The sequence below is a fragment of the Phoca vitulina genome, unplaced genomic scaffold (genome assembly GCF_004348235.1).
Source record: "Phoca vitulina isolate PV1807 unplaced genomic scaffold, GSC_HSeal_1.0 scaffold82, whole genome shotgun sequence".
Classification (NCBI taxonomy): Eukaryota; Metazoa; Chordata; class Mammalia; order Carnivora; family Phocidae; genus Phoca; species Phoca vitulina.
The window spans coordinates 3,814,690-3,955,033 of NW_022589785.1; the positions used below are offsets into that span (position 1 = coordinate 3,814,690).

Here is a 140,344-nt window from a genome sequence, read left to right on the forward strand (position 1 = left end):
CGCCACCAGCCAGTGAACATCTGGGGACACTGGGAGCTGGAAGAGGCAAAGAAGGAGCCCCCCCTCCAGGTTTCAGAGGGAGCTGGGCCCTGCTGACTTCTGGATCTTGGATTTCTAGCCTCCAGAGCTGTGAGACAATACGTTTCTGTTGTTCCAAGCCACCTGGTTTGTGTTATTTTGTTACAGCAGCTCTAGGAAGCTAATACATACTGTTAGCTTGAGATTCAAAAGTATCTACTGCAGTGAGGAACACAGAAACAGCATCAAAGGCCAGTTAAGCAAGATTATAAATTTTAGGCCAGAAAACAGTCATTTGTCAGTATCTGCTGTAGACAAAGGCATGTTTGCTACCAGCAGCATGCTATCATTGGAAGACTATGGGCATGTTTGCTACCAGCAGCATGCTATCATTGGAAGACTATGGGCCCAGAGCTAGAAACCTGGCTGGTCTCTCTGTTAGGCTGTGTGGCTTTGGCCAGTAAGTTAGCTTTGGGTACTTCAGTTGTCTTAACTGTCTCATGGGCATAATAACCTATTTAACCATGAGAACTCAATGAGAATGCATGGGTACAGAAATGATCACTCAGTAAAAGTGCAATAAATGTGTGCTTTGAGGTTTTGCTACTTGCAATCCCATTTTCTATTCTTCCATTTTAAGTGATGATAAAATGGAGGTCCAGAGATGATAAAAACCTTTTCAAGGCCACACAGCACCTTAGACATAAAGGGTGCTCAATAAATATCAATTCTTATTTTTAAAAGGGCTCTTAAACACATCAAAGCATTTATTATTAATGCCCATTTTTACAGATGAGGTAACTGAAGCTCAGAGAAGCTAAGTTGCCCAAGGTCACAGAAAAGTAGAAATTCCAACTCAGGTCTGCCTGCCTCTCTAACAGCACAAGGGACGTCCTGGGAAAATCCAAAGATCTTCAGTTCCAAGCCCAAAGAGAGCAGGATGAGTACTAGTGATTTCCTAAGCTGTTCTCTATTCCTTTCCTGCTGTTATTTCAGATAGGAGTTGTTCCCTGCAGGCTGCCTGCCTTCAGGTTCAGTGCCTCAGGATGGCACCTTGGAACACTGGTTCCTGGCCATGGCCTCAGAAGTCTTAGGTCCCAGATCACCTGGGCCAGGTGACCAAGACAGGCCAGAACCTCTTAGTTTGCTCAGTTTCTTTTTAAAAAAAATATTAAATTAAATTATTTATTTATTTATTTATTTTTAAAAATATTTTATTTAAATCTCCATTCTTCGTGTGTGTGTGTGTGTGTGTGTTTTAAGATTTTATTTATCCACTTGACAGAGAGAGACACAGTGAGAGAGGGAACACAGCAGGGGGAGGGGGAGAGGGAGAAGCAGGCTTCCCGCTGAGCAGGGAGCCCGATGTGGGGCTTGATCCCAGGAACCTGGGATCATGACCTGAGCCGAAGGCAGACACTTAATGACTGAGCCACCCCAGTGCCCCTATTTTTTTATTTTTATTTTTTTAAAGATTTTAATTTATTTAACAGAGATAGAGAGCACAAGTAGGCAGAGTAGCAGACAGAGGGAGAGGGAGAAGCAGGCTCTCCGCCGAGCAGGGAGCCCGATGTGGGGCTCGATCCCAGGACCCTGGGATCATGACCTGAGCCGAAGGTAGCCACTTAACCGACTGAGCCACCCAGGTGCCCCTATTTTTTTATTTTGAAATAAAACATTTCATTAAATTTTGTTTGTTTCTCTCTGCCCATATCGATTTCCTACTGCTGTTTTACAAATTACCACACATTTAGTGGTAATTACATTTTTTATCTGACGGTGTTCATGGGTCTGGAATCCAGGCATGGCTTAGCATGATCTTCTGTGCAGGGTTTCACAAGGCTGCAATCAAATTGTCAGCCATTCCATGGTTCTCCCCTGGAGCTCAGGATCCTTCTTCCTAGCTTACTCGGTTGTTGGCAGAACTAAGCTCCTTGTGGTTGTGGGACTGAAGTCCTTGTTTTCTTGCTAGCTGTCAGATAGGACCACTCTCCACTCCCTGAGGCCACCCAGAGTTTCTTGCTATGAGGTCCTATAAGCAGCTCACAGCATGGATGTTTGCTTTTTTCCAGGTCAAGAGGAACTCATGTCTCAGACTTCCTTTATCTTTGAACCCTAAATCTCCTTTTTTTTTTTTTTTAAAGATTTTATCCATTCATTTGACAGAGAGAGACACAGTGAGAGAGGGAACACAAGCAGGGGGAGTGGGAGAGGGAGAAGCAGGCTTCCCGCTGAGCAGGGAGCCCTATGTGGGGCTCAATCCCAGGACCCCGGGATCATGACCTGAGCCGAAGGCAGATTCCTAACGACTGAGCCACCCAGGCGCCCCCCTAAATCTCCTTTTAAGAGTCCACCTGAGGGGCACCTGAGTGGCTCAGTCAGTTAAGTGTCTGACTCTTGATTTAGGCTCAGGTCATAATCTCAGGGTCATGGAATTGAACTCCGCATCGAGACCCTCATCGGGCTCTGTGCTCAGTGCACAGTCTACTTGTCCCTCTCCGTCTGCCCACCCACCCTCCCCTCTCTGTTTTCTCTCTTTTGAATAAAAAAAAAAAGAGTTCACCTGGCACTATATTGTACACCTGAAACTAATATAACACTATATGTTAACTATACTGGAATTAAAAACAAAAAAAAAGAGTTCACCTGATTAGTTCAGTATCCTCCTGGGATAATCTCTGTTTTCATGAACACAACTGATTAAGGCGTTTCATCTGCAAAAATCCCCTTTGCCGTATAAAGCAACATAATCACAGGAATAATATCCCATCATATCCATTGGTCTTGCCCATGGCCAAGGGGGAGGATTGTACAAGTCTGTAGATCAATGGGGGACATTTTATTTTTTACTTTTTAAAAAAATTTTTAATTTTTTTAAAAGATTTTATTTATTTATTTGAGTGAGAGAGCTAGAGAGAGCATGAACAGGGGGAGGGGCAGAGGGAGAGGGAGAAGCAGACTGCCCACTGACCAGGGAGCCTGACTCCGGGCTCAGCCCCAGGGTCCCGAGATCATGACCTGAGCTGAAGGCAGACACTTAACGACTGAGCTACCCATGGGGGACATTTTAGAATTATGCCTACCACACTGCTTATCTGCACTTTCTATTTCTTTTTTGTAACGCATAGGATTACTTATGAGATAAGGAAAACACAATGAACGTTATTAAAAAAATAAAAAGCAAACCAGTCTCCCATGAGAAATATAAATGCTAGAGTTAAGAGATACTTCTCTTGTGAGTCTTCATAGAAAGGATGCTGTGTGTATCTCTGTCGGCTAAATCTCTACTAAAGACAGAGTTCCACAGGGCTTTTTCTTATAACACCCTTGTGCAGGACACTGGCTTCATGCCAAATACAGTAAAAGTAATTCCAGAAACAACAAAGTCCAATTTTTGGCAGACAGGTTATAATCTAGCATTCACATGCAGTATCTGGTATGAGTTGATTCAGTCTTGGTGATGAGCTGATTTAATCTGGGGCTTACCATATGCTTTGGAGGAGTCTTTTCATGAACCTTCTAAAATTTTGTGCATGTGTATGTGTGTGTGTATTCCTATGTGGAGAAAGTCCACTGGTTTCATCAGATTCTTGATAGAGTGTTTTTGACTTAAAAAAAAAATCCACAAAAGCAGTTAAAGAATCATTGCCCTAGGGGCACCTTGGTGGCATAGTCAGTTAAGCACCCACTCTTGGTTTCAGCTCAGGTTGTGATCTTAGGGTTAGCTGAGCATGGAATCTGCTTGAGATTCTCTCTCCCTCTTCCTCTACCCCGCCCGCTTGTACTCTCTCCCTCTCTTTCAAATAAATAAATAAATCCTTAAAAAAAAAAAGAATAATTGCTCTAAGAAGGATTTCTTTAGCTGGGCACTATTGATACTTTGGGCTGCATAATTCTTTGTTGTGGGAGGTTGTCTTGTGCATTGTGAGATGTTTAACAGCATCCTCAGCCTTTACCATGGAGTACAGGAACATCCCCTACTTGTGACAACCAAAAGAAATCTTTGGATATTGCCAAATGTCTCCTGGAGGGAATGGACCTCACTTTGAGAGCCACTGATCTTCAGGAAGAATGGAGGAACAAAAATGTAACTAAGGTGAAATCTAGATAAAAAACATGCTGGATGCAAATTTCATCTCTTCCGGTTATGATCTTGGGTAAATTACCTTCTTTCAGCCTTAGCCAGTTTCCTCATGTGTAAACTGGGGATATAGTACCTACCAAGTAGGGTTTTGATAAAGATCAAAAGAAATAAAGCATGCAAAGCCCTTTGCAGAGTACCTTATATGGTAAGCACATAATATATTGTAGCTATTCATACCGTTCCCATAGGTGAGACCATTCAGTATTTCCTCGTGTCCTTTATTTCTTCATTCAACAAGTATTTACTAACTGGTGTCTGTGTGTCCAGAACTTTCTTTTTTTTTTGATATTTTATTTTTTTATATAATTTCTAACCCCAACTTGGAGCTTGAACTCATGACCCCGAGATCAAAAGTCACATGCTCCACCCACTGAGCCATCCAGGGGCCCCTTAATTATTTAAAAAAAAATATATATATATTTTTAAGTACACTCTATCTCCCAATGTGGGGTTCAAACTCACAACCTCAAGATCAAGAGTTATATGCTCAGGGCGCCTGGGTGGCTTGGTTGGTTAAGCATCTGCCATCAGCTCAAGTCATGACCCTGGAGTCCCAGGATCTGCCTCGCATCAGGCTCCCTGCTCAGCGGGGAGTCTGCTTCTCCCTTTGCCCCTCACCTCACTTGTGCTCTCTCTCTCCTCTCTCAAATAAATAAATAAAATCTTAAAAAAAAAAAAAAAAGAGTTGCATGCTCTACTGACTGAGCCAGTCAGGAACCCCCAGATCTTTCTTAATGAGCTTTGCTTGAATTATTCCTTTTCAAGCCCTTATCTGGTAGGTACTATTATCATTTGTGTTTGTTTTTTGTGAATGGCGCTTTTAATGCCAGCATAATATTCCATTACATCTATTTTTAGTCCTTGTCCAGGCCTCCCTTCTGAGATCCAGACCCATATATCTACGTGTGTGTCTCCCCAAGAATGTTTAAATTTGGCATCTTTGGCCAATTAGCCCAGTGCCTAGCACCTAGTAAGCCTTCCATAAAAAGGAGCTATTACTGGCCATCAATGTCATTTTTACCCCTGCTGTCTGATCTACAGCCTTTTCTACTCCTCAGTAGGATCCCAGAATCACTTATTTTTTGTCAGCAGTCCTGGCCCTGGTTTAAAGCCCTGATTTGTTGTCCCTGTGGGGGGCCCTTAGGAGAATCCACCCTGATTCTCCCACCTACGGGGAAGAACTGAAGCAATTAAAATGAAGACATTCTCACTCCAAGCCCACACTACCCTGAACAATCATTTTGGTGGGGAGAATTTGCTAGCAGTCAGTAGACAGGATATAAAGTTCCCCCACAGCAGCTTTGCTGGGTGGGCCAGCATATGCTGGTGATTCATGGCACCACAGGGGCCTATGGAGATCTAGATTTATACTATGGTATAGTTACAGCAACAGTGTCTGCTGAGTGCTCCAGAATGACAGTTCGTGGTTTGGGAGGGCTACACAGGGAGCAACTTGGCAGCCACACTTAGGGAAGCAGGGCAGTGAAATGGTAATGCCAGCAAGCTCTGGGTGGGATAAATCTGGGTTTTGAGTCCCATCTTTGCTTCTCGCTATCTACATAATAGTAGGTGGCTCTCTCCTGCTGAGCTTCTCATTTTTCCCATCTGTAGGGGAGGTGATGCTAACGATGGTTAACATTTAAGGACTGCTTACTCTTCAGTCAAAACAGAGGAAATTGTCTCTACTCAACCATTAGAGTTATTTAAAAGTAGGATTTATTTTTTAAATACAGAAAGCTATGTACTCCCCCACCTCACAACACATCCACTACAGCTTGATGACACTTAAAAAATAAAGAAAAAACATATATGGTTTGAAAATGGAAGTCAGAGTACAAAATGAGAAAAGCTTTCATTTTTCGACCATTTTTTACCTACAAAAACAGCAATTTCATAGGATTCAATTTAGTATGTGCCAGCCACCGTTCTAAAGCTTTATATGTATTAACTTCCTTAAATTCCTCAACAACCCCACGAGGTAGGTACAATTATTATCCTTCCTTGGTAATAATACAATTTCTCCCCAAGAGAAGCAGAAGGATCTGGGGGAGAGCGCCGGCAACCTAAGCAGCCTCCACGTGATTTAAAAGTTTGAGAAACACAGAGGTCAGTATATGCAATTAAGTGTCAAGGAGGATTATCCGCCGGGTGTCCGAACACCTGGGGCGCCACACCTCGGCGCGTATTTGGCCCGAAGCTCAGTCCCCCACTGACCCACCCGCAACTGGGGACCAGCCTCTACGTGGTTCCCCGGAGAAGGAGCGCCGGGTTCCGATTCCTCAACCAGTCTTGCTAGAGTAGGCGTACTCCATGCGAACAAAAGCGTTCGGAGTGACTGCCGCTTTGGCCACTCAACGCCGAGCCCAGGCCCGCGCCTCCAATCACAGCGGAACTTCCAATTGGTGGGGTCTTTCTGAAGTAGGGCGGAGGGAGGGGGGAAAGTCCCGCCTCCCTAGGGGTTCTTAGCCAATGGCAGAGTCCGGGCGGCAGCCGCCGGTTCGGTTGCGCTGTGTGTGATGATCTGGGGGCCTGAGGGCGGGGCGGGGAGCAGGCCGGGGTCTGTGGGGAGGGGACGATTCCCGCGGGCGCGCGGAGAGAGGACGGTGACAGCCACGCGCGCACGTGCGCGCCTGGCCGCAGCGCGGCCCCGAGACCTCCATCGGCCGCTGAGAGGCGCGCGGGGGCTGGGCCGCTGCCGTCGAGGGGCCCCGTCCCGGGGCGTCCCCGGCGTCCCCAGCGTCCCCGGCCCGAGTCCGTGAGCACCGGGCCGAGCCCACCCCGTCGGTCTTGTCTAGTGTTTCGTCCCCGTGGCCGTAAGGGCCCGTCCCCCAACTCCCCTTTACGCTCCCGGGGCAGGGTCCTCACGGCCCATGCTGGCCGCTGGGGGCCTGCGCCGACCAGAGAGCTCCCAGGCCGGCCAGTTGGCTACCATGGTGGCCCTGAGGCCTGTGCGGCTCCTCCAGGGGGGCTAACAGGTCCAGAGCGCAGGCCTCGGGGCGCGAGGGTCCCGGGCCTGAGCCCCGCGCCATGGCCGGGGCCATCGCTTCCCGTATGAGCTTCAGCTCGCTCAAGAGGAAGCAGCCCAAGACGTTCACCGTGCGGATCGTCACCATGGACGCCGAGATGGAGTTCAACTGCGAGGTAACCGGCTGGCAGCCCCGACGGGCTGTGGCAAGGGGGAGCCGGGCGGAATCCGGCGGAATCCCCGCTCTCCGGGTCCTGCTGTGGGTCGGGCACCAACTGGGGCGCCCCTGCAGCGGTGACAGTCAAGGTGGAAGCTTGAGGGATTCAGCTTCTACCGTCCCTGAGTATAGACAGAGCCGACCAGAACCGGAAGGAGCCATCTAGGCCCAAATCCTCATGTTAAAGATAATTGCTGCCCTTTCTTCATAGGGCTTTTGGGTTTGGAAGCACTTCCTGAAGGTTTTCATTCATTGTTACTGCAAGAGGCTGGAAGCATCCGTGGTGGCGAATTCTGGTTTTCAGTGTCAGGCTCTATGGGCTTTTTTTTTTTTTTTTTTTTTACTTTATTAGATAGTATTATGTGCCCCAGGTATTAAAAGTTGCATCTTGTATATTGGAAAGGCTATACTTCCTTCCCTTTTCCAAAAGCTTTCGTTTTCTGGAAGAAAAGCCTTTAAAGAAAGAGTTGATGACTAACACTTACTTTTCATGCAGTTTACATCATGATGATAACAGTTATTATTTGTTGAATATATTCTAAGTGTCAGACGCTCATGCATTTAATTCTCACAACTACCCAATGAGGTAGGTACGCCAAACCATATATCTAGTAAGTGGCAAAGTGGGGTTTTAAGTCAAGCTTTTAGCCAAAATAGTACTGCCTCTCAAGTAATTTAAGTCCTTGCTAGTCCAAAGTGTGGTCTGTGAAACAGCAGCATTGGGAGCAGTGACCTAAGTCAGGGGTTGACAAACTTTTTCTGTAAAGGGTCACATAGTAAATATTTTCAGCTTTGCAGGCCATAGGATCTCTGTTACAACCACTTAGCTCTTCAGCTCAACTATTATAGCACAAAAGCAGCCTTAGGATTCACTGCCAGCATGACAGCGTGAGGAGTGTCATTGACTGTGCTCGCCTGTAAGGCTGGTGAAAATTACTTCAAAAAACTCTTAACTATTTAAACCCTCTGGAAATGGTCCCAAGGGCAAACATTCATCAAATGAATAAACATCCATTCAAGAAAATCTGTGAAAATTTGCTAAGAAAGGCAAGTCTATAGTATTTGAATTAAGGCTACTACCTCCCTCCCCACTTCCAACTCCCCAAGGTGGAGATTCCACTCAAGACTGCTGCAAGCCAGAACACAGGACTCCCTCTACCCCTAGCTCCCTGTCAGACTACTTTCTTCCCAGGAGGAGCAGGACGTCAGTGTTTCTTATCCTGTCTCAAGCCTACTTGTTGCTCAGACAGTCCCAGGTGTGTATAGTTGAAATACTGAGTCTTCCTTCTATCCAGCTCCTACTCACAGAATGGGAGCTGTGCCTTGGGTATGGCACACTGAGACTACTGGGGCCCCGGTTGCTCTCGTCCCAGACACAGCTTTGTGCAATGGTGGTTCCATGCCAGAGGAGGCAAACTGAGAAAATCCCAGGCTGGTGTCCCCTGCCCGCCCCCCCCTGCCCCCTCCTTCCACCAAGGACTCAGAGATTTTACCTGGAGGGAGAAGGCAGCTTTAAAACCTGTAGCTCCTGCTCTCTTCCCAAAGGCAGTTAATTCATTTGCAACAAAATGTGAAGTTTATGCCTAAGGGAACTTTTAAAAACTGGAGGATTTGGTGAAGGGCAATTGGGAGGAGATTATGAATTTAGTGAAGATACAGCCTAAATTGTAGGCCATCTAGTTGGCAGGAGAGAATCAAAGTAAAGACGGCTGGGAAGAGCCCTCATGGGATTGAATAAACTGTTCCCTCAAAAGAGCCACCTTTGATTGGATTATTTTGTAGAGCATGTTATGCCCCAGGGCATGGTTGAAAATAATAGAACAGTAAAACACAGTTAATGGAGTTTAACAGCTGGGTGTGATCAGGGGAAGAGAAAGAGCCCTCCTACTAAAACCACTGTCACTCCAGGATGACTGTGGCCATAACCAAATTTGTGCCTCTCTGAGGAACAACATCATAGGCCTTAACACTGTGTGAAAGAAAGAGATTTCGGGCGCCTGGGTGGCTCAGTTGGTTAAGCAACTGCCTTCGGCTCAGGTCATGGTCCTGGAGTCCCAGGATCGAGTCCCGCATCGGGCTCCCTGCTCGGCAGGGAGTCTGCTTCTCCCTCTGACCCTCCTCCCTCTCATGCTCTCTGTCTCTCATTCTCTCTCTCTCAAATAAATAAATAAAATCTTTAAAAAAAAAGAAAGAGATTTCGCTAAAACATTCCAGCCCATCACTAAATAAACAAGCAAATACCAATAACAAGCCCTGGGGCTGGGGTGGGGAGAACCAATCCGGTATCTATATTATTTAGATAATGTATTACCTAAAATGTCCAGTTTCCAGCAAAAAATTATGAGGCATGTGGGGCGCCTGGGTGGTTCAGTTGTTAAGCATCTGCCTTCGGCTCAGGTCATGATCCCAGGGTCCTGGGATCGAGCCCCACATCGGGCTCCCTGCTCAGCAGGAAGCCTGCTTCTCCCTCTCCCACTCCCCCTTCCTGTGTTCCCTCTCTCACTGTTTCTCTCTCTGTCAAATAAATAAATAAAATCTTAAAAAAAAAAAAAATTATGAGGCATGTAAAGAAACAGGGAAATGACCCATCCGATGGAAAAAAGGCTAGCAGTAGAAATTGCCTGTGAGAGCGAGCAGATGTCAGATTTAGCAGAAAAGGTTTCAAATAGCCATTACAAATACGCTCACAGAACTAAAGGAAAACATGATTAAAGAATGAAGGTATAATGACATTTTCACATCAAGTAGAGAAGATCAGTAAAGAGATAGGAATTATAGAAAAGAACAGAATGAAAATCCTGGAATTGGAAAGTACCATAACTGAAATAAATTCACTAGAGCGGCTCAGAGTAGATTCAAACCGGCAGAAGAAAGAATTAGCCTGCTTGAAGATAGAATAATAGAAATGATGCAAGCTGAAGAATAGAAAGAAAAAAACAATGAAGAAAAATGTACAGAGCCTCAGAAAAATGTGGGAAATCATTAAGTGTACAGGTGTAATGGGAATACCAGGAGAGGAGAGAGAAAAAATATTAAAAAAAAATAGTAGCTGAAACTTTCTGGATTTGTTGAAAAACAATAGCCTGGACATTCAGGAAGCTCAATAAACTTCAAGGAGGATAAATACAGAGATCCACAAATAGAAACAGTAAAGATGCTGAAAGTCGAAGACAAGGAGAAAATCTTGAAAGCTGCAAGAGAAAAAGGACTTATACAAGGAAACTCCAATAAGATTAACAGCTGTCTTCTCTGTAGAAACTGTGAAGGCCAGAGGCTGTGGGATAACATACTAAGTGCTCAAAGAAAAAACTTGTCAATTAAGAATCCTGTATCCAGCACAGCTGGGTATTTCAAAGTGGCTGTTTCAAATATGAAGGTGAAATAAAGACTTTCCCAGGTACATGCAAATTGGAGATGTTGTTCAAAGACCTGCCTTACAAGAAATACTAAAGAAAGTTCTTCAGGCCAAAAGCAAATGGCCTCAGACACTAATCAAATCTACATGAAAAAAAAAAAAGAGCACTGGGAAAGGTAATTATACAATTATAAAAGACAGAAATGAGTATTTTTCTCTTCTTATAACTGATTTAAAAAGCAATTGTATAAAATAACGTATATAATGTACTGTTGGGCCTATAACATACAAACGTAATCTATGTGTAGTATACTTGCCAATAACAGCACAAAGGAGGTGGATGGAAGCAAAGCTGTAATGGGCTGAGGAAATGACCACAGGTGGTAAAGTAATAACAACAATGTATTGTTGGGTTTGTAATTTTAATATATATATAATTTTGATATATATATATATATAAAATAGTCTACAAAAAAGGTGGAAAGGGAAAGGATATGTGGGTATATATAGATATAGGATCTATATATATATATATAGATATATAGGATGTATGTATCACTGGAATTAAGCTAGTGTAAATCTGAAGCTAATTCTGATACAATTATCTGGTAAACCCTAGAGCAACCACTAAAAAAATCCCCTAAAACACTTAAAAAATATGATGAAGAAATCATTAAATAAATGTAAATGCTTCATTAGAAAATATTCACCTAATGTAAAAACAAGTAGTAAAGGAGGAATGGAGAAACAAAAAAGACATGAAGCACATAGAAAAAAAGTAAAATGACAGTTGTACACCAAATAATTAGATAAATGAGATGGACAAATGCCTGGAAAGACGCCAACTACCAAAATTGACTCAAGAAGAAACAGACAATCTGAACAGACCTATAACCAGTAAAGAGATTAAATCAGTAATAAAAATACCCTCAAAGAAATGTCTAGGCTCTACATACCAGAGGCCCAAATGGCTTTACTACTGAATTCTACTAAACATTTCAAAAACAATTAATACTAATTCTTCACATAATCTTCCAAAAGAATAGAAGAGGAGGGAACACTTCCCAACTCATTTTATGAGGCTGGCATTACCCTGATACCACAACCAAACAAAACTATCACAAGAAAACTAGAGACTAAGATCTCTTATGAATGTGGAAGCAAAACAGGGTGCCTGGCTGGCTCAGTTGGTAGGTCATGTGACTCTTGATCTCAGAGTTGTGAGTTCCAGACCCACACTGGGTATAGAGATTACTTAAAAAAATATGGTAGCAAAAATACTTATTTTTTTAAATTTTATTTGAGAGAGAGCGAGAGAAAGAGCACGAGCTGGGCGGGAGGCATAGGGAGAAGCAGACTCCCTGCTGAGCAGGGAGCCCAACATGGGACTGTGGGACTCGATCCCAGGACCCTGGGATCTCGACCTGAGCCAAAGGCAGATGCTTAACCTACTGAGCCATCCAGGTGCCCCTATCTTGCCCCTTCTATTTAACAATGTGCTAGAAGTTCTAGCCAGGACAATTAGGCAAGAAAATGAAATAAAAGGTGTTCATATTGGAAAGGAAGAAATAAAAAGAAATATATCCTGTGTTTGCAACTTCAGTAAATTTAAAATTACTTCAAAATATAAAATCTTGAAAAAAATAAAGGAGGGGTGGCACCTGCTGGCTCAGTCAGTGGAGCATTTGACTCTTGATCTTGGGGTTGTGAGTTCAAGGTCCATGTTGGATATAGAGATTATCTAAAAATAAAATCTTTTTAAAAGATTTTATTTATTCATTTGAAACAGAGAGAGCATGAGCAGGGGGAGAGGCAGAGGGAGAGGGAGAAGCAGACTCCCCACTGAGCAGGGAGCCTGATGTGGGGCTCTATCCCAGGACCCTGGGATCATGACCTGAGCTGAAGGCAGACACCTAACTGACTGAGTGACCCAGGTGCCCCGAATTGTGCACTTTAAATAGGTGAATTTTAAAGTATGTGAATTATATCTCAGGCTATATTAAGGAAGATGCAGCCTTTGATGAAATGGGAACAAAAGACATGACTTTGTTCCAATAAAACTGTGAACATTGGAATTTGAATGTCATACAATTTTTAGAAGTGATGAAATGTTATTTAAAAATTGACATTTAAGGGGCGCCTGGATGGCTCAGTCGGTTAAGCATCTGCCTTTGGCCCAGATCATGATCCCAGGGTCCTGGGATCCAGCCCCAAGTTGGGCTCCCTGCTCAGCTGGGAGTCTGCTTCTCCCTCTCCCTCTGCCTGTTCCCCATGCTTGGGCTGTCTCTCTCTTTCTCTCTCTCTCTCGCTCTTTCTCAAATAAATAAAATCTTGAAAAAAAAAATTAAAAAATAAAAAACTTAAAATTTACATTTAAAAATGGAAAAATTACTCTCAGATCGCACAATAATAGGGGGTGAATTAGGTTTGTATTGTGGGCCGTAGTTTGCTGATCCCCTATCAAAGTTATTTATGTATGTATGTATGTATATGTATTTATTCTTAAGGTAATCTCTACACCCAATGTGGGGCTCGAACTCATAACCCTGAGATCAAGACTGCGCCAGCCCAGGTGCCCACCCTGATCTAAGTTTTTCTATTTGGTAAATGTTGTGAGAGATTATGAGAGATTGACTGGTACATAAAGGGATTTTGTATGAGATTTCTTCAGCCGTAATTCTACCATGAAAATCTCTTCTTTTTTCTTTAAACAGACCCCAGACCTAAAGAGGATGTACAATATAATCAGCTATAGCAGGGTTTCTCAACCTTGGCACTATTGACATTTTGGCTGGATAATTCTTTGTTAGGGTGGCGGCTGGCCGGCCTATTGTAGGATGTTTAGAGGCATCTCTGGACTCGGTATCCATTAGATGCCAGTAGCACCTCCCCACCTTCCCAGTTGAGACAACCAAAAATGTCTTTAGACGTTGTCAAGTGTCCCTGGGGGGGAGCACCCTTCCTTCTCCCCCTCTCCCTGCCACCGTATTGAGAACCTGATTTATAGAAGAAGATAAGAGTAGTGATATTCAGAGAGGCAGAATGGTATAGCATAGAGTCTGTCAAACTTAAATGTGTCGGTAAATGACCTAGGATCTTGATAAAATGAGAATTCTGCTTCTGGTCTTCTATGGTAGGACTGAGAATTCTGCATTTCTAACACATTCTCAAATCTCAAATGATGTCAGTGCTGCTGGTTCAGGGACCACACTTTGAGTAGCAAAACATTAGTAGAAAGTGCATAGGCTTTGAAATAAAATAGACCTGGGCTTGAATTCCAGCTAACTTACTTCTGGCTTGGATAAGATACCTAAGTTCTTCGGACCTCAGTTTCCACATCAGTAAAACGGAACTAATAATACCCTGCAAGGTTTTATTTATTTTTTTTATTTACTTATTTATTTGGCCCTGCAAGGTTTTATAAGGATTCATGGAATACATAGTGCCAGGCAGAAAGGAAGAACTAGAAGGAGCTATAGTTGGCCTAAAGTAGGAGGCTCAGGTCACCATGGTTACTGCCCTGTTGTGATTTGTCAAGTCGTTGCATTTCATTGACTTTTCAGTGTAAATACCTGTTTGTAAACGAGTATGTTCAAATAATCTGTTAAAAAAGTAATAGTAGTTTGATTTATGATGATAGAGCTCTGAGAAACTATCAGTTTTTCTTGCTATTTTTATGTTGTACATTAACTGAGAAAGGTGCTAATGCAAGGAGATGGTGATGCATTTTGAAAAAAAAAAAAGAGGAAGAAAAAAAGGAGAGTTGGTACTTGAGGAATTCTTGACTTTTTTGAGGTTAAAGGTAGGTGGACCAAGGGCTCAATTTCAGAATGAGTGGTAGTTAACATATGAATCATGTTACCTTATGCTAATAAGTTCAGGCCGTTTTGCTGCAGAGATGGGGAATAAATCTCTTTCTTGCACTACTTGCTGCATTGCACAATTGGCTTGCTGTTTCAGAGGATTTTTCCACTTGAAAGATTTGATATTTGTCATTTTGAGAAAGTGGGTGCTGAACGTAATTTGCCAGGAGGCTAAACGGTTATGTCATTTCTTATCTGGGCTGGAATTTTACTCTAATAATTCAATCTATCGGTGAGAAGAGCCAAATATGAAAAATTTCTCAAAATTGAGTTGTGAGAGATTCTAATACCATCTTATATTGGAAACAAAGCCTCCTTCTGTTGATTAATATCCCAAATGTTTTCACATGCCCAAGTGGGATTATGATTGGGTTAAACACCAATATTACAGATCATTCCAACATACAAGTGGACATAAAGTAGAACCTTTTGAAAGGGGAAAGCAGAAAGAACGACCCTGGTGTTTTCAGTAAGATCTTACAACCCAGACACCTCAAGATTTAGGCAAATGCCTCCCTTCTAGGATGCACAGTTCCAGAGGGCAGTGGTGGTCTTTTCATTGCTAGTTGTATATGGTAATGGGACTCTATATGAGGGCACTGAGAAACTTCTTTTCTTATTTCAGAAGAAAGATTGTTTCTGCCTTATCTTTGGGTTCTCCCATGGGGTTTAAGCAGTGCCCGTTGATGGCCTGGGTCTGCAGATCTAGGACGTGGGCAGTCCGGTGAATGCTGGATGCAGTTGTGCTGGTGAAGGGAGAAGGAAGCAGGGCATATACTGGCTTGTGCTGCCATCTGCTGGCCCCCATGTCTGCTCTTTTGTAGGAGGAAGGATTAGGGAGGAACAGTTACTGTGTGCCAGGTACCATGCTAAATTCTTTAAATGTACTATCTCATTCGGTACTTAACAGAGACTCATTCACTTATTCACTCAACAGGTATTTACTGAGTACCCACGTGGACCTAGAAGCGATCAAGACGTACTTAGGACGGAGGTCTTGTCATTGGCTTCATTTTCAGAGTGGGAATTGGAGGCTCCAGCAGGGTACATAGCCTGCTTAAAGTCCCAGCAGAGCCACTGTCTATTCTGAAAGAGAAAGAAGAGGACAGGGACTGTTAGACAGTGGGAGAATCTCAATAATGACCAATGAGGCTAGCAGTTGCTTATTTGAACCTCACAACGAGGCTTTCAAGTCAGTTGGAGAGGTCTTAGCTCAAGTTCCAGTTTACTGTCTGGGCTCTGAAGCAGCACAGCCTAGAGGTTATGAGCGTCTTGGGAGAGCTTGGTCTTGGGAGCTTGATCCCTGGCTCTGCCCTAACCAGCTCAGCGACCTTAGACAGGTTCCTTAATCCTCTTCAGGTGCCTGTTTTCTCATCTGTAAAATGGGGAGTGTAATAATTCTTCCTGCAAGGGGTTGTTACAGGGATTAAAACTGAGTCATTATTGGTAAAGTACTTAGACTAGCATCTGACACGGGTAAGTTCCAGGTATAGGTTGTTACATAAAAGGAAGTAAATCCAGGGCCTCTCATCATTTGGCTCCCTTTTCCAGGCTCTCCTGCACTTCCTCACTTTCCCTTTTTTCTCTGGGTCTGTTGTCCTGGTTGCTCTTCCTGGAAACTACCAAGTTCTTTTCATACTGTTGTGCCTTTGCATAGAATGCCTTTCTCACTTGTCTGTTGGCACAGATGTTCTCATTCTCTGTCTAGGCTCTGCTCAAGTGTTCCCCTCTCTTTGTGCCCAAGACTACCACATAGCTACCAAGTGATAGGGCTGAGATTCAAACCCAGGTCATCTGTCTTCCAGCCTGGCTCTCTTTCTGTTAAGCTATGCTACCCACTTGGGAAGCTCCAAGTAGAAAAAAGGAAAGAAACAGAAACCTGGAGAGAAATTTGGTACTTGGTAAACTACAAAAAGAAAGTAGAAATAAGAGATCTTACAAAGAACTTCCTAACTCAGCCATTTGTCTATGGCATTATTTTATTTATTGCATTTGGTGTAAGATACCATTTCAAAACCATTTTGTGAACTTGCTAGTGGGCTTAAATTTTGGCTGGTGGATGATGTGACTGATGACCTCTGATGCATTGCCTCGGTGTCTGGTTTGCCTTTGAATCAAATGGACATTTTCCGTAAGTGAATCCTTTTCACTTGCCATGATCCTACTTGGAATTCCTTGCCTTTGGCTTAAAATGAAGCTTATTTTGCAACGGTTAAGTATTTTCTAGTTGCATATTTAATAAGCTTTGTGTTCTGAATATTCTTCCCTATATTCAGCCTGATATTCTCTTAATATTTGGTGTGTCCACATAAATAGCAATTGATTAACCTCTCTATTCTGCGGCCTTTTCGTGTACTTTGAAAAGTTAGTGATCTAACTTCTTTGAAATCCACCTCCTTTTCCATCCCCCGTCCCCCCCTGCAGTTCAGGTTTGGAACAGCCAATATTTAAGGCATTAGAGCACACAGAAAGATGTTTAAGAGGGAAGGTCCCAGATTTCCAGGATGCTCATAATCTGGTTAGAGAAATAGGATATACATGAAAAGATAATGCAAAGGAGTCTGTCTATCTGTATCTATCTAGCAGTCTATCTATATCAAATGAGGGTGTGTTCCTGTTGAGAGAGAGAGAGAGGAAAAACCATGCAGTGGGGTGAATGGGGAACACCTGCCTCCAGGATTTAAAGGCAGGTTTGTGTCCACAGATGAAGGGGAAGAGTGTTCCTGTCAGTGGATCAATGGACGTGGCCTGAGCAAAGGCAGTGGATGGGAATCCTGTGGTTTGAGAAGGGAGAGAGAGATGTGTTTGAATTCATAGGTTCAGGACAGATACTGGAGGCCTTTGAAGGCCAGATTAAGGAGCTTGTATTCATCAAATGCAGTGGGGAGCTTTGAGGTTCATTATTAGGAGAGTGATTTAAAGTGGTCTCCATGCAGAATGATTTGAAATGTGTGGGAGTGGGGTTTGGAAGAGTTTGGAAACAAGGAGCCCGATTAGAAGACAACCACTCTCAGGGGCCTGGGTGGCTCAGTTGTTAAGCGTCTGCCTTCGGCTCAGGTCATGATCCCAGGGTCCTGGGGTTGAGCCCCACATCGGGCTCCCTGCTTGGTGGGAAGCTTGCTTCTCCCTCTCCCACTCCCCGTGTTCCCTCTCTCGCTGTGTCTCTCTTTGTCAAATAAATAAATAAAAAAAATCTTAACCACTCTCGGCCAGGTATCTTGCCGAAACTTGAATTAGCTGGGGCCTGGGACAAAACTAGACTGAATCCAAAGGCCTGGGCACTAGGAGGATGAGGCCAGGGATCAGGGTCTTCTGTGACAAAGAATGAGCAGGGAACTACTAGGCCTAAGATTCAGGAGGTACCAAGGTCTAGAGCCAGTCCTCAGGCCGCAAGGCCAGCCAAGCAGCAGTTTGGGTCAAGCCTGGCCAGCATTGGGCTCAGGAGGTCAGCGCACTTTCCTGTGTCTGGTCCAGGTGTATAGTCAGGGTGTTACTTGTATAAAACCATTGAGAGCCCTGAGCTGGTGTTTGAACAACCCCTGGCTTCTAGGCAGAGCTCCTCTGTGTGATCTTGGGCATGTCTCTTCTTTCCCCCACTCCAGGCCTCAGTTCTTAGTCTGAAAAATGAGAGGAAAGAACTTGATTTCAAAGGCCCTCTGCATTAACATCCTATTTTAGGTGATCTGGGCAGAAGCAGCTCATTGCACAACTCCCCCTTTCATATTTCCTTCTTAGGTAAGAAACCATCTCAGGATTTGAGCTTTTAGGTGTGAAAAAAATCTGCTCGAGGACAGGAAGGATATTGCTTAGGGAACAAGAGCTGGTACTCCAGTAGAAGGGGTAAGTTGGTGTGGGTGAAAGTCCTACCGCTGCCACCTGTGGCCTGAGTGATCTTGGACTTACTTCTCGAAGCCTCAGGTGCCACATCTATAAAATAAGGAGAATAATAGTATTTTTCATATAGAATTGTTTTAAGGTGTGAATGAAGTGGACCTTTAATGGGCATTTAGCCCAGGGCCTAACCCTAGTGAGCACTTGGTAAATACTATCTTCTCATGTTATCATGAGATGGGAGTATGGGAGTAAAGCAGAAGGGTCTCATGCTAGAAGGCACTATGAATTTTCTTCTTTAATCATCTTCATTTTCTTTGATTTCCCTTCAGTTTATCCATGCCTTTGCAATTGTAGGCTCTTGGACTCTCTAGTTAGTCTAAATATAATGAGCTGTATCTTACACCATATTTCTGTTTAAGGATCTTCTTTGTAATTGATGTCTGTTTAGCTTGATGTCCACTGTGACAGCAGGATTTTCTTCTGAGTTCTGCCATTTTCATTCCCTATTCTTTTGTCCCCAGTGTGTCATTTTTCTCTTTTCTTTGTTTTTGATGACTTCTCCAATTATTCATGCTAGTTTTGCATTCTTGTCCAAGAACATTTTTGGTGCTTGTTTATTTTTAATTTTAGAAGTTAAAGGCATTTGAGGTCTTAAAAACCCAGAATTGAGTTTTCTCAGAGCTGCTAATCTTTTTAGCCAGCTGGTGATGAGGCTTCTCTGGTTTGTTACAGGATGATGTGTTCCATCCTCCTGTCTGTGCTTTGTCTAATTTAGATTCTAAATCCACATGTTTTAGTACATTTTTAGCACGTAAAAATTTATTACCAAACTAGTGCTGACCTCAGGTGAAAAAAATCTCGAATGAAATCTTCAGTCACTAGTGCGGACTCAAGGTGTTTAGAAATCACTCCAGCCGCCACTAGGTGGGGTCAGAGCACATCATTTCTAAAGGCACTGGGTCCTTTTCCTCTTCCAGCCCTCACTACCGTTCGACTTTTTGCTTCTTTGCCAAATTTGGACTGAGCGTTGGAAAATTCACAAAAGTTCTCTTTTAGGGAGTTACGTTACTTATGGTTTCCCGGTCCACCTTGCCAGTTTTAATCTCCTGGTTTTAGTTGTTTTGATAATTTGACTTTCAGATAAAACTTAAAACTGAAGCCCAGAGTCATTACTAAACTTATCTGAACTGATCTGGAGTTTTAAATTCAGCAACAGTGTCTTTATCTAGTGTATTGACTGGAGATTGACTGGAGATTAAATCAGTCTCATAAATATGTTAAATCTACAACCCACAGTAGTTCTCATCCATCTGCAGACATGTTTACCAGCCCTGTTCACTCATACTTAATCCTTCCAGTGTTGTTAAACCAGTGTCATCATCACTGATGACTGTGAAACTGAATTAAAAGGTCAGGCTAGAAACAGAACCCTAATGTTTATTTCCTTCCAGGCTAGAGTTGGGTTCTTCATGAGCTGGTTTGCATGAATGGAGTAATGCTCTAGCTCTGTTTTGCTGGGAATTTTTTTGAAACAATGTGCTTTTAAATACAAACTGTAATTTTTGTGATGTCCAGGGCAGGAGGAGTTAATCAATTGGATAATACTTAGTCATGGGTTGTATTTCGGTCTGCTAGTTACCTCATAGTTAGACATTTAAAATTTAGCTCTCTGTCTACCTGCACTGATTTACAGTTGTTTCCTATTTGTAGCTCTCTGCAGAATTATTATTTCAACATTTGTGATTATTGTTATTTGCTGAATATCAACAGTGTGCTAGGTGCTAAAAAAGATTATTTCTCAGCAACATTACAATGACCACTTTTGTTACATTAGAGAGTTTATTATTAATACAGTCAGCTCCTGATTATTGGGAGTAAGGAACACAGTAGCAGTAGCAGGACCTGAGTAAGGAAGAAGCAGGTAGAAAGCACACATAAATTAGATGTTAAGTGTTATTTACATGCCTGAAAATGATTTTAAGATATAGAATGGAATGTTAAAGGATTAAAAGAAAATTATTGGGGCGCCTGGGTGGCTCAGTCGGTTAAGCGTCTGCCTTCGGCTCAGGTCATGTCCTGGGATCCAGCCCCACATCAGGCTCCCTGCTCAGCGGGGAATCTGCTTCTCCCTCTTCCCCTCCCCCTGCTTTTGCTTTCTCTCTCACTTGCTCTCTCTCTCTCAAATATATGAATAAAATCTTAAAAGAGAAAATTATTATAGCAGTAGAAAAAGTGCTACATGGCTTATACAAAACCATCTCAAGCTCATAGACTCAGAGGGTGTTAATCCTCAAAGACCACTTGATGATTGTGGAAGCTGAGACCCAGAGAGGTTAAGTGACTTTCCCAACACAGCAGGTTTGGGTGTTTTATAGCTATTTGACAAGGCTATGATTGCTCTCATGTTGTGAGCTAAATTCCAAAGACAGAGATTGTCTTCTTTGCTTTTGGGGGACTGTATTGCTTTTATAGCTCCGTAACTGTATGGTTTCTTTTTGCTCTGTCATCTGTCAGCTGACTTTGAAACGCCTCATCTTTTTTCATAGCATCATAAAATCGGGGCCTTGCACGGGGCATAAGAGATTGACAGAAGAAGAAACCGAGGCCCAGTGGAGTTGTGTGGCTCACTCAGGGTTATATATAGGCTTGTGTGTGCGGTAGAGGGAGGGAGTTTAGGATCCAGATCCCCTCTCTGGATTCACTGCTCTCTCCACTGTGGCAGAAAACATGCCAGAAGCTACAAAAATAAGGACTTCTTTTTTTCCCCCTAGAAAACTATCATTCATTTAGTTTTGAAAGACTGAGAGTTTAAAACCTCCATTTTGTGGCTTCCTGAGGTGTTGTGATTTGTTTCTTACTAGTTTCTTTTGTTCTGTGGAAGTTTTTCTTGGTTGGTTCCCTGAGATTTGGATTTCCTTGCCAAGGAATTTTTAGAGAGAAAAAATCAGTGTGTGTCACCAAAGGGGGAAAATACATACCTTAAGACCCAATTATGCAATTAGAATTTTAATACGGAGTGTCATATATTCTTCCTTCTTCATTGCAATCGTTACTTAGAAGACTAGAAGCTACTCAGAATCCTTATCTGGTCATCATCATCATCATCATCACCATCAACATCATCAGCCAACCAGAAGCACTTACAGAGTGGCCACAGGTTATGCAGCACCTGCTCGGATTCTGGGAGACTTAAAAGTGTGTGTGTCTGTGTGGTGTGTGCGTAGTAATCCTTGCCTTCAAGGAGTTTGTGATCTGCAAGATTGGAGGAAAGACAGGAATCTTGGGGAAAGACAAACACATTTCCTGTGTATGTAAAGTACCTATTGACTCACTTACCTGGATTTGGACGGGGGAAGGGGACAGTGGTGAGGTAAAGGAACGGACTTTAGAAGGATCTGGTTCTGGATAAATGGAAGCACGATGGTTTGCTGACTTGGGAGGGGACAGGCTGGGTTGTGACAAGCAGGGTAATTGGTTGGAGGGAGGAAGTAATTGGTGGAGGGCCTTGAAACCAGTAATTTAAATAGATTTGGCAAACAACAGATGATTGGAGGACTGGGAGAGGAAATTTACTGGCTGTGGTTGATTAAGGCAGAAACTGACAGGCAAGAGGTTGGAGGTGGGGTTTTTTGCAAAGAGAAGGTTTTTGCCCAGATTTAGATGAGGGATGTAGGGGTTGTGATTGGTAGAGTAGAAAAGTTAATCTCTTTTTTTGGAGGATCCCCTTTTCCCCTGTGTTGGGAAATAATGGCTGACTAGGCTTGGGGTGTCCTTTACCTGTGACAGGACACGGCTTGATAGTTTTGCAATTTTGGCTCATGAGACATAAGACCCCACTTCTGTGGTGTGGGGATACCACACCCTGAGTTGGGGCGTGTCGGTTTTACCCCTGCGTTACTATACTTTTTTATCCTCTTTGATTACCAGAATAGATTTTAATGGAGCTCATTATTCACTTACTGCACAGCAAAATCCTTTTTGTAACTTTTTCCATTGTGTTTATCTTGTAAATAGAAGTATTTGGCATCTAGGTTTTTTGTTTTTTGTTTTTTTCCCCAAAATGGTTAAATAAAAGTTGTATTTAGGTTAACATCTTAAATTTTCTAGACTTTTGTAAACCGGTTCTTATAGGCCAGCCATGACTGTAGAAGTCAGTCAGGGATAAATATTGAGAAGGGAAATCACAGTCATCCTTGGTTTTCCGTTTCTGACATAGTGGTAAACACGTGGCACATGTCCTGAGCCCAGAGAGACACTGTTCCTTCATTGCTGTATCTGTAAGGGGGCTAACCTCTTGACAATTTTTATGGCAAATGCTAGGGCAGCTTGTGAGCTAAATGCTAATAAGTGAATGCTGGGTTTGTCTGTTCTCTTTCATCTTCTGTGGAGTAGACAGCTAATCGAATAGCATTCCTTGTGTGGCTGAAAAATCTAGTCCCCCAGACCTCTATGAAATGGAATGTTGTTTCTCTAGTAGCTTTTTCCAGATTTGAGTCTCCTCTGTAAAGTCGAAGTTTCTCTGTGGTCTAATTCGTGGGCATTTCACATATGGTGGCCAAAGGTGATTCTCTTTTTTCAAGAACGTTGTCATTTAGTCTAGTTGTTCTAGCTATGGCCTTTTCCCGTCATGTGGCTGGCTGGTTTCCTACTGACCCTCCCTGGTTCTATCAGTAAGGGAGAGGGATTCGATTGTTGATGGCTGCATGGCCCAAGGAAAGCAGTGGGAGAACTGCAGTGTGAAGGCTCGGAAGTAAAAAAAAAAAAACAAATGGTAGTTTTAGGGCTGTGAGTCTAAACGTGGCCAACTGTAAGATGACTGTTGTGGATGTTATTCATAACGTTTCCCCGGTTAATAGACCCCAATCAGCGCTCTAGTTTATTGGTGCCAGTTGCTTCCTACAACAGAAAAGTGCTCTGTTCCTGCCGCGGACGGTGAGTGCTTAGTGCTATTTACTTAAAACATTCTAGGTTGATAAATTACAAGCACTTCACTTTGGGTAAAGCTCATAAATCCAGCCCCTACGAAAAATAACAAGCTGACAACACTTAGTCCTGTTTATAAAGTTCAGACGCATCTATCTTTGATAGAGGCTCGAGTATGTATCTATGAAATGGCACTGCAGCCTGTTAAAGTAAGAGCCACAAAGCGAGAAGCATTGTACTTCCAGGCTCCCCACCATTAGCCCCCTCCCGCTTGAAGGGCACCTCGAGGACGAGGCCTGCAGAGCAGGAGCTTACACACCGTGGAGTCCAGATTTGCGCCCCCTCCTGCTTTTCTTCTTCCCACAAATCACCTTTCTCACTCCCGGCACCTCTCTTTTCCTGTCTGCAAAATGATCATCTGCCTGTGAGCATCCCTCCTCTCCAGTAGGTTGAGATGAGGCGCGGAGCCGTGGTGGTGTGCACGGAGCAGTTTGAACACTCGGGCCAGGTGGAGAGACATGGGCCTCAGTGACACTTAAGCAGAACCAGGAGTGGTTCTATTTTTGGCAGTCTGTTCAGGAAAAATGACAAACCCTAACAAAAAGGCCTTTAAGTAGTTTAAGTGCCAAGCCCGAAAGGCTTACGTGCTAACAGGTATCAGAAAAGGAAATATTTTAATAAAAAAATAAACATGAGACTCATCCCCCTGGCCTGGCTCCTTGGAGATCTGGCAGGTGTTGTCAGGGGATGCATGACCGCTCGGAAGCTGGGACCGAGCGGCGTGGTTCCCCATCAACTTGTGGAGAGTCCGAAGCGTCACATGCATCGGGCTGAAGCTGCGTTTTCAGTACCGCATTGAACATTCAGTACTGCAGATAGGGTAATTATGCTGCTTGTCAGATACTAGAAAAGTGCAAAGAACATTCCTTCACTTTGCAACAGCTTGGACCCAAGCGGCAGACATGCTGTTCCCTCCGGCTGGCATGACCTCCCTTTCTTTAGCCCCTTCACCAGGGTACCAACTGCTGCCTGGCTCCCAAAACCCGGCTCAGACAGTGTCTCCTCTATGAAGCCCCTGACCCCACCCCCAGGCCTGAGCTGTGTTCCTGCAGCACTCTATTCTGTTAGCATTTACCAGGGTGCGTTTTCGTGATCCATTTACCTACCTGTCTTCCCTGTCAGACATGAATGGGGACAGTGTCTTGTCCTGAACTCATCATTTATCTCTTGTGCCGAGCACAATGACTAGGACGTAGTGGGTGCTCAATAAATGTTTGTCAAATGAGTGATAGCATGGTTAGCTCGATGAGAATTGATGGTGTCCTTTCTGATCTGTCATCCATCATCCATGGAGTGAAACAGGACCGGGAGGCTTTACACGGCACCACTTGAGAATGTAAGGAGAGGAGGAGGGGTTCGAATGAATAATAACCACCCTTTATTGAGTATTTACCGTGGGCTGGGCACTATATTTACTAAAGTATTTAGGATTTTATTTTATTTTATTTTTATTAAAGATTTTTATTTATTGAGAGAGAGAGAATGATAGAGAGCATGAGAGGGTCAGAGGGAGAAGCAGACGCCCTGCTGAGCAGGGAGCCCGACGTGGGACTTGATCCCGGGACTCCAGGATCATGACCTGAGCCGAAGGCAGTCGCCTAACCAACTGAGCCACCTAGGCGCCCTGTATTTAGGCTTTTAAAATATATTAATGCACTTAATCCTTAGATCAGTCTGCTAAGACAGGGTCTGTTTATCATCCCCTTTGCAAAGCACAAGGAAATTCAATAACTTGCCCAAGGTCACACAGTGACAGTGCTGAGATTCATACTGATGTTTAGGTAACTGTCACCTACCTATGCCTCTTAGACTGGTTCCTGGAAAGAATTAAACCCTAGTGTACAGAGGTAGCCACCTTAGGTAATTATTTAACTTCTCTCCCTTGTATCTAGAATAGATATGGTTATATTCCATCCTTGGGAAGAAAAAAGGAGAAAACAATCACCTGAATAACCTTTTGGTAGATAACTACTTTCTGTGGTTAAAATGAGAGAGGTGGAGTTTGTTGACAAAGAATTGGTTTTAGGTGGTAGTTTTGGTCCTTTTGGAAGCACGGCGATATTCACCAAACTGAACTATAAATGCTTTCATTTCCTACAAGGACCATCTAAGTTGTTTTTTTCCTTTATTTAAGTGATCTCTGCACCCAACGTGGGGCTCAAACTCACAACCCTGAGATCAAGAGTCGCATGCTCCACTGACTGAGCCAGCCAGGCACCCCCATCTGAGCTTTTTTGCCTCTAGACCTTTGCATACACTATTGCCTGTGCCTGGAACACACTACCCTGCTCGCTCCTTCCCCAAGCCTGGTCTTCACTTGGCTCCTCTTTCCCACCATAAGAGTAGATTTAGATACCATTTCCCACCCCTCCAGGATAGAGGGTCCCTTCTGAGGGGTCCCTACAGCCTCTGAGGGTCCCTGTGTGGCACTCACAAGTGTTGTAGCACTGGAACCACACCTGGAGTTGATTATTGTGTGTAGGGTGAGGGAGGTGATTATCTGTTCCTGATTGACTAATGCCCTAGTCCTGTTCTGTAAGAGCAGAAACCGTCTTCTTTCTCTCTTTATCTCCTGCACCTTGGGTGGTGCTTGGACACAATGTGTGTTCACCAAGTATTTGTTGAAGGATTTTTTTTAAAATCCTTTTTTTAAAAAAGATTTTATTTATTTATTTGACAGCACAAGCAGGGGGAAGGGCAGAGGGAGAGGGAGAGGCAGGCCCCCCACTGAGCAGGGAGCCTGATGTGGGGCTTGATCCTAGGACCCTGGGATCATGACCTGAGCCGAAGGCGACACTTAACCGACTGAGCCACCCAGGCGCCCCAGATTATTATTATTATTATTTTAAAGCTTTTATTTATTTATTTGATAGAGAGAGATAGGGAACACAAGCAGGGAGAGTGTGAGGGAGAAGCAGGCTTCACGCCGAGCTGGGAGCCCGATGCGGGGCTCGGTCCCAGGACCCTGGGATCATGACCTGAGCCGAAGGCAGATGGTTAACGGCTGAGCCACCCAGGCACCCTGTCCCGGATTATTTTTTTTGAGAGCAAGACCGTGTGCGAGCTGGGAAGGAGGGGAATGGGGGGGAGGGGCAAGGGGAGAGGGAGAGAGAGAATCCTAAGCAGGTCCACGCCCAGCATGGGGCCCGATATAGGGCTCAATCTCATGACCCTGAAATCAAGACCTGAGCCAAAATCAAGAGTTGGACACCTAACCGACTACATCACCCAGGCGCCCATAATGGGGGCTAATTTTGCTTAAAGTTTTTGAGACTTGGGTTTTTGAAGTAGGCAAGTCTTCTGTTAGACGGCCATTGTTTGCTGTGTCTTGTATGTACAAAGTCACCTGGGCACTGTGGGCAACAGAGATGACCGATATCGCTCTTGCTCTGCGGCGCCTACAATCTTGGGAGACATTCAGACGTTCAGGTCACGTCACAGCATCAGCACAATGCAGTGGGTCACTGATAAAACTGTAAAGATGGGCACGGTCACATTCTGGTGAGTCAGCTGGCACCAGAGAAGCCTCCCTTCACAGAGTGTCATGGGAACCACCTGGAGCAGCTGTGACCCGTGGTTCTTGTTTGTAAAGAAGTAGAGGCCCAAATTAGGAGGACTAAGCAAGCCTCATACACTTGGGGAAGGGCATGTTGAAAAATAGAACCTCATGTAGGTACACAACATGCTGGAGGTTAGATTTAACCCAAAAGAAAAACTTCTTAATTACTTAATGATAGAGCATCTTCTTTTATAAATAGAGCTAATAAGAGTTTAAATCAAATGTATTTAGAACATCTCTACTTGGTTTCCTCCAGCACTTTAACTTATCCTAACACTTAGTTGCTCATCTATTCCTCCTGTCTGCCATCTCTCCTCTAGTGGAACCACCTGGTGCTCAAGCCAGAAATGCAGGTGGCACTCTTCATTCTTGCTCCCTCAGTCCCTACCAGCACTCAGGAGTCAGCTCTGCGACTGCCTCTTTTCCAATTCTCAGGCTGTCTTCTCTCTCTCCCACTGCCTTCTTCAAGGCGGGAGTTGGCCTCCTTTCTGCTTTTCTTGATTCCAGGCTCCTTTTCTCCAACCCATTCTCTGCCCTGTTGATGGAAACATATTCCAGAATATTGATCTGATCCCATCACTCCTCTTCCCAAGAGTCTTCAAGGACTCCATGGCGAGCCCCCTGGCCCCCACATGGTGCCACATTCCCACCACACCCCATCTTGAGTTCAGGGTGTTTGTCTCAGCTCTACCAGATGACTTGCATTTCACTGTAGATATCATGATTTTTTTTTTTTTTTAAAGATTTTGTTTATTTATTTGACAGAGAGAGAGACAGTGAGAGCAGGAACACAAGCAGGGGGAGTGGGAGAGGGAGAAGCAGGCCTCCCGCCAAGCAGGGAGACCGATGCGGGACTCGATCCCAGGACCCTGGGATCATGACCTGAGCTGAAGGCAGACGCTCAACGACTGAGCCACCCAGGCGCCCATGATTTTCTTTTTTAGAATTCTTTCTTTCCCTCCTTCATCTAACTCTCACTTGTTCTCTAAAGCCTTTTCTTTTTTTTTTAAGATTTTATTTATTTATTTGACAGAGAGAGACACAGAGGGAACACAAGCAGGGGGGAGTGGGAGAGGGAGAAGCAGGCTCCCCACTGAGCAGGGAGCCCGATGCGGGGCTCGATCCCAGGACCCTGGGATCAAGACCTGAGCCGAAGGCAGACGCTTAACGACTGAGCCACCCAGGCGCCCCTAAAGCCTTTTCTGACTTAGGTCCTTGCTTGTGTCTCCCACAGGGACCACGAGTCCACCATTTTGCATTCTCCGTGTCTGACATTGGGCACATAGGATGTGCTCTGTAGTGCTTATTGAAAGAGAGGGAGCAGAGGCTTTAATTCACATTGAGCTGTAAAGGAGCAATATCTGGCTCTTCCAAGAATGGGTTTGGTTTCAGGGCAAGAGAAGTATTATGACATCAGTTTCTTACTGGAAAAGTTGGTTGGGGAGTGCTGGTATAGAGCAAGACAAATGGAAGACCTCAGAGCAGAAGAGGCCATTGAGGAACTGAAGGGGTTTCCTACCTTAGATCACCAGGAAAAAGGCCAGTGTCTGATTCAGAAAGCTGCCAAAGAATCTGTGACTCAGTTTCCTTATTTATACTTAAAGGGAAGGGTCTACAGTAGGTAGTTACTCTGGCTCACATCTGACTCTGACATTCTATGATCCTTACAGTCAAAGTTAAGAATCTTGAATAGGGCATTCTGAATTGGTGTGAGACTTCCCCCCCCCCCCTCACCTTATTGCAAGCTTCTTGGGAACAAAGACATTGTCTATTCCCATTTGGCAAGGATCGTTTTGCATTTTAAAAACAAAGAAGTAGAAAGGAATACAGGAAAACTGCATTAATATGATACTATGCTTGAGAATTTAAACTCCCCCAAAGTCAAGAAATTCGCTCATCATCCTCTTCGCAGCTTTGGTTCAGATGCACTGCACATCCAGCTTGTGGACGGCCCCTCCGTGGCCGGGCCCGGCCCCACTGTGGCCGGGAGTTATGGCAGCCTGGGAATCGATGCTGTGATCTTCCTGGCCCTTGGGTATTTCACTTCTCCAAGTTAATATCTGTTCTTTAGCGTTACATTATCTCGTAGAAAGGTAGTCATTTATAATTTATATACTGTGTACTGGCTTAAAATAGAGACAAGAGGATAATCAGCATCCCGAAGCTTCTAGTTTTCCAAAGTAATATTTCTTCAGTGAAGTCTGCCTGTAGGAATTAAAAACCTGCCTTGAATTAAAAAACCCTTTGTGGGGCGCCTGGGTGGCTCAGTTGTTAAGCGTCTGCCTTCGGCTCAGGTCATGATCCCAGGGTCCAGGGATCGAGCCCCGCATCGGGCTCCCTGCTCTGCGGGAGGCCTGCTTCTCCCTCTCCCACTCCCCCTGCTTGTGTTCCCTCTCTCACTGTGTCTCTCTCTCTCAAATAAATAAATAAAATCTTAAAAAAAAAAAAATAAAAAACCCTTTATGCTATTGTCAGACTGGAGAAATGCGTGTGCCGACAAACATTTAGTAAGCCTTACAGAAGGGGAAGATCATCATGTTTTTTTTTTTTTTTTTTTTTTAATAAAACTTGTCATTTAATTTTATTCTACTCAAAATCATTTCTGAAGACCTCAACCTTTGGAGTGTTCCAGGGGCCTCACTAAAGTCCCGGAGAGGTGATGGGGCAGAGCTGGAAGGGTAGACAGAAGAAATGGCCCCAGTAAAGGACAAAAGCCAATTCATATCTCAGCCACTTGTCTGCTGCAGTTTTGGTGCCCTTCCATCTAGCTTGCTACTTTGCTCTTTGACTGTAAACACAGAGAAGGGTTGGGCTTTCCTGTTGAGTACCTCGTAGAGAACACACTGTTCATTCATATATATTAAAAATAGAAGGCCTAGTTGAAAAATCCTCTGTACAATCAGGTTTTAGCAAAAGCCAATCAGTTATCAGAGGTCTAACTTATTTTTTCCTTCTTGCCTTTATAACATGTCTCTAAACCCTAAATTTTCTCCTTTTCCTTTTCATTATGCATCTTCCGTGTGCCAGGACATTGGGAGAAGATTTCTAATGAGGGCAGGAGAAGGACAGATGCTTCTGCAGTCGAGTGGTCTTGCCCTTCCTGTGTTTGGCGACTTTGCATTTGAATCCCCAAATTATTCTTACTTTGACCTCCATCTCTGGGATGTGTCTCATGTGCTCACAGCTGTACCCGGTGTATATCTGAATGTCCACCAGATTGGGGGGGGGTGATGAGGCTGGGGGGTGAGCCCAGCAAGGGGGCTAGTGTGGGACATCCTGGGTGATTTAACTTGGAAGCCACAAGGTGGCAACATTTACTAAGCGGCTGGGCATTTTCTTCTCTCATTAAGATGTTGAACTTGCTTTTCCATTTTCTCAGATTGAAAAGCTGAGAAAAGGGTTTAGCAGCCATTGCTTTAGGTCCTTTCAGAAAGTGAAACTGTAGGATAAATGTGCTGCAGTATATTGGTGTCTGTTCATCCCCTGGGTTTAGATACCAAGAGTTTGAAATTGCTCCGTGTGACTGTGGCTGAGTCACCTCTCCTTTGGCCTCAGTTACGCATCAGGATAGGAGAGATGTGTGGTTGGGCTGACTGGTAGCTAATGGTTCTTTTTGTGCGTGATTTATGACTTCAGTTACAAGTTACTCCCCTCTGTTGCTTTTTAAAAAAAACTTCCAGTAAAACTAGTCTTTAAAACAAAACAAAACAAAACAAAAACCCAGTAGCTTTTTATCAAAGGACAGTGTCATGATTAAAAAAAAAAAAAAAAATCAACGACAAAGTCTCAAAGAAATTAATGTCCTAGAAGCTAGCCATCTCCTTGGGTTAACTCAAGAGGCTAGACTCTCCTAAATGAGGATGCTTATTTACCAGCTTTCCTAAATTAGCAGCTTTGGGGATATTAAGATCTGTAAGGAACTGTCCAAGGGAGGTATTGTGTATGCTTTGCAGTGATTAAGCCATTAAGCTCTAATTGGTATTTTCCCACTCACGGTTTGTGTAGGAAGCTTTAAAATTATTTAGGAATTCTGTGCTCATCAGCCATCTTAGTGTCATCCCCACATTTTAGAACCCGAGAGCAGGAAGTGCAAAGAAAAGGTTTTTGTTCAAGCGGATTATGACTTTTGCTCACAATACCCTCCCTGTTGGTCTGTTATATTGCAGATGAAGTGGAAAGGGAAGGACCTGTTTGACTTGGTGTGCCGGACCCTGGGGCTTCGGGAAACTTGGTTCTTTGGACTGCAGTACACGATCAAGGATACCGTGGCCTGGCTCAAAATGGACAAGAAGGTTGGGCTGGAACTTGATGAGACCAGTGAGGCTGGTGTGTGCTCTGGTTTTTCCCTGAGCATGTGCCTAGCTACTTTGCTCATCATGGGGCACTAGGGACACCCAGTAGAGAAGGGGGCAAGTCCTGAAGTAAGTCGTGTAGAGAACAGGTCCCGGAGATGCCACAGGCTTTCTGCTCCTCCTAGGCCAGCAGAACCAACCAGGATGAAGCTGTTGCCCTCCCTGGCTTCTTTACTCATCGTCACCAGGCTGATTGCTTCTGGCTTTATGCTGTTCAATTTATTGAACCACTAGTCAGGCTTTATGAATAAAAATTACTATTACATTATTATCCTTTTTTTTTTTTTTTTAAATAGTTTATGTCTTTGAAAGATTTGCCTGGGACTCATGTTCTTTAGGGAATGTTTAAGTCTTTTTTGAGAAACACTGTGGCCCAATTCAATTTAGTCATTAACATGATCCAAGGAATAGAGAGTGCCCCACTTCCTTTGGTGAAGAAACAATGTCTGTTTTTTCTTTATGATTCTCTGGGCCTTCTGAGGTTTGGAAGACAAGTTGGGGCTCCCGGCAGTTCTAATGTGGCTTAGAAATGGATATTACCTAAGGAAACTGCTGTCTGCACGGATTTATGTGTGCACACACACGAAGGCACACTTACCTACTTACCTGCCTACCTAACCATGAAGACGTTTGGGAACAGGGCCATTTTTTTGTTGTTAGTAGCCCCTAAAAGACCCCTAGATCTCAAAGTAAGTCAATACCCTCTGCAATTGATTTTATCATCTGCTGCATGGCGTGATAGACAATGAACGCCTCCTGTTTTTTGTTTTTTTTTATAAGTTTGACTCTAAGCACAAGTGTTCAAATTGTGTTTCCATCTGTACACAGTAATCTGAATCTTCATGTTGGAATCTCCGCTGGTTATAAATTTCGTATGGTAATTCCCAATGGTCATGAGCATCAGAGTGCCACCATGTGCCGTTATCAGTGAGAGAGTCCTAGATCTGGTTTATTTTGGGTCTCCTGGACATTGCCACCTGGAATTTGGGCAGGAGCACGAAGAATTATCTGCCTAAGACAGCAAAACTTTCTGTATCTTTTTGTGATTCTCCGCAAAGTAAATTTTAAATCATACCTGAGTATTGGCCAAATGGATATTAGATTGGGGGCATCAGGAGCCATGGAACCTTGCTGCTCAAAGGAAATAAATTATGACACATGTTAATGGAGCCTTGTAGCCTGTCACATGGCATGTTTATGTCCTGAAATGAAATTCATTCTGGAGAGCAGATGGTTCAGGCTTTTCAGTGGGTGGATGAAATTGTTCGAAGATTAAAGACAGTGTGGTTTACGGACTGTGCTCAAGTATTTTGTAGGCATCTCTGGAGGTTCCTTGAAACAAAGGGTTGCCACCATGGACACATTTCACTTTTGTTGCTCAATTAATATTTAGAGGATTTCACAAAGATGAGGTTCATCATCTCTAAGCTCCCTCCCAATATGGACCTAAACGTTGGGGGTTGACAGGAAGAAAAAAGAATAAAGGAGGATTCCCACAAGTTCAGAAAATTAAAAAAACCTCAGCCTACTGTAAAGGATAGTGCCCAAGACCTTTGAGCTATAAATTTCTAGTTTTTAACTATCTCTGTGGCCTTGAGAACATCTGTGCCTTAATAATCTTAGCTCCACTCACCCCTTGAGGATATTGATTAATTTGGTTCAGAAACGCCATGTGAGGTGAACATTACCCCTTGTTATAGATGGCTTTGTGAATGCTTCAAACTGTAAGATCATAACCTTTGGGAAATGTGATGAATTTGGAGAGGGAAAAATATTTATATGTCCCTGAAAAAGGTTCTTTGATGGTGGCAGGGGAGGAACAGGTGCCAACATAGCTTGTTCTTTTGCTCTGTAATTGTGCAGGTGCTGGATCATGATGTTTCAAAGGAAGAGCCAGTCACCTTTCACTTCCTGGCCAAATTTTACCCTGAGAATGCCGAGGAGGAGCTGGTTCAGGAGATCACGCAACATTTATTCTTCTTGCAGGTACACCAGTCTGTGCTAGCCCTGCTTGTTCTGAGAGAACTCACCCAGGCCTGGTTGCCAAGGCAGCCTGGATGACCCCCTTGGAGTTGACCACAGATGCCTTTGCATTGTGAAAATGTTCTGCCTCTGGGAAGTCAGTCCCTTTGGTCCTGTAATGAAGGGGAAAAATCTTCAGAATAGAACTATACTTGAGAGATGTGAATTGGTGTCATATGAAATGGCAAAACTTTGGTAGTGTAAGAAGGGGTACCTGACTTGAAGCCTCTTTGAAGATGGATCCTGTTTTCTTGTCGCTGAGTGGAAAGTACCTAGTAGTTACAAAGGAAGTCCAAAGAGAGAGTCTTAGAAAGAGTACTTATTCCAAAAGTTTGAAACCTGCTGTCATTAAGACAGGACTTCAGAACTCCAGTGAGTTGGAGTTTAACTCCATGTGGCTAATCCTACACATGTGGAACTTCAAACATGGTGCTTCATGCTGCCTGTTGTCTATAAATGTCTTATTCATCTCCCGCTCCTTCATTAGAGTGTAAGCCCCTTACAGGCAAGGCTCACTGAGTGCCCAGTCGGCATTCCAAAAGTAACTGCTCAACCGAATTGAAGAAATGAGGAGCTCTGTAATTGTGGGTTCAAAGACCGCTAGTTGGCCGTCTGGGGGCACAGTGAGTCGGGGTCAATTTTGCTGGTGTTCTTATTGCTTGATCAGAGTTCTGCCCCAGTTTCGTGGGTAGTTGCAGTGACTGGCGCGGGAGCTGCTTGTGTGCCCAGTGGTGCTTACTGTCAGTAACAGAGAAGATTGCACAGGGGCATTAGTGACGTGATTTCCCGGAAGTAGATGTATGTATGTTGTCACATAGTCCTCGTCTAATTAGTTTGAGCTTCAGATTGGTATGTTCAGTAAATACTAAGTTAAATGTAGTAAAACCCCCAAATAATTTACTTTACAAAAAAGTGTATGTATATATTTACATATATATATATGTATACATCCCCATCCCTAACATTTTCCTTCAAAGGGAAACCCCCTCAGTTTTTCTGTAGTGTGGATTTTTTCCCCCTTTGAAAAGAAACCAAGGGATTAGAAAGTTGCGCTGCTTTGAATAAAACCGCATAATGATCTCCGAGGCCCCAGAATGTGCTAGCGTTATCGAGATGGCGCTTAGAAGCAGTGCCCATCCCTCATGTGACTTTGGCTTAATTTTCCCTCATACTGAAAAATTAGAGTGTTTCGTGGCTGAGCAAGGCAACGTTTACTACGTCTATGAATCTGGTCAGTGTTGACATCTGTGAAAAGAAAGTTGGCTTTCCTGTTCTGTTTATTTCAGTGTGCCCTGCTTGGTGAGGCCCTCTTGCCTCTGTGTCTGCAACATCACACGCTGCACCATTCTAAGAAGTTAAATGCAATGAGATATGTTAATTCGACATTATGGCTTAAGAATTATATTTCCTGGACCTCACATGTACTTAAAAGTTTAATCGATCAAACTTTATTGCTTCCTTTTCCCTTAGAGCAGGCATTTTGAATGTGATGGGTTTTTTTCCTGCAGTCATAACTCAGTGGCCTTGCTGACTTTTGTCTTGTGTAAAGACTTTAAAGTAGACTCCATTTCCTCTAGTGCTGTGTGTGCTCAGCAGGGGCTGAGGCCCCAATCACCAGCAGAGCTGCTCCTCACACTTCCGGAATTCACAGCTCCCCTCTGTCACAGTCCAGATAGCAGTCTCTGTTTTAACCACGAAAAGTGTTTTTCCCCTTCAGGAAAAGGATCGTGAACAGAACAGATAAGGGTTTTTTTTTAATGCGTAGTCATCTTACCAATAACTTCTCAGCCCCTGTACTCCCAACCTGTCTGCAACGATAAAAAAAATTGTACCCTTTGTCAAAAAATTATTAACAGGCTGGTTTGGCAGCCCTCATTAGAACACCCTGCAGCCATCTGCTGTGACCAGCATGCACAGCTCACTTCCGCGCACACAGTGTCATGTCTCCCTTGTTGCCCCTTTTAGGTAAAGAAGCAGATTTTAGATGAAAAGATCTACTGCCCTCCCGAGGCTTCTGTGCTCCTGGCTTCTTATGCCGTCCAGGCCAAGGTAAGCTCAAAGAAGGAGAGTGCCTTCCTCCTTGGCATTAATGTGTGTCACGGGAATCACTCCAGTCTTTGGTTTCTTTGGGTTTTCTAGGCTTCAGAGAGACTTTCCCCAGGAGGGAGATATTTAGGACTTGTGGGCTGGGGAAACCATAATCACTGTCCCAGATTCTGTATAATCTTGTGAGAATTATGGTGAATTGTCTGTCTTTGTAATCTCATTACACACATGTGGTTAATTACAGTCACTGGACTTTTTATTAACCCAGGAAAATGAACTTATGGTCTCCAGTTTGAGCCAGACTATAGCCTTTAGGTCAAAAAGGCCCCAAACTCATCTTCTGAGGACCAGCCACCCTGTGTGTGGGAACCACATTGCTACCTAGAGCATGCCTTCCTTCATCCACCCCTGATGGGCATGCTTGCTGTGCTCATGGCTGGGTACGGCAGGCCCTTTGGCACCCTGAGCCCAGTTGAGCTGCCGGTGAGTCATTCATAGAGAAGTCACTGCGGATTAGGAGTGGTGGTGAAGGAGACTACCGCTCTTGTGTTTTGTCCTCTCTGTTTTCGTAAGACCAACTAAAAAAAAAAAAGGAAATAAAACATAAAAAAAAAAAGACCAACTACAGGGTCAGTCAGGGGTGCTTCGTGTCCCTCAGATATCCCCCCTGTATTTGGTCCTGCTGCTTCCTACCTCCCACGGCAGCATAAGGAAAAGTCCCCAGAATTGGGTCACTTTCCTTACTTTTGTGATTTTGCATAATCTTTTCCATTTTTATTTTCCTTTTCGTTAGAGGTGTCCACAAAGCCATTTCCCTGTGGTGTTATAAAAATTAGTAAGATACTCTGAACTTCTTAGCCCACTTTTTTTGGGTAGCTTAATACAATTTCAGATCAAAGCCAGGAAATGACTGGCCTGTCACTTGGCGGGGGGGGGGGGGGGCGGAGAAAAAGTCTGTTCATGCTGGTTAGACTAACAGAAGCACCAGAATCAATTCTATCATTTGATGACTCATCTAATATTTGCTGAGTATCCATCAGGCCTGAGGAGGGATTGTTGACTCTGTCACAGATACAGACACAAAAGTGAGTATCTGCTCTTAGCAATTTGCCCAAGGTCATTTGGACAATCTTGGGTAAAGCTAAGGGCAGAATTCATGGCTTTGGGATTGTGTTTTGTGCCTCCCCTATTCCACTGCCCAGAAAAATGAGTAATTGAAAAAAACAGAAAATGGGCCTTGATTCAACTAAACATATGCTTCCTTTTATGCCTTGATTAAGAATATTAATAACAGGAAAAATGTGTCCTTTCAGTCAGTATTGCCCTGACAGTGATGAAGCGGTCATTGTCACTCTCATCAAATCCGAGCACTTCCTGGCCCAGAACCGAGTTCCTTTTTAGCAGGCTTTCTCCCCAGCTGAGAGGAGACCCAAGCTCTCAAGGACATTACCTCCCTTTGAAGGGCTTCAGTCTCAAAGGCTACATTTCCTTTGCATGGATTTTGGGCCACAAATTCAAAGGCCACCTGTGGAAAAAAAAACAACTTTTCAGGGAACCAGCAGATGTTTGCTTAAACAGATTTCACTGTAGGAAAGCCCTACTAATTTGGATCCTACAAATTTAGAGATGAAAGTGATTCACAGACAGCATATGTGGTTCATATGGAGGAGGATGTTCTAACTGTTTTTTCCGGTGTAAATTTTCAGAATCTTACAAATAAAGGTAATCTATGGCTTCAGGTCTGCATTGGAGAAACTAAGGATTATTATAACGTGCTTCCAGTTTCTAGGACTGTTGATTAATATTAAAAGGGTATCTCTGATTACGGTATTAATAAGATCTTACACACCGGTGATGTTTTACAGTTTCACAAAGTGTTACACATGAACATTTCGTGCGGTACTCAGTATAGTCTTTTCCATGAGCCACAGCTTGAGACTGTTATGCCCGTTTTGCAGATGAGGAATTTAAGGCTCAGAAAGGATTAGTAATTTGTCTAAAGTCGTAAATACTTTATGTTAATTCTTTTTTAATGGAATCTATAGCCCACTTCTTGATGGACAGGATTTGAGCAGAACGGAATGAGAGAGTAGAGCCAGGATGAGAACCCTAGGGTCTGGGTTGCCTAACTCAGAACTCTGCTCTTGCCCTCCCTGTGTAGCGTGTGAGGGAGGTCTCTGGGTAGCATGCACTGCCTTTCACCAAATTCCAGATTCATTTATAGGGTCACATAAGTCCAGACTTTTCAGCAAACCATACTGGTTTCCTTCCGTCATATTCAGTTTGTTTTCTTCCACAACCCTTCTGAAACAGAAAGGAACTTTAGAAGAGTGGTTATGGAAAGGGACTCAGGCTCATTAACACATGGAATGTAATTATGCACAAATGTATTCATTACAGTATTTCAGCTGTTCGAATGATACAGACACAGCTAATTCCAAAGCATAAAGAAACAATTACCCTCAAAGTATAAATACAAATATTAATCACATGGTTCAGTTAACAAGAACCATATTTCTTGGTTAGAGTTTGAGTTATGTTTGAATGTTTGAATCAAAAGTCTGAGCTGAGTTTGGTGGTTTTTTTTTTTTTTAGTCCAGTCACATGACATACCAAACCATCTTGCAATGTTTTAAACCACCTGTTGGATTTTGGTGTTTGAAATGTGTTCTTATTAAAAGTGACTTTGGGAGAGAATGCTATGTAATTTACCAGTCTTGCAGCACTGGCCTATAGACTCCTAGTTTTCAGAGAGAGAAACGAATGGTGGGAGAAGAGGCATAGTGTTTCTTGGTGCTCTTTGATGCAAGTTAGGGACAGAGTGCTAAAAAGCAATTAAGAAGTTGGGTATATGTAAAGTATAGGTGAAGAGTGGCAAGTGTTGAGGCTGGAGAGGTCTATAAGGGGCCAGATCATAAAGGGTCTTAACTTTATTGTGTGGGTGGTGCAGAGCCAGTGAAGGGTTTATATTTTAGACAGATCCTTTGGTGGCTGTGTGAAGGACAGATTGGAGTGAGGCAGGTTTGGAAGCAGGGAGACCTGTTGAGGGCTATGTGGTAGTCTTGGTGAGAGGCTCTGAGGGTTACACCTTGGGCATTGGTCATTTGGATGGGAGGAGACCAACTTGAAAATATCCAGGGGGTAAAAGTTGAATATAAATGGTGCTGTACTTTGCATACCCCCCCATTTTTGGCTTATACTTTTAGACATTGATATTTTTTCCCACTCAACATCGATTTTGAGATGTATCATGTTGTATGTGTAGATGTCGCTCATTGATCCTAATTGCTATGTGATGGCCATTGATGAGTAAACCTAATTTACTGATCCATCCCCCTTTTAAGGGAGAGGTAAGTTTAGTTTCTCCTTTTTCCTCCTATCAGAAACAGTGCTTTACCGAAAATCCTTTTATATGAGTCCTTGTGTACATGTGCAAAAGATTTTTCTACTTAAGGTGGATTTCTATGAGCAGCATTGCAGATATATCCCTGAATATAAAGATCTCTTGAGTATATGAGAAAAAGACAGTAAAAAAAAGTGGGTACAAAGGGCATGCATAACAGGCACTTTATAGAAGAGAACGTGAGAATGGTCAATAAATACAAAAAGATGTTCAATCTCACTGGTGCTCAAGAAAAAGAAAAATTAAAGCAACACCGACGTACCATTTCAAACCCATAAGGTTGACAAGGATTAGTAGTAAATAGGAGAGAAGCGTTGTTTGAGTTCATGTGCTGGTGGAAAAGGACTATGAACTGGCATGACCTTTGTAGAGCGATGGATGCGGTAAGAGCCCGTCAGGTGAGGGGACACCCCATCCCCGAGTCCCCGAAATTCCACTTCTAGGTGGTTACTCCAGAGGAACTCCCATACGGCGTGTCTGTTTTACTTAAAACTATCAGAACAGATCGTCCCACTTCATTTTTAAACTACCGAACCGTATTTCCTGAAAAGGAGGGACTGTGGATTATTTAAATGTCTCTTTATCGGTAGATATGTAGGTTTGTTTTTTTTTTTCTATTATTTAAACGAATGCAGTGCACATCTGAATATGCCTCTTTGGGCACATATGAACAGTCTTTCTGTTGTGATAAATACCAAGAAATGGCATAATTGGGCTGAAGGATAAGAACCTTTAAAATTTAAATAATGCCGAGTGAAAGAAGCCAGGCACAAAAGGCTGCCTATTGTGTGATTCCACTTACATGAAATGTCCAGAATAGGCAAATCCATAGAGACAGAAAGTAGATTTAGTGGTTGCTAGGGGCTGGAAGGAGGAGGAAATCAGGACTTAACTGTTAAGGGGTATGGGATTTCTTTTTGGGGTGATGGAAATATTCTGGAATTAGATAGTGTTGATGGTTGTACAACATTTTGAATATCCTAAAAACCATGGAATTGTATGCTTAAAACGGTGAATTTTTTAATTTATCGGAATAAAAAACATTATGTTTGGCCAAATTGTCCTCTGAAAGTTTTGTCCTAATTTAACAACATGTGAGAATACCTGTTTTACTATATCCTCATCAACAGTGGATGCTATCAGTCCTTCAAAATTTTTGCTAATCTGACAGAAAAAGAGGGTTTTTTTTGTTGTTTTTTTAAGTTTTCATTTCCTGATTACTGTGCCGGCTGAGAATCTTTTCACAGATTTACTGGTGATTTGTATTTCTTTCCTCTGTGGATCAAGTGTTTACAGCTTGCCCATTTTTCTACTGTATTGTTTATCTTTTTCTAATTGATTTATAGGAGCTCCATGTAGTATGGGTATTAACCTTTTATCTTTTGTTACACATACCAGACTTGTCAATCTTTTTATGTTTTGAGTGATTTTAGAATGGCTTCACCAACTGTTGTTATACACATGTCCTATATTTTGTTCTGGTATTTTTGTGGATTTTCATTTATAGGTTTGAATTTTTAATCCCACCTGGAATTTAGTGGACTGGTGTGTAAGTAGGAATCTATTTATTCTATGTATGTATTGATCAAATCTTTTAAGTTTTGAGAAATCCTGTTCAGAGCATTTGGTCTAATTTTCCTCGTAGTTGGCGGAGGATAGTATTTCATATCCAGAAAGAGCCTCTGTTTAACCTAAGAATTGACTTCAAGAATCCTTTAAATGGTGAACTCCCTTCTTGAATTTAAATTCAATTGGTTTATATCAGGGGTGGATCCAGGTTTTGTGGGACCTGAAGTTGATATAACTTAGGGGGCTTCTTTTCAATGCAAGAATACCAAATTGTGAATATAAAATTAGGGTCAAGCCCATGCAGGTGCAGAGACCTAAACCCGAACTTCGTTAGCTTCAAATTAAATTCAGTGCTGGTTATGTTATCAGACTGCATCTGTACATAGAGGATGAGGAACAGTCATCTCCATCTATGGAATGGTATGACTTTCTTTTATATTAACCAACTGCCACCCCTTAAGGATTTTCTCCTTCTTGGGGCACCTGGGTGGTTCAGCCGTTGGGCGTCTGCCTTCGGCTCAGGTCATGATCCCAGGGTCCTGGGATCGAGCCCCACGTCAGGCTCCCTGCTCTGCGGGAAGCCTGCTTCTCCCTCTCCCACTCCCCCTGCTTGTGTTCCCTCTCTCGCTGTGTCTCTCTCTGTCAAATAAATAAATAAAATCTTAAAAAAAAAAAAAGGATTTTCTCCTTCTTTTGTTTTTTAAAGAGACATTTGAGAGCAGACACACACAACAAGGTGGCTTTAAAGTTGTAAGTGGAGTTAGTCCAGTGGCAAAGTTCTTTAAGCAGGGTCTTTGCTGCCTCTGCATTGCTCAGATGTGTAACATTTGATCACTGAAGTAGCTGGGAGCTCAGTATGATAATGTGGGTCGTTAATCTCCTAAGCCTTTGAAACCTGAATTTACAACTTTAACTTTGCATATCTGCTTACTTCTGCATTTAGAGTTTGGTCAGCACCATTAAGAGGTTTGCAAATGCAACTAACAGGGCTTGCTTTAGCGTCCTACCCCTTCAGAAATCACAGATGCAAACAGTAACCAGTGTCATAAATAATGCAGAGGATAACACTAATACTGACATTTACAGTAAGCCAGGCAGTACGTAAAATGCTTCTCCAGATCATCTTCATCCTTGTCACCCCCTTACGAGGCAGGCACTTTTATGACCCTGGCTTTCCAGATGAGAAAGGTGAAGTTGAGAGAGAGGAATCCTTACTCAAGGCCTCAGAGGGATACCAGAGCAGGCCCCCCATTCAAAATCCTCTAAGACCAAAGTTCTCATGTGACAAATTAGGAAACAGACTCAGAGGTAATACAATCTGAGTTTTTGTCTTTTGGTATCAGGTTGTATTGAGTGCTATGTGTCAAGCATACTTTTACAGGTTTTATGGATATTTCATTTAATCCCCCAAAAGTCCTGTAAGACAAATGCTGTTATTATCCCCCATTTAACAGATGAGAAAACCGAGACACAAAAATTTCCAAGGTCACAGCTAATAAGTGGAAGAGCTGGGACTGAACCTTTAGCAGCCTGTTCCAGACTCAGGCTCCTACCTGTGTTCTGCAGCTACCTCCTGAGAGAGTGCCCATAAAACTCAGTCCAGGGGCACCTGGGTGGCTTAGATGGTTAAGCGTCTGCCTTGGGCTCAGGTCATGATCTCAGGGTCCTGGGATTGAACCCCACGTCGTAGGGCTCCCTGCTCAGCAGGGAGTCTGCTTCTCCCTCTCCTTTTGCCCCTCTCCCTGCTTGTGCTCTGTCTCTCAAGTAAATAAATAAAATCTTTAAAAAAACCCAAAAAACTCAGTCCAGTTACTGACTCTTCACATCCTCAGGCCTTTGGGAGATCAAGAGAGGCCAGGTTCCTTCAGATTTTTTTTTTTTTAAGAATTTATTTATTTATTTAATTGACAGGGAGAGAGAGAGAGAGAGACAGCGTGAGAGGGAACACAAGCAGGCAGAGTGGGAGAGGAAGAAGCAGGCTTCCGGCTGAGCAGAGAGCCCGATGCGGGGCTCGATCCCAGAACTCTGGGATCATGACCTGAGCTGAAGGCAGTCGCTTAACCAACTGAGCCACTCAGGCGCCCCTCCTTCAGACTTTTTTAAATGAAGACATGCCTAGACAGGGGTATAGAAACTGTGGCATATTTTAAATATTTAAATTTGGTGAATTAATTGCTTTAACACAAAAAATGATGTGGTACAGTTCCGCCATTTGAAAAATAATGATGAGATTTTTTTTTAAATATTATAAAGATTTTATTTATTTGTCAGAGAGAGACAGAGAGAGCAGGAGAGCACAAGCAGGGGGAGTGGCAGGCAGAGGGAGAAGCAGACTCCCTGCTGAGCAGGGAACCCCATACGGGGCTCCATCCCGGAACCCCGGGATCATGACCTGAGCCAAAGGCAGATGCTTAACCGACTGAGCCACCCAGGTGCCCCTAATGATGAGATTCTTAAAAAACATTAATTCATAGTGCTTTTTTAGTAGGGTGGTACGGAAATGAGGCACAGTTTAAAGTTGCTGATGAACATTGTTCAATCCCAAGAGACAGGCTTTGATTTTATATGTTTATAGTTTCTTCTAAAAAATGCCTTCATTTTTGGGGGTGCCTGGGAAGCTAAGTCGGTTAAGCATCTGACTCTGAATTTTGGCTCAGGTCATGGTCTCAGGGTCGTTAGATTGAGCCCCGTGTTGGGCTCAGTGCTGGGCGTGGAGCCTGCATAAGATTCCCTCCCTCTCCCTCTGCCCCTCCTCACCTCGCGCTCATGCACACATTCTCTCTCTGAGAAAAAAAAAAAAAGATATAAAAATGCCTTCATTTTTTATTATTTCCTGGTCAGACTTAAGTTTTCTCGGAAAGAAAGGGATATTTTTTTCTTAAATCAGAAAATGAATTTCCAAGTTACTATCCATGAACGGATACATTAAAATACAGGGCCCATTTCTGGCCCCACTAGTCACTTGCTCTGTAGCAAAAATCCGTTAACCTTTTACTCGTTTCTTTGTCTGTGCAATGGGAATGGCAACGTTGGCATCAGATTTCTCCAAAGTACTTTTCAGAGCCTGAATGAAAGGTATTAAAACTATTGCCTGCATTTTTCCCAGCTCCCAACCTAGCAATTGGCTCCAATTACCAGCCACTTAGAAGGATTTGTAGGTAAGACTCTTATCACACATTGCTAATTACAACTTTCACAGTTGTGTTTTGTTATTTCTTTTCAAAAGCTAATGTTTTGGTAGTGACTGCTTTCTTTGCGGGTTAGAAAACACAGCTACGTTTCCATACAAACGTCACATTCTTTTTTTTTTTTAAAGATTCTATCCATTTATTTGACCGAGAGAGACACAGCGAGAGAGGGAACACAGGCAGGGGGAGTGGAAGAGGGAGAAGCAGGCTTCCCGCTGAGCAGGGAGCCCGACGCGGGGCTCGATCCCAGGACCCCGGGACCGTGACCTGAGCCGAAGGCAGACGCCTAACGACTGAGCCACCTAGGTGCCCACAAACGTCACATTCTTATTAGCACATCACCCATCCATCCCTCACGGGATTATGCAGCTCTGTTCATAGATATAATCAGCTTTGTATTTTCATTCAAGGATAACAAACTAGCAAGGTTGAAATCTTGACTTGTCATCGGAACTGAATTGGAACTGAATTGCTCCCCAAGCTGGGAGGGGAGAAGACAGAGTCAAGCTCTGTTCAGAAATGGCAGTTGTCTCTAGAATCTCAATCGCTTGCCCTCCCTTTCTTCTCCTTCCAGTACGGTGACTACGACCCCTCTGTTCACAAGCGTGGATTTTTGGCCCAAGAGGAATTGCTTCCAAAAAGGGTAAGAAATCAATCCCCTGTTTGGGAAAACACAGCAGAGATGTGGTCTACGAAAAAGCTAACTGAGGGACTTGAAGGAATATTGGAAGTACACGGCGAAATCATTTAAATAAATATTTTGTAATCAATCTTGAGTAAAGAATGTAGAATCTCTGTTAAACATATTAGAAAGCAAAGGTACGTGGAGTTCGTTCGCGGTTGCCAGAGCTAGCATGGCCTTGAATGTTTGTTTCCTTCAAGGTGGGTGAGCGCCAGTGAGTCCCAGGAAAGTGTGGAGCAACATGTGTTCAGCCCGGGGAGCTGAGCTGTTTGCAGCGGGGCAGAGTGGATAGAGATGAATTGGGGTGGACATTGTAGTTTTTAATCCTTGGTGGTGTTCATCTTGTTCATTAGCCACAGAAGCAGGCCTTCCCTCCCTTTGGCTGCTCCCGATTTTATAGCTCCACTCATCTGTCATGTGTAATAAAGGCCTGCTTCTCACCTTTGCCTGACTTCCCCTGCTCCTTTGATGGCTTTTGTGCAGGAGGAAGCAGCAGCACACGCAGCTTGGCTGAGCTCCTCCCGCTGGGACATGCAGCCCAGGAAAGAGGGGCCGCAGCTGGGCGAGGGGTGCACCCTTCTAAGTTGTGACTCAAATGGAATGGTGCTTGTTTACACGCCAACCCCTGCAATGTGACTGGCTCTCCCTGTATGTGACTTTTTAAAAATAGCTTTGTTGTTTTAGTCTGATCTCGGAAGCTAAGGTTTGCTGTTTTGTAAAAATGAGGCGTAATTATAAAAATGGCAAACAATATCCAAACTTTCTTTGTGTGTGGGTTTTTTATTTTGCTCTATTTTTTGGTAGGTAATAAATCTGTATCAAATGACTCCAGAAATGTGGGAGGAGAGAATTACAGCCTGGTACGCAGAGCACCGGGGCCGAGCCAGGTGAGGCTGCTTTATTATCGGTTTACATTTCCGTATGGGCTTTTTTTTTTTTTTTTTTCCAAGAACTACAAATTAGGACATGCTTGTTGAACAAAAGGCAGTACTGAGGTAGATAGAAGGAAAAGGGAGAGCTGGGAGTAGCTGGTCTTCAGTTTTGCGTGTATCCTTCTTCCAGTGCATGCAGTATAAGGTAGGCAGGAGCCAGCCTGTCCGGATGTACAGCCCCACTGCATTCATTGGTAATTCAGTTTCATGTTAAGGATTAGAGTGTATGGATATCCCATAGCTTTTGTGTCCATTCCTCTACTGATGACATTTGGAGTAGCTATGGATTTTCGCTTCCTGCAGTATACAGTCTAATATCGTTATGTAATTACATGAGTAGTTCTGAGGATTCATTCTTTGCAAGAGTTGCTGAGTCAAAGGATGTGAGCATTTTGCGTTGACAGGTGCCACTAAAGCGCCCTCCATAAGGGTTGTACCTATCTACCTGCCTACCAGCAGTGTATGCACATGTCTTCCCCCCCATTTCTCTCCCCAACACTCATTTTTATCAGTCTGATTTTTGTAATCTAAAAGATGAAATATTGTGTCTTAAGTATTTGTTAGCATTTTCCTGATCACTGTAGGAATTAATCATCTTTTCGTTAGTCTTTAAAATATTGTCCTCTTCTTCACATCAACTTCCTATCATGTGCTTTTTAAAAATTTAAATAATATGTATACTGAAAAGTGGACAAGTCATAAACGTACCGCTCGATGAATTATCACAAAGTGAAAACACCGTGTAACACCAGGTGACAAGATAGCATGTGACTCCCGCCTGCCACAACTCCCCATCCTTCCTCCCCAAAGCTAACCACTCTTCTGATCCCCAATTCCATAGAGTAGTGGTGCCGGTTTTAAGCTTTACATAAATGCAGTGGGACAGTCTCTAGTTTTTGTGTCTCACTTCTTTTACTCAGCATCATATTGTGAGATTGGGGTTTGTGGTATGTAACAGCAGTGAAATTTTCATTTTCATTGCTGTGCAGAACTCCACTATATTAATAAAGCATGAATTATCCATTACACTGTTGATGGACATTGAGGGCATCGGGGTGTCTCTTGGTTTTTGCTATTACAAATAATGTCAATTTTTCAGAGTAATTGTACCAGTTTACATCAGCAGGGTGTGTGTTTTCTAGTTACTCCACATGCTTGCCAACACTGTGTGTTCTCTCAGGTTGAATTTTTTAAAATTCATTTGAGAGCATTTTGAGATTGGAGAGAGGGAAGAGGCAAGGTCATAGGGAGATCGAGTTAAAATATTTCAATAGTATATCTATTTGGGAGTTTTCTGCAAGTCATTGCTGCTTTAAGAGCTTACTTTAAATTTGACTCACAGCTTAGAAGTAGGTGACCTGGCTTGGGTTTTACAGCCCAGATAGCTCTTGGCCTAACCCCCGACAACACCCAAAGAAATAAAATCAGGAAGGTAGAGCTCTCAGGTAGCTTGCAGAGAGAATTGTTTCAATACCAAAACCTAGGTGAAGAAAGTTCACAATCAGATAAAGCAACAACTTAAATCTGCATATCCAAATCCATTTGAGGGGAGAAGATAACATATCACATCCTTTTCTTGAATTCCCTGAGCTGGGTGTCATTATTTACCAAGGGCAAAGCGTGAAATTGAAGCCAAGATACACTGTAATGAATCTATTCTCTGGCTTTTTGTGGGGATGGGAAATTCTGCTTGACCTCGGAGTGTTTCATAGACTCAAGGCTGGGAAGATCCGTGTTGGTATCTTGCCTGGCTGGTGACTTCCGGCGGGTTCGTACGTGCAGGTGGGTGTGCGCCCGCCCTCTGTTTTCTCACTTAGCTCTGGTGACAGTGTCTTTCATTCTCCTCACAGGGATGAAGCTGAAATGGAATATTTGAAGATAGCTCAGGACCTGGAGATGTACGGTGTGAACTACTTTGCAATCCGGGTGTGTTGAATCCTCTTTGAGTTCCCTGTGTATAAACAGAGACTGAATCAGAGGCAGACTGCTAAAATGGGTTACTTCCTTATTCCAGATTGGCAGTCTCTTTAATGGTTCAGTGGAGGAGAAGAGAAGAGGAAGGGGAGAGGGTCTTATAGCCTCATTTTCTATTTTTGGACTTCAATTAGATCCTTGGTAATGAAGTGTCAGTTGAGCCCCCAGGGGGACTTGGGCCTGGTTCTGTGCTCAGCAGAAATCTGTTCGAATACTCTGAGTGTAATGTTTGATTATTTCTGGCTCTATGAGATCTGGCCCACAGGGAGTGCATGTAAATACTCTTCCCCCAGGGCACAAGGAGAGTAAAGCTACTTTTATAGATTCCTGATTTGTTTGGTTGGGTCTCTTGTTCTCACTAGCAGGCTAATTGGTTTTCTATTCAGACCATTAATAGTCCCACTGTCCTCTGGGAACCCACTGCTTCTGCACCAGAGGCTTCTGTTTTCAGTCTTGGCTGGGTGGGCCTCTTGAGCATCTTTCTCCTGAGGTTCTGTGGCTAGATGCCGCACCTAGGAGCTCCATCCAAAGGAATTCATGCCATTCCACTGCTGGTTCCAAACTGCAGATAGGTAGATGTTAAACAATACCCACAGTGGCCCAACTTTTTTTTGGGGGGGGTGGGAGGGGGAGAGAGAATCTTAAGCAGACTCCACGCCCAGCGTAGAGACACAGGGGGGAGGGGGGAGCTTGATCCCAGGACCCTGAGATCATGACCTGAGCCAAAAACAAAAGTCAGACGCTTAACCAACTGAGCCACCCAGGTGCCTCAGTGGTCCACCTTTCACGGTTTGCTTTCCTTTTTTGGGTTCCTATAAATTTTGTATGAGGGGCACCTGGGTGGCTCAGTTGGTTAAGCATCTGCCTTCAGTCCAGGTCATGATCCCAGGGTCCTGGGATCAAGCCCTACATTGAGCTCCCTGCTCAGCTGGGAGCCTGCTTCTCCCTCTCCCTCTTCCTGTTGCTCCCCCTGCTTGTGCTATCTCTCTCTCTGACAAATAAATAAAATCTTTAAAAACAAAAAGATTTTCTATAATAATTCAAAAGGTTATTTTCTTAAGTTTTATTAATTTCTATTTGCTAATTGTCTGGTTTGTTTAAGGTCAGGCTAGTTTAACACATTTCTGTGGTTTTGGCAACATAACTCCTCTTGGCCCATATGCCCACCATCTAGATTCTAGAAAAGTAGTATTTTACAGTCCTTAAAAAACAGTTTCTTACTAGGAAATATTTCTGCAGCAGTCAGACTAAAATACACAATTGTGTGTGTGTTTTGTGTTACACAGTAGACACAGATAATGGATATTTTAGTGTCTTTTGTGTTCGAGTTCCATCAGCTAAGGAAATTATGTGCTTAAAACAATTTAAAAGAGACTGCTTGAGTCCCGCCGCTCTCTGTTTATTCTCTAGAAGTCATGATAGGAAGCAGAGGGTAGAATCCTTTCTTTTTTTTTTTTTAATTTAAACTAGTCACAAACATAATGAAATATCTCGTTTTCCAAAATGTACTGTAGCACTTAAAAGTACAAAGCCTCACTTATGTTAATGCAGTAATTTTAAGAGCTTTGCAGACAAACAGAGGAATCTCTCTCAGGGTTTGGTAATAGCGCCTGACTTGGGAAGTGTTCAAAGGACTAAAAAGATTTATCTTGGAGCACTCACTTGTCCACCTGACACCTGCTGTTAGATTGGTCCTTCTCATCACAGTCTGAGCACCGTCTCGGTTTGCAGACCTGTTTTGCTGCCCTTGAATCTGGTTCGATTTCCTAGTTGTCAGCAACGGGTCAGGTGCTTTAGGTCCTTGTGCAGGGAGTTTCCTTCCACCACTACACAAGCGCAGGTGCATGGGCCTCCAGCCTGAGGATGTAGCTCTAGGCCCTTAGCTGGGTCAGTGACCTGAGGGCCAAGGGCACTTTGCCCTCTGTCTACTCTGACTGCCAACCAACATATGTGCAATCAATTAAATTTTCAAACAGTTTTATTGAGGTATAATTAATTTTTTTAAAGATTATTTATTAGAGAGAGAGTGGGGGGTGGTGGGGAGGGCAGAGGGAGAGGGAGAGAATCTCAAGCAGCTCCCCACTGAGCACAGAGCCCGAACTGTGGCTTGATCCCAGGACCCTGAGATCATGACCTGAGCTGAAACCAAGAGTCGGATACTTAACTGACTGAGCCACCCAGGCACTCCTAGCTATAATTTATATACAATTCATTTTGGTATATTTTTTCCAACATCCTATTATAATAATTTCAAACATATAAGAAAGTTGAATTTCACAGTGAATATCCATATATACCCACTGTCTAAGTTCTATAATTAACATTTTACTATATTTGCTTGATCACACTGAGAATACATTTTAACATAAAATAAAACCATTTGATCGCAGCATTTGGAATTTTCTTTCTGGTGGGGTACCTGGTGGCTCAGTCGGTTAAGCATCTGACTCTTGATCTCAGCTCAGGTCTTGATTTCAGGGTTATGAGTTACAAGCCCCGTGTTGGGCTCCACTCTGGGCGTGGAGCCTACTTAAAAAAAAAAAAAAGAACTTTCTGGTAGTACAACTACATTTTCTTTTAATGTAAGAGATGTTTAATTCTACAGGTCTTTTTTCTTTCTTTTAAGATTTTTATTTATTTATTTGACAGAGACAGAGAGCGAGAGCAGGAACACAAGCAGTGGGAGTGGGAGAGGGAGAAGCAGGCTTCCCGCTGAGCAGGGAGTCTGATGTGGGACTCGATCCCAGGACCCTAGGATCATGACCTGAGCCGAAGGCAGACGCTTAATGACTGAGCCACTCAGGCGCCCTAATTCTACAGGTCTTTTTTCTACGTGTATGATAACTCTTATCTGCAGGGGTACCTTTCCAAGGCCCCCCATGGATGCCTGAAACCATGAATAGTACCAAACCCTATATATGCTATGTTTTTTTTCTTATATATGTGTACCTGTGATACGTTTAATTTATAAATTAGGCACACTGTAAGAGATTAACAATAACAATTAAAAAGAAGTTGTAACAGTATAAGAGTCATGTGAACATGTTCTTTCTCTCTCAAAACATCTTATTGTACTACTTACCCTTCTTAGAATGATGTGAGATGATAAAATGTCTATATGATGAGATGAAGTGAGGTGAATCACTTAGGTGTTGTGATGTAGGGTTGGGCTACACTAGGGACCTGACAGTAGTTCAGAAGGAGGATCGTCTGCTCCCAGACCTTGGTAACTGAAACCATAGAAAGCAAAACCACAGATAAGGGGGGCGGGGGACGACTACTGTATTTCATTGGAGGTAACAGTGCTTAGATTGCTGCTACTTTAGCCATCGAGCCAATAACAGAAAGCCCCAGTGATCCCTCTGGGACACGAGTCATGAGAATGGTATTTTGCCTCTGCCTGCTCCAATTCAGGAAGCTGGAGTCCCCCTGGGTTACATAGCCACTGTGACTTCTGTTGGGACCTACTGGAACTTGTCACATGTAATAGTGTGTGCCAGGTTCTTTGGGAAGTTGAATAAAATCTCAAACCTCCGCTGGAGCTGACGGTGGCTGATCTTTGTTGAATCTACAGAATAAAAAGGGCACAGAGTTGCTGCTTGGAGTGGATGCTCTGGGCCTTCACATCTATGACCCTGAGAACAGGCTGACCCCCAAGATCTCCTTCCCGTGGAATGAAATCCGAAACATCTCATACAGCGACAAGGAGGTAGGACGTGCTTCGCATGCAGACCCACCAGCAGCGCAGCTTATGGGCTTTCCCTGTCTCTCCTCCTTGCTGTAGTGGTCCCCAGCCAGACTGCTCCTTGTTACCAGTAAAATCCTTTAATCCCCAGGCTTTGGGTTTGGGGTTGTTGTTTTCTGTTTATAGAACAGTATTGGCAGCCTATTTTCAGATGGCATCGCTAAACCCCCCCCTGCTGACTAACAAGAGGCTGGGGAGCTCAGCTTGTCCAGACGAACCTCCAAAGAATAGTAAACAAACCAGAAAGTAACCTTTTCCTATTACTTGCCTTTCTATTTCTAGTGAGAAATTCTCTTTGTATTTTTTTTTTTAAAGATTTTATTTATTTGACAGAGAGAGCAAGACAGCGAGAGAGGGAACACAAGCAGGGGGAGTGGGAGAGGGAGAAGCAGGCTTCCCGCTGAGCAGGGAGCCCGATGTGGGGCTCGATCCCAGGACCCTGGGATCATGACCTGAGCCGAAGGCAGATGCCTAACGACTGAGCCACCCAGGCACCCCTCTCTTTGTATTTTTAAGTGTGGTGGACATTAAGCCCTCTCTCAGTATCCAGTGCTTGATACATGTGGTGGGGATATCTATCTATTTATCTCCCTGTGTGTGTGTGTGTGTGTGTGTGTGTGTGTGTGTGTGTGTCTCACAGTGATGATATAAATAAGGATATCAGAACTAACTACTTGGGAGAATTTGAGAATAACTAAGTTTGAATAACTTAGCTGAACACTCTAAGTTAGAAATCAGATATTTCTAGGGATGCCTGGGTGGCTCAGTCGGTTAAGCATCTGCCTTTGGCTCAGGTCATGATCCCAGGGTCCTGGGATCGAGTCCCGCGTCGGGCTCCTTGCTCCAGGGGGAGCCTGCTTCTCCCTCTGCCTGCCGCTCCCCCTGCTTGTGCTTGCTCTCTCTCTCTGACAAATAAATAAATAAAATCTTAAAAAAAAAAAGAAGTAGTCAGATATTTCTATACAGGATGGTGACCTTTCCCAAACACTAATCTTATGTTCATTCGTTCACTCGTTTGTTCTTTGTTAATTTTTTTTTTTTTAAAGATTTTATTTATTTGATAGAGACACAGTGAGAGAGGGAACACAAGCAGGGGGAGTGGGAGAGGGAGAAGCAGGCTTCCCGCCGAGCAGGGAGCCCGATGCGGGGCTTGATCCCAGGACCCTGGGACCACGACCTGAGCCGAAGGCAGACGCTTAACGACTGAGCCACCCAGGCACCCCTGTTCTTTATTAATTTTAAAGGCATTATCAAGCATCTGCTTTGTGTTAGGTTTCGTGGGGGAAACAAAGATGTAGAAAATCCAGTCTCACCCCTCCGGGAAGTTATAGTCAAGCAAGGCCCCGACTGCTGTAAGACAAGCCTACAGTGCAAGGGACTGATGATGCACGTGATGATGACCCATTGCATTTCCGCTTTTCCACTTACCGAGTGCTCTCACCCCAACTCTGATTCCCTCCTCCCAAGAACATGCAGCAAGAGTAGGGGCCACGTTTGGGGTATCTGTGCCACATCAGGAAGTGGAGATGCAGAGGAATCAGGTTAGCTGTGATCGGTGAGGGGAGCTCCATGTTCCCTGAAGTCATAGCTGGGGCGTGGGGGGGGGGGGGGCTTTTCGGGGAGCAGGGACACAGGGAGAGTCCTGAGAGCACAGGGCACCGGGCAGAGGGCAGAGGGCAGCGGGCCCAGACGGCGCTCAGTGACGTACTGGTGCCCGCAAAGTTGGGATGCTGAGTGTCGAGTAAGGAACAGTGACAGCTCATGTGGTTGCCTGCAGAGCCCCCACCTGGAGCAGATTTCCTGTTTTCCCTTCCCAAATAGCAGCTTGAGAAAGGGAACCCCAAGCTCCTGGTTTCCAATAACGTGGTTGAGATCTCCTTGGCTATGCTTGATGAGACAGATTGAGCTTCTTAATTCAAAACATTCTGGCTCTCAAAGTTTCTATAGCCCAGAAGAGGAGCACTTAGGTATTTCTTTTTTAAAGTACTTCAGTTGAAAGCTCCACATGACTTAAAGCAGTAGGTGTGCTGTGGCATGGTAGTTTGTCATCTCTAATTTCATAAAGTCTGTTTACTGCATATTCGCGTATTTTTGTGTGCTAAAGGCTCCCCAAACATTCATTTTTCACGGAACTCAAGGATTAAAGTCTCCCCTAGTATGGCCTGACACAATAAACTCTTAATATACCCTCTCCAGGGGCAGGGCACCATCATGTTCCATCATGTCAATAACTCATGCAGTAAGAGGACCTCAAGCTGACTTGACATAATAGGAAGTAGTCTTAGTAGTTATGCATGACAGCCAGAAATGTTGGTTTATTTTAAGTGATCCATTGATTCTTTGTGCGTGTCCCGGCACAGCACAGAGCCTATGGTTTCCCCACTACTTGTGGTTTCCCCACTACTTGTGGTTTCCCACTGACAGCTCCAGGGTTTGACTTAAGAGCCAAAAATAAGTTTATGAAATTCACAAATAGCAGCCTACACAAGAGCAATAGTGCTTCTTAGTTAGCTTGACCAAAAGCTAACCGAAGGATCATTTTCCTCATTGTGCTAACTCCTCCTCGGACAAGATAACATGCAAAAGAAATACCCAAGATTTTATCTTCCCAGATGTATTTATCTGCTTAGCATGTCTTTCTCGGGAATGGGTACCCCATTTTTTAAGTGCATCTTTGAAATGGAGGATCTGTCTGGTCTGATCAGGAATGGTTGAGAACAGCAGTTTCCATTTGCTCTTTATATGCTTCCCTGCCTAGCGGTCTGGCCCTGGGATCTCCTACTTCGCTACCACCCTGTCCTTATTCAGCTTTCTCTCCCCTTTGATTTCAGGAACTGTTTCCCTCTTCTACCACAGTCTGTTCTTCTTCACACTTTATTCCTTTTATTAACAGCTTTCAGCTGATAATCCCCATGTTCAGAACCCGGAGTGATGATCTATATGCTGCCACATCAAACCCCAGTCCCTCTGACTGTCCACCCCCAGCCCACCCCTGCCTTCCTCCCAGTCTGAGCCCATGATATCATCTTAGTCGTCAGAGGGTTAATAACGTCAAATACACACACACACACACACACACACACACACCCATTTCTGTTGCTTGCCCTGTCCTGAATCAGAGGGTTAATAACGTCACACACACACACACACACACACACACACACACACACACCCGCTCATTTCTGTTGCTTGCCCTCCGGAATGGCCCTCCGTCCAACCTTTTAGCTTCCCCGTCGTACTCTTTGTCTATGACCAGCTGAAGTTCCCCTCCTACTTACGGTAGATCGATGCTGAACCCTCATGACATTTGTGATTTGTTCCGCCCAGTGAGGCACTAATAGATGATGTAATTTCTCAAGTAACTGACTGTCATTAATCTAGTTCCGGCTAGTTGGTGAGCTTCCTGAAGGCAGAACTGGGCCTGCGTCTTTGCAGCGGGCTTCCCAGTGTTGGCCTCACTGTGGGGCCCATTGAAGGCTGGCATTTCAGGTTTCCAAGCCTAAGATGGTGCTGACAACACACCTTCCTGGATCCTGAACCTCCACAGCCCGAGACTTGGCGCTCTCAGCCACTTATAATTCACTGTGGTTTAGTGCCCGGGCACCAGGAAGCCAGGACAAGGCACAGCCTCGTGCTGGATCTTTGTCAGTGTGGTTGCTGCTTTTGTGGAATTTCCCAGCTGGTGCTCACACTCTAGGCTGTCAGACTGAAACTGTTTTCTGCTTCCTTCTTTCAGTTTACTATTAAACCATTGGATAAGAAAATCGACGTCTTCAAATTCAACTCCTCAAAGCTTCGTGTTAATAAGCTGGTAAGTTGAGATCCTGATTTTTGTAACTGATAACTGTAGTTTTCCTGAGAAATTGAGCGCCTTTTTTGAGAGAGTATCAGAGTAATTTCTTGTGAGGTGTAGAATGATAGCTCACCTGCTACACGCTTTGCCAATAGACCTTGAAAGACTCTTCCCTTTAGCTTAACCTAGCGAGTCAAACCTAAATTTTGTGATGTGGAATTAAAAAAAAATTATTTTTATGGAGGTACCTTATACATACAAAAGGATAAGGATAATGTGTATTAGATATAAAGAAGGGCAAAAATAAACATCTACGTACCCACTACCCAGCTTTAAGAAAGAGCACACTTCCAATACTATTAGAACCCCTCATGTTAGCATTCTGCTGGCTTCCCCCACCCGCCTCCCCAAAGGTGATCACCATTCTGAGCTGTGTGCCTATAATTCCTTTGCTTTTCCTCAGAACTTGACTTCATATATAGCAAAATGAATATACTATTAAGTTTTGTGAACTTTTGGAATTTACCAAGTGCTGTCAACTGTCTGTGTTCTTCTTTTTTTTTTAAGACATTATTTTCTTTTTCTTTCTTTTTTTTTTTTAAAGATTTTATTTATTTATTTGAGAGAGAGAATGAGATAGAGAGAGAGCATGAGAGGGGGGAGGGTCAGAGGGAGAAGCAGACTCCCCGCTGAGCAGGGAGCCCGATGCGGGACTCGATCCTGGGACTCTAGGATCATGACCTGAGCCGAAGGCAGTCGCTTAACCAACTGAGCCACCCAGGCGCCCTCTTTTTCTTTTTTTTTTTAAGATTTTATTTATTTATTTGACAGAGAGAGACACAGTGAGAGAGGGAACACAAGCAGGGGGAGTGGGAGAGGTAGAAGCAGGGTTCCCGCCGAGCAGGGAGCCCAACGAAAGCTCGATCCCAGGACCCTGGGATCATGACCTGAGCCGAAGGCAGACGCTTAACGACTGAGCCATCCAGGCGCCCCAGGACAACATTATTTTCTGAGATGTAGCTATGTTGATGCTTCAAGATATGATCCCTTTATTTTTATTGCTGTATAGTATTCCTTTTGTGGATATATATGTGTGTGTGTATATGTGTACTTGTCATTTTCCTATTAATGAATAATTAAGTGCTTTCTACTTCTCTGCCATTTTAACAAGGCTGTTGTGAACATTCTTGTACCTGCCTCCGGCTGCACACATGTAATAGGTTCTCTAGAGAGTATCTGCTTAGGAGTACAGGTGCAGGGCTGTAGTGTATGTCCAGATTCAAGATTACACCATGTTGTTTTCCAAAAAAAAGGTGAGTTAATTGACAGAGCCAACGCAGTGGGTGCAGCTTCCTTTTGTTTGATATCTTCCACGCTTTTATTATCAGCCTTTAAAATTTTTTGTCACTCTCGTGCATATGAAATGGTATGTCGGGGTGCCTGGGTGGCTCAGTCGTTAAGCATCTGCCTTCAGCTCAGGTCATGATCCCAGGGTCCTGGGATCGAGCCCTGCATCGGGCTCCCTGCTCCACAGGAAGCCTGCTTCTCCCTCTCCCTCTCTCCCTGCTGTGTTCCCTCTCTCGCTGTGTCTTTCTCTGTCAAATAAATAAATAAAATCTTTATTAAAAAAAAAAGAAATGGTATCTCAGTGTCATATTAATGTGCATCTTTATATTTACTAATGAAGTTGAACATCTTTTTGAATATTTTTGACCAAGCTTATTGTCTCTCTTTTTTTTTTAACTTAAATTCAATTAATTAACATAAAATGTATTATTTGTTTCAGGGGTACAGGTCTGTGATTCATCAGTCTTATATAATACCCAGTGCTCATTACAACACATACCCTCCCGAAACTTATTGTCTCTTTTGTCAAACACTTGTTTCATTTCCTTTGGTTAGTATTTTCTGGGTGGTTTGTATTCTTTATTGGTTATATCTTCTCCCAGCTTGTGGCTTATTTTTCCTCCCTTTTTAATGCCTTAACAAAGAATGTTTGATTTTAATATAGGCAAATATATACATCTTTTCCTTAATCATTTGTACGGTTTGTGTCTTGTTTGGCATTTTTTTTAATCCTATGATCATAAAGATATTCTTCTATATTCTCTTCTAAAAATTTCAAGGGTTGAATCTTCGCATTTAAATCTTTAATCCTTCTGATTTTTGTGTACGGTGTAAGGGAGGGATTCAGTTTCTTTTTTTCCATGTGAATAACCTGTCGTCCCAGCCTAACCTATTGAACGAGCTTTCCTAGCCTCTCTGATCTGCAGAGCCACATCTTAACTTAGGAGAATGAGATGCATCCAGAAGACATGCCGAAGTGTCATCTGTTTCTCTCCTCACGTGTAATTTTTGCCCCCCGGCACACTTGAGGCACCTCGTTTTGCCTGTCTCTGGGGGAGCACTGGAGGACGTTAGTAGGGAGGGCCTTGGTGTTTCACGCTGTGCTTTACTTCTCAGGTTTCCTGCTGCCCCCAAGAGCCCTGAGACCAAGATGCCGTAGTGCTGGTGAGCTGGTAGGCAGTGAAGTAAATTTGTGGGTTTAACATTTCCACTGCTTCCGACCACAGATTCTCCAGCTCTGTATCGGGAACCATGACCTTTTTATGAGGAGAAGGAAGGCTGATTCTTTGGAAGTTCAGCAGATGAAAGCCCAAGCCAGGGAGGAGAAGGCTAGAAAGCAGGTGAGCAAGACCATGTCAGAACCACCGTTGTCGCTGAGTCGTGGTCTTGGCCTTGGAGGTAAGCAGCGATCGTGGGCTGACAGGTGTCGTTTGGCTATGGATACACCTTCTCTTATTTTATCTCTGTTGGATCTTTACTGGCTGATGCCCAGCCGGTGGGGTGTCTGCTCTGGAAATGAGTAATAAACTCCAATAGCATATGTAAAAGAAACATCTCTAGTTATTTCCCCATCTAAGTAAGTGAAGTGTGATTAATGCAGGCTTGGGAAGAGATAGGCAAGCCTGTGTCCATCCATCTGTCCGTCCGTCTGTCCATCCATCCGTCCGTCTGTCTACCTAGCTAGCTCGCTTTCTTTTTGCCTGCCTGTCTCCTTTGCCTGGCCTTGTCCTTTTCCTAATTAGATGGTGATAGAATGCACGGCAGCGTCTCGTGCTTGCTGTGGGAATGCTAATTAGACTCTGGCCGCACTTCCCCGGCACAGGTCAGCCCAGGCGGCACAGTGCCTGCGGTGGGAGGTGCCGCGTGCGCTCATCAGCAGACTGGACAGTCCGCATCGTTGTTTTCTACTCATAAACCATGTCGACTCACCAAAACCCACACAACTAATCTGAGCCTCGCTGCTGAGACTATCCACTGTGGTTTTGGACCTACTCCTAGACGGAGTAGCAGCAGTTGCCCTCAGGACTTGCAGGCTCAGAGGTGTAATCATTAGTCTGTGTGCAGCTCTCTGATGTGGGGACTCCCTGAGATTTGGAATGAAATGCCGTTTGATCCAGCATGCTTTCAGCGTTCCGTCCCTTTGCTCTCTGAGACAGCAGACTCTTTGGGCTGCTTTGGGGGCCACGGTGATGGAATGGGTTTTCTTGGACAAAGAAATACTCCTGAGCCAGCACAAGTCTAAGTGGCAACTTCAAGAAGAGCCTTCTTTGACCTCTTTTCAGCCAAGCAAAACTTAGACGTGAGAGATCTGAAAACGGCAATGAGCGCGTCAGCCTCGGGGCTGTGGCAGAGAATGGCATGCGCGCACCCCAGACCTGCACTGCCCGTAGGACAGCGGAGACGTGTCCCTGGCATCTGGCAGGCCAGTGGCTTCATGGCCCAGTAGTACAGACACTGACCTCAGAGCCAGATGTGAAACTTAGTATGTGACATTAGTAAATGACTTACCTTCCAGACCTCAGTTTTCTCATCTGTCCAGTGGAGCTAATGGTATGTCTTCTCTGTCTCAGATCAAAGGACACATCGGCCCTGAAAGCCTTTGTGAACTGAAACCACCTTGCAAACAGGAGGCCCCTTATTTAGTGGGTGGAGGTCTCGGGGAAAGTGTAGTGCTGGGAACAGAAGGTGGTTGCCTGGGCTTTTTTCAAGTGGAGAATAATGGAGATACAGTAATCTTCTTAATGGAAATTGTAATGCAGTGGAAATTAGAGAACAAATTGGCCAAGCTTTTCACTGACCTGTAAGAGGAAAATTGGAGAAGAATTTACAGTATTTTATTGCTTGTCTTTGCATTATTCCTTCGAGGCCCAATGCCTTTTTTTTTTTTGGCTCAGTATTTAGAAAAGGCAGCAGTCTTAAAAATCTTGTGTTTGGGAGAATATTGAAGCAAGAAGTAATTAAATGTGCTCTATTTAAGGAAGAAAATAGTTCAGTGGTCACTTCTGGCTTCTGCTTTCTGAACTAAGTTAATACCTGAAGATCACAGAGAATAGCACTTGTCCTATGCTTGTTCCCCTTATTAAGCTCTGCATGTGGCCCAATTAATACAGTGATCCAGAAGGCACGGCAGGCGGCGGCGGCAGCTCTGTACTGGTGCCTTAAGGACGGGAGGAGGAGGGGGCTGCGTTCCCTGCTCAGCTCCCTCCTGTCACTGGCCTGGCCGGGAGTCGCCTCTGCATGAGGCTGGGTCCCCGTGCAGTGGTGCTGCAGCCCCCCTCCCCGTGATACACAATGTGTGAACTCCCGATGCCTCGCAGAGAGCCGTTCCATCTATCTCCGTGGGTCAGAGGCAGGAGCAATTGTGGAGGGAAGTAGAGATGTGGGAGGGGTCCGTGTGGATGAGAAATGGCAAGGTGGCTCGTCCAAGCAGAAGAGAGCTGTCTGTTTCTGGGGCTGCGTCTCAGGGAGAAGGAACCTGCATTGTGTGCGGTCAGCCGCAGGGCAGAGGCACGTGAGGTCTTGCAACGCAAAGGGTTATTGGCAGGGTGGCCATTTCAGCACACAGTGTATAAGAACGCCTCCTTCGATCCAGGTAGACTTGGCAGGGCTTGCTTTTTTGTTGTTTTGTTTGTTACCTCACCTCTAGATGTTTTTTCACGGGACACAGCTGGTTTCGAAGGGCAGAGGGAGGCGGGTGACAAGAATGACACTGGCAACCTAAAGTAAAGGGGAGAAAAGAGGGTCTCCTTGGGGGACTCAGGACACTGGGCGTTCTCGGGCTCCCGTGGCACTGTAGGTCGTGGGCCCCATGACTCAGTGGCCGCTGTTGTTGCCCCCAGATGGAGCGACAGCGCCTTGCTCGAGAGAAGCAGATGAGGGAGGAGGCAGAGCGCACGAGGGATGAGCTGGAGAGGAGGCTGCTGCAGATGAAAGAAGAAGCGACAATGGCCAATGAAGCTCTGGTGATTGCTGGGGGGGGGGGGTGCTGGACCCCTGGAGGCTACACGGGCACTCGCATGGGTTTCAGGACTTAGGCCTCCCGACAACCTCAGATTAGTAACATATGCTTTGACATTTCAGCTTAAAAAAAAAAAAAAATCAGTGCCTTTTCTTTCCACCTGTGTTGGTGGAGGCAGGCTGTGGTGGAGTTCATGTGCAGCCAAGCCCCACTTTCACGGGGGCTCGCCTTTAAAGCAGGACTTCTCAGCTGGCACTGGGGCCAGATCACCCTTTGTGGTGGGAGCCATGCTGTGCATCGGAGGATGTTTAGCAGTGTCCCTGACCCCTACCCTCTAGATGCCAGTAGCACCACCTCCCCCCCCATTTGTGACAATCAAAAATGTCTCCAGACATTGTTACCTGTCTCCCAGGGGGGCAAAGTCTCCGCTGGTTTAAACCACTGATTTAAAAGGAAAGAAGGTAAAGTTGGTTTTCTCCCTCATAAAGCATTCGCCTCAGCTCAAGTGGATAGTCAGAAAAGTGCTTTCTTCTTGCTTCCCCTGGGCAGAACCCAAAGGGCCTTTCTAAAAAGTTGAGGGTGTGGCTTGTCATCCCTTGCCCGAGTGTCATCTGACGGGACATTCAGGGCCCCAGGGAGTCCGAGATTCTGGTTCTCGCTGACCTGAGTGTCTGAGGCCAGATCTGGGTGGGAAGATGGGCATGTGATCCCCATCCCAGCTGACAGCGCTCTTCTGCAGATGCGGTCTGAGGAGACGGCTGACCTGTTGGCAGAAAAGGCCCAAATCACGGAGGAGGAGGCAAAACTCCTGGCACAGAAGGCCGCAGAGGCTGAACAGGAAATGCAGCGCATCAAGGCCACAGCCATTCGGACAGAGGAAGAGAAGCGCTTGATGGAGCAGAAGGTGCTGGAGGCCGAGGTGCTGGCGCTGAAGATGGCGGAGGAGTCAGAGAGGAGGTTAGAGGTGGGGAGTCCTGGGCACTGGGGCTCAGGCGAGGGGCCGTTCAGTCGTAACCTGGCTCCGAGGCAGAGCTTGACTGCATGTGTCCGCAAGCTTCTTCTCCATCTTCTGGGGCAGCGGGGAGGCTCTTCCTTTGACAGGTTGGTGGTGAGGACTGGTACTTAAGCCAGTGTGGGGTTTGGGGGCTGGAATTAGTGGAAAGGCTCAGGAACACAATTCTCTTGTTGAGTGGACCTCTGGTCATGCTTGTGCCTGTGATAAACCGCCGTCCCTCTGATAGCCGTGTTTGCAGGAAAGCCATCAAGCCCGGCCGCAGACTGCTCTTAGCTGAGGAGCTATAAGGAGACTCTTCTTACGTTTAAAAAATATGGTTCTTTTCCCTTTTCATTTAGGGGACATGTGGGGAGACAGCAGCTATTTACCTTTAACGAAGTAAGGAGGAACCGTTTCCCTGCAGCCCTTTTTGGCGCTAAGGCTCCTGAGGCAGATAGGAGGGGAGGGCCAGGATCCTCTTTGTGGCCAGCTCACGACCAGGTTGAAGGATGGAACTGTAGGCTATACTTTCGAAAGACTATTCTAGGCTTGGGATTGTTCTGGTCCTGCAGCCTTCAGATAAACACTGGCACATTCCCCACAGCATTTGGCTCTGTTGATTTAGAACACTTGAATTTGCTTTTTGCTACCAAGGTGCATTCACTATAGTTTCCTCTCCGCTTTTTGCATGTCATTCTGGAAATATGGTTCTTTGTTTCCTGCCCTGTCTCGGGCCCCTTTCTTTCTGTGTGCAGGTCACTTCCCCTGCTGACTGATGCATGTTGGGCCGGGCCCCCTGGGTCCTGTGTCTTGCAGGGTGAAGTGCGAGGCCCTCAGCGTTGGTGCTGGTCTTCTTGCCTGAGGTTGGCCCCAGGCCTGCAGTTGTTTTACTTGGGGGCTGTGAAGAATCAGTTCTCTCACATCCTGCCCTTCATGATCCAATATAAGACCTTTGATCCACCGTACTGTACCTCTGCCCAGCCCACTCTCACCCAGAAGTGAAGCAGAGGAAGCTGCCAGCCCCTCCCCCACTTCTCCTCCCCATCTACCAACTGCAAAGGTTTGAACTTGACTCCTGCCCATTGGCTTCCCTGCTCTTCCGGTTTAGATTTACCATTGCAATGAACAGCACTCAGGAATGTTGTCCTTGCTTTGGAAGTTCTGATTTTCACATAAATTCCTCCCCCAGCCACTGGCCTTGTTTGCCTGATCTGGTGCCATCCTCAGGGTTAACCCACGTCCCTCCTGTCTAGGGGGATAGTGGGGAAGAGGGCTGTCTTTCCTCCACCTGTCACCTTCGTGGAGCTAACTGGCTCCTCCTTTCCTTGCAGGGCCAAGGAGGCAGATCAGCTGAAGCAGGACCTGCAGGAAGCCCGTGAGGCAGAGCGAAGAGCCAAGCAAAAGCTCCTGGAAATCACCACCAAGCCCACATACCCGGTGAGCCTGGCTGGGGGCTGCTGGCCTGCAGCTGCTTCAGACCTCATAGCCTTCCCTTCCCTCCCAGCCCTTCCGTTCCCTTGGTGGTGCCACGGCAGAGTGAGTGCTGCTTAGGGCCTGCGGCTGGGGACTGGATAGAATGCTGGTCTGCCATTTGGCCTCGGACAAGTCACTTCTCCGGTTGCCTAGATAATAGACAGCAGGGCCTTTCCCAGCTCTGAAATGTTTTTCTTATTCTAAGTAATAATAGTCCCAAATTATCCTCAAGAGAGGATAGCCTCTTGATGCCAAGCTGAATGTAATCTTCAACTACCTGTGTATACCATATACCGTCATTATAGTTCTGGCAGGGGTACCCCGTGTCCCTTAGAGTGAACTGTTGCCACGGAAGAACCAGCTTCCACACTCAATTTTGGGACGAGGAGGCAGACTTCAATTACATAGGGTCACACAGTGAATAGAAAAGTCTCTTTCCTTCCCTTCCTCTGTGCATTCAGTTCAGCAAACCGTTCTGGTCCATGTAATACCAGGCAGATGCAGAGTCTGTATTCAGAGAGGGTGCACAGGGGCCTAGAGGAGAATGTAGCCCAGCCTGCAGGGGCAAGAGAGGCATAGGATGGCACCTGAGCTGGCTCTTAAAGGGTAAGTCGGAACTAGCTAGGTGGGAAAGAGACTGTGGGGTATTTTCAGCCAACCCACAGATGTGCGCCTGGTGCAAACACACGCAGCGCCCACTCGTACAGCAGAGGCAGCTAAGAGGTGCACGGGGCACAGAGACAGAAGCAGCCCAGGGTTTGAGGTGGAGGGAAATGTGAGCAGTTTGCTATCGTCATCTGTGCCGGTCCTCTGTGACTGTGTGACAGGCCACCCCAAGCCAGCCGTGTAGCTCAAAACAGCCATTCCTTCTCTCTCATGGCTCGGTGGGCTGAGTGGGCCGATGGTCCTGCCTCAGGATCTCTGCGGTGGTCGCAGAGCAGCCGGGACTGGAGTCGTCTGGGGGCTCATCTGGGTTGGGCACCGGAGATGTGTGTGGTTTTAAAACATACACTGGAGCGGGGTTCCTGGCTGGCTCAGTCGGTAGAGCATGCAACTCTTGATCTCGCGATTGCGGGTTCGAGTCACGTGTTGGGTGTAGCGATCACTCAAAAATAAAATCCTTAAAAATATAGAAATAAGTAAAATAGGGCGCCTGGGTGGCTCAGTTGGTTAAGCGACTGCCTTTGGCTCAGGTCATGATCCTGGAGTCCCGGGATCGAGTCCCGCATCGGGCTCCCTGCTTGGCAGGGAGTCTGCTTCTCCCTCTGACCCTCCCCCGTCTCATGCTCTCTGTCTCTCATTCTCTCTGTCTCTCAAATAAATAAATAAAATCTTAAAAAAAAAAAAGAAATAAGTAAAATAAAACATAACACTGGAGCAAACTTTATATGCTCTTCAAACAGTAAATAAATAAATTAAGTCCTGGAGGAGATCATCCGTATCAGCCTTTTAATCCTATTTCGTGGTATGGATGGATTGTAATTCATTTAAGCAGTCCCCTATGGATGGGTATTTAGTCTGCTTTCATCTGCAGTTGTGAACAAAACTGTGGAAAATATCCCTGAGCACAAATCTTCGCACATACGGTGAATATACTGGTAGAATAAATTCTCATAAATAGAGCCGTGGGGTCAGGTTTTCCATCGAGATGCTCTCCACAGAGGTCGTACCAGTATCTGTTCTCACCCACAGCACGGCACTCAGCGCCCATCTTTTCAGAAATTTTGATGAGGTATAACATACGTACAGAGAAGTGCCCAGATTATAACTGTACAGCTTGATGAATTCTCACAAACTCAACACACCCATGCACCCAGCACCCAAATCAGAAAACAGAACGTTCCAGTACCCCAGAAGCCCCCTCTCAGCGCCACCTTCTAACGCCCACGCAGACAGTCTGCCTCAGGCCTTGTCGTCATGTCAGATGAATGCTCTGGGCCTCTCCCCTTTCCCAGACACCGTCCCAGACTCAGCCAAGGATCCAAGGGTGAAAGAGAGGCAGATCCTGCCCTTAGGAAACTTGCCAATAGGAAAAGAAGACACAGCCAGAAAGGAGTTTTTACAGGGTGGAGTTAGGGAAGTGCCGTAACAGAACCAGAAACACCATGTTAATGCATAGCAAAGAAAAGAGTTGCCATCTGGCCGAGAGGGATCTAGAAAGGCTTTGGTGAGAAATCCTAGTATTTGAGAAGGGCCTTGAAAGAGAGATGGCCTATAGGGAGAGGAATGGCTGAAGCAAAGGAACAGGAATGGTACTGTTCACAATTTGTTAGGGCAAACGGTAGGAGAAGCTAGACTAGATTGGGACCATATTTTAGGTGACCCTTTGTTCTGGGATGAGAAAGTCCTCAAATCTAATCTCTTCATCTTCTGCTTCAAGCCCTGCTTTGGCTCCATCTTCTGAATCCAGACCCCTCAGCATGCAGGAGAGCTCTTTATGGTCTGGTCCCGGTCTCCCACCCCCCTCCCTCAGCTTTCTCGCTGAGCCTTCTCTGCCCTGCCCTGCCCAGTACCATGCCTCTTGCCTGGCAAGCCTTTTTCTCTGGCACATCCTCTGATGCCGGCAGAAGCAGCATCCCTTCTAGCATGCCTTTCCCAGCATCCTCGGCCACTGTTCACTCTCTGGCTACAGTGTCTACCTTACGTAGCCATGATGATCTGTGAGCACCTCTGTTTACTGAATAATACTTTCAGCTGTTCAGAGCTAGGGACTCTGCCTTGTTCTCTGCATCTCCAGCTCCTAGCCCAGAGCCGGAGGGCTTCCTCAACGAAGTGAGTGGGAGTCTGTGTTTAATTTGGCGAGCATGAAGAGTAAAGGTTTGAGGGGAGAGAAATGATTTACCTGGATTTGAGATCTTTGGGGTCGATCATCTGGCAGCAGCCAACGTAGGTAGATTGGAGGAGGAGAGAGAGGGCTGACAGCTGTGACGTGAGGCCATGGTGGTGCTGGGAGGGAGGCAGGGCCCGAGCTGTGCCTGTTGCCTCTATGGCTGCTGGAGGGTGGGTGGTTAACACAGCAGTGCCCCCGTTCTCACAGAACCTGGCCCCCCTAACTGGAGATTTCTCATTCATAGCCCATGAACCCAATTCCAGCACCGTTGCCTCCCGACATACCAAGCTTCAACCTCATTGGTGACAGCCTGTCTTTCGACTTCAAGGATACTGACATGAAGCGGCTTTCCATGGAGATAGAGAAAGAAAAGTACGTAGTCCCCCTGACCTTGTGCTCCCAGTCGGCGAGCTAGAGTGGGGCCATCTGGGCCTGGGGAAACTGGAGGGTCACCGCGGGAGCCTGTCACTAGCTCCTGCAGGGGTTGCTCTGTTCCCACCCTCCGGAGAAAGAATTTCCTCATCAGAAGTGAAGGACACGGGCAATCAGTCTTGCAGGATAACAATGATTCTTGATTGGTGACCTGGAGTTTACGGTGGCTCAAAACCTCATCTATAGTCTAGGACTGGTTGTCAGGGATCTCCAAATCAGTCAGACTGTGGTTCACATGGGGATAGAGCCTGTGATAATGTCCAAACACAGTAACAGAACAGGTTTCCTGGTTGTGTTCTCTGGCGGTTGAGACCCGCAGCACTTCCCATGTCTAGAGCAAGGGTAAAGGGAGAGACTCGGGCTCAAGGCCGTGGAAAGCAAATGTCTGGGTCAGGCTAGTCCTGCTGCATGGGGCAGCCCTGAGCTGAGCCCCGCATGCCCTGTTCATAGCAGCTTCTGCTGTGCGCTCCTCCTTCCTTTCATTGTTGGTGGAACCGAGGCGGCAGGGAGTCTCACTGCAGAAGAAATCTGACTGCAGTCCCCCCAGTTCCCAGCCGTAGGTAAATTGGCCACTTGTGCCACGGCTTGATGGAGAACCATATACTGAGTGCCTGGGTGGCAGGGCTTTCTAGCTTTGTCTCATTTCATTCCCACTAACTAACTAACATCAGGCTGACATCAGAGGTGGGTTTTAGTGTGCCATTTATAAATGAAATCTACAGCGTTTGATGGACTCACCCAGCATCACACGGCTGATGAGGAGCAGAATGAGGATTCGGCTCCAAGCCCATGTGAGGCCCTGTGCTCTCACCTTGTCCAATATCCTTGGGATAGCTCTCTTGGGACAGTGTCTCCTTGGGGTCCAGGGTGAGCAACCATGAGCCTCTTTATCTATGGTGTCTGCTGTCCGAGTTGCCCTTCCAGCCTTTCTCCATTGACCAGGCATGTGAGCATTTCATGGTTGTGACAGGGGTGAGGCTACATCCTGTTTCTGGGTCCTGCTTTTTTATGTTTGTGTTATGTGTGTATCTGGGTCCTGTTTTCTTAGTTTGTGTTTTCCTAGTACCCGTGCACGTGACAGACTCCACATACCAGCAGCCATGGGCATCACTACAGAATGTTCCTGGTGTTTGTGTTGCGTGGTTCGCCTGATGCCCTTAGAGGTGGACACTTTGAGGATGATTTCCAGATTTTCACTGTCATAGATACAGAGTATCTATTTGCAGGCAATGGTGGGGATCTTTTTCTTCCTGGTGTTGGCTGCGCGAACTTCCACCCTCTTTAGGAGATGACATCGCGTAGGGATGTGGCCAGGGCCTAGCAGAAGAGGTCACTTGAATAGAATCACTTATCCAAGAAGGGTTGAGACAAGGAGATTGTTTTGGATGCCAGGAGTCTTGATTCATATGTCATTACTTGTGCAGAACTAAAAGCTATCTGCGGTAATGGGTATTTGTAGAGCACTTTATGAGAGTTTACCGGGGGCCTTTCCTACGCTTTATTTTACTAAATTCTGACCATAGCTCTGTGAGCGTTATCCCGAGGAAACAGATTCAGACCTGTTAGGTGACAGACCCAGGCTCCCAGGCAGAGACGTGGACCCTAGGCTGCAGACCCTGGATCCCATGTCTCACTTTCGCCATAGCCGTGATGCACGATGTCCTCTTGCCGGCAGAGTGGAGTACATGGAGAAGAGCAAGCATTTGCAGGAGCAGCTCAATGAACTCAAGACTGAGATCGAGGCCCTGAAACTCAAAGAGAGGGAGACAGCCTTGGATATTCTGCACAACGAAAACTCCGACCGGGGTGGCACGAGCAGCAAGCACAATACCATCAAAAAGGTACCGAGTCTCCTGTCCTTCGCTGATCAGGACAGTCATTAATGAAATGTGAGGGTGGGATCTGGTTTCCTGAGTAGCCGAGTTGTTAGACTGTTAACATTTTTATGTGTACTCAGTTGAGGAAATGACTGTGAACCCACTGGCTTGATAGAAAGGGAGCCTGTGTTAAAAGCTCTGATGAAATGAATCACTGTTACAAGATGGGTTTTGATCCATCATTTAGCAGTAAAGCGATTCTGTCTTTTAAGCCAAGGGGAGTTCTGCCCAGGGAGCTGCCTTACTTCATGAGAAAGCAAAATGAAATGGAGGCTGTTGAGAATGGACTCTCCCTCTAGTCTTTTTGGGTTTTTAAGCGGCAAGGACTATAAAAAAAAATTCTGTTCTTGCTTTAAAGAAACCCAAATTCTGAATTTTTAACGTTTTTTCATACTTACATAGAAGTGTCTAGAAGAACCTTAATGTTTTAAAAAGTGAGATTTCATTTATGTTGCTAGCAGTTTCAGATCGTTCTCTGCTGATATTTTGAGCTTTCAGGATTTTAAAGAAGGTTATATCCCATATACGTGTCAGCCCAAGAGTGCGCTTCTCTCACGTCCGGCAAAGCAGAAATGGCCTGTCCCGCCAGTCATCTGCTCCTGACTGATAGCCCAGGGTCAGGCTCATACCTGTAAAAGAGGTGTCATTAAAATTAGACTGTTCATTGAGTTTTGATCATGATGGTTTAGATAGGTTTAATTTTTTATTCTTTACCTTAGTCTTTAAAGTGGTGTTCCAGGTTAAAGAGTATCTGTTTTTTTTTTTAAAAGATTTTATTAAAAAAAATTTTTATTTATTTATTAGAGAGAGAGTGAGAGAGAGCATGAGCAGGGGGTGGGAAGAGGGAGAAGCAGGATCCCCGCTGAGCAGGGATCCCGCCATGGGACTCAATCCCAGGACCCTGGGATCAAGACCTGAGCCGAAGGCAGACGCTTAACTGACTGAGCCACCCAGGCGCCTCGGGAGTATCTGTTTTCAGTAGTTGAGCTCTCCAAGGGCTCCGTAGCTCCTTGCCATTGTTGATGGGTACAGTCGGGAGCCCTAAACTCTCTCTCCATACTCCAGTTTAGTATTGGCAGCCGGTAGAGAATTCCTTTTACTAGCATAACCGAAGAGGAAAGGCCTTTCCCCATTCCACATTCTTCTTTCCTCTGGCTCCCGTCATTTACTGGGTTTCCCTTCCAAAATGAAATTACTAAACCGTTAGCAAAAGGGGAGGTAAAGTGAGGCCTCAGCCAGGAGCCAAGACGTAAAATGACAACTGGGCTAGTGAGCCAGTCAGCCCTTGAAGGAACTGCCTCAGGCCTCCTCCCACCAACCCCCCCGGCCCCCAGTTCCTCATCTGGGCACCCGAAGCAGTCTCATCTTTGCAGCTGCTGCGGTGAGCTGGGCCCTCAGCCACGGGAACCTGGAGTGCTGAGAGCCGGAGAGACCTGTTTCCAAGCCATAAAAACAAACAAATGAAGTCACTTGTCACAATTTCAGGCCTGTCTGAGCATTTTGCAAATGGCACATGTGGCATTGTTGATATCACAGGGTATGTTTTTGTTTTTCTTCATTTTATTTTGCTGGTTTAGCCTCAAGCCCAAGGCAGAAGACCTATCTGCATTTGAGCCCTGAAAGTAGGTTATTCCCAGGTACTCTGTCTGTGGTGATGGTACTACCCTCTGTGATACTAACCCATGCATGAGCTTGCCTGTCTCTGTCCCTGGGCCATGCTGAGCCCTCCCGAGGGCAGGTGGAGCCTGGGGACTGGCCGCAGCATGCTTTGAGTCTGAGAGCAGGCGTCCACCCTGTGGGGCCAGACCAGCCTCCAGGGGTCCAGAAGCCTGCCTCGTTCTGAAGAGCATGTCATGGGGCTGTAGGACCGGCTGTCCTTCACATCTTGTGTCATTGTTGGGCTGGGGATGGTCATGGCTTCTTGTCCAGTGAGGTCTGTCTAAAAGTCCTTTGTCTCAGTGGTGTAGTCCTTAGATAAATAGCCCTAGCATGGAAACGGGATAAATTTGGGTGTCCTTAACTCAAGATCAAGACCTTTCATGTGGTGACAGCCTCTGAAGACCCATGGTCATACCCAGCCACTTCTGCTGGTGGAATGAAGGGGCTGCCCGCACTCCCTTGTTTTCCTTTAGATCCTCCCCTTTCTGTACACATCCGTTTTCTTTCCAAGTAAAGCAAACCACTAGCACAGCGGTCTGATTTGTAGTCCGTCTAAGTGCACCGTCTGTCCGTTGGCGCTCTAAAGGCTGTCTATTGCTTAAGCTCTGTCACAGCCTGGGGCAGAGTTGTGGTCAGCGTGAACTCACATTGGGACAGTCGCCGGCACCCGGTAGATGAGCAGTCAGTGGTTGTTGAGTGAATTAATGGAATGATTGCTGCTTTCCTTCTGCAACAGTTCATCATCCTCCCAACATGCCTCGGCAGTGGGGAGAATTTATTATGCCCAGTAATAACAGCATCCTCCCTCTGCTCCTCAGCTGATCCCCAGTGGTACACAAGCCAGTGAGCCCACCGACACCTGACGGTCATGTGGGATGTGTCCTTTGGTGTCCTCAGCACAGTTTCTGCTATTAGAATAAAATAAGCTCATTGGAAGCCCTCTACCAAAAAGTGAGATCTGGCATAAGATAGATCTTATTTGCAGTTATTATCCAAGCAAGAGAGGTTAGCTATTAAAGTCCCAGATGGGTCTCATTACAAGATGGATTCTATCTGTCAGTGGTTCCAAGAACCCATAGCATGAACCCCGATTTGTGTGTTTGAGTTAGCAGGCTCCTATTTCTTCAGTTTTCATACCACACGTTGGCATCGAATGGCCCAACACCAAGCAGTGCACGTTCTGAGCAGGGCAGTATGACCAACCCCAGAATTGGGCAGGCCAGGTGGATCATCTGTTCAAGTAGTGACCCCAGGGTGCCCAGAAGACTGTGGGGTGGATCCATTGTGGGTTCCTGGACTTTGTGGCCAGCACAGGGTCCAGCAGAAAGTCCCTTTTTGTCTCAGCCTGCCCTCTCAGCTCTGCCTGCATATGACCATACCATTCCACCTCAAGAGGATTTCATCTTTCTTCTTTCTGTAATGATTCAGAATGTTTAGGTTCTTCGGGGGCCTGATTTTGACCGTCAGTTCTCACTGAGCTCTTATTATAGACAAATGAGGTTTGATTTGTAGTCAAATTTGTACTGCTCCTAGGACATTCACAGAAGCCTTTTTTTTTTTTTTTTAAGCATCTTGATGTGAACTTGTTCTCAAAGCAGGCTGCCATGTTCCAGTTAATCAAGAATTCTGATTACTGGAGGTTTAATAAAAGCATGGACTTGGCTTTTAATATAGCTGGACTCATCCCAGGATCACTAGATGAAATCATGGAGTTTTTGCTACACATGAAGTTTGATACCCTTTGCATTGTCTGGACTTTGTGTGGTCGCTGGGGCCAGTGACCACGCTTGCCAGGCAGCCACCTGCCTGTGTGGGGGTCGCTCTGGGGTTGTGCCTGCTCCTGTCTGGGCCAACGTCAGCCTAACTGAAGAGAAACACCACGGTGGGCTTTGCAAGTGTGGCCACCCAGAATGTGAAGGGCAGAGCTCCATCTACAAAGTCCCGGACAAGATATGGGAAGGCTGATGGTGAACTGGACAGTTTCACTCATTAGTCTTGGTTCAAACCAGCCTGCCCTGCTTTTTATTTTGTTTTTAATATTTTCTGATCATAGATTTCTTCAAGAAAAGAATGGGTCTACCTACCTACCATGACCCGGGCGTGTTCCTTCTCCTCCTCGCCTTTGGTACTCTTCTGCCTGACCGTGAGGCCTCTGCACCTGACACTGTCTACATAGTACCCTTGGAGGCTGAGGAGCACTTAAGCTAATTCCGGGGGTTTACCCTTCGGTTTAGGGGTTACCATATTCCCTTGGAAATGCCAAGAGGCTGTCTGGTCTGGTTAACTGAGTTTACCACTGCTCTGCCACTTACTTTCTCCATAATTCTTACTTTCTCTTAAAGCCCAGTGTCCTCACCTGTAAAAAGTGAATAAAACAGTCCTTAACCCCCAGGATTGTTATGAGGATTAAATGAGGTAATACACAGGAAATAGTTCACCGTAAGAGCTCAGCAATTAATTTCCATGTGTTTGGAGTTTAAAACTGAAAAAGCCAGAATTAACTTCCCTGGTTCTTTTACTATCTGATTTGAGTTTGCAAGGGTATATTTTGCTCCTGCTAATCTTAGGTCCCCACATTTTTCCCCCCAATTGATAATCAGTGCAACTGGATTGGCATTTGTACTGACTCAGAGTGGCACCTAGTGATCAAAAGCCGCCCCTAAGAACCTAGATTCATTTCATTCTCAGGGAGAGCGACAGTGACACATATTCCTGGCCTCTGAGTCTTTCAAGTGAGGGCGTGAGGTCCGACAGTGAGGCTGGGGTGTCCTGGGCTTCAGAGCCGTAGTGCTGATGAGGGGAGCAGTGGCCAGCTGTGCCGCACACTTGGGAGGTGAAAATCCAGTCTGGGAGCTTGCACATTTCAGGGTCTTGCTTTCATCCCCTCTCAAGGGACAGGTTTCACTCCCCGATTCTGAGCTGGTCTGAGTACCCCTGATCTCCAAGGAAGCACGGGATTTCAAAGGAAATCGACAGATGAGAAATCATGGGGGTCGTAGAGCTTAGAGAGCTTGTTTTATTAGTAAATGGTTTGAGCCATCAAGGTCCACCTGTGGTTTACGCTGGTGGAGGAATAGGAATGGAGTCTTGACAGTTCTCTGAAGCCGTAGCCGCCTCTTGGATCAGGAAGACATAAAAGTCCAATGTCATCTTCAATTTTGTGCAGACTCCCGTTGGAGATGCAGGGCTGGCGAAGTGAAGTAGAACACTTAAAACACCCGGGGGAGTGATAAATCACCAGGCGAGATTGAATATGCGTGAAAGGCGTCTCCCACAATTAAAACAAACGGCCAGAGCCTCCCTGGTGACCTCTGGTCCTCTGCCTCTGAACAATTTCTGTCGCTTGTGTGTGGTTCATGTGTTCAGCCTTTGGTGACCCCGGTTGCTCGATCCGAGTGGCTCCGTCTGCTTTGGAAACTGGGCGCTGCCTGGTGCAGCATCCTCTGGCTCCCTAGCTCCAGAACCTTTCTTTTGTTGTTGTTGAAAGGTGGCAGAGGCCGGAGGGGGGCCAGAGAAGAAAGGGGGATGGGCACAGGGTGGGAGCAAGGATTAGCAAGGAACGACAGCAAGGCAGGTGTGGCTAGAAAACACAGGGAAGAGAGAGAGGGCAGTGGCGAACTCTTCCCCGCTCTGTGGGAAGCCCAGGGAAGGCGTTGGGAGGCTGGTCTCAGGGAGCGTGGTCTTCCTGGACCTGACGCCTGGGCTCATCCCCAAAGGCCACTCCTACCTCCCATACGCCACGGGCCTCTCCACTGGGGAGGGCTTACTGTTCTCTTGCTTGTTTCTGGTAGCTCTCTAGGTAGGAGGTTCTGTCAGCCTCTTTTCCAAAAGACCACGACCTAGTTCCTCTTTTTGGTTGGGAGACTTTACCCAGTCAAGCAGTTGCCCTTTGGGGAGGCGTTGAGGAGCCTCCGAAAGCTGCTTTGCCCTCCTAGGATATTTTACAACCATTTGGAAGTGCCTGAGGACATTATCGGGCCTTATTTGGTGCAGTAAAACATCCCATTTGGTCCCTCAGCACTGAAGATGTGTTTCAGTGCAGCTTTCCTCCGGCACCTGATTTGTTACTGCAACAGTGGGAGGGAAGAGACGAGATGCAAACTCATTCTGCGGGCTGGAGGTTCTGTTCTCACGGTCCTTGCTGTGATTTCCCTTCTGATATTGGTAATTTGAAAATAACATCAGTATATCTGCACCTTTTTGCTGAGGTCCTCGGCGCTCAGAGCACGCCGTAGCTGTGAGTTAGCTTCTACCTGCCCAGTGGGGTGAATCAGGCTGATTAGTCCATTTTCCAGGCGGAGGAACGGGGTAGCAAAGGGCCCTTCCAGCATCACACGGGCACCTCAAGACACAGGCACACATCAGTTTCCAGGCATCTTCCTGCTTTAGGTCCCTGAAGGATTAATGTTACGAAAGAGACCCTCTGGGTTTTCCCTGGCCATTTTATTTCCAGAGCAGATAAAGAATGAATGTGTTAATTGGGATGGACTTGGCCTTTCATCCCACCTCTGCTTAGGGATAAGTGTGCGCACAGCTCTCTCCCCGCGTACATCACTAGATGGCATTTGGGTGCAAGCCGTCACTAGCAAGATGGCAGAAATGCTTAATCTGGCCACTTTACAGCAACTGTCCCCCTTCCCTGGCCCTGCCCCCTCGCCTCTAATTTGGAAGGGGGAATGTTGATTACACCCAAAACCAAAGATGATGTTGGAATTGCCGCTGCTGGATTTGGCTGTCACCTTTCTGCTCCAGAGTTGGCTTTCTCCTGGTAGATCCCAGCGCCAGAGAATCTGCATGTCCTTTTGAATCTGTGCCTTCCCCCACTCCTTCCTTTTCAATATGTAGTGGTGGAGAGGAAGTATAACATGATTTTAGGGCTTGCATTTCAATTCCACTGCATTTTTATGGGACAAGCAGAGTCTCTGAGCCTAGAGTTATTAGGTTAGTATCTAAAATGGGTTCATTTTAGTTTTATTGTCTTATTGTTTAAAATGAATTAGACGGTCCCCCTCCCACCTTCCTCTCTCCTCCCTGGGGATGAGTGGATCGAGGCAAGGCCTCCAGAGACTAGTTGGAGGAATCCTGGCGCTCTGATTAGTTTTGTTCTCCCAGCTTAATTGTAGAGCTTCCTTTCTCTCGTCACTGATAGCCGAAGTGGCTCTGTGTCCTGCCCACCCCCACGCCACCCCTTTTTGCTTTAGGAACAAGATTATCACAATGTGGCCTTGTGAATCAATTTTCTCCATGTGCTGATGAAAGTGTAATTCATTCTTAATCAAGCAGCCTTGCTGCTGCAGGCTCCGTGCCGGAATACATTTCGTTACCCTCCCATCACTTTGGGAAATGATTCCCCCAAAAGGACTTTTAGAGGAGAGCTGGAAGGAGAGTTGGCAGCCCGCCTCATGTTGTGTTTTTCCAGCAGGGGGCACTCTTGGGAATGATGCCAGAGGATCCTTTGTAGCAGGCCACCTTCCAGGGTGGGGGGGTGGGGGGGTGGGGCAGGCTGGGAAGGGTTGGTGAGCCTGGTGCTTGTCACAGGTGCCTTTCCAGGCTTGCTGTCCCCAGACCCCGGAGCCATTTCTCAGAAGTGGGCAAGTGCCAGATCACTGTATCTTGATGGGCTGCCTGAAATGCTTACCCAGTGAGCAGGAACCAGTTGAGTCTGCATCTGACGTGCATGCCTGGGTTAGGGAGAACCTGCTGGGCACCTGGTCCTGCTGAGGCTTGAGAGGAGCCAGCCTCCTCTGTCTTTTTCAGGAGACATATATGTCTCCCGAATCTGAAGTTGTTGAGATTAGATGGATGTGTCCATGTGGTGATACCACACACGGTTGTGATTGCTTGAAGAGGTGTAGCTCTCCAAGTGGCTCCTTCTCCTGCCCTTTCACAGCCTGGTGGCTGGCACAGACAACTGGCAGTTTGACGGACAAATGGGCAGGAGGAGAGGGGACTCTGCCAGGCTGTCGAGGCTGAGCAGGAAGAAGGGTCCAGGCCCAACAGGTGGATCAGAGCCCCTGTAAGATAAAAACCAAGCCGTATAGATCTGCAGCAGGGAAAGCAAAGGAACTTTGTCTCCTCAGAATGGAATTGGATTAGTGACAGACTTGAACAGCCGGTTCAGTCAAGAGAGAACTTAATTCCTCCTGTATTATTCACGCGGCTGATTTTAATCAGATGTGAAGAGACAGCTGGAAGAGAGAAGCGGGTCAGCCCAGTGCCTGGTGAGGAACCTTCATGTTCTTTTAGTCATCTTTAGGGAACTGGCAAGAGCACTGCGGGTTGGAGGCCTTGTGCAGGGCCTCTGTGGTTTACAGCTTCCCAAAGGAGCTGGGAATGACCTCTGGGAGCCCCAGGGCTGGCCCTTGTCTGGATTCAATGTGACTTTTGAACGGTGCGTGGCAGACACGGTCACTAGTTGTGTTCAGGCAGAGCTCTAGCCGCTTGTCCTCAGAAGGACTCTGAGAAGGCGGACCAGATTCAGCAGGTCCCAGAATGATGCAGCCGTTGGCCTTGAGGCATCCTGAGGCTTTTCTGCTTCACCACCTACTGAAGTTCGGAGGAGACCTCTTCCTGGTCAAGCGCGGAGATAAGCCATGGCAGTGTGGTCATTGAGCCCACACCCCGAGGAGTTGGGGAGTCCCCTTGCTCCTAGAGGCAGCGGCCCCCCTCCCCCAGCAGGTCAGGCTGGAGGGCGAGGAGGGGTATTGCTGGGCCGCAAAGAGAGTGCAGGGTGGCAGTGGGGGGCTCGCGAGACTGGCTTCAGTTCTCACAGTGTGACCCGCGAGAGGGAGGTGAGGGCCTTCTTCAGGCCATCTCCGTGGCACTGTGAGGAGAGAGCCGGGCCAGTCGCTGAGCGTGAAGGCCGACCGAATACGACATGGGCTCGGACACCTTAGGGCGTGGGCGGGTGGCGGGGAACCAGGACGCTTGGTAGCCAGTTCTCATGAGCACACAAAGATCCACAGAGGCAGTCTGTTTTCTGAAGGGCTTGCTTTGTGCCATGACCCTCTGAGCCCTCCCCTCCTCTCTTATGAATACCTCCTGCCTGTAGCCTAACAGTGAACGTGACAGGCAGTGAGCTTTCTAGAAACAGCAGGTGGTGACAGATCCCAGGTGAGAGGAACCAGGCCTGAGCGCAGCTGGGAGCTGCTGTTGGCGGTGCCCGGGAGGCCCTCCTGACCTCTGCCCCTGGGCGTCTGAGTCCCCGCCCAGAGGAAAGAAGCCCAAGGCTTCTCCTTGCAGACCCTCCTCTCATCACCTGCTTTCCTGCACGAGCACAGGGAGAGCTGCCTGGCTCCGGAGGAGGACATTCTGATGTCTAAGGTAAAGGCTGCTGCTGAAGGGGGAGCAGGCAGAGGCCGGGGTGGTGACTGGACGGGTTCCAGCAGCAGATAAGTGCGCTTGTGGAGGTAATTTCCTCAGACGGCGGGGTCCCTAATGGAATTAGGGCCGCCAGGAATCACACAACAGTCAGGTCTGCCTGTGGGCCGATGCTGGAGGCTCCCAGTGTCCTCAGTGGCAGCAGTCCTGTCAGCCGCCTCTGTCTGGCGGGTCCGCCTGTCCCTGTAGCAGCCTAGTGCCTTATGGGAGACTGTGGTGCACTCTCCTCTTGCCGGGGCCATGTGTCTACAGTGCTTTCCTACTTCTGTCTGGCCAGAGGATTGGACTCTGCTCCGAACCTTTCCTCAGGCGTGCAGTGTCGGGTGGGGATCCAGGGAAGCATCTTGCCCACCCGAAGAGGGCTTTGCATCCCAACAAACACATGCTTGAGTAACTGGAATCTGGCGCTGCCGGAGCTGCCAAACCTTCCTCTGGCACCTCGAGGGGACAGCCAGCACGCAACTCGGGTAGAGGATCCAGGAATTCTTGGAGCCAACATTGTACAAATGGGCGGAAGGCTCTCGGAGGCCCCCACAGCCTGGGCGTCCTGCCTGGGGAAGTGGCCAGGCCTCTCGGGGGCATCCTCTTGCCCTGCCTCGGAGGCCGTGAAGGCCAGCACGGCGCGTGACCCTGCCTTCTCCTGCACTGCCTCTAACCTGCATTCTGCCCACTCCCCCACTGGAAGGAGAGGAGCCAGAGCTGGGGCCAGGGGGGAGAACATGGTGCTGTGATTACTAATAACAGCTGTTGAGTTCTCCGCGCACATCACGCATGGTGCTGAGTGCCTCACAGTGCTTCCCAGTAACTCTGCGTGTCCCCCTGTGAGGAAGGGGTGCCACCACCCCCACTTCACGGTGGGCAGCTGGGGCCACAGCGAGTAAATGACCTGCCCAGGGCCACCCAGCCGGTCAGTGGCTTTGGATCAGGCAGCCTGGCTGTGCCTGTGTGTGACTCAGTGTGGGGAAGGGCTGTGGGCATCTCCCTGCCCCCCTGAGGAGCCCACCTAGGTCTTCCCTGGGAGCGTGGAGGAAACCTGAGTGAAGACCTTTCTAAAAAAAAAAAAGATTTATTTATTTATTTTAGAGAAATTATTTATTTGAGAGAGAGAGTGTGTGTTAGCGAACATGAGTGGGGGTGGGGGGGCAGAGGCAGAGGGAGAGAGAATCTCAAGCAGAGTCTAACACGGGGCTTGATCCCAGGACACAGATCATGACCCAGGCTGAAACCAAGTTGGACTCTTCACCAACTGTGCCATCCAGGTGCCCCTGGGTTTCACAGCTTTTGATTTAAATTCTCCCCCAAAAGGATTTTGTCCCAGTGATTCTCGGGTTCTCTTTCTTCTTTCCCGGTTACCATTGTGAGTCCCATTATCACAGAGCACATAACTCCTGGACGTTCTCCTCTGACTGCATTTAGGGAGAAACCCATCCAAACTTGGCTCCCTTCTAGAGGGAGTTCCATTTAAGCAAAGAAATGAAAGCTCTCTCCATTCCTATTAGAGCTGGGTCTTTCCAGAGGGCTTCTGAAATTGGTTCCACTGAAGAAGACAGCTCAGACGCCTCCCTACACTCAGCTTGTTAGTGAGGAACTTCAAGGCCACGAGACTTGGCAGGGTTTAAAGAGCCGGCTCTCAAGCTGTCTCATTTGAGCACACTGCCGCTGCTTGTGTTTGATGGAGAAGCGATGGGTTTCCAGCCTCCCTCCCCCACCCTTTAGGGAGCTGAGATAGTACCAAGGGCTTTTTACATTTAGAGACTGCCAGGGGGTCGAGGAAATGAGCTGGACCGTCCAGCCGGCTTCCGTGGTTTAACTCCAGAGGGAAGAGGCTCAGAGAGGTCAAGGGTGTCCACTGAAGCCACACAGCAAGCTGGTGAGAGCAGAATTAGTGCCTGGACCTTCTCAGCCCCATGTGGAGCTCTTGCCTTTTCCATGCATCCCACCATTTCTCTCTAGCCTACATCTGATTCACTCAACAAACATTGTCAGAGCTGCTACTAGGTATGAAGCAGTAAGCTAAGTGGGTTTGGGGGATATGAAGATGGACGGTATGTACCCTGTGTCCCCCTTCCCTGAAGACCCTCCTTTGCGAAGTCCAGGAGCTGGATTTAGAACACACAGTCTCCCCCAAGTGGGTGATGTCAGGAGGGGAGCCGGGAGCAGGGCACTGCAAGAGGCCCGAGCCGGATGCTTCTGTTGGGGGAGATCCTGGGAAGTGGCCTCCTGAGTCAGGGGATTGGGGCTCAGCAGTTCAGGGCGTCACAAATTCTAGTGCCTTTGCCACCACGCCAGGAGCTCAACCCCTGATCCTCTGCCCTCCCTTCTGCTGCTTCCCCGCCCTGTGCTTCTCAGGGGAGCAGCCTTCCTGGGAAGGCCTGGTTGTTTCCAGACAGAGCACTGCCCCGCCGGCACCATCCTCCTTGCCCGAGCCGGCCCCAACTAGAAAGCTCATTGCCTCCCAGCTTGTAGATGGAAACCCCCTCTGAGCTGCCAGGTCACCGGCAAGTCTGCTTTGGGGCCACCGGGAGAACCAGCAGTGGAAGGGACACACTCCTCCTCGTCCGACACAGGCCTGCCTTGCCTGGGGCTTGTACTACCAAGCTGGTCCTCTGAGCCCTGGAGAGGATGAGCATCCCAGGCTGACTCGACCACAGGCAGGGCCCTACAGAGGCACGTTAGAGACTCTTGTAGATGGGAACGTGAGACTCTATTACAGTGTCTGGGGATCTCCTGCCCTCTTCGAAAACATGACATTGATGACATTTTCCTGCTGACATGCTTCTGTCCACCAGCCATCCCTCCTGGCATATCCTCATTTGTCACTTCCTAATTTGAGTTCCTGGGCAAATCTGGAAACTTACTTAGGATTGGCCGCCAGCTTCTTCAGCATCTGTCTGAGCAGTCTTCCCTTCCACTCCAAACCAGCCCTGAGGTTAGTTCCCAAGGCAGGACGGCACCTGTCGCGAAAGCAGAAATCCAGCCCCCTTTTAACTTCTTCTCTGCTTCTTTGCAGCTCACCTTGCAGAGCGCCAAGTCCCGAGTGGCCTTCTTTGAAGAGCTCTAGCAGGTGCCCAGCCACCCCAGGATCTGTCACATCTGCTGCTTCCCGGCACCAGAGGGATGGGTCAGACACCGTGGGAGTCATCGTAGGTGGGCTGGCTGGGAGCTTCCGTGGGAGCTCTGGAACTTTCCCCAGCTGAGTGGAGAGCCCAACCCCCTTCATGTGCAATTGCCTTGAACTGTGACCTGCAGAGAGCTCTCTCGTGGGGTTCTAGTTCTTTTTAAAATTTTTAAAAGAAGTATTTGTCTTTCCTCATCTGACGTGGGGTTTCATACTTCCTTTGTCAAAGGCACCCCTGGGGTGTGTGTCTCACTGTCCAGTGCTGACCTTCCCAGCCCAGGGAAGTGGTTGTAGGGAGTGAAGTGCACAGGAGCCCTGGAGACAGGGAGGCTGGCGCCACTGCCCCCGCCCTACGCTGGGTCCCAGAACATTCATCTCCACTGGTGAGGAACTGGCATGCGAAGAAGTGTGGCCCACCCAAGCCCAGGCCTGGAGCGGCCTGCCTGCCGGCCTGCCTGCTGCACATCATTGCTGAGCTGGCCTGTGGCTCATGACAGGCCACGCGATGGGTCTTCAGCCCAGGCGCCCCCGAGGCCGCGCGCTGGCTGCCGGCTGGTGGGGAATGGGAAAGGCAGCTGTGAAGGGGGAAGACTCTAGGCAGAAGCTGTGATGACGGGCTGGCTGCCAGCAGAGGGGCAGGGAGGCCAGCAGAGCTGTGTAGGAATCTGCTCCACACAGAACGCTCACTCCCCTTCTTCTGCTGCCTCAGACCAGGGTCCAAGTGGCAGGCGGGAGCTGCGTCTTCCTCACCCCCTCAGCCTTAGTCTTTCCTGCCTGTGGCGGGCTGGGGAACTCCCCGGGCTCTTGTAGTCAGCACCTGAGCCCCGCCAGGCTCTGTTAGGGCTCTGAGGCCCCTCAGGTACTTCTTCTTGCTGAGGCTTCCGTCTGTGTGGCTGACCTGAATCCCCTCTCCCTCTGGCCACGTGCCAGCAAGCCCTTCCTAAGCCTTGATTGTATTGGGCCTCCTCCTGGTGTTGCCCTTGTACCCCAGCCGGCCCTTTATTTTATATGCCCCCTTGGGCCACGTGGGGTCCCTCGTGCCCCTCCCGGCACAAGCCAGGTGTCCCCTCCCTGTTGGTGCTCTGCCACTCGGGCAGCAGCAGGCCACAGAGCCACCCCCATGGCACCAGCCGCCTTAGTTTGGGCTACTTTGTTTGCTCTGTGGTTTGGTGGTGCTTCTGTGACCCACTGGCCATTCAGATCCTTCCAACGGGGCTGGTATACAGAGCAGGAGTTAAGTCTGAACCAGCGAAAAGAGGCTTACTAAGTGAAGACATGTGAAGGCCTGGAGATTTCCTGAGAGGGGGGGTGGCTCTGGCTGTCCTGTGTGGTTTTGAGAAACTCATAAAGATCCTGCCTTCTTTCCACACTCAGGCCGACCTGACAGTGTCCCAGGCTGGCCACCCTGCTATTTGGGGCCACCTTGCCCTGAGGAAGGCAGCCCTGTGGGTACCCAAGCCCCTTAGGGCCCCTTAGGGCATGCAGGGTGGGATGGCTGTGGCTGAAAGAGCTTCCTTGTGTCTCCCCGTCCCTCAAAAGCTTCTTTCCCCGAGATGTGGTCCCAGGGAGGCGTTTGTAATGTAGGGCCTGGCTCTTGTGCTGAGGCTCTGTCTCCCCAGGCTCACCAGCCACCCCTGAATTTCCATGGCGAGTTACTCTCCTGACCTGTAAATTGAATCTGTAACAGTGGCTGTGGGCACAGGAGCATGGTAGTGGTTTATATAAATGTTGTCGGGCTTTGTTGTTTTTATTATTTAACTGCTGTGTGTGTGTTCCAAGTCCGGGAACTGCCGAGCCATGTGGCCACAAGGGAGCCAGCTAGCATCTGAGCTGTGGCAGGAGCACCCTGGGGCCCGAGAGCAGACTCGGAGGGGGGCAGCAGAGCCTCGCTCACCCAGGAACACTTCAGCTCTCCTTGGAGGCTGGAGAGGGTGGTGGCCCTCAGAAAGGCCTTGAGCCACAGTGGAAGGAAAAGGAATGAAAGAGGAGCTCAGTTTTCAGGGACTCGTGCCTGTGGCTCAGGTGACCGTGCTCTTTTCAAGTGAACATTTTGGGGGCACGGGAGCTTATTAGGTAAGGAAGCCTCTGTGCCCCCCTGAGAGCAGGGCCCTAGCCACAGCGATTTCATTACGGGCACTTCTGAGGGTTCTCGGGCTGCCCAGCTGGTGACACCCCGTGCGGCCGCGCTGTTGGCCCTTCGCTGTGGCGCACAGACCACCTCGTTCATCCTGACTGGGGCCCTGCCTCAGCCCCAGCCACGCTCTGACCTGTGGCGTCTGCTCAGTTATCCATGTACCTGCCAGGCCACGCTAGACAACACCCCGTGGCATTACGTAACACTTCTTAAGTGACTATGTTTTGTAATCTTGGGGACAGGCTTCTCTCTCCCTCTGTTTTCTCTTACAAATCAAAACAGCAAATCCAGAGGCTGACAACCAGGATGGGGACGGAGTGCTGCTCGCTGACAGGGCTGGGGCCTTGCAGCCCCCGGAGGGGCCGCCTCAGTGGGGAGACAGCCCCTCCCGGCTGCCTGGGGGCCAGGCCGGCCCCTCGTGGGCTTCCAGGGAAGCTCCATCCCTTTCCAAGATGTCAAACCGCATTTGTTCCAAGGCTATTTTCTATTCCGGGGGATTGTTGTAATTTAAATGATTGTTTTAATAAAAATTCTAAGCCGTCAAGAGTATCTCGGGCTTCTTTGGTTTGCTTGCTGCCCCAGCCAGGGAGGCAGCAGGATGGGCTGGGTGGTAGGGCTCACTCTGCGGGCGCTGAGGAGACGGGGCCTCCGCCCTCCCTAACTGCCCCGGGACCTCAACTCCAGCCCCATGTCACCAGTAACAGAAGGATCACCTTTTCCAGGCCGATGACAGCACCCCTTACTACACTTTCCCCTGGGAACACCCTTCCTCCCCCCGCCCCCGGGGCACTTGGTGCGTTTCCTTTCCGTGCCCCTTGCCTGCCCTCAGTGCCAGACCTGAAAACTAGGGTGCCAGACTGGGCAAAGTGCTTCTGCTTCCAGGTGTCCCCATTCTGGGCTCTGGAGGAGGGGTTTGGGGTGGGGGCTTGCAGAGCCAGTAGGGTCCTGGGCACGGTCCACAGGACAGATGAGGCCTGCTGTTGTCACAGGCCACGTGGCATTCACACTTCAAGTTGGGAAGCATTGCTGCAGAGCTTACGGTTTTCTGTTTTCTTCAATCAATAAAAATCCTTTAAGACCGCAACTCCTATAGGACATCTCTGTCTCAAATCATGCAGCCTAAAATGAAAAATTCAGACGGCACAATGCGTTATCAGGACTTCTCGGGCCTGCCACATGTCAGAATACATTTCAGGTCTCCATTGTACGGGCCGATCACAAAAATAACCTATCAGAATACACACAAATTTCCAGGAGTTGGAGGTAAATATAAAGTTTTAAAATATATCTTGGAAAGATATGTTTGAAGTTATAGAATTAGGAAATCGCAAAATTTGTAGACAATATTTTGTTGGTTTTAAATTTATAAAACCGGTAGCTAATTAAACTTAGATAAACAATACGAAAGTGTTTCACTTTTTAAAAATGCAGATTGTTATTTTCAGTGATTGGAAATAGTTTGGTTTCCCCCGTAGTGTGACCCAGAAAAAGTACTTCATAAATACTGGCTATTTAAAGCTGCCCAGACAATATTTTTACCTGACCTTTTAAAGCCAACCCCCAACAGATAGTAATATGCCCGTACAGATCCTGAGAGCTCTGTTAAGTGGGATGAGAACTAATAATATTACCCGGTATTTTGGTACTGGGGAGACTGGTTGAGTTCTACTCCGCTTTTTTTTTTTTTTAAGTTTGTTTTGACGGTGCTATAAACCCAAAGCTGCTGGCCAGACCTCAGGACTTAATGGTAGGACTTAATGGGGGTCCCTCAGTGCCTCCTTCTGACCTCCCCACCAGCAGTTGGTCCTTTGCCCTTGGTCCTCGCCTGAGGACGGAGTGCCCGGTGGCTGCTCCCAGGGCTGCCCACCCCAGAAGCCTTGGCTTCGGAGGAATGGATAGGGAGCCACCCACGTACGATGGTGAATCCTGGCCGCAGGACTCTGGGAGGAAAGGTGTTGGTGCAACCACGTTGAATCCAATTTCTTGCACGTCTGGGGGAAGAGAAAGTCGAGCCATCCGCTTATCCTCTGTCTCCCTCTCACCCCAGGCTGCCGGGAGGCCAAGGGCCCGTCTCCCCTCTCGGCCGGCCGCCGCGACGGGGCTCCCTGGCAGCCTGTCATGACTGCATTATGGCAGGTTGCTGCCGGCTCTGGGGGGAGTCAGGAGCTCGCTTACAGGGAGGGGGCTCGGGCCGTTCATCAGCACCGCGAGCCCCTGAGCTGACTCAGAGCAGACCCCTCGCCGCGTCCTCTCCCGGTGCCCACTTGATGCCCGTCTCACTGGGGCGGCAGCCCCAGAATAGCACCTGGCATGTTGCCTCTGAGCCAGAGAAATCAAGACCCATGAGGACTGCTGCAGTCAGAGCGGGGGAGAGGCTCCCCCTTTCCTGCCGGGCCAGGAGCTTTGCTTCCCTAACCCCCGTTTCCCCCTCTGAAAAGAGGGTTGATAGGGCGCCTGGGTGGCTCAGTTGGTTAAGCAACTGCCTTCGGCTCAGGTCATGATCCTGGAGTCCCGGGATCGAGTCCCGCATCGGGCTCCCTGCTCGGCAGGGAGTCTGCTTCTCCCTCTGACCCTCCCCCCTCTCATGCTGTCTCTCATTCTCTCTCTCTCAAATAAATAAATAAAAATCTTAAAAAAAAAATAAAATAAAAAAAGAGGGTTGATAATGACCTCTCTGGGTACCTCTGGAATGTTGTCAGAATAACGTCAAGAGCAGACGCAAAAAGTACTCAGGTTTCTAAGAAAAAGGGTGCGGATGTGGGGCAGTGTCACCATTATTTACAAGTAATAGAAGCGGCGCTCATGAAGAAACACATTTTTTTCTTTACGCCCAGCTGGGGAGAGGGCTAAGGAGACCACAGAGCTGAAGGGCTCAGCCCTTTCTGACTTGGAACTCAGACCTGGGTTCCAATCCCCCCTCAGCGACTTGCCAGCCGTGTGACCCCGGGCAAGTTACAGGGTTTTGTGGGGATTAATAAGAGAGCTCCAAGCACGGTGCCACTTGGTGAGGGGTGGCTCTTTAGCTGGACACTTCTTTGTGGGGGTCAGGGTGGGCATTGCAGGAGGAAGCAGTGGTGACCCAGAGGAAGCCGTGACTCCAAAGGGTCAAGCCCACCAGCGGCCCCCACGGGGGGGCCCCATCCCTCCACCTGCAGCGGGAGCTTAATGAAGCTGCATCTGGCCTGTTTGTCCTCGCTGTGTTTGCCCAGTGCCAGTTGCAAAGGAGATGATAGATAACCCAGGCTGGGGCTGCATGGAAAGGATGTTCTGGTGTTGTCATATCAATACCCACTGCTCCGGTCAATAATTTACCGGAGGCTCAGGGTGACACAGGGGCTGGGTGGGCTGTGCCGGCTCTGCACCTGGTGCTCGTCCTGAGCCTGTGGGTGCCTGGGCTGTGAGAACCCAGCCCGCAGACACCAGGGAGGCATGGCAGTGACCTGATTTTCTCTTATCAGGCATAAGGAAGAAGTCCCCACGGAGTCTTGCCCATTTCCAATATAAATAATGTAATTCCCCCGCCTGCCTGCTAGGGGAGGAAGGGGCAGTCTTTGATCTGAAGGAATTAAGTCAGTAAACAAAAGGGAAGAGGCTGTGGAGGTGTCTCCTTAGGGCACCTGCTGTGCCATTTGCCCTGAGAGAGATGCAGACAAGGGAAATGGATCAGTGGGGGCAGCCGCGCTCCCGCCCTCTGTCCCCCTGGATCTCCCTGAAGTCGCCCTTTGTCCTCAGCTGAGCCCGGAGACACCTTCCCAGGGTCCCAGCTGCAGGCCAGCCCCTGCGTGGTGTCCCCCTCCCCCTCCTTGGACTGGCCCAGCGGGGACCGCGGGCAATTTTCAATGGAGGATAATTCTGGGGGAAATATGTGTGCCAAATCTGCTTGGTCTGGGATAAGCAGCTTAGCCCAGGGACCCCGGGGTTGGAGAAGGAAGCCCCCACCCTCCTGCCCTCTGTCATGGGATGAAGGGGCCTGTGGCTGGCAGAGCCACCCAGACTGTGTCCCACAGAGGGCCACTCAGGCTTCCAGGAGAGCAGGCCCTGGGGTATGGTCCTTCAGAAGCTCTCTGCTTGCAGCTCTGTGGCCTTGAGTAAGTCCCTCTACTCTCTGGGCTTCCAAGTCCTTGGCTATACAAGGTCAGGTTTGGGCCAGAGGAACTCTGAGGCCCTTTCTTGTTCCAATAGTCTTCAAATCTCATGTTTTAAAGGAATTCCTCAGGGGCGCCTGGGTGGCTCAGTTGGTTAAGCGACTGCCTTCGGCTCAGGTCATGATCCCAGGGTCCTGGGATTGAGCCCCTCATCTGGCTTCTTGCCTCTCCCTCTACCTGCTGCTCCACCTGCTTGTGCTCTCTCTCTGTCAAATAAATAAATAAAAATTCTTTAAAAAAATAAATAAAGGAATTCCTCAGGCCTGGCCTCCCCAGGCCCTGTCAAACCAGTTTCACCCTCCCAGGGAGCCCAATGGGAAGTAAGTGACCCACTCTCCCACAGAAGCACCCACGGCCGCGAGCTGGACTGGAACCGGGTGCCCCGGTCGTTCCCTTCTCCGAGCTCCACGCTCCTCTGGCACCAACGAGGGACTCGCAATTGTGGCCTCAGACCCCAAGTTAATGTGAAGGGCAGCGCGCACCGGGACAGGGGGCTGACATTGCCCCCCTGGGCTTTCCCACTGCCTCCTCCCGAGCAGCGCCCCAGCTCCTGGCAGCCTGGGGGGGGGAGGAGGCAGCTCAGTGGCAGCTGCCTTGTGCCCTGAAACCCGTGGGGACCTCCCTTCTCTGCCCACGCCTCCATCCCCCCCCCACCCCAAGCCTCCTGCTCCCAGCCCGAAGTTCCCAAAGCTGAATCTATTAAGTCCTTCATATTAGCCAGCAAAGGGGGAAACAACCCTCTTTCATCTTAACTGGAGTGAATTTGCATTAACACCTGGGGAGTTCTGTTTGCCTTGAGAAAGCACATTGCTATTCTGAGCTGCACACGCTGCGGAGTTAGTCGCAGTATCCTATTCTTTTATTAATACGGCTTTTCTCTCCTCCCTCCTCTTTCCCATGGAAGAGAGAGAGCGGCTGGGGATGCCAGGGCTCCCCGCCCCGCGTAGGAACGTCCAGGGAAGCTCTGGAAGGGGGCGCAGGGAGCAGCCTCCAGGTGGAGTGGGCACCGTGTCCCCACAGGGCAGGCCTGAGAGCTGCCCCCGCCCCATGCTCTGAGAGGCCACCCCGCTCCAGGGACAGCCCCCTCCCCAGGCCAGACCCAGGACCCCATCTGCCACTCTCTGCTGGGGCCAGTCCGTGCTGGGCATAGGGTGGAGAGGCCCGGTAAGGCAGTGGGTGTCCACACAAGGGGGGAGGGGGGCCAGGAGATGCAGAGAACTCGGGGTTGGCTCCCACCGGGCTGAAGGGCCCCAGCAGGGACGCTGTGGAAGTCACAGCATTACAGGCAAGCCTGACTCAGTGGCTGCCGTGTGTCTGCCCCAGGGGCACTGGCGTCAGCCGCCCTCACGGCCTGTCAGCCAGGAACTCGTCTGTGCAACTTAGGGTGGGTGCACCTAGGAAATGTTGGGTCCAGGTTGGGTGTGGGTTGGACAGATCTTGGTTTTCAAAGGAGGTTCTAGAAGGAGAGAAAGGGGACACGGTGGGAGGGCGGGGGCAGGCAGAGAACATTAAGTGGTGACACACCTGCCCTCGGCCCTTCTTGTTCTCTAGTCTTTCAGGAGGCCCAGCTCCTCCTCGGGTCCAGACCTGGAAGGCACTTGCGCCCGTCTCCCTCCGCACAGCACTCACTGGCCCGGATTCCAAGGCTGAGGGCTGCTGAGAGCCTAAGACCAGCAGTGGAACAGCCAGACACCAGCAGATGACCTCCCGTCCCACCTCCTGCTTCCTGGCAATCCCAGGAGACGGGGAAGGGGAAGACGATGCAGGGCAGACAGGTGGGCCAGGCCCCATCTCCTCTGGGGTGGAGGCTGAGCAGAGGGAGGGGCCCTTGAGGACTCTAGGTGGCATAGCCCATCTGGAGGGGCCGGCAGGATGGGGAGGGGTTTTGCTTCCAGCGCTGCTTGGAGGAGAGGGCTTGGCCTCTTGACCCTCACATTCCTCCCCTGCCCGATGGAATCAGTTCCCACTGACCACAGGGTCATCGTGGGGGATGAATGGGGTCACGGATACCAGGTTCTGAGCTAGTGCCTGCTGCAGCGAGAGTTCATTAAACAAGACCAGTCACTGTGTGGTTATAGCTATTTACTATTAGCTTGTTCTGGACTCAGTTATCAAAGGAGACAGCTTAGGGCAGCGGGGGCCGTCATGGGCCAGGAGGGGATCTCCCAGAGGTCAGCCTCCCACTTGTGTGGCCTGGGCAGCTGTGCCTCCCTCCAGACCTCCCTGAGCTTACCCCAATGAAGTGGCGGGGTGGGGATGTGGCCAATGGCGGGGGGCGGGGAGCCCTCCCAGTGCTGGGGCTCAGGCCCTTTGTGGACTGATGCAGGAGACGGGCTGGTGGTGGCAAAGGTCCCTGAGTGGGTGACAGCTGCAGCTGGTTGGCACAGCCCCTTGGAACCCAGAGGGGTGTCTGGAGGGCCTGGGAACCCTGAGCCAGCATCAGCGTTCCATGGGCATCCCTGGCCCCTCTGGCGGCCTGTCCGCCCCCACCCTCGAATGGGCCCATGCCAAGTGCCACGGCTGCTCTCTCCAGTGACATTTACCAGCTGGGAAGTGGCCACCGAGACGTGAAATCAGTGGCAGCCTGGGGCTAGCCCACTTCATTACAGCCAGCTCTGCTCCACTGGGTAGGTCAGCACAGGCCAAGCACGGCCCCCTCCCAGAGCCCCCCACCTCCTTCCGGCCGGCCCAGCACCAGGCCTGGCTCAGGAGAGCAGGCTCTAAAACCCCACCCCAGCAGCGATCCTGTCTGCCGGCGGTCAGGGCCACAGGGTCCCCTGAGCACCTGCTCTGGCCGGGCACCAAGGAGTATGAAAAGAATAGCACTGATCTGTGTTTGCCTTGGCGTACTTAGTCTCTCTCTTTAATCCTCACCACTGCGCGCACCAGGGCCCAGTCCACAGCAGCAGCTCCCCGGTAAGTCCCTCCCTGGTGGCATCATGAGGCCCCACGAGAGCCCTGTGCAGTCACCACTGCACCCACGTGAGATGGGAGGAGCCTGAGGCTCAAGGGTGCCCATCCTACCCCCACCCCCAGCCTGGGGCCGTTCTGCTTCTCAGCTTCAGAGGAGAGTTCCTCCCCCTGGCCCAGCTCAGAGTGGATGGACCAGAGCCCCCCCCCCCCCCCCCAACTTACATTACCTGTGGGTGGCCATGTGCTTTCTTTTTTTTTTTTTTTTTAAAGATTTTATTTATTTATTTGAGACAGAGAGAATGAGAGAGAGAGAGCACATGAGAGGGGGGAGGGTCAGAGGGAGAAGCAGGCTCCTCGCCGAGCAGGGAGCCCGATGCGGGACTCGATCCAGGGACTCCAGGATCATGACCTGAGCCGAAGGCAGTCGCTTAACCAACTGAGCCACCCAGGCGCCCGGCCATGTGCTTTCTGAAGGGGCTCAGCAGTGGCGCCAAGCCCAGGACAGGACAGGTGTGGGAGGGGCTGTCTGGGGGTGGGATCAGATTCCGGGAGGAGAGGCTCTAGCCCTGGCCGTGGCCCCCACGGCACAGGAGGAATTGAGGGTTCTGGGCTGGGCTTAGCTCTGCTGGGGTACCTGTGCTTGTTCATTCCTGGGCCCCCCACTTGGCAGCTCCTCGTTGAGCCATGCCTGGCCGAGTTCCATGGCCCCAGGAGGGTGGAAAGAACCCAAGTCCTGTGTGCACAGGTGGGCTCTGCCTCATCCCAGCTGGGGGGCTCCAAGCCAGTCACATCAGCGCTTTGCGCTCCAGTTCTTGAGGCTGGAAAACAGGATCACTGATGCCTGCCTTGGATGAGTAATGAGACAAGACACCTCAAGTGCTCAGCACGGCGCCTGGCACTGAGCGCGCCCTGTGACTGCCCGGGAGCGTGCGCCACCCGAACGGATGCTCTGCTGCCACATCCTCATGGATGTAGCGCGTGGGACGCAAAACTCAGTCCCGGTCCACCTGTAACTTCCAGAATACCTGGGGGCAAGCAGGTGGCCAAAATCTTCTTGTCTGATTTCCCCGTGCCCAGCACAGAGCCTGGCGCTGAGTAGGTGCTCGGTACATATTTGCTGAGTGAAGGAAAGGGTCTCAGTTTCCCCATCTGTGGAATGGGGATCTTAATGCCCCAGGATCTTATCCCACTCCCTAGGCGGCTGTGCAATTCAGGTGAACTGCTAGCTCAGAAAGCGTTTGCTTTTATAATTAAAATGCTGAGGAGGAGGGAGGCTGTGACTTCCCAGCAAACCAGCTGGGGGGCTGGGAGAGAGTCTGGGGCGTGCTGTCCCCCTGGCCAGCTGGTCGGGTCAGCTGAGCTGTAATCACCAGAGACCTGGCCATCACTCAGCGCCCCCCTCCCCCAACCCCTCTGGCCCAGAGGAGCATCCATCAGTGTCGCCTTCCCCCGATGCCCAGACAATGAGCCGGTCCCGCCTGAATCTGCTGGGCCTGTCACTTGCAGTCACCGCTTCCTCCTCCTCCATCAGCTGGAGGAGCAGGGCTCAGCTGGGTAAGGGGCGAGAGGACTCCTCCCCTCTTCTGGGTGAGGGGGCACTACTGTGCCCCCACTTTACAGATGAAGACATTGGCTCTGAGAGGCCAGAGACTTACCCAGGGTCTCAGACCTGAGTCCCAGAGCTGTCACTCAAACACTGGTCAGTCTGGCCCCAGGCTCCCTGCTTTTAATTTCGGCCACCCTCTTCCAGACCTCAATTTCCCCATGCACGAGAGAGCTGCTGACTTCCTGAAGGTTCGGGCCCCACAGAGCCTGCCAGAGGGGTGCCGCCTGCTCGTCCCATCCCAGCATCCCAGGGACAGCATGATGAATGGGGTTCTCGTTGGGGGCAGGGGTGACACACCCACACACCCGCAGACCAACCGGTTGGGTGATGGATCTTTTCTTCCTCTCCCCTCCCCAGGGGCTCCGCGCCATCTGGTCAGGCGCAGAGCCAGGCTGATGGACAGGCCACCCGCCGGGCCACGATCACTGCAGCCAGCACCCTCACCCGCGCTGCTGCATGCCGGGGGCAGGAGGGCAGCTCGGCCCCTCCAGTCGTTAAACAAACACACAGTTATCGAGGGCTTACTATGTGCTGGGACATGGGGCAGGCAAGACAGACTGGGAAACTAGCTATCACCCTCCAATGTGGCAAATGTGGCCAGGGGACAAAAAGAGGGTGGCTGTGAGAGCCAGAGGAGGCCTCTGACTAGACCTGAGGGACCCGGGTGATGGCAGAGGCAGCAGCTTACACAAAGACCTGGAAGCGAGGGAGGGCAAGGCACTCTCAGGCCTCCGGGGACGCGTACAGAATGCCGGAGGCCTGGAGCTGGGATGGGGGCAGGGAGCCAGGGGAGGCCGGGGGGTGGGGGAGCCAAGCCAGGTCAGCACTTCCAAAAAACCCTGTCGTCCCGGAGGAGGGGGCCTACTGAGGGTCTGCAGAAATGCAGGCGCAGCAGAGAGGGTCCGGGTGGTGGGACCGGAAGAGACAGCAAACGGGAGGATGTGAAAGCTGCTGACAGTGGTCAGTGTCGGAAGCCAGGGGCGACAGTACTGGCCCCACTTCATAGATGAGGAAACCGAGCCTCGGAAATGGGGAAGGGCTCACCCAATGTCACCCAGGGAGGGAGAAGCAGAGCTGGACCAGAGATGCGGTCGTGTGACGGCCAGTGGTCCCCAAGCCCCCGGCATCCAGGCCTTGTCCCCAGGCCCAGCCTGGCCGAGCGCCGGAGCCCGAGGACACCCTCCACCAATACAGGCACCTCCTCATTCATGGAGGCAGCTGGCCCCTTCGTGCTGCCACGGCCCAGAGCCAGGCAAGAAATATCACATCATTAAAATGACAAATCCCTTCACTAACTGAACTGGAAGGCCTGCCTCCCTGCCTCAGATCCCTTCGGTCTCCTTCTTCCCGCCTCCCCGCCCCACCAGCTAATCTCCCCTCCCAGACTGGCAGGAGAGCACGCTAGGACCACCCGCTTGTCCTTCAGCTGACCTCGGGTCTCAGCCCTCCAGCACGGCATCCCCTCCCAAAGGAGTAGAGGGGCACTCCATTCTGCAGGTGATGAAGCAGCCCCCAAGGAGGAGGGGGGGCAAGGCCCTCCAGCAGGGGCTCCCTCCTCTGCAAGTGTCCTGACCATCAGCCCCCACATTAGCAGCAGAGGGCTGCCCCAGGTGACCCCAAAGGCCCATCCAACCCTGGGATTCCATAGCCCGCGCCCTGTCCCTACTCAGAAGAACAAGTCCAAAGCAAGCCTCACATTCCAGAATAGGGCCTGTGATCTGGGCAGAGCCTTTCTTTGGGGCCAAACCCGTTTCCCACTTGGGTGGGACATTTTCTTGTCTGAGCCCCACCTGGAGGACAGAGCAAGGGTTGTTCTCCTGGATTTACAGGCAGGAACCCCGGTGGCCTCAGACAGGCTGCTGTCCTTGGTTTCCGCACTGACAATGGGGGCCTGACACCGCTCCTTTTGACCGAAGCTGAGGCCAAGCTTGTACAGGACTTGGTGGGTGTTGACTGAGCACACGTCTTGTCTCATACCCACTGATATATGTCATCATGTCATCTACACCTGAGTAGCCTCTACGTAGATGCCCGCACGTGCAAAGTGCAATGCTCACATAGGTACGTGCAATGCCCACACCGCCCTGCCCCGGCCCTGGGTTCTTGGGGCCTGGGCATTAAGACCCCTGCACGTGCATATCAACCCCCACACGTGCACAAACCCGGCCACCGATGCACACGTCTGTGCTGACATGCCCACATGCACCCATGCACGCCCACACCCCCTCACACGTCCACCAGACCTGTCCGTGTACATCTGGGTCACATGCCCACAACCGCTGGGAGAACCACGTGAGGTCCGGGCTCCTCTGGGGAGCAGGGCAGGTGAACAGATGCCGGGAGACACCGCCTGGTCCTGCAGGCAGTCCCGGTTCCCAGAATGACCCCTCCCCCCACTCCCCATCCCTCCTCCAGGACCAGCCAGCAAGGACATGCCGTCCGTCAGCCCAATGTCCTGGTCTCCTTGGACGCAGACAGAGCCCATGGCAGCGTCTGGCGCATCCTGACTTGGCCGAAGCAACAGCACTGCTCCCCTCCCCGCCGTCCCCAGCCCCCTTCCCTGTGCCCAGCACTGTCCTGCCTGCCCTTTCTCATCTGCTGGCAGCAACATGAGCCCCCGCTCACCACCCTCCTGGGGCCATGGTGGGGAAGATATTTCTTTCAGGAATCACTGAAGGGGTGGTGAATCTTGCAAGCCCTCCTAACTGACCTTGAGCAGGTTCTTCTTCTCTCAAGACCTCAGTTTTCCCCTCTGGAAAATGGGAGGGAAGTTGAACTAGAAATTTGCCAAGATCTTGTCCATCTCTGTCTGTGCAATTCTTCCAAAGGCCAGGAGAGAGAAGATGGGGGAAGGGGTCAGGTGGAGAGATACAGGGAGAAGGAAGCAGAGCTTTAGGGACAACCCCACCCTGGCCCAGCACCAAGCCTAACAGGGTGGGTGGTTGGTGATTGTAGCAACCCTGAGTCTGGGGACTGAGTTTGGTGTGCGTTCTCTTGGTGTGCCTGCCACCTCCCAGGGGGTGCTTCGTTGCCATTTTACAGATGAGGAAACTGAGGCCTGTAGAGACACCCTGAGGTGCCGAGAGCCCCCCAGCTTTCTGCACTTCCTCACACGAAGGGCCCCTGTGTGGGAGCCATGCCTGAGATGACTCTGGTACTCCCCGTCCTGCCCTCAGCCAGGGAGGGTGGCATTCCGGGAATGGCTTTCTCTGGAGCCAGGCACTTCCCCCCTGCCTGCTCCCTGCTCCTGGCTCTGAGCCCACCCTTCGGCACTGCCCATCCATCTACTGTCACTTCCTGGCAGGGCCAGTGGGCCATACATCACCTGATGATGCCTGAGGCAGCCGGGCCAGGCGGGTGGGCAGGGCATTGCTGAGAGTTCTGGACCCCCGTGCTTGGCCCAAGTGCAAGCCACCCCGGCGCCGGTGGTGGCCTTTCAGGCACCATCTCCTGCCTGGGAACAGGGAGCTGGGGCCAGCAGAGGAGGGGTCTCCTGGGAGTCCCTGAGTGCTCCCCCCCAGAGTTAGCCGCTTCTTGTGGGGAAAGCAGAACAGAGGCGGTCAGAGGCCACGGGATGACCTGGCAGCAGGGGACTGTAGGCTGAGCGGACGGCCATCAGATGGAGGGCACAGAGGTAGAGCATTTGGCAAGAGGACAGAGATTTTTGTCTCCCCTGCCCCCACCTGTCTCATTTGCTGATGTAGGTCGATGGGGCGCCATCTCCTAACTGAGCTACTGCGGGGGGTGGGGGGGTGGGAGCCAGGTCAGCCAGAGGGAAGGGCTCACAGCTCCGGGGTACCTCAGCCACCATCCCCACCTGGCATCAGCCTCCTGCCCCTTCAACTGGCACGCTTCGCACAACCTGCCTCACCTCCCAGGGCCGCATCTGTAGGGAGGCTCCCATTATTCATTCATTCATTCATTCGTTCATTCATCCAACAACTATGTATGCGTGCCTACTGTATGTCACAACGATAGGGATGCAGCAGTGAGCAGAATCCGGTATCAGGCAAGAAGGAAGAGTTACACTGTGGTACGTGCAAGCCCGGACAAGCAGGGCAGTGGAGGATAGGGGCCATTTGTCTTTCTGTGTGTGTGTTTTTTTAAATGTTTTAAGCTAGAGTGGTCAGGGAAGGCCCACTGGGAAGGTGATTTTTGAGTAAAGAGTTTAAGGCGCGAGCAATGAAGATGTCAAGGGGGAGTGCGCCTTCCCGGCAAACAACATGGCCGGTGCAAAGGCTCTGGGGTAGGAGTGTGCCTGGCACTCTGCCAGGAGCCGCCAGGTAAGGCAGTTGGAGCAGGGGAGCAGGTGGGGGCGGAGAGGTAAAGAGGGAGGTATTTGGGGCCCCTTGTGACTTTGATTCTCCCTTAGAATAAGGTGGATGCCATTGCAGGGCTGTGAGGGGACCATGCCTGAGTTTAGAAGGACAACCAGTGGTAGGTTAGGGGACCAAGGAGAGGGGCATGTGACAGAGGCCCTTGGCCCATGATCTCCCTGTCCTCCCTCCATCCCTCCCTCTCTTTTCTGTTTTTCTTTCTCTTCTTTATTAATTAAGACAGCAAATATTTGTGGAGTGCCAGGCATGGCTCGAGCCTTTTGTGAATTCAATCCAAAGGATGCTCCACCCTGCCTCCCCTGCGCGCTTCACCATGTCTGCCCCAGGCGCCTGGAGTGGGGGCTGGGCCCGCGTGTCAGCCCACGTGCCCCCTCCCCAGGTGCAGAACGGCAGCTGCACGTGTGCAGAAAACCTACCAAACACTGGTGTTCAGGGCTGGTAAGCCTCACACACACAGATGAGACTAGCACAGAACACACTCCCTGGGCCTCAGTTTCCCCATATGAGAAAAGAGCAGGGTGGGAGGACCTAAGACCCTTTCCTATTTTAAATGAGGACACTTTGTGGTTACTCAGAGCCCAGGGGGCCAGACCTCGAGGACACAGGGCTGAGGTCTACCTGCGCAGACAGGGACATCAGTGCATGCAGTAAGCACACAGGTAAGGCTGCCCAGAGCTGCGGGAGCCCACATGAGCACAGGGGACACACATATGAGGATACGGGGAAGGACTGGGCTTGTGGGAACCCCTCCACCCTGTTCTATGTGGAGCTGGGGTGTGAGTTTTGGGGTCTTTTTGTGGAGTGGTCTCCAAGGCCTCCTCCTCCTGACATGTTGGGACTCTAGGTCTGGGAGGGACGCAAGTCCCCCACACTGGGACCGCCCTCAGTTGCCCCAGGGGCCCTGCTGGGAAGGAGCAGATGAGTAGGAGTAAGACCCAGATGAGTAGGACCCAGCCCCAGCTTTGGAAGGGGCCCTGCCTGATGCTTCCTGCTCCTGGCCCCACATGGCCCCCCAGTTCACCCCGGCCCCCCACAGCTCCTCTAATTACACAGCCATAAAGCACAAATCTCTAACGATCCAATTAGTAACGCCATTACTGCTCTGTCCAGGATTAAAATTACCAATTAAACTGCTGTCGATTTTATCATCACTTAGGCTCGACACGACCAGGGCACTGTGGGCCGCAGAGGCCCATTAGCGGGCCTTTGGGTGGGGGGCTGGCTGGGGCCGGGGCAGGAGGCTTAGTTCAGCCTTGGAGGACAGAGACTCAGAAGGAAGTCTTCCATCCACCACCCCTGGCATCCCGGGACCCTGCCCCAGTCCCATCTCTCAACATCAGGGACTCCAAAGGATCATAGCCTGGTTCCCTCTAGAACTAGTGGTGGCCGGGGCAGAAGGGGCTCCCACAAGGTGTTCATCTGAAAGACTGGTCCCCACTTCCCTTGCTCCTTCTCTGCCACCATAGAGCCCTCTTCTTGGCCCATAGGCTTGATATGCTGTTCTTACTCCATGTCCCCACTGTGGGGGGGGCGGGGCGCCACTCTGATAAGCTGCTCAGAGGTCAGTACTGTCTCTCAGATGACATGCAGGGGCCCCTTTTGGGGGCCCTGAGTGCCTTGTCTCAGAACAAGGGGGATCTTGGAGGACAAAGAGCCCAGGGAATAGGCAAGTGTTGGCTTTGCCCCAGAGAGCGGGGTGTGAGCTTCCCATCCTTGGAGGTGTGCAAACACATGGCAACAGGTGGAGACAGCAGCTCACACATGGGGAAGGGTAACCCTTGGGCTAGATCACCGAAACCAGGTAAATAACTTGGTCCTCCTGAGAAAGAATTGGAGATGTCAGGGTCTGAGAATCCCCACAAGGTTCAGTCCTCTGCTCTCCACATCTTGCCCTGGAGGTGCTTCCACAGAATGAGAAGGCCAGGGGCCAGGGGAGGGGACGGTTGGGGGAGGGGGTCCTGGCAACCAGAGAGAGAGGCAGGCACGAACTGAAAACTCAGCCCAAGGGGGTGTGCTGAAGGCTGCCGGTCTGCAGCATCTCGAGGATCCCTCTGCAACACTGATGGGACAGTGATGCTGAGCCCCGGGCCCTGGGCTCGGCACCTTCCGTGCCTTCCTCTGTCCATGCTCGTCCTCAGACACAAACACACCAAGACCAAGACTCCAAGTTCCAATGACTTGCCTGAGGTCACACAGTTCTTCACACAAAGGCCCAAAGGGGACAAGGGACAGGGACCCCTGTCATTTCCTGGATGGGACATCCCCAAGTTCCTCTTACCCCTGCTCAGGCTGTTTCCTCCTCCAGGCCTTCTTCCCCTGGAGCAGTGGCTCTAACCATGGCTATACCTTAGAAGCTTCCGGGGAGCATTTTCCAAATACCCTTGCCCAGAGGACATGCTCCAGCCCCCTGGAGGGGTCAGGGTATGCCAGGTGAGGCCGCAGAACCCACCCACAGGGTCTGCACATCTCAGCAACTGTGTAGCTGCTTGTTCAAAGGGAAGTTTACACACAGCTCTTTATGTCACACAGAGAGATGCAGAGAGGAGGGGGCAGGCCCGTGGGGGATTGCAGGGTCCCAGCCTCACCCTGCTCCGGAGGTGGCAAGACCTTGCAAGGAGAGGCAACTTCCCCCACCCACCCCCATGATGCCAGGGCCAGCTGGAGACATGGCCTCTTCTGGGCAAAGCAGCCACCCTGGGCAGGTCAGTTGAGTGTCTCATCAGAGGCAACAGACTGAGGCAGGGATCTGGGAGCCCAGAGCAATTAGGAGCTGGCTCGCGCCTTGTCTCCTGCCGGCTGCCACGGCTGTCACTCAGGAAGTAGGGCTGGAGCAGGGGCTGGGCTAGAGGCACCCACGATCCCACTCCCAGCCGGCAGCCTAGCCATACCCTGCGCATAGGCTCCCACTTCCCAGAAGGGGAGACAAAGGCCCAAAGGGCACGAGGGACAGGGATCTGTCATTTCCTGGATGGGACATCCCCAAGTTCCTCTTACCCCTGCTCAGGCTGTTTCCCCCTCCAGGCCTTCTTCCCCTGGAGGAGTGGCTCTAACCAGGGCTATACCTTAGAAGCTCCCGGGGAGCATTTCCCAAATACCCTTGCCCAGGCCCAAGCCCAGCCCAGTGGGAGCTGACTCTCTGGGGTAGGGGGGGCCTGGGTGAGTGCACGTGCGCATCTCTCCTGGGCTAGGTTTTTGCACTTACAGACAGCAAACCCTGCCCTGAGGACTAGAAGCTTCTCTACCTGTGTGGCCATGCCTCTCTCTGCCTTCTAGACCACTCCTGGGCTCAGGAGAGTCTGGGGGCCAGAGAAAGAGGCTCTAAAGGTCCAGCCTTTCTGCAACAGGTCGCAGCACTGTGTGTGCCAGGGACAGAGGCACCAGGTACTGTCACCTTCTTCACTTCATTAGATCTCAGCAACCCTAGTTGTGTGATGGCTGCCTCAAGCCCATTTCACAGGGGAGAAAACTGAGGCAGAACTGACATACTCAGGACATAGAACTGGTAACAGCAGTCCGGATTCATCCCAGCCACACTGGACTCTTGCGTCCAGTGCTCTTTTTTTCCATCACCAAGTTTCTTCTCAAGGAGCAACAAATTCAAGGACCGTCCCCTTTGCTCTGTGTCCTTCTGATGGGCTCTGTCTCCTGCTCTGTCGTGTCTACCCCTGTCACCTACGGGAGCTGGAGATCTGAAGGCTTAGACGGGGTGGGATCAGAGCCGACAGGGGCCTCTAGATTCTGGCCCACACACCCTCCCAGCTGGGTCGGCCTCTGCAAGTCTATAAATTCCATTATTCATCAAGTGACTGTGTGAGTTTGCCTAGACGATGAATATTTTATTCACCTCCAGACACTGTCCCCAGAGGGTTCTTGGAACAATATTGTTCCCTAGCCAAGGAGCAGAGGCCAGAGCCTCTGCCCTCCCTGGACACCCCCTTTCCCTCAGCAGCACCCTGTGTCCCCCAGCAGGCCCCCCAGCTTGGACAGGGCTGTGGTTAGAGGTCCTGGATTGACCTTGAGCTTGGCACTTGCCCTCCCTCCACTTTGATATCCTCTTCTGGACAGTGGGCTCATTTATTGCCTTGTCAGCCTCTCCATCCCTCCACAACTGCACCCTATGTGGCTGGGCCCAGGGCTGTGCCAGGAGCTCTCCCTGGTGCTGAATGTGGGTGGCAAGAGAATGCCGGCCTTGGAGGAGTGGTTTCCAGCCTGCCAGGGCGCGGCAAGCCTGCTAGTTTTGAGAGGATAGGGCCCCACTCTCTGGGAGGGAGGCACCCAGCCTGTGGACAGGGTGATCTCCATTCCTCTCCCCTTCCTCCCTGCCACTTGGTGGATTCTCCCAGGGTCACAGGTGGCTCACCTCTCCCAGTGTCTCTAGCACCCTGAGTCAAAGACTAGTGGGCAAAGTCTGTGGAGACCCCTCTCCGGAGGGGCCCACGAGTTGAGTCTCCCGATGGCACCCCAGGGGGTGTAGTGTGATGGCGGCAGCACCTTCCCCAGATGGGGGAGCGACAGACATAATTCACACCCTGCAATCACGCCATCTGCTCCCTGGTGACGTGCGGAGGAGAGGACTGGGCTGCAATGCCGAAGGGCTGGTGGGTTGGTGGGTGATCATTCATTCATTCATTCTCTCACTCATTCATCCAGCAGAGGTTCATCCAGCCCCTGCCAATTTCCCAAGCCCAGCCCAGCCCTGTGCCAGGCGGCAGACCTGGGGCATACAGATTTAGAGCCCGCCCTCCGGAGCTAAGGGTGGTCCTCTCACACTTCTGAGCTTTTGCTTACCCTGGTTTTTCCTCCTGGAGTTCCCCTGACTCATAGTAAGAACTATCATGTCCTGCACACTGAACACTTCACATGCAGGATCTAAGAATTCATTCTGGGAGCTAGATCTGTTCCTATTTAACAGGTGAGTAAGCTGAGGCTCAGAGAGGTGAGTGTAGCCACCCAAAGGCATATGCCCAGCTCTAGGTTCTCCCTGCAGAGCTCTTGGCCCTGCCTCACCCACCCCACGTCCGAGACTTTTCAAGCTGGTTTCATGACCGTCCTCTACAAAAGCTGCCCCCCCACCCCGCCCTTCACCAGACAGTGAGCTGCCACCTCAACCGTGCTGCTCAGCCTTCTGATGCTTGTTCTGTGAGCCCCAGGTACGAGCAGCTCCCTCTCATCCTCTGACTCCTGGCCTGACTTGCTTTTAGGACCTAGCACCGAGGGGCTGCCCCGTGACCTCAGGTGCACGGTGCTGGAGGGCTGAGGAGGTCTATGATGGTTCCCGGAGGAGGCAGCATTCCTCTGAGCCTGGAAGGATGAGATCAGAATGGCCCAGAGTCTGGCTCCTAAAGCCCTCCCCCATCCCAACCCAGCTCCTGCCTTGGACTCGAACCCCAGCCCTGCCTCACAGTGATACATGACCCAACCTGGTCCCTAAACAGGGGTGCCCCCAACCACGAATGGAGGCAATGACAAACTGCTTTCAGAAGTTCGGGGAATGCCGTTCAGGTTACACCCACAGCCCAAGTACCCATGGGCAGATCAAGAAGGGGGAACAGGAGAGGCTGGTGACACGTGGAAGTCCCCTAGGCCCACAGTCAGCTCTGTGGGTCATGGCTTTGCATCAGGGGAGAGACAGGGACTGGCCTGAGTCTCCAGAGGCAGGGGGGTCAGGGATGGCCCAAGCAGTGGGGTGTACTGTGACCTTGGGGCTATAAACCCCATCAGGTCCTGTCCCTCTGGCCCGGTGGGAGCCTGCCCCAGGGAGCAGCCCAGTCACAAGATGTAGAACCTGACCCCTTGGCCACAGACTGGAGGGAGGCCTGTGTCTCCACGGGCACTCATGCCCTCCCTCAGCACAGACCCTCAGGGCCTGGCTATGTTGAGTAGGCCCATTTACTTGATTTTAGCTTAAATTACCCATGGACTGTTTCTGCCTTGTCCTTTGAAAATGCTCCATCGCCCAGGCTGGGAGCTACAGAGGACATAGAAGGAGCTGCCCCTCTGTCAGGCGAGCGGCAACACGCTCTGTAGCAGCCTCTCTAGACGCCACTGGGAGCCCAGTTTCCCATCAGACCCTTAGCAAGCTCCAGCCCAGCCTCCCTTGGCGAAGGGGTCCTGATTTAGAACTGGTTGGCCTGGGCTGGTGCAGCCTGGTCACTCAGTAGACAGCAAAAGAGAGCTGCTGTAGCTCAAGCTCTCAATCAATACATAGCAGCTATAATTATTATTAATTCATATTCCTTGGGGGAATTTTCATGCTAATAGGAAACTCCCAAGAGATACAGGGATACACTGCTGGGCACCTCTCCCACGTTACATCCCTCCATCCTCACCACTGCCTGGGACGTGGCATTGCCTTCACTTCATGAGGGGGAAACCAAGGCCCCAGGAGGTTAGGGGAGGAGACTAAGGTCCTATGGCAGCAAGGAGGTGGTAGATGAGGGAGCCCCAGGTCTGCCCGGCTCCAAGTTCTGGGTTCTTTCCTCCCCACTCCTCTGCTGCACCAGAAGACCCGAGGGAGCTCAAAACACTCCACTCCGATGGTACATTGTCAGACCAGGAGACAGGTGGATGAGGAGGGCTTTGGGGTAGGGCTTTTCGGGGGTCTCTCCCACCCCTGGCCCTTGGTTCTAATGGGCACCCAGCTGATCCCTAGAGGCTGGGGAGACAAATAGCTGGGGTCTTTCCTGGCTTCTCTGCAGGTTGTGGACGCTGCTGAGATGCCCCTCCCGAGCCACGCCTGAGAAGCACTGGGGCCCAGGCCTGGCCCAGCCGAGCTCGGCCAGGGCTGGAGTCTCTCCCTGAGCCCCCTCTCCCCAGGCCCCAAGATAGGGCTGTGATTAATCAACGATAAAAGCAGGAACAAACAGAAAAACTGTAATCAGCTTGGGAAGGGCAGGGCCGGGTAGGGCCGTGGCAATCAGCTTTCCCGCTGGGGCTCTCGGCTAATTGAAAGTGGTTCCGGTAGGGCCTCCAGGGACAGGTCCAGCAGCTGGGGCCATGGAGAGGCCAGGAGGTCAACCCCTCCCCCCATATATACGCACGCACATCTGGGCACCCATGCCCATGCCACTCCTAGCCCACGGGCCTGCACGCCGCCCCCCACCCACCCATGGGCTCCTGCCCAGAAGCTCCTGCCCTCCCCTCCCCTGCCAGCTCACAACCTTGGCACACACACAGGTTCCCATACACACTCCCAACATGCATCCATTTGCGTGTGGACTCAAAAACACACGAACACACCCTCCTGGGTAACAGATATATGCACACACATGCTGCTCCCACAAACACCAGCCCCCTCACTCTAATGTGCACACATGCCTTGGGGCCTGGGTGAGCCTTGCACACACATTAGGTCTAACCAGCCATGTGAACTGACAGGCTCTCACACCAGTCTCTACAGGCACCCAGCCACCTCTCTGTTCTTCAGTGCCCTGAATCGGGGGTGGGGAGAGGCATGAGACAGACCCTTGGCAGCTCCCCAGGCAGAGTGGTGGGGGCTTGGAAAGGAGCCAGGACTGGGGCTCTACTGTGGGGGGCAAGGTCAGCTGCCAGGTCTCAGCCACGGGCAGGGGAGCCTGCCCCAGGTTTGTCCCAAGCTCCTGCCTGCCGCCAGCGCCTTATGACCTTGGTCAACGCCCTTCTTTCTCAGCCTCAGTTTCCCCACCTTGGAGCCCCTCCTGGCACCAATACTGTATGATTCTCCTCCAGGACCCAGGCGCCTGGGGCCCCATCTCACCTCGCTGCCAGGTCTCTGGTCCTCAGTTCCCTGCTCTGTTCGTGCGGGGGTGGGGGCGGGCCAAGGGGCAGGAAGAAGGCCCCACCCCCACCTTGGTCCCGGTGGCTGCGGACTTGGGGCGAGAGACAAGTGATCCTCCGCTGGGGGAAAGGGGAACCTGGGGCGAAGGGGAGAAAGAGCCCGGGGCGGGCCAGGGGCGACCGCGCAGGGGCCGGCGGCGGGAAGGGGCGGGCGGGGGGGAGGGGGGGGAAGCGCAGAGGGGGCGGGCGGGGGAGGCGGGCGGCCGCGCCGGCGAGCGGACTAGCGGGCGGCGAGCAGCGCGGAGCGCGCGGAGCACCGAGGAGCGGGCGCGGCGGGCGCGGCGCGCGGCGGCCGGAGCGGAGAGGCCCGAGCGGCACCGCCCCCGCCGCCCCTGCGGGGCCCCGGCCGGCAGCCCGACGAGGGGGGGGGGCGGCATGGACCGGCGGCCCGGGGCGCGGGGGCGCTAGGCCCCCGGAGGGGCGCCCCCCGTCTCGCCACCGCTGCTGCCGCCTGGCCGCCCTCCGCAGCCGCGCGCCCCGCCCGCTCCAGCCGCCCCCGGGGCCGCCGCCGGCCCATGAGCCCCGACCTCAAAGTTTGCGGCGGGCGGGCGGGCGCGGAGCCTCCAAGATGCCGTTCCACCCGGTGACGGCGGCGTTGATGTACCGGGGCATCTACACCGTGCCCAACCTGCTGTCGGAGCAGCGCCCCGTGGACATCCCTGAGGACGAACTGGAGGGTGAGTGCCCCGCCGGGACCCCTGCCGCCGGCCCTCCTACCTGTGCGCCCAGGTGAAGCGCGGACTAGGGGCGCAGGGGGCGGGGGGGCCGTCCGCAGGTGCCGGCTGCCAGGTGGGCGCTCCAGAGAGCAGCTACGCGGGGAGTCAGGACCAACTCGCACCTCTGGGTGCCGCGGTGGGGGTAGCCAAGGCGGAGGGGCGGCCCAGCCCCTGCCCGCATGGTCCCCTGCGCTGCGGAAACTTGCCGAGCCCCGCAGCGGGGTCACGGGGCCGCGCAGTCCGCGGTGACGGTGCGGCAACGCGGCGGTCTGGGTGGGGGTCCGAGCTGCGCCCCCCGCGCGGGCCCGGCCGGAGCACCCGCATCCTGATCCCCTCCGCGGCGCCCGCCCGCGGCTCTGCGCTCGAATTGACATTCCGTTCGTGTCGCTTTTTTTAAAATCCAATCTGCTCGGGCAGCCGGAGAAGGGGAGAGGGCGACTGCCCTGCTCTTGCCGCCTGCGGGGCTGTCCCCAGTCCCTCCTGGGGCCTTAGCCCCTTCCCCACAGCCCTGCGGGGACCCCCAGCTCAGAGCGCTGGGAGGGCGGTCCAGGAGGTGGTTGCAACAACAAGTGGCCAGATTGGGCGGTTTGGTCGCGATAACCAAGCCTGGAAGGGAAAGGCAGAGGCTGGGACCCAAATCTATTTCCCCCAGAGTCCCTCTGCCTCTCAGCATGAATGGGGACCTTAGGCAAGGGGCTAGACGAGATCAGAGCAGAGGTCAGGGTCTGGGGTCCCTGGACCGAAGATTCTGCGGAGCAATGAGACCCCTGGGGCCTACAAGCTCTTTCCCTCCTGGGCTGGGGGCAGGTTCTCGGGCCTTCCAACCCCCAGACTTCCTAGGGCCCCTTTTGGAGTGGAGTGGGGGTTCTGGGCTGATAGGAGTCTTGGACCCCTAGGATCTACTTATCTGCTGTTGGGTGAGCAGCTGAGATCGCCCAGAGGCTGGGCCTCTCTTCAGTTATCTTGGGTCCGAGGGTCTCTGAGATCTGGGGCTCATCAGGGCTTGGGGGGGGGTGCAGCTGAGACACCGATGCAGTCAGGGATGGTGATGGGAGCACAGGGGAAGGCATGGAGAGAGGTCTTCCCTCTTCCCCAAGCCCTGGAGAGGGTAGATCTTGGTGAAGTCAGACTGGGTGAGGGGAAGATCAAGAGGGAGAAAGTAGCTCCCCCCCCAACACACACCCCGCACCGTAGACTATGAACCATCTGCTCCTCTCAAGTCCCCTGAAAGCCCCCAGAGGCTGGCAGAGCCATGAAGACAGGGTCTGGTGTCTGATGTAGGCAGAACAGAGAGATGAGTGCTGCTACTGGATCTCTGGCCTTGAACCTCAAAGCCCAAGTGTCTGCCCTGTCTGTCCAGGGTGTGGGAAAAGGAGGAGGTACACGAAGACCAAGAGGGCAGGGGATGGGGCACGGGCCATCTCTTCTCCACCATTTTCTCCTCCTGCCCTGGGCCACCCCGAATCTCCTGCCAGTGTCTCCCTCCATGGGCCCTCCTCTATCCCTTCCTTCTGGCCACTTGGGCAGCGGACAACATTGTCCGCCCAAAACCCATGCAGCTTCCACCTCATTCCCTACCCTTGCTTCCAGCACCCCACCATGACGCTGGCAGCCCTGCTATGGGCCTGGCTGGGACTCTCCTCTCTTGAAAACCCAGCCCTGGGGTGCAGACACTGAGAAGCTGAGAAGAGGCTGGGATGCAGGGGTGAGCGGGCACAGGGAGGGCAGTGCAGGGGTGAGGAGGCCGCAGCCTCCCCTCAGGCCGCCTGGCGGACACACTGGCAGGAACCCAGCAGCGTTAGTCACCAGCCACACCAAATGCAGTCCCTGCTTCTCTCCTGTCCCCTTCTCCTGGGCCCTGAGGAGCAGAGGGACCCTGGCACAGGGGGCATCTGAAGGGCAGAGCCCTCCTTGGGGTGACCAGGTGGGGGTCGTGGAGCAAGCAGATGCCTGGGTGGCCCCAGCCTATCTCCTAGCCTGTGGGCAGCTGTAGATGAGGGCAAGAAGTCCTCCACAGCTGACCCCCTTCTTGCCTGTAGGCACTCTGAAGCCCTCCTGGGGGACCAAGTCTCTGCAGGCCCCGGTGGTCCTTGAGTGCCAGGGCTGGGTGGAAAAGGTGTTGCCCCCCTGCCCAGTGCTCTGCCTTCATGCTCCTGCCCCAGGGCAGTCTGGGTAAGATCCAGGCCCTTTGCTGAGAGGACACCCACCGGTGGGGAATCCACATGTGCAGAGAAGAGGAAGCCCGGCAGCTTGGGATGAGATGTTGCAGACATTATGTGCCTGCTGCAGAAATCCAGGGGGCGGTTAATCTGAGGGGGAGAGGGACCAGTAAGGGAGGTGGAGAGCGCAGGGTGTTGATGAGGGCTTCCCAGCCAGGCAGCACTGGATTCCAATCTCTACACCCTCGGCTCACAGAGTGACCTTGGACAATCACTTGCCTTTCTTGCCTCGGGTGTCTCCATCTGTAGAAGCGGCTTGGCATTGCCCCTCTCCAGGGCTGCTGGTGACAGAGGACACAATGGAGGTGCTCATCGAGGGGACTGGCACGTAGAGGGAGCTTGCGGACCCAGATGCTGCAGCAGGGGAGGCCAAGGAGGGGGTTCTTGCAGGAGTAAGAGCCTGGAGTGCGGAGAGATTGGTGAAGCTCTTGAGTTAGGGACCCTGGATGTACAGAGAGACGGGCCAGGAAGGCAGCCTCCGCGAAAGGCTGGGTAGAAGAGTCCTTGAAGGTCTGGCAAAGGCACCTGGGGACCTGTGGCCCCGGGGAGCCATGGGTGGCAGTTGGCAGGGTAGATGTGGCCAGGCAAAGCTGGCCTGGAGCCTGTCTGACTCCGGAGAAGGAGAGGCACAGACAGGCTTTCCAGCTTCTCCCCGTATCTCGCCCTCCCTCACCCCTGCCACGACACACACACACACAGCAAAGCCCCCCCAGGGTCTGCAGGAGCACGAAGGCTGGCCCGAAGGTCATCAACAGGCTTGAGCACCTGAGGGTAGGAGTGTGGTGGCTGCAAGCCCTAGCCCAGCCCTTTCTGGCCAGAGAGAAGAGGAAGGAGACAGACAGACGGACCGGCAGACAGCCACCAGGGCAGGGTTCTGGGGTTGGCACTTGGCCGGCTCAGTCAGATAGTGGAGCCCGCACTGAGAGTGACCAAATAGGGCATTCAGAGTATGGGGGGTTGGAGAGTCCCCTATCCTGCCCCTTTTCCTGCAAGCCCAGCAGCTGCCTCTGCGCAGACCAGAAACTCAGGGCCGCCAAAGTGGTGGGGCGTGGGGCCAATGCCGCGGAGAATGGCAACTGCTGCAGAGGACAGACGCTGCCCCCCCCTTCACAAGTGATCTCCAGCATGTGCACCCTGTCTCTGGACTCCAGCTTCCTGATGGAGTGCTGATGCCCCTCGAGGCCTGTTGGGCTGCCTCAGGGTCTGTCATCTGCCCACATAACCCAAGATTCACCTGCCCTCCATTGTCTCCCGTCCAGCCCGGTGCGTCCAGCTTAAGGCTTCCAGAAGAGGATGAGGGGCTGAAGCAGCCATGGGCTCTGGGGGCCACACCCGGCCCCTGCCAGGGTGGGAGGCACAGCCTGGACCCCAGCTCCTTGCAGGGGAGGGGGCCAGCATCCACTGCAGTCCCATTGTGGGTCGAGGGTTTTGCCATCCCAACTCGAGATTTCCCAGTGGGCCTCTACAGAGGAGGAAACTGCGGGACCCAGAAAGATGGGGTGTTGACCCTGGGTTTCTCCTTCCAAAAACAGCCCCTCACCCAGAAATCTGGGGATGGTACCCTCAACCCTGCCCTCAGCTTGATTCCCCTCTTCTGTGGGTGGCCCATAGGGTGGGTTGGGGTGGGGTCCTTGGGGGGTTGGACAGGGGGACAAGCAGCATGCTCAACCTCCCCTCATGCTTCTCGCCTACTTGGGGAGTGGAAAGCAAACGCTTTCTCTTACTAGGATTGTTTGTAAACTAGAAGTAAATGGGCTCAGAATGGTGGCTTCACACCAAGTGGTGCATGAACTTCTGCTCAGCTCTTTCCTCTGTGTGCTCTAGAAGGGTAGCCTCCCCAAATCAGTCATTCATTCATTTAATCACTAGTTTGGCAGATGTTTATGCTTGACAGACAGCACTGTTCCAGGTCATGGGGCCCCAGCAGTGGCCCCTGGCCTCATGGCACTCATAGTTCATTCACAGTCCAGTGTGGTGGACAGGAATGAACAGTGCAAGGGCAGAGCAGGGCGTGTGGGAGCCCAGAAGAAGACAGGAGTCAGCTGGGGGGCAGGGAGGACTCCAGGGAGGTGATGGTATCTATGCTGAGAACCTGAGAGGCATCAGAGTTTGCCCTGGTGAGCGGAAGAACTTCCAGGCGAAAGGAGCCCTGTGCTCAAAGGTCTGGACATGGAGCACTCCTGGTGCTCACCAGGGCTGAAAGGGCCCCTCGGGCTGGAGTTCGGGACACCTGAGGTGGGCAGAGCCTGGGGCTGGGTCAGGAGGGCTACAGTGCTGGCCAGAACCTAAGTGTGTGTGGTGGTGAGAGTGGCAGACGGTGTGCCTGGTTGCATGCTTGGTGCCTTAATCTCTACCTAGAGACTCCAAAGCCATAGGACCCCGTTAGCCGCCTCCCTGACTGCCGGGCCCTCACTCATATACCTCTGGTGGTGGGGAGCTTACCACCTTGTCAGTGGTCTGGGAGAATGCTAGGTGGGAGTTGGCCTGAGTTCCAAGTCTAAGGTTTATAGAAACGCCTGGGCCTGGTCCAGATCTCCCATCCCAGCTGCTTTCTGGCCTAGGGGACCCTGGTTAGACCAGATTCTCAGGCCCAACCTAGGATGGGTGGAGAAGGTCCAGAGTCAGAGGGTCTGGGGGCCCAAGCCACTTGGCTACAGCCCACTATCTCTGTTTTGGCCTACGGGTCATCTGGTCTAACCTCCAGGCCTTGGGTGCAGACACCAGGTAGGAAGAGCCTGATGAAATTTGGGTCCTTGACCAAGCTTTGCCGTGGCCCCTAGTCTGCGAGGGGGCCAGCGGGATCAGGGAATAACCCCGTGGCACAGGATTCCACAGTTTTAGGGGTTCACAGCCCCTTAAGGCCAGGCCTGGGCCAGCCAGATTCCTGCTCTCACCAGAAATAGCCTTGACCCCAAACTGACCCTGGGCTGGCTGTTTTGCCTCTCCATGCCTCAGTTTCCAGGCCTGCAGTCTGGAGCATTTTCATCTGTCTCTGCTTCCAAATACACCCACACTCACACTCAGGGGGAGGATTCTGCCTGCTGAAGTCCCAGCCAGGGGGACAGCTTAGGCAAAGGCCAAGAGGCTGGCAGGTGAACAAGGATGCTGGAGCAGAGAGGGTGTGAGTGGAGTGAGGTTCCCGTCTCGGCCAAAGGAAAATGCTCTTCAGGGCTCTTCCTGGGCTGAGTGACCATGAAAGGACAGCAGGTAGAGCGAAGTTGAGTGGGGAGAGGTTAGGACCTCTCAACAGCTCCTGGACATGTTTGGTAAAACCCTTGTTGTACCTGCATCACTACTGGGCATTCTTCTGTGGGTGGGACTGAGTCTGGCCCGAGGTCACTCGCTGCTCCCAGCCCAGTGCCTTGCTCTCCATCCCTGTCACCCAGGTCCTCAGGCCTCCGTCTCCCCTTCCGTAAAATGCAGGGGACAATCTCCACATCTGAGCAGGCCTGGGCTTGCTGGGGCCCCTCCATCCAGCCTCCGCCTTCCCCCAAACTTGGACAGGGGAGGCAGTCTCTGCTCGGAGCTGTGGGCCCGTTAGCCCTGAGCCGGAGCTGGTGGCTGCCACATGGGGTGCCGTTAAGGAGTGCTGGCTGGAGTTTCCAAGCCGAGCCCAGGGGAGGAAGCATGCGATGGGGATGAGCGGGGGGTAGGGGATGGCAGGAGGGAGGGGTGGACAGGGAAGCCTTCGGCAGCTCAGAGGCCACCCCTGCCAGGCCCCGGGAGCCGGCACAGTGGGACTCACGCTTAGCCACCACACGGGGTCGTCGTGAGCACGCCCTGAGAGGCTGTGGGAGCCTGGCTCGGAGAAGGAGACCCCCGAGGGTGATCTGGGCCGTGCTTCGGGCGTGGGCGTACCTTTGCTGCCTGGCTTGGCCGGCCCTGGGCTCCTGGAAGGCAGCGCTAGGGTGGACACTTGGGCCACCTGCCACGTGTCTCTGACCAGACCTGCAGGCTCCATAGTGGATTTTCAATGCCGGGCTCAAGCTGCGGGTTTGGGAATCCTGGGAGCCTAGGGAGGGGGGTGCTGGGGACAGAGGCGAGGTCCCAACCTGCTCTGCTCCCCCCGCCCACAGAGATCCGTGAGGCCTTCAAAGTCTTTGACCGCGATGGCAATGGCTTCATTTCCAAGCAGGAGCTGGGCGCGGCCATGCGCTCCCTGGGCTACATGCCCAATGAGGTGGAGCTAGAAGTTATCATCCAGCGGCTGGACATGGATGGTGAGCACCAACCCCTGCCTCAGTTTCCTTACCCCTCACCTGGGCCTCTGAGGCTGAGCCCACCCTCCAGGCACCCCCAAGCCCATGGCAGTAGGCAGTCGGGTCTGGCCCCATTTCCCAGCCTGGAAAATAGAGGCCAGAGTGTGATGGCCCCAGCCACACCCACACACGGAGGTTAGAGGATCTGCCTCTCTCCCTCTGCATCATTCTGAGCAATATTTTTTTTAAAGATTTTATTTTTAAGTCATCTCTTCCCCCAACGTGGAGCTCAAACTTACAACCTCGAGATCAGGAGTTGCATGTTCTACCGACTGAGCCAGCCAGGCACCTCCCGAGCAATTTTTAAAGCACAGAAAAGTAGGAAGGATGTACTAAATACCCCAGGTCCCCTCACCCCCAAATAAAAAATCATTTAGTCGTATTTGCCACCTGGCGATTTATTAAGGAAAACCTAGTAAAAAAGACCAGTAATGTCCAGTCAGTCCCCTCTTCCCGTCCCCCCACCCCCCACCCCGGGGCCTCCAACCCTGCCTCCTCCCCACCCAGAGAGCAGGTAGCCGTCTGGGCAGACTGTGCCCCGAGCTTCAGCTCCTGGGTGGTGAGGATGTCGGGCCCCACACCTGCTGGGAAGCCATGTTTCTGAGTAAAATGTGAGCTCTCCCACGTGCTCGGGCCCACCCGCCGCACTCCATCTCCACTTTGCCAGGTGGGGCCTCATTATATTTGGTGGTGTTAGTCCCTGAACCTAACTCAAGGCTCAGAGAAGGTGGGACCCGCCCAAGGTACCACAGTGGCCCAAGGTGGCCGGGGACCCAGCCCAGTTGTGGGCTGGCCCATGATTGGACCTGTGCCTACCCTAGGCGATGGCCAAGTGGACTTTGAGGAGTTTGTGACCCTCCTGGGACCCAAGCTTTCCACCTCGGGGATCCCAGAGAAGTTCCACGGCACTGACTTTGACACCGTCTTCTGGAAGGTATGCACTGGCGGGGTGGGACTTAGGGTTGTGCCCCCTGTGGAGGGCTGTACGGGGCCAGTGAACGGCCAGGGCCACACTGTAAAAGGGGATGACTATCCCAGGTGTCTGTCCCCTGGATGTCTTAGCTCCCAGAGGGCCAGGGGCCCCCTGGGGGAGGCTGGTGTGGTCAAGGACTCAAGGAACGGAGCCAGTTGTTTCCGGTCCCCCACAATCTGGAGGCGTGTCCCTGGGCCCGTGCAGCTGCGGGGTGCTGGGTGGTAGCCGTGGGGGTGGCAGTGGCCAGAGCACCGCGTCGCCTCCCCTCCCCAAGTGCGACATGCAGAAGCTGACCGTGGACGAGCTGAAGCGGCTGCTGTACGACACCTTCTGTGAGCACCTGTCCATGAAGGACATCGAGAACATCATCATGACGGAGGAGGAAAGCCACCTGGGCACCGCCGAGGAGTGCCCCGTGGACGTGGAGAGTGAGTGACCGGCCCCCGCTCCCCCCACGGGCAGGCCAACGGCTGGGGCAGGGGGAGGAGGAACCGGGGTCTGCAGGGGACGGCCGGGGGCCTCCTTGCCCGCCCCACGCCTCGTGTCCCCCGTGTCCTGTGGGACGAGCCCACGTGCGGAAGTGCAGGCGGCTCTTGATTCCATGCTTCGCTGTCCCCGTCTGTCTCTCTCTGGTGCTCCCTGGCGGGCGGCCACAGCCTGCTCCAACCAGCAGATCCGCCAGACGTGCGTGCGCAAGAGCCTGATCTGCGCCTTCGCCATCGCCTTCATCATCAGCGTCATGCTCATCGCAGCCAACCAGGTGCTGCGCAGCGGCATGAAGTAGGCGCGCCCCCGCCGCCGCAGTCCTCTCCCGCGCTCGGCTCCCGGGGCCACCGCCGCGTGTCCTTTGGGGCCGGGACGTCTGGCAACCCCACCCCACCTGCCCCCGCGGGCCCTTGCATGGAGCCGAGGCCCAGCTGCGGAGGGCCTGGCGGGGGCTCTGAGGACGGCCCCCGGCCCCGCCTGCACCCTGCCCACCCTGGCCTGTAGCACTAACTCTTCCCTCCCACCGTCCAGGGGCTCCTGGGAAATTTAGGAGGCATTTGTACAGGGTCCAGTAGCTGATGTGGTCACTTAGGCAGGAAGGAGGCACCCTGTGCCCAGGGCCACACAGCCAGCCTGACCCTGGTCCCTGAGATTTGCCCAGGGCCGTGTGCAGGGTGCAGACGGGGGCAGGAGGCTTCCTCCTGGAGAGGGGGTGAGGCTGGGGTCTCCTGGGCGCTATTCGCTGGCCAAGCCTGAGGAGGCCCCTGGCCTTCTGTGGGGTCCCTTTCTCTGACCCTCCTTAGACTCAAGCCCAGCCTTCCTCCATGCACCCACTGGGGCCAGAGAATTTGCCCATTTCACAGATCAGGAGCCTGAGGCTCAGAGGGCCCCCAGATTCAGTACCCCCTTCAACAGGGATTTTTAGGAAGGGCAAAAGCTCACAGCAGGTGGGGAATCTGAGGTGGCCCTGCAGTCTCTGTGCCCGTTGAGCTCCCCAGTCTGAGGACCACATTGCCCACCACCCAGCACAGAATCTAGAACTGGAGTGCAGTGAGGAGGGAAGCAGACCAGGGGCCTGGAGGCTCCACGTCGCCTGAGCAGCCTGTGTGATCTCCCCACCAGCCTGGGGGGCTCCTCCCGGGCAGAAGCCTCGGGAGGGGCCCTGTGTCATGCTGGGCTAAGGGGCTGGTGCAGCCCAGCATTGCCGGTGCCCAGAAGCTCAGCCAGGCCACTCCCCCAAGTCCAGGGCCTGTCTTCCCGGGGCCCCCAACCTCTCTACACTGTCCAGGCCAGAGACACAGCTGCCACCGTGCCCCAGTTGTGCCATCTCTCGGTCGGGGGGCAGCTCGGCACGGGCAGATGCGGGGACTGGGACAGCAGACTGAGTCCTCGAGCTCCTCTCCTGGATCTGGAGCCCCCTTTCACCTGGGTGGCCACCCCAGCCACACGGGCGCACCCTCTGCCCAGCCGTGCCGAGCCTCTGCCGGCCCTCCCGGGAGAAGGGCAACAGCACTCCTCACCCAGCAGACGACCTCGTCTCAACGCCAGTCCCGCCCGTCCTCTGCCCAGGGGCCGAGGCGCGGAGCTGAGGGCGCCGGGCAAGGAGGAAGCCAGACCACCGTGGTGACAGACTTTCTTTATAAACATCCAGAAGGCAGTTTTCTCACCCATCTTCTCAGGATGTCCCATGAGGGCGGGAGGGTGGAGCTGCCTGGAGTAGAGCTCGGATCAGGGCTGCACCTGGTAGGGCGGCTCCGGCGCCTCCGTCCAGCCAGGCTGAGCCGACGGCTTCAGAAGCTCTCCAGGAGGCAGCAGGCGGGGGCCTCGGCGTCCCCAGTAGGAGCCCGTATCTTTACTGTGACTGACACGAAGGCTGACCAGATGGGGTCATGTGGGGATGAGGGGCTCAGCCCCACTGGACGCTGGGCTGCAGGGGCCACCCCCCGGGTGGGGGTGCCCGCAGGGATGGAGGCAGCTCCTGGACTGGTGGCCAGCCTATGGGGTACTGGAAGATGGTGGTTCTCATGGGTTCGGCCCTAGCGAGAAGGAGAAAGTCAGAGAATTAGAATGGGGCCCAGCACAGGCCCAGGCTGGGGCACCTCCCCCCCCAGCTCCCCCTCTCCCCACCGCCCCAGCTACGGGAAAGGTCAGCTGCTCGCATGACCTTTCTGGAAGGCAGAGCCTCAAAAACATGCAGACCCTTTGTGCCAGCAACCTCACCTCTAGGAAGGAGCCCAAGTGAAACAGCAGGGTTGTGGGCAGAGACTGAGCTACAAGAAGCAGAAATAACCTGTGTCCACCTGTGGGGGACTGATTAAATACATATGCACGTCCACAGCAGAGAATGCTATGCAGCCCGCATAAAAGTGAAGGCAGACTTGTATGCACTGATAAGGAAAGGTGTCATGATGTACTGTGTGAGTAGAGAGAAAAAGCAGCTTATAAAATAATGTATATAGCATGATACTATTTTTGTTTAAAGATATATAACATATATAAATGCATAAAAAAAACCCTGGAAGACACAGCAAAATGTTAACAGTGGTTCTATCTGTGTGGTGTAGTTATGGGTGATTTTTTTTACTTCTTTATACTTTTCAAGAAAAGTTTTACAGGCACGCAAGCCTTGGAAATCAGAAAAAAATATTGTCTAAAATTTTTTTAAAAGCCTCATTTCTCATGCTACTCACTCTCCTTCCCCTGGAGGTCCAACCCCCCTGGAGCTGCCACCTGGGAACCCAGGGCCTATTTGGAGCATCCACCCTGGGTGCCCAGCCAGGGGCCACCCTGTCCTCAGGGAGCCAAGTGAGGTGCAGAGGCAGCTCCCCGCCCCCCTGCCCCCAGCTGCTCCATACTCCAATGCTTCTGGACTTAACCCCCACTCAGGCCGCTGCTCTGCCTCTCACAGACTATGAAGCACTTTGAACTCACCCGAGAGCTCGCGTCTCCCCTATGGGACTGGAGCTCTCACATGGAAGAGACCAGGGGTTAGGGGTGATGTCCATCTGTCCCCCAGGAGCCAGAGCCAGGCCTGGCGCAGGGAGGCCACTCAGTGAATGTCTGCTGGCGACAAGTAGCAACACTGAGTGCTCTTACTGACTAGGCACTGCTCTGGGCCAGGCACCAAGGTCTAGAGAAACCTCAAGCATCTTCATATGAACCCCATTTATAGATGAGGCAACTGAGGTGCACAGAGTCAGTCATATGCCCAAGTGACAGAGTCTGGGACTGGGGATTAGGGGCTAACAGGCAATGTATACGTGGGCTCCAGACATTGCCCCCCAGTCCACAGGCCTAGCTTTTAGTGGAGGTGATACCCTGGCAGCTCCAGGCAGGCTGGGATCCAGTGGCCAGCCCTCTGCTGAGAGGGAAAGTCCTGAGCCCTCTGAAAGGTTTGGAGAGGCCTCAGGCCTCCGAAGTGTAGGTGGTGGCTGGGGTCAGGAGCCCCGGGAGTTTGCCTCGCTGCCAGCCCCCCAGCCTGCTCCTCCTGGGGCCTGACCTGCTGGGAACAGCCCACTCGAGGGCTTCAGGCGGCCTCCTGTTACAAGAGGCCAGGGCAACCCCCTGCCTAGCTGTTTGCCGTCTGCTGGAGAGCGCACGAAGCAGCTCCCGACGTGATCTATGGCACTGGGGAGACTTCATCAACTCCACCAGCTGCAGAGAAGGGTGGGAGTGGGGGAGGCTCCGCAGTTGCTGGAAGGGAGAGCCCCAGCTGCCAGCCAGCCCCGGGCTTCCTGCAGGGTTAAGGTGACTGCAATTCTCTGCAGAGAGAGGGTGTGATCCTGGTGAGACCCTTCCTGTGAGCCTCAGACCCTTCTCTAGAAGATGGAGCAGATTCCTCGGCAGCTGAGGCCTCCCCCCAGGATAAGGGTACCCCCTCCATAGGCTCAGACATGGACACATTCCCCAGGCCCCTGAGCTCATGAAGCACACCCCTCCCGCCTACGCAGAGCACACAGGGACACTGAGATGCACAAGACCGCTCCATGGCCTCCCTTGTGGCCCGTTGCCCACCCGCACCCTCCTGCCCCCGGTGCAAGGACAGGAGCTGCTCTCTTTTGCATTTCCCCAGCTGTGGTTCTGACCCAAAGAAAAGAGTCTTAGGGAAGCACCTGGGCTGGAACAGTAGCGCCAGTCCAGAGAGGGGTGCAAAAGGGGAGATTAAGAGGGATAAAGTCACAATCTGAAGAGCCAACAATGGAAAACAGGGACAAGCGCTGGCCTTGCTGGGGGATTAGTCTGTGTGTCTGAGCTTTTGCCCTGTCTGCTCTGGGCAGATCCCTCAGGGTCAGTTGGCCGAGGAGGATGGCACAGTGTGCCAGGATGGGGCCTCACAGGGCCTCCATTTCCCCCTTTTATAAGGAGGGTTGGCCTGGTTCACCTCGAAGGTGTGGCTCAGCCCGTGGGGTTGGAGCCCTCGGGTCTGGGTGGCCCCAGGTGGACTGGGCAGCCATCTGCCCCCTGTACCTCAGGGGAGGAAACAGAGACCCAGAGAAGAGCAGCCACCACACTGGTCCCCACAAGGGGTCCACAGCACCAACACCTAGGGAATAGTCTTCCAGGCCAGGGACCCTGCTCCCCCAAGTGCTCCCACGCAGTCAACATGGCCCGAGCCCGCGCCAAGCCTGAGTGACAATGTGAGCTCGGCGCCGTGAGGGGGGCGTCCGAGCTAAAACTTGAAGAATGAGTCTGCCTTTGCCTGGCAGAGGTGGGGAGGCGGTTCCAGGCAGACAAAGTAGTGTATACGTGGTGCACAGAAATCAGAAATGCCCACCACATCCAAGAAGCCGCCAGTGTCCAGTGGGACTGACAGAGGCCAGATGGGAGAGGTGAGAAGGGGGACCGCACGGGCTGGGGAGGTGGCAGGGAAGTTCCCTGGGGTCCGTCGAGCTGGGTTGCAGGGCCCAGAGACCCTGAGGTAGAGGAAGCCCAGAAGGGTTGACGCAGGGGTCGGGGCCGGCCAAGGCCAGGGAGTATTTTAGAAGCTGGCTGGGGCTGTTCTGTGGGGGATGGTCAGGGGATGGTCAGGAGGAGCAGAGGGGAAGTGGGAGGCCAGGAGGGGCTGCTGTGGCCGTGGGGAAAACCGGGTGGGCAAAGGGCACAGAGGGAACGGTCTCTGCAGGGCTGCCTCCAGGGTAAGAGACTCAGGGAATAGGACAAAGCAGCCAGGGGGCTTGAATCCACCTCCCCTGACCCCGCAGGGGTGAGGCCACAGGTGGAGGGGCAGAGCCCATCAGCCGTGGGCTGCAGGATAAAGGGGTTATTTTTCATGAGACCGGCCTATAGGAGAGGGCTGAGGAAGACCGAAGCAGTGATGGTGAAAGTAATAATAAATGGTCACCTGCCTTCCAACAGCCTTTTTCTCAAGGCCGGACAGGCCTGCTCTGCCCCAGGAGCAATCCGTTCTGGCTCTGAGCCCTCAGGAGGCGGGTGGAAAGGTACACAGGTGCGGAGGACAAGTGGACGTCTGGAAGGGGTCAGCCTGGGTGGCCAGGAGGTGAGGAGGACAAGGACAGGGCTGAGACTCCCCACAGCCTCGGGTGGCCCCCAGGTGCAGGCTGTGGCCCCGACACAGCTACCCCATCCCAGCAGCTTGCTGCTGCCTCCACCACTCCAGACCTTCAGCTGGATGGGGCCCTTGGAGACACAGTGGCCTAGGGACTAGATCAAGCAGGGGCGTAAAAGCTCCCTCTCGAGCGCCAGCTCAGGGCTGCTGAAGATAGCAGCTGTGTGACCAGGACAGTCACAATCTCCTGGAGGGGTTGAGATTCCTCAGCCACAAACCAGGGGCACCAACCCCTTAAATGCCCAGGGCCAAGGGCCAGGTGCACCACAGCACCGAACACACCCGAGTACCCGATTACCAGGGGCTCACCACCGCCTACCTGAGATCTGGGCCTGTCATCCGGCCTCAGTTTCTCCACCTCATCCCCCAGTCCTCTGAGTCTCATGGTCACAAGCGTCCTGCACTGGATAGCACTGGGACACATCTGTCCCTAGGTGGGCACTTCTGGTCACCCGTCTCTCTACCCACTCCTGCACTCAAGCCAGTCCAGGCACTGGGTCTCCCTGAGCCCTTGTGAAAAGCTCAGGAGGTGCCCAGGCTTTTGGTGCTCACTCCCAACAGAGAAACCACCAAGTCAGAGCAGGGAGGCGAGCGGGGAGCACAGCCGAGACCCGTGGGTGGCCAGGTCCAAGCAGTGGGAGAGTGGGGAAGACCCTAGAGCTCCCTGGGCACCTCCAACCAGCCCCAGCCCTCTGACACACCAGCTGATGGGGTCTGGGACATGGATCCCGGGACAAGTCCCAAAGGGGCACTCCCCTGACCAAAATCACAACCACCTCAGACAGGACCAGAAGGGACGGACATCACACTCCAACATCTGTCTGTACTGTATTGTTTTAAGGTGAGGGGACAAAAACAACACAGATTTTTTAAAAAAGCTAAAAAACAACTAAAAGTTGAGGTGCCTGGGTAGCTCAGTCGGTTAAGTGTCTGTCTCTTGATTTTGGCTCAGGTCGTGATCTCAGGGTCGTGAGATCGAGCCCCACATCGGGCTCCGTGGTGGGTGCGGACCCTGCTTAAGATTCTCTCTCCCTCTCCCTCTGTCCCACCCCACCATACTTGCAACTCATGCTCTCTCCCTCTCTGTCCCCGTCTCAAACAAAACAAAACAAAACAAACCTAACAACAACTAAAAGTTAATTTTAAAATAGTTTAACAAAAAGCTCTCTTCATGGGGGCACAGAGAAGGCAAGAAGTTTAGCTCCCACCTCCTGGCAGAGCTCAGAGGCAAGGCCTCACCCCCAACTGTCCAACCAGGCTCCCTCGGCCCAGGCCAGCCTGTTGTCGCATGAGACCACACCACAGAGACAGTCGGGTCTGAAGCCCCATTGCAAGACAGACAAAGCGAGGCAGCCCAGTGCAGGCAGCTTTACAAAGTCACAGGATGCTCGTAAGCACGTCCGGTAGCCCCTTTCCACCCCCTCCCTCCTTCAACACCTGGCGGACGAGCCCAGGAGCCCTGGGACAGCACGCAGGACACACCTGAGGGCCCCTGACCCAGGGTGTTCCACCCACTTCTGAGCATTTTGAGTGCCAGGCCCGGCAGCAGCTGGGCCGACCTGCTGGGGAGTGAGCTTGTCACATCTCTGAGCAATCCCAGCTCTGCCTCTTAGCCGTGTGCCCTTGGGCAAGTCACACCCTCCTGTGAGCCCTACCCCCTCTTCTGCAGGGTCGGGGTAACCGTGCCCATCTGTCAGGGCCTGAGAGGAGACAGTGCAGTGACTGGCGCACTGGGGCCTCAGGAACCACAATCAGGCCCCTCCCTCTGGCAATGGACTTGGTGATGTCCAGTCGAGTTGGCTTGGCCACCTGCCTCCCCTTCAGCCAGCACAGATGCCAATTAAGGGAGGAGCCACTAAGGCAGGAGGATGAGGCTCAGGAACAAGAACTTTTAAACGAGTGCCCCTCAGCCTCTGGCCAGGGCCTGGGGACCCAAGAGTCCCAATGTGGCTCCTCCCTTGAGGAGCTCTGTGGGGGCGTCCATGTCGGGTCCCTGCGCCGGGGCAGTTCATGGAGACTACTCAGCTTCCGGTGAGGGCAGGCTGGCTAGGGCACTCTCCCAGAGGGCACAGGAGACGGGGACCCACGGGCCTGTACCTGCTGCTTGGAGCTGAGCTCAGCCGCTTGGCTCTCTTTTCCAACCAGTCTTCCAGATGGCCCTCAGGGAGCTCGACAACATCTAGTGGCCACTCCCTGGCCCGCCTCTCCTCTGTGGAGACAGGGAAACAGAGGCAAGTGAGGGATACATTCACCCCTGCCCGGACACCACCCTCCCACAAAGCTGCCAGAACCTTCCTGGGGATGAGGGCACAAGCTGGGAGGCCAGGAGCAGAGCCTTAGGGCAGTCCCTACCACGCTGCTACCTTCCTAGGCCTGACCCTCTGGGCCTCACTCTGCTTCCTCATTAAGTGGAAATAAAACACTGGCTGCCTCCCAAGCTTTTTGCAGTTGGACACAGGATAAGGCATGTAGAGAGCCTGGTCCTCAGGAGGGGCCCAAACCTGGGGGCAGAGAGGCAATGTGGGCTACAGACCAGGGCAGAGCAGGGTTTGGATCTTCACTTGGCCACTTGCCAGGTCTCTCTGACCCTGGGCAGGGGAAGGAGCCTCAGCTTTCCTTTCCTTCCCTCCCTCAGCTTCCCTCCCTCCCTCCCTCCCTCCCTCCCTCCGTCCCTTCCATCCTTCCTTCCTCCCTCCCTCCCTTCCTCCCTCCCACCCTTCTGCCTCAGCTTTCCTGGTTTTCCTTTCCTTTCCCTTCCCTTTCACTTTCCCTTCCCTTTCACCTTCCTTTCCCTTCCCTTCCTTCCTTTTTAAATTTTATTTATTTATTTGCCAGAGAGAGAGAGAGAGAGAGCACAAGCAGGGGGAGCAGCAGGCAGAGGGAGAAGCAGGCTCCCCACTGAGCAGAGAGACCAACGCGGGGCTGAATCCCAGGAAGCCGGGATCACAACCCGAGATGAAGGCAGACACCCAACCAACTGAGCCACCCAGGCGCCCCATCCTGGTTTTTCATTTCATAAACTGTCCTGTAAGAACCTTTGCTCACTTAAAAGTGAGCCAACAGTTCAAACAAGCTGGGTGTGAGATGGGTCAGAGTCTCCGGGAGGACTTGGGATAGGGCCTGGGGCCAGAGGAAAACAATCATACCTGGGGACCAACAAGCGGGCCAGGGCTTGGGCTTAGCACTGCATACATTTCATCCCACTTCACCTTTACAAGTGGTCAGGTTCAACGCATTAGGACACTGCCTCCAAGAGGTTTCGCCATGTGCCAAGGTCCCAGGGGATGTGGCAGAACCAGGACTATCAGAGCTGCCACCGGGGCGGGGGGGGGCACACCTCTGCTTCCAGCCCCCTCGGGCTTCTCCCATCCCTGTCTCCACCAGGCACCGTCTCCAGCTGCAGGCCCACTGGCCTAGGCTCTCCCTGCCATGGACCAGCTGTTCCCCGAGAGTCCACGGCCAGTGAAGGGCTGGAGAAGCCACCACTGCCAGGATTCGCTGGCGAGGCCTGTGGGGCCTCACTTCTGCCCTGGGAGAGCTCCTGGAAACCCTGTGTCTCTGCCAGGGCTGCGGCCGCACGGCCATCGGCTCCCAGAGCAGGGCATGGCCCGAAGGCTATGACGGGTCGGAGGGGGGTGAGGCCCACTGGGGGACGAGGGCAAAGGCCACGCTGCCCCGGACACTCACTGGCTGCCCCGAGGCCACCCGGACAGAGGGAAGAGTGGGCAGCAGCACCCTGGGAGGCCAGAATCGGCCTCTCACCTGCTGGCGGTTCATGTGAGGCCCTTCCACCCTAGGCTAGCTTGAGTTTCTCCATTTGTTCCATGAGGGGTTTCATGAGAAGATTGACTAAGACCATCGAAGTGGAAATGTCCTTGTTCTCTAACTGGAGAAATGGGAAGTGAATCTCCCACAAGCAGACGTGGCAGTTTCCAGGGGGAGCTAACCTGGTTCTTCCTTGGAATTACTAGGCCTGAGAGTTCTGAGGGCAGGGAAGGTGTCCTCTTCATCCCTTTGTCCCCAGAATGCAGTAGGGGATCTGCCTGGTGCCGAGTAAGGGCTCGAGATAGATGTTGCCTGATGGAGGGAAGGAGGAAGGCTATGCATGAATGAGCACCAGCAGGGCACAGATGAGCCTGAGGCACACCCTTAAGGGCTCCTGGACAGGAAAGCCCCACATGTCACTTTAAACCCCACAGAGAGGACAGATGGGGGCTCCCCTGTTCCTTCTCCACTCATGCCTGCAGTGGATTGGAGGCATTCCTGACACACACACCCCCATCACCTGGGGCAGCCCTCAGCTTATCCCCACAAGGTGGCCACAAAAGAAGAGGAGGGGGACGCCCGGGTGGCTCAGTTGGTTAAATATCTGTCTTCAGCTCAGGTCATGATCCCAGGGTCCTGGGATCATAGAGTCCCACATCAGGCTCCTTCCTCAGCGGGGAACCTGCTTCTCCCTCTGCGTGCTGCTCCCCTGCTCATGCTTGCCCTCCCCCCTCCCCACGGCAAATAAATAAAATCTTTGAAAAAAAAAAGAATCTATTAAAAAAAAAAAGAGGAGGAGGTGGGGAGGCACAGGGCAGCTTCGCAGTCCTCATATCTGGCATCCCCCCAGCAGCCCGCTTCACATCCCAACCCAGGGTCCCCGCCAAAACACACCCTCCACCTGGATGCTTAGCTCCTGGAGGTCTCTCTCTGACATGTGGGAAAATCTGCAGTTGGAGCCGAAGTCACACTGGCCTGCAACAGAAGGCAGGGAAGACAGAGTTACTCACTGCTTGGAAGAGCTCCCACCATGCGCTGAGGGGCACCCTGATGGGGGTGCAAGGCTTTAGAGTCTACAGAGTAACAACCCCACCCCCAAAGAAAAACTTGGAATCTCTCCGGCCCCACCCACACAAGTAGCCAGAGCAACCTGTCTGGTCCATTCTGCCCCGTTCACGACCCTGGGAAGCAAATCCTGAAGCCTTCCGTGATTGGGGTGCACAGGTCTCTGCAGGCTTATCTACTGTCACCACTCCCCTAGCCCCAGGCCCTGTTCCCCAGCCTCAACAAACCACAGGGGGCTCCCTGAAAGGGTCATGCTTCCTCTCTCCAATCCAGGCCGTTGCACCTGCTGTGGCCTCTGCCTGGTGCCCACCTGCCCATTCGGCTTGCATGAGCCCTGGACTGCTCCCCAGAAAGGTTTCAATGGTAGCTTCCTCAAGGAGGCACCAAAGCCCAGGGTAGCTTTCTGAATCTCAACCGGGGAGACCAAACTTTGTCTCAAAATAACGGGAGACTGAAGGTATCCAAAGCCAGCAGAACCTACCAGTGGTGTTTTCACTCCAAGTGAAGTCTGTCGGGGAAGCCCCTGACCTGCAGGCCTGGTGACCATTCTGGGGGCAGCACCATCTCCTGAGGGGAGTGCAGCCATTCATCTGGCTTCCTTAGGCCAACAGCACTACCTCTCCCCAGAGCCAAGCTCTCTTACATACCATGGTAGTCACCATGGTTCTCCTCTTTGCCTTGGCCACTAGGAAGCTCAGGGCCAAATCCCTAGAGAGTATACAGGAACTCAAAGCAAGCATGGAGGAAACGAATCATTCTCCTGGCTTTGTCTTATTTTTCCTACCCTTATTTTCATCTGCTCTTAGTTCCTTCACTTACTGAGGTTTTTATCTGTTTGAACCTATATGCACCTTTATTTGGTGGGTATTGAGTAGTCAAATCAACACTTAGCATCCTTGGTTCTAATTCTGAAGTTTCTCGTCAAGCCTGTTACCGTCTCCAGCCCTGCCTGCTGGGATGGGCTCCCAGGCTAACCTAATCAGCCAGTCGATCACACCCATCAGTGTCTCCTAGATTTACTTGCAATCTCCTAGTGCTGGCTTGTTCTGGGTGGGCCAATAAAATCACATTCTAGGTCAGGAGAGCTGAGGAACCAGGCCCTGGAAGTCAGTCCCAAGGCACAACCCTTGGGAAGGCCCCAACTGACCACTTGGCTGATGCACCAAGACCACAAAGTGGGCTTCAGATGGTGGCTGGGGTAGGGGAGAGGCTCTGCAGAGATCCGAGCAGGCCAGATGGGGCATGCTGGTCCCTAGGGGGAACTAAACTCAGTAGAACACATTACCTGTCAGTAGAAACTTCCTGCACGGCCTCTTGTTCTGTTCATCTAGCAAGATGGCAGCTGCATCTGCAAGAAGAGCGAGGGTCCGGCTTCAGACTTGGGCTGCATGCAGGCACCTCCTATCCCCGAGATCAGGAAAGGAAAGAGTTCCCATCCACAGAGGAGTGTAGGAGGGGATGACCACAGGTGGGGACGCTCGGCAGAAGCATCTGAGCCTCAGGTGACCTCAACCCTTTCCTCCCCACCCAGACCTAGCCAAAGGCAAGAACCAAGTTTTAGGTCTGAGGTTCTTGGCTCTGCCCATGCAATGGAACCACCTGGGCAGTTTTGTTTTTTTTTTTTTTAAATCCTGGTATGGTAGACTTCTCCACACTGTCTTTGCAACTTCTGTGAATCTATAATTATTTCAAAATAGAAAGCTAAAAAAACCCTCCTGGTGCCCAGGAAGCCCACCAGTAAGTCTCAGGGCTCGGGCGTTGCTCCACGGCCAAGGCTGCAACGTGCTCTCTGCTCCCTCCTTCCCCCTGCCAGCCACCGGCCTCCGCAGGACTTCCCAGCTATCTTTCCGGAAAAGAAACCTTAACCCTGGCTTCCTCCGATTTTTCCGACCTTTATTTTCATCATATACTTATGGTTTAAGTTTGTGTGTTTCTTGGTAGGTAAGGAATCAATCGGCCAAAATCCGTAAGACAGGAAGGTGCCCCGACTCAGAGGCCCCGATGTCGCCCTGGGGGCCTGGGCTGGTCACGTTCCCAATCCACTGCCTTTTCTAGAGGCTGCTGGAGTAGAGGAAAGACCACGGGTTTCAAAGTCCAGGTACACTTGACCCAGGTAAGCTGCTTTATCTCTCCAAGTCTCTGTTGCCCCATATGTAAAATGGGAGGAAAACTCTCCTCTGATAGGGCTGCTGTGCAAACTGAATAAGGTAATGGATGCAGAGCACTTGGCAGAGGTGCCCAGTGATCCCCAACCCTGAGGGCACATTAGAATTGCCAGGAAAGTGGGGCTGGGAGTGCTTTAGCATCACACTAACATGAGGCCAGGGCTCCTCCAAACCCCTGTCGTGGATGCTCAACAAACGGTGGCAGTTCTTACTTTGTGTCCTCCTTACAAGCCCACCGCACAGCGCTAACATCCCCATTTTGCAGAGGGGAAAACTGAAGTTCAAACAGGGGAAAGGGCACATAGTCAGGAAGTGGCAGCGCCAGGCTTGAACCCTCGTGTGTGAGTCTAAAGCCCCTGCCCCTTCCCGTGTGGCTGTGGATCTCCTGGTGGCGGGGTAGGTGGCCAGCTCGGTGGCCGGCTCTGATGGGAACTTCTCCCTTCCTCCCTTCCCCAGGGCCAGGCAGCTGGTGGGAGTGGGTAGCTGTGGGCAGGAGTTGGTTATCAGAGGACTCACTCCGGGGGGTGACCTGGTGGATTGTGGGTGGGGCCGGCAGGGTAGGGGGTGTCCATCCATCAGCACTGGGCCTGTCAGACTCAGCCCGTCCAGCCAGTTCCACAGACCTTCCCAGGGAAGGTGGGCTGGTGGGGGCATGTGAACATTGCCAAGCCCACCTCCACGTCCCAGAGATAGGATAGCTGAGACTGGGTGGGGGTCTGAGCCTGAGTGCTAGCCAAGGCGCCCTGGCTGGGGCACTCAGTGTGGCAGAGAAGTTCCAGGCTGTCCAGCATCTGGCCGGTGGTTCTCAACCCCAGCCACATGGCAGAATCGCCAGGCAGCCTTTAAAATACAGGGATCCCCGGTTCCATCCTTCTCAGGTTCTGCTTTAATTCATCTGAGGCGGAGAGCATGAGAATTGTTAAAAGCTCTTCAGTGACTCTGAAGGGCACCCAGGACTGAGAACCCGAGTCCAGGGCCTGCACAAAGAAGGCATGCTCCTCCACCCAGCATTCAAGGCTCCTTGTGATCTGACCCCATTGGTCCTTCTTGCTTCATCTTGCAAAACTAACAGCTGCCCTGGGGCCTGGTGTTTGTTTGCTTGCTCATGTAGATATTCATCTAACAAACACTTACTGAGCACGTCCTGTGTGCCAGGCACCATGCCAGGATAAGGATTTAGTGGAGAATAAGTCAGACCTGCTTCTCCCTTCCAGTCCAACAGTCACACTAAGCCATGTGGACATAAACAGGGGAACAGCTAGCATGCAGCCAAATGACCTCGCCCAGGGATTGGGGAGGGCAACCCTGAGGACGCTTTGCCTGAGTTGAATTCTGAGATGGAAGAGCTAGGCTGAGGGCATGGAGGACAGCAGGAAAGGCGTGCCCACAGAGGGGACAGTACCTGTAATGGCCAGAGTGGTTGGAGCTTGGAGGGCGAGGTGGGCAGGGCACCTATACGAGACAGGGGTTCTGCCAAGAACACACTGTTATAACTGGGAGTGAGGCTGCCTAGGAGAGGGGCTCTGTTTTATTCATCTCTAAGTCTTCAGAGCCTGCCTGGGAGCCGAGGACATGCTAAGTGCTCACTGAGATAAAGGGCCTGAAGCCAATCCTTTTGTGGACCCATATAGTTCCTACTGAGTGAACCCTTACTGCCACACAGTCATCATGAAAATACTGAGGCCCTGTCACATCCGTGGCAAGTGGATATTGTTGTTATGGCTGTTTTACACATGGCAGGATTAGGGCCACACTGTTCGTGAGTGACACCTTGGGACGGACAGCCACTCAGCCTAGCTCCAGACCTCATATTTGTCCCAGTCATGGCCGAAGCATGGTCAGCCCCTCTGGGGGTGAGGGGATTTGTCTAAGGCCATGAAGCTGGGAGCAAAGTGGTTATTGAGTCCTAGCCCAGGCTGGGGTGCCACATGCCTCCCCAAAGTCTGTGCTGTGCAGTTTGCTCAGGTAAGCTGGAGCCCCGAGGAAGCCTCTTAAAGTGGAAAGAGCTCATATGCCAGCTGTGGACCCCGGGTGAGTATCATCTACCACTCTGGATTCGGAAGTCACCACCTTTAAGTGGGGATGCCCGCCCACCCACCCTCCCTTGCAGAGCTGTTCTAAGGACTGAATGTGCCTGGGGATGTGAGGGGACACTAGGAATGCAGGGTCCCCACTGCATTCCCTTATGGTACCCACTCTTTCATCTTTCTTTAAGTAATACAATAGCCTCTGCCAACCAGCCCTCGACCCAAAGACCCACCTGTTCTCAGATGAGACTCTGGGCTGGGAGCAAACACCAAGGTAATCTCGAGGCCTGGCTCCTGCCAGATCACAGTCCCCACTGGATTTGGGGGGCAGGGAGCCTTTGACTGACACCAGAGTCAGAGGCCTCCCTGGCACCTAGGAGAGCCCTCTGCCACTGAATACCCCTCGGTCCCCGCTCCCAGCCCCTTGCGACCTCAGCCATGCCTGGCCTGCTGGGCAGCCTGGCCACCCTCCCTCTCCCAAGCCTCTGAGCCTCAGCTTCCTCCTCAGAAATGAGTCTGGGAGCGCTCTGAAAATACTGTGTCAAGGCCCCACCCCAAACCTGCCTCTGGGGATGGGGTCGAGTGACCAGCGTTTTTTATTTCAAGGTCTCTAGGTGATCCTAACCTGCAGGGTGGAGCTCTGCCTTAGAGAATTGCTGATGAAGCAAATGACAAACCACAAAAGGCTCCCCGCATGCAGCAGGCACTCCATAAATGCCCATTCCCTTCTTGTGAATTCTGACTCTCAGACCAGGGAACTCTGTCTCCCCTTCTCCTCCCTTCTTGGCTGCTGAGACTCAGCTCCTTCCTTTTGTTCTGGGAATTCTGCTCCCCAACTCAGGAAGCATTGGCCCTGCCCCAGCTCATTCTGGAAGCTCCGGGCCCACCCCCACCCCACCGCCAAGCTCCCTCTCCATTTCATCGGCTCCTGGCTGGCCACCCCAACATCTCCCTCGCTGTTCTTCAGTGTCCACGTCTGATGGACAGCAGCAGCAGCTTCCCTGTAGTGAGCACCTCGAAGGTGCCAGGCTTGGTGCTATGTGCTTATGGCCGGAGCTCATTTGCTTCGGAGGCACCTGCTCGGAGAAGCCTTCCCCTGGAAAAGCCCTCCGTCTGGGAGCTCGATCATTCATCCGGCCAGCCAGTCATTCAGCAGCCATTTACTGCACCCCACACTCACGCAGCAGGCAAGCATCACTGTCAAACGTAGCTCTTGGCCACTGCGTTCAAAGGCTGCCCTCGGCCCTCACCCTGGGGACAAACTGCCCCCTTTCCTGTGGCCTCCGCAGACTTACACAATCTGGCCCCAGCCCTGCCACGGCCTTCAGCCCCTACCACCCTCCTCTCCTACTGGGTCCAGCCACACCTTCTCTCCTCTGCTCGGACAGCACCTGATGCTTTGTTCATGGCCGCCCGCTTCTGCATACCCTCCGCCCAGAATGCTGCCGCTGGCTTCTCCCTGTCTTTCCCACTGTTGGCTCAAACATCATCTCCTTGGAAAAGCCTTCTTCCTGGCCACAGTATCCCCAGAGGCTGGCAGAATGGAGCCCTCCTCTCGGGCAAGATTACTGGGGGACGGAGCTCACATTCCAGCCTGCCCCTTGGATGGCCCATCTGCCCTTAGGGATGCCCTGGTGGCCCCAGCCTTCCTCTTTTTGGCTCCTCCAAGAGCCCAGACCAAGCCCGTCGCTGGCCCATGGGTACTTCCTTGTCTGCCAATAAGAAAGATGGGCAAGCTGGCCTCCACTGGCCCAGCTGCCCAGCCAGCCAGCACGCACCTCGAAACATGTCATACCAGACCTTCTTGGCCTTGAGGTGCTGCAGCCCATTCAGGTGCTTCTTGCGGTTGTGGAGGTTGTCCTGGAAGGAGCGGTTGCAGTAGTCACAGAAGTAGTGCTTCCCCATGGCCGTCTAGCCGGTTGCTGCCGCTGCCTGGGAAGCCCAAAGCGCTCAGTCAAGAGTAGGCAGGACGCACCACCCGCCGAAGCCCGCAGTGATGGAGGGAACAGGAGGCAAGCTGAGGACCAAGCACAAGCTGACACCCCGCACCCCCTGGGTGGGACCTGTGTGACATTCCTCGGGCACTCCCGGCTGCCCTAAAACTAAGGGAAGGGAGAAACAAATGGTTAACTGACAGAGATCACAGTCCTGCGGGACAGGAGTCTCCCTCAGTGTACAAATATCTTAGTGATGTACAAGGAAAAGACATTCTTATCAGTAGCCTAAATTTCAGAGACCCATAGACTCAATTTCCTGGAGTCCGAACATCATCCTCCCCTCCACAGTGATGTCAGAAACAAAGGCAGAAGGGAATGTAAATAAAATTAAACTTCTTTATAACCTGCAGCCCATTGACAAATACTTGGGATAGGCAGAGTATAACATTTCTTCTGGAAACTCCCAACTATCTTAACGTTAATGCCTTACTAGAGGGAAAAACAACCTTAGCTGGGCAATAGCCAGGCCTCCAGTATCTTCTTTAGCATATGAAAGTCCTTTAGGACACCTCCCTTTTTCCTACGTCCCCCACCTCCCAAGTATATAATCAGCCATTCCTCACAACCCCGGTGCAGCAGCTCTTTCTGCCCACGGGGCCTGTCCCCATGCTTTAATAAGATCACCTCTTTTGCACCAAAGACATGTCAAGAATTCTTTCTTGTTCTTCAGCTCCAGACCTCACCTACATTCCGAAATGACTTCAGGCAGCACAGCACCCCAAATGAATACTCCCTGGTGGCCAGTGTAAGGAAGGCTCTGGTTACACCCGCCTCATTGAAACCCCAGAGCAGCCCGGAGGAACTACGTGGGCCAATGAATACGGCCTGAGAGGTCTCATTCCAGGGGGATCTTTTAACAATCCTGATGCCCAGCCTCCACCCCAGGGCGGGTGGACCACAGAACTTCAAAGGGTGAGACCCAGGCACCAGCATTTTTGTAAATCTCCCCAGGAAATTCTCCTATGCAGCCAGGCTGGAGAGCCACCACCTTACACCCTCTGGCCACGCCCCCACTTCCCCCCAGCCCCACTCCACCTCTGACCTCCTCTCTCCCCTTCTCTCCCATCTGGCCGTATCAGCCCCATCTTTGCTCCTCACACCTGCCAGGCCCCCACCAGGCACCCGCCAGGCGCCTGACCACCTCTTGCATTTGCACCTGCTGGCCCCTCTGCCTGGATGCTGTTCCTTGCCACCCCTGCTCACTTGATTCCTTCATCTTCACTCAATACTATCTCCTCAGTAATCTCCTGTGACAGCTTTATTTAAAATTGCAGAACACTCTACTTAGCTTCCCTCATTCCCTGCTTCATTTTTATCACCTTTGAAATAATAAGGTACTTGTTACGTTTATTACCTTTTTCTCCCAACAGGAATATAAATCCACGAGGGCAGGGATATTTTTGTTTTGTTTACTGCTGAAGCCCCACTACCCCAAGTGGCACACGGTACAGAGTAGGCAACCAATATTTGTTGAGTAAATGGATTAATTCCCATTTTCCTTATGGGACAACTAAGGTTCAGAGAAAGGAAGTGATTTGCCCAAGGTCACACAGCTGGACAGCAGAACACAAAACCCAGATGCCCTAAAAATCCCACTGCTGGGTGTCCTCTCTTCCAGAGCCAGCTCAAAGCTTACAGAAGCCTGAGGACTCAGGCAGAAATGCAAACAGTTTTGCCAGGAGATTAGCTAAACTCTTAGATGGCAGGTCCCCACCAATCAGAGAGGGAAATGAAAATGTTTCAGGGTCCTAAGACCCCTAAGACCCCTCAGCCATGGTGACCCACAGCTGCCACACCTGACCCAGGAGATCTCCAGCCACAGGCAGGGGGTAATTCTGAGTGTCAGGGCCAGCCCTTGGGTCCCCCAGTTTGCTGACACAAGACCAGAGGGTGAATGGGTCCACTCTGGGCTGTCAAGTGGGATCTGCAAAGGCTGAGCCCAGACTAGCCCCTCACCCTTCGGGTCCTATAGTCTGATCCCTCATTTCCCAGTGCAGGTTCCTGGGGCCCAGAAGAGGAAGGAAAGTGACTTCCCTAAGCAACCCAGGCTAGCAGTAAAGCGCGACTCCCAGGACTTGGCAAATTAAAGATACGGCTGGGACCTGACCACAGGGCAGACGGATGGGGGACTGCATCTTGGGAAGAAGAGAATGGGGAGAGAGACAGAGAAAAACAAGCCCCCTGGACAGTCCAGGTAGCCAGGTGGGTCGATAGAGAAGGCTGTTCCCGTGGCAGACAGAGACAGCAGCCACTAAGTCAAGGGCAGTAATGGGATCAGGAACAGACAGTCATTCAAAATGAAAACGTATAAAACCTCTCTTCTCCTATTACTGCTGAGAAACCGCATCCCAGACACATGGACTTGATATATTAAATTTGGCAGCTCTAATACACCCCGTCTTGCCAATAAACTTATAGGAATTGGATTGAAATTGTAAGAGATGAACGTTTAACGGCCGAGTGCTTAACCAAGCCATTCACGAAGCCTCAAGCTCTGAAGAGCTGCTGGCTCTGGAGCGTCGTGGGGAGGGGAGGGTGTCCCTCCGGGAGGCAGAGATGGAGCGGTGGCTCTGCGGCAGGCTTAGCTGGACAACACCACACAGGACACTGGGCAGCCGGCCGTGTGACCTTGGACCTCTCTAGGCCTCTCCGTTCAGGAAGGTGAGACAGGGGGTCTGACAGGTTAGCTGACCGCCTGAGGAGCAGTGAACAGAAGTTTGCTAATCCAAATGAATTGCTAATGAAAGAGTAATGGAAATACAAATGACACTAATAATGTCCAGCATTTAGCAAGTGCTCAATAAATGTTACCTACTGTTTGATTTACTGAGCACCTACTGTGTGCTGGCACCAGGCTAAAAGCTTTATAATGCATCATCTCATTTAATCCTCAGGACAACCTGTGAGGTAGGACCTACTCCACTTTGTCAGATGAGGGCACTGAGGCGCCAAGAAGCAAAGTGCCTTAGCCAAGGTCGTGGTGCTGGAAAGCAGCCAAGCTGGGTTCAGAATCCAGGCAGCGTGGCTCTATAGAGAGCCCACACTCCTAATCACTTAGAAAAGTCTCCTCGCAACAAATCATACTGCTGACAGCTCTCCTTTTTGATCACTCACTACACCCTGGGGACCACGTGGCCCGTTCAAAACCCAAGAGGTATGTATTATAATCCCATTTGCGAAGGAGAAGACTGAGGCTCAGAGAGGTGCTGTGGGGTGCCCCGGGTCACACTTCCAGGGAAGGCAGAACAGGTCTTACGGTGCCTGTACTTGCACCTGCTGGGAAAGCCTCCAGGAAGTCAAATGATGAGCCCCTCGGCAGTGGACTCCGTGTGTGTGTGTTTCCTCTTCTCTCTCACATGCACAAACCGCAGAGGACAAACCAGCCTCAGCGGAGAGGCGCCCACCCACGCCTTCCTTCCTCTGCCCACCCTGCATCTGGCACAGGGGCGGAGCTCAGCTGTCCAGGGAGGGCCAGTGCACCCCACACTCTAGTCCCAGCTCTGCTAGGCGAGGCTGTGGATCCGTCACTTGCCCACTTGAGGCCTCAGTCTCCCCACGTGTGAAGGGGGAGGCAGGCAGCTAGACCAGGTGATCTCTAAGGGCCTCTGCAGACAGCCAGGTTTAAATCCAGGTGCCACTGCTTTCTAATTCTGTGATGGTGGGCAATTAATTAACTTCTGGCTTCAGTTTCCTCCTATGAAAACTGGGACAGTAACAGTGCCCACCTCAGGGATTGTTCTGAGAATCAGATCATCCACACACACGCTTAACTCAGCAGAGCCTGGCCCCCAGGAGCCCCTCAAGAAACAACAGTCAGCATCACCATCATTATTATTGGTCTCCAAAAGGCCCATATTTCAGAAAACTGAGGCTCAGAACAAGGAACAGGACGTCAGTGTCCAAGTGACAACTGGGGGCAGCTGGTCCATATGACAGATGAGGAAAGGTGAGGCCAGGAGAGGGGAAGTGGGTTGCCCAAAGTACACAGCACAAGGCAGAAGTGGGACTGGAACTTTAGCCTTCACGGTGCGCCCAGATGCCTGCCCTGAACAGCAGCTCCGCAGAGCCCATATGGCCCGGGGATGGTGTCAAGGGGAGCAGACGAGCTCCAGGGCAGCCTGGGCGTCCCACTGCCCAGCAGGCCTGTCCCCAGGGAGGCAGAGGTCCTGGGCAGGAGCTGGGCTTCAGCAAGGTGACCTCACCCAGGCAGCTGTGAACTTCTAGCGCTCCTGACCCAACTGCCTCCCTCTCTAGGGCCTTAGCACACATTAGGAAAAGGCGCGGGTGCAGAATCCTCCGGACAGATAGAGTGCCCTGCCAGAGCATATCTGGCAATCTGGCAAGCAGAGCGTATTTCACTCCGACTCACCCCTCAGTCCGGTGTCCTTGCACAAGGCACAGCCTGCACCACGGCACCTGGCAGCCCTGAGTGGGAGGTCAGGGAAGGGGGGTGGAGACAGCTGGACATCCCCGATGGCGCCCAGACACCAGCATGGGGTGCTGACTAAGCTGGCCCGTGATTCATCCTCACCCTCTGAGGCTGGTGTGCTCAGCAGCATGCGAACAAGGCCCCATCTGCAATACAAAACCATCCAGCCCCACTCCCTTGCTGGGAACGCAGACAGCGCCACCCGCCCACTCTCAGGGACCAGGTCCCCGTTTGCAACAGCAGCTGCTGGCTCCCTGGGGCTTCACCAGGTGACAAGGGGGCTCCTTGTGGCCAAAGGGCAGCAGGCGAGGCTAGTGGGACAACCCTCTGGGGTCACACAGGTGTGGGTTTGAATCCCAGCTCTGCCACTTATCAGCTAGGTGACCCCTAGAAAGTTAGCTCATCTTCCTGCGTGTGTCCTTAGCTATAAACTAGGGACCCCCACGGCTACTGTGGATTGACCAAGGCAGTAGTATATTAGGACGCCTACCACATAGTTAGAGCTCCGAGAATGGAGGCTGTAACTGCTGGTACTGTGCCCATGCAGGCGGCTCACTCCCCCGCCCTCCCGGTGAGCCTGCCCTGACCACTGGATTTAGGAGTGGCAGCCACAGGCACTTCCGCCCCTCTTACAGCCTGCTGCTTTACTGTCATGTGTGTCCGCCTCCCCACTAGAACACAGGCTCCCTGAGGGCGGAAAGTTCTGTCCGTCCTGCTGCAGCCCAGCACCAGGAACAGGGCCTCGCACACGCAGGTGCCCGCGGAAGGAGCTGCCGCAGAAGCCGAGGCCTCTCGCCCTCTGCTCACCTATAGCTCCCAGACCCTCTGCTCCTCAAGTTTGGATCTAGGGACCAGGACAAGGATGGACAGAGAAGAAAGACACATAAGGCCCTAAAGACGGGTCTCTCGCTGCCACCACCGCGCTCCCCGCAGGACTCCGGTCTCCAGCAGAGCCCTGCTCTACTGATTAACCCACACCCAGCCATCCCGTGGCACCTGACCTCAGTCTTCCGGGCTCAAGGAAAAACTTACCTACTAGTTGAGACACTGTGGGGTGGAGGAGGGAAGAACAGAGAATGGGGGTGGGATGGGGTAAGGGAAGATAGCATCGGATTCCTTCGTGCTAGGCACCTGGCTTCCATTCCCTTATTTAATCCTCACAGAGACCCTCTGAGTAGGTGTCAAGGTGTCCGTTTCACAGATGAGGATATGGGTTCAGAAATACTCCTAATTTGCTCAAAGCCAAGACTGAGAGAGACACTGATGATAGTAATGTCTCATCAGCCTGAGTGCTGCTGGTGGGCCCGTGGCGTGGAGGACCCCCATGCACCCTCCTGGAGAGACCTGACCATGACACCAAGGCGCCGAGAGCCAGCACCGGCCCTGGGGTCTGGGTGAGCCCTGAACCCTTCCTCTTCCCGTCGCACTGTTCTGCTGTGACGCTGTCGTGGGGCAGACGTTTGTGCTTCATTGACAGTCTTGGTTCCTTTCATCGTGTGTGTCTCAGGTACAGAGCTGTCTTTGGCACAAGGCTAAAATAAGCCAACAGCTCGGCCGTGGCCAAGGGCTGGGATGTGCACCGTAATAATTATCCAGACCTCGTGCTCACCACATGCTGCCCTCAAGCTCACCTGTCATTTCTTCTAATTATGGTACCGCCAGACCCCGGGTAAACAGTAAACGGCAGCCAGAGGACGGCTTTATTGCACACCCACTAGGAGCTCAGCAATGTCCCAGTGCCACATATGCCTGCCGTCTGGAGTTGATGGCATCAGAACTGCCTCAGGAGTTGGGGGGGCCTGCAGGCTACGCACTCAGAGCCCAACTCCGACAGAAGTGCCAGGAAGATCCAGATGTCTTCCCTGATAGGAGCCCCATTATGTTAGGGGTCTCCCTCAGACACCTGAGTGCTTGGTAGCGACCACACACCTCTCCCATCCTGACCTTGTTTATGTGTTCCCCGCCTTGGGGTAAGGCACATATATCATCATACTCCTGGCACTGTAAGGCAGTGGGGGGGCCCCGCCCACAGCAACTCCTAACTCGGCAGGGCTGGGCCGGGGCCAGGATCTAAGGAAAATGAGGCACAGTCCACAGACCACACTCAGAGAAATGCTGGTCTAACGTAGATGAGGGACTGAAGAACAGAGAGGGTGAGAGCTTACCCAAAGTCACACAGACTACCCAAGCCAATCCTTACTCTAATCATTCAACCCAGGTCTGAATCTCATCCCTGCCATTTCTAGGTTGTGAAACTCTCAGCAAACTACTCACCCTCTGGGGGTGCCTGGGTGGCTCAGTCATTAAGTGTCTGCCTTTGGCTCGGGTCGTGATCCCAGGGTCCCGGGATCGAGCCCCGCATCGGGCTCCCTGCTCAGCGGGAAGCCTGCTTCTCCCTCTCCCTCTCCCCCTGCTTGTGTTCCCTCTCTCGCTGTGTTTCTCTCTGTCAAATAAATAAATAAAATCTTAAAAAAAAAAAACAAACTACTCACCCTCTGGGCCTCATCTGGGACATGGGAGTAATAACTCTTTTTTTTTTTAATTTTATTTATTTATTTGACAGAGAGAGACACAGCAAGAGAGGGAACACAGGCAGGGGGAGTGGGAGAGGGAGAAGCAGGCTTCCCGCGGAGCAGGGAGCCCGATGTGGGGCTCGATCCCGGGACCCTGGGACCATGACCTGAGCCGAAGGCAGACACTTAACGACGGAGCCACCCAGGAGCCCCAGGAGTAATAATTCTTATGGAATTATGGAATAAAACTATTCCATAAGATTACTATGAGAATTAAATCATGGATAGTAGGGTGTTTAGCAGAGTGCCTGGCATGCCAATGGCGCTCAATACACACCTGTGGATGCGGCAGCCAGCCTCTGCGGCCCCCACTTTCTGGGGTTTGTGTTTTGTGTTGTCTGCACCCCAACCATATCAGGACTGGTCCGTATGACTAAGAGACATGATGGTATGTCACTTCTAAAATCAGGTGATAAGATAATATGCCTTCCGTCCTGGTGCCTCTTTCTCTGATCACTTACTCTGGGGGAAGCCAGGTGCCAGACCATGAACAGCCCTGTGGGGAGGCCCATGTGGCAAAGAACTAAGACCTCCTGCTAACAGCCGTGTGAGCAAGTTTAGAAGTGGACCCTCCCACCCAGTCCAGCCTTTAGATGAGTGCAGCCCCAGCAGATAGCTTGACTGTCACTTTGTGGGAGCTCTGGGCTGGGACTACCTAGCTAAGTTACTCCCAAATTCTTTTTTTAAAACATATTCTTTTTTTTTTTTTTAAGTAAGCTATACACCCAACATGGGCTTGAATTCACGACTCTGAGGTCAAGAGTCATATGCTCCACTGACTGAGCCAGCCAGCTGCACCCCGCTCCCAAATTCTTGACCTTCATATGTATATTTGCTGTGTTAAGTTGCTAAGTTTTGGGGGTAATCTGTTATGCAGCAATAGGTAACAAATACAGTGAAATAAACAAATGAAAAAACTAAATCACTTTAAAGTATGTGATGGCTCCAGGTACAAAGTGCCCCATATCCCAAAATACTCCTGAGTTGAGTCATAGAAACCAATCCCCGGACACAGGCATAATCTTCCAGTTCTATGGTTCCCTTCAGCCATTTATTTACTAGCCACACATTTGCTGACACTTCCTCTCTGCCAGAATGGGGTTCACACCTCATGACACAAAGGCCCTGCTCTCACAAGAAGGTGCACTGAATATATGCTGCGATGGCTGGCTGATGTGCCCCAGTAACAATACTAGGTGATAAGCTGTGTGCCAGAGAGCACCAAGGAGGGACAGCCACATCCAATAGGAATTCCTCCAAGGAAATGATCAGAGATGATCCCAAAGATCTAGGTACCAAGATGGTCACTGCACCATAGCTTGTCCTAAAACTGAAATCTAAATGTCCAACAGTAAGAACGGCTGACAGATATACGTTGCTCACTACATGCAGGTAGGCTGCTTAGTTTCCCCGACAGGGTAGGAGTGGGGGCTCAATGACATGACTCACAAAGCCCGTTATCCTCATCTTACCCTAAAAGAAAACTGGACAGAGGGAGCCCACAGCTGGCAAGGTTCAAGAGCAGGGCATGAGCCACATCTCTTCAATGCACTACCAGACAGACATTAAAAATGAAGCCAAGCGGGGCGCCTGGGTGGCTCAGTCGTTAAGCGTCTGCTTTCGGCTCAGGTCATGATCCCAGGGTCCTGGGATCGAGCCCCGCATCGGGCTCCCTGCTCGGCAGAAGCCTGCTTCTCCTTCTCCCTCTCCCACTCCCCCTGCTTGTGTTCCCTCTCTCGCTGTGTCTCTCTCTGTCAAATAAATAAATAAAATCTTTAAAAAGAAAAAAAAAAAATGAAGCCAAAGGTGGGGCGCCTGGGTGGTTCAGTCGGTTGAGTATCCAACTCCTGGTTTCAGCTCAGGTCATGATCTCAGGGTCATAGGACTGACTCTGTGTCGGGCTCTGCACTCAGCAGGGAGTCTGCTTGAGACTCTCTCTGCCCCTCTGCTCCTCTCTCCCTCCCTCTCTCTCTCAAATAATTAAATCTTTGGAAAAAAGAAAAAAAAAATCAAGTCAAAGGAGACTATTCCCTTTTTGCTAAATAAAAAAAAATGGCTTATCACAACAGTTTGTACAACATGATACCACTTTTTTAAGGAGAAAGAACGTCCTGCCCCCACACACCCACACAACCACACACCCACAAGTAGCCACAAAATATTTATTGTGACCCTGTCTCGATAATAGGATTATGTCCAGAATTTTTTTCTCACTTTGTATTTTTCTAAGTTTCTACATTTAGTGTGTGTTGTTCTAAATTTTCTCAAAAAATTCCCTTCAAAAAAGTGGGCAATTTATCAAGCAAGGATAAGTACTATATTCCTTCTCCCTTAGGAGGCTGCTGTGGATGGTTCCAATGACCCGGTCCACCTGGATGGACCCAGTCAGGGCTGGTGCTGCAGGAGACCTACGGCAGACATTACCCCAGTCCCTGGCTGAAGGCCGATAGGACACACCATGATTCTAAGCAGACCTGGCTCAGCACAGGTTGGCGAAACCCGAATCTGGGCTCCAGTGAGCTGCAGGCTGGAGACACAGTTTCTCATCAGATAGTTACAGGTCCCAGGAGGCCAGAGCTTCCAAACAGGAAAAGTAAAAATAGTTTGATGGAGGCTTCTGAACCAGAAACCTGGACTCAGATCTGCCTCTGTCTCCCCCCTTCTTCTGCCTCCAGGCTGGTCTTGTCACCACCCTCACTTCTGCCCAAGTCAGGTCTCATTTCCCAGCACCCGAACCAGCCTCTTCAGTCACCCCACCCGGGGCGGCATCAGATCGACCCTCTTAGAATGACTCCTGCTCAAGATTTTCCATGGCTCCTGGTGGGGATCTTAATACAAATGAAGTCTCCTGGGTCAGATCTCCAGGAATTCAGACTCAGCGGTTCTGGAGCGGGGCCCAGAAATCTGCATTTTAACCAGTGAATCTAGTACCCTCTAGTAGGTACCCCTTAAAATACAAAGGCTGGGGGAATAAGCTTCTCCTGCTCCTCGACCTCTCTAGTCCCTGCATCCCATAGGCAGCCTCTGCTGGGGACAGTAACTCTGGGGAGATAAAACCCCTGGATTCTTGTCTCAGAAACCGGTCTGATTATAAATAACCTCAGCTCACTGAAATGGTAAACCCAACTTGATTGGAATGCTAAACACAATTCATTAGAATGGATAAAGCTGTTTTCTTACTAGCTAAGTATCCTGTCACGCTCCAGGTAAGTTTAGAATTGAAAATAGAGGTAGTAAAATAAATCAAAATTACTGATGTTCCTGACTTAAGTTTAGTAATAGTCAGCATATACTTGCTATTTAAAAGTATCTATAACAGTGACGGGGCGCCTGGGTGGCTCAGTCGTTAAGCGTCTGCCTTCGGCTCAGGTCATGATCCTAGGGTCCTGGGATTGAGCCCCACATTGGGCTCCCCGCTCTGCGGGAAGCCTGCTTCTCCCTCTCCCACTCCCCCTGCTTGTGTTCCCTCTCTCGCTGTGTCTCTGTCTGTCAAATAAACAAAATCTTAATTAAAAAAAAAGTGTGACATTGAAAAGAATTTGACATGTTGAGTATGACAGATAATCATTGTGATTCCAATTTAAAATACAGAAGTTAGGAATTGAGAAATATATTGGGGGCGCCTGGTTGGCTCAGTTGGTAGAGCGTGCAACTCTTGATCTTGGGGTTGTAAGTTCGAGCCCCATGTTGACTGTAGAGATTACTGCATGGAGCACTGGGTGTTATATGAAAACAATGAATCGTGGATCACTACATCAAAAACTAATGATGTATTGTATGGTGACTAACATAACATAATAAAATAAAATTTAAAAAAAAAATAGAGATTACTTAATACAGAAGTTAGAGGTGCCTGGCTGGCTCAGTCCGTAGAGCACGAGACTCTTGATCTGGGGGTCGTGAGTTCACACACTGGGCGTAGAGCTTACTTAAAAAAAAAAAATACAGAAGTTCTAATATATAGGTAGGGGGACACCTGGGTGGCTCAGTTGGTTAAGTGTCTGACTTCCGCTCAGGTCATGATATCAGGGTCCTGGGATTGAGCCCCTGCGGGCTCTGCATTCAGCGGGGAGTCTGTTTGTCCCTTTCCCTCCCCCTATGCCCCCTCCCTGCTTGTGTTCTCTGTCTCTCTCTCAAATAAATATATAAAATCTTTAAGAAAAAAAGATGTTTAATATATATATAGTTAGGTAATTGATAAAACATATGTCAGTAATTGATACTAGATTTATCATTTCAAGTTGAAAGGTCAGCAATGATTAGGAACACTGGCTGCATGTTAGAATCATCTGGAGTGCTGTGAAAGCTACTAATGGTGCCCCCCATATCCTAATTTCATGTCAGAGATGGCATGTGTATTTTTTTTTTTAGCTTTCCAGACTGAGAATCAGTGACATAAAAGAATTTAACTAAGTCTCTTAAAAGTATTGAACTGTTTACAAGAACTTGAAATTCATTATGTTTGTAAGTTTAATTTATTAGATTTTCTAGTAGCGTTTAAATATTCTTAGGAAATTATACTTGTTAGGTTATGTATCTGAAGTACTTAAAAAGAAAATAAAATATATTAAATTTATAAGCGAAATAAATGTGTAAGGGAATGTAATTAAGCTGTAAATGGGGCTGACTGTTTAAAGGAATTTAAGGTTAGTTCAACTTGAGTTCTAACATCAAAGGAAAAGTGAAGGTCATTTTTCTTATTTTTCTAGATTTATATGTATAGAGTAATTTCTAAGTTGAAGTAAGCAGCTTAAAGAAAATTCAGTATTTCCAAATTGTTCCTCCAAAATTAAAATTAGCTAAAAACAAAACAAAATAAAACAAGCCACACCTTAACTCCCTGTGGTCTTTCTTAACCCATCCTACTTAAACTAATTCCTCCCTCCTCAGAACTTCATCAGCCAGATTTGTTGTTAGCAAGACAAAAGTATTCTATCCTAGAAGTTTCACAACTTTGTGTCCCAAGGAGCTATCTGGATTCTTTGCAAATAGAAAATAACCGCAGTTATGGTTAACTCATCATGGTTTTAGAGCTTAGAGCTTTTCACACTTTTCTTCCCCGTCCCCAATCAGGAGTTCCTTCTGCTTTTCCAAGTCAGATCCAGGCCTCTAATCCCAGGTTTTCAGTACCTATGCCGATGACTTATCTCTGGCCCAGACCTCTCCTCTGAACTCCAGATCCAAATCCCCACTGGCCTCCGGGCATCTCCACTTGATGTCTAAGGGGCAGCTCAAACCTAACATGACCAAACAGAGCTTAAGGTCAAGTAATTAAGGTCAAAACTTAAGAGATGTCATCCTCCGTTCTTTTTTCTGGCACCCTCTACACGCATCTGTCAGCTTGTTCTGTCTGTCCTACCTCCCAAAATACATCACAAATCTGATCACTACTCTAATCCATATCCTAATCTAAATTACCATCCTGTCTCAACTGACCCAACA

At 50.7% G+C, this 140,344-nt stretch overlaps 3 protein-coding genes across 7 annotated transcripts in view; 2 read left to right on the top strand and 1 right to left on the bottom strand.

Moving 5' to 3' along the window:
* The first annotated feature begins 6,708 nt into the window (after positions 1 to 6,708).
* NF2 (neurofibromin 2) lies at positions 6,709 to 82,395 on the top strand. Of its 5 annotated transcripts, none has more exons than XM_032395015.1 (17): positions 6,709 to 7,303; positions 31,105 to 31,230; positions 33,154 to 33,276; positions 35,278 to 35,361; positions 44,093 to 44,161; positions 45,005 to 45,087; positions 46,983 to 47,058; positions 50,681 to 50,815; positions 54,588 to 54,662; positions 57,218 to 57,331; positions 59,831 to 59,953; positions 60,689 to 60,906; positions 62,275 to 62,380; positions 65,491 to 65,618; positions 67,354 to 67,519; positions 69,133 to 69,192; positions 79,605 to 82,395. In XM_032395015.1, the coding sequence occupies exons 1-16, from the start codon at positions 7,190 to 7,192 to the stop codon at positions 69,166 to 69,168; spliced, it is 1,776 nt and encodes a 591-aa protein (XP_032250906.1). In that variant the 5' UTR covers positions 6,709 to 7,189; the 3' UTR covers positions 69,169 to 69,192; positions 79,605 to 82,395. The 5 variants fall into 5 exon arrangements, with proteins under 5 accessions (XP_032250906.1, XP_032250905.1, XP_032250904.1 ...); XM_032395014.1 differs by having other exon boundaries at positions 69,133 to 69,177; XM_032395013.1 differs by lacking the exon at positions 69,133 to 69,192.
* Positions 82,396 to 103,210: 20,815 nt separating this feature from the next.
* Positions 103,211 to 113,848, top strand: CABP7 (calcium binding protein 7). The gene is made up of 5 exons (XM_032395093.1): positions 103,211 to 103,339; positions 109,674 to 109,817; positions 110,678 to 110,790; positions 111,104 to 111,257; positions 111,486 to 113,848. Exons 1-5 carry the CDS (start codon positions 103,231 to 103,233, stop codon positions 111,611 to 111,613), a joined length of 648 nt encoding a protein of 215 aa, XP_032250984.1. The 5' UTR covers positions 103,211 to 103,230; the 3' UTR covers positions 111,614 to 113,848.
* Positions 112,937 to 140,344, bottom strand: part of ZMAT5 (zinc finger matrin-type 5) — a 28,417-nt gene continuing 1,009 nt past the window's right edge. Inside the window, exons 2-6 of the mRNA XM_032395094.1 lie at positions 127,682 to 127,835; positions 122,997 to 123,059; positions 121,541 to 121,621; positions 118,979 to 119,090; positions 112,937 to 113,351 (exon numbers count right to left, since the gene is read on the bottom strand). Of these exons, the coding sequence (XP_032250985.1) occupies positions 113,222 to 113,351; positions 118,979 to 119,090; positions 121,541 to 121,621; positions 122,997 to 123,059; positions 127,682 to 127,808 (513 nt within the window). The 5' untranslated portion in view covers positions 127,809 to 127,835 and the 3' untranslated portion in view covers positions 112,937 to 113,221. The remainder of the gene's footprint in view (positions 113,352 to 118,978; positions 119,091 to 121,540; positions 121,622 to 122,996; positions 123,060 to 127,681; positions 127,836 to 140,344) is intronic.

Coding starts and splice junctions, on each gene's coding strand:
- NF2 (XM_032395018.1), top strand. CDS start 7,190: ATGGCCGGGGCCATCGCTTCCCGTATGAGCTTCAGCTCGCTCAAGAGG. Junction 44,162..45,004: donor AGGAATTGCTTCCAAAAAGG/GTAAGAAATCAA, acceptor ATTTTTTGGTAG/GTAATAAATCTGTATCAAAT. Junction 57,332..59,830: donor AGGAGAAGGCTAGAAAGCAG/GTGAGCAAGACC, acceptor TGTTGCCCCCAG/ATGGAGCGACAGCGCCTTGC.
- CABP7 (XM_032395093.1), top strand. CDS start 103,231: ATGCCGTTCCACCCGGTGACGGCGGCGTTGATGTACCGGGGCATCTAC. Junction 109,818..110,677: donor CCAGCGGCTGGACATGGATG/GTGAGCACCAAC, acceptor TGCCTACCCTAG/GCGATGGCCAAGTGGACTTT. Junction 110,791..111,103: donor TTGACACCGTCTTCTGGAAG/GTATGCACTGGC, acceptor CCCCTCCCCAAG/TGCGACATGCAGAAGCTGAC.